Source organism: Sinohyriopsis cumingii, chromosome 19 (genome assembly GCF_028554795.1).
Source record: "Sinohyriopsis cumingii isolate HCF-2022 chromosome 19, ASM2855479v2, whole genome shotgun sequence".
Lineage (NCBI taxonomy): Eukaryota > Metazoa > Mollusca > Bivalvia > Unionida > Unionidae > Sinohyriopsis > Sinohyriopsis cumingii.
In genome coordinates this window covers 24281508-24403960 of record NC_142979.1, presented here as the reverse complement: position 1 = coordinate 24403960, position 122453 = coordinate 24281508, and the positions used below count along the sequence as shown (strand labels likewise).

Sequence of the window (122453 nt, the reverse complement as noted above, 5' to 3'; positions counted from 1 at the left end):
GCAGCCGCCTGGCATTAGTATAATAGGCCTACACATGTATAGTACACTGCTGACGTCAACTTACTTCAGCAGCCGCATGGCATTAGTATTGCATTGCATCAGAAAATGATGCAATCAACTGTGGATGATGTGAGCATGATGGTATTATGCAATGTTACATCATTATTCCGGATGTTGCTGCAGTCCTACTGGAGGAATTTACACAGTGAAACATAGAAAATGAGGTATATGAATATCTTCAAAACGAGAGCCAATACAAATTTTTCACGGTTATATTCGTGTTCGGCACACCAAAATACTACAGATTAGGGCCTTTTCAAGTCAGTAATGATTTCACTGTTGACCAGTGTGTTCTTAGGGAAATCAAAGATGCGTTGATGAAGAAAATAATCACAATATTGTCCACACACCATGGAATCTGGTTCACAGAATTTCACATTATTGCATTTAGTCGATACAGCATTTCTTTTCATTAAATCTGTAACGTCTTCTTCCGCAGGAGATACTCCACAAGAATCAGAATATTCCACACTGTGATCGTAGAGAACATTGACAGCTTCCCAATAGGTTCCTGAACGATGACTCTTCTCCGTAATGAACATCTTTAGGGTTGCATTAGGGTTAAACATGAAACTTGAGTCAGACGGTAATGAGTTACCCAGATATCCGCTATTTTTTCTTGCAAGAGAGCTTTAATGCGTTTCGTCTCCAGATAAGTCAATAGAGGTAAATGATGGTCACGCAAGTCATTATACCATTTTTTAAAATTTTGTCTTTAAGATGAGAGTATTGACTTTTATGTATATCTATATCATGTATATTATTTTCATATTAAGGACTTTAGTAAGGATCATTTAGTTAATGACATTTTAAATGACAATATTGTAACTTCGTTGCTTGCATCTTTAGAGAGGAGTCATGTATAGCGCGTAGTTCGATTTCATTCATAACATTCCAAAGTCGATGTCTTGCAACGGTTCAAAAGGGATCCAACAAGGAACGTTGGTACTGGTTAAAAGAGTGAGTCTAACCTAGTTGGCTAAAACTGGAACAACTTATTTCAATTACTGCAATTTCCATTCCAGCTACTACGTTTAGTTTAGTAAATATGTGAATTATTTACATTCATAACATTCCAAAGTCGATATCCTGCAACGGTTCAAAGGGATCCAACAAGAGCGTTGGTACTGGTTAAAGGGGTGAGTCTGACCTAGTTGGCTAAAACTGGAACAACTGATTTCAATTACTGCAATCAATATTTCGAAATACCACATGAATCATTCAAAGCTTTGCTTTCCATTCCAGCTACTGCGATTAGTTTATTAAATATGTGAATTATTGTGCGGATTCATTTATTCTAGTAATTACTCGTGGTCTTGGAAGAGATGGTGAGGTGATATGTTCTTTTATTTAATATAACCATTCGTTGGAATTGCATTGCTGTAACATTCATTCAAGGAATCTTTTGGATATATAATAGCGATATGGATTGACTGTGAAACATTTAAAGACTATTTGGGTTAATATGCATGGAATTCAAGGGCATTTAGATTTATAGGTCTGTTGAATTTACTGTGAATGTATTTAAAGGACATTTGGATTTAAAACATTGATTCTTGTATAGTGTTGCTACATCATGACACTACAGCTATCATTCGGAATACCTTCGAACGTATTTGGATTACTTTGAACTATTGGAATTTATAGAAAGTTTAGAATTTATAGGAAATCATTAACAAATGTAAGTTATTTTCAATTCCTTCACTTTGTATTATAGGAAAACACATTAATATTTTAAATTATACGAAACGTGTTGGTTATCGCTCTTTCTTGTTACCTGGTTTAAGTTTCTTACCACCGTAACAGTACTTCTTTCAGATAGTCTTTCGACCTTTCCTCTGAACTCAACAACAACATTTGTCCCGTTTTTTCTGACTTTGATAATGGTGATCACAACTGTAAAAAAAATATTCTCTGGTTAGGCTTGCATTTCTTTCAGCCATGTCAGAAGCAAAATAAAAGACTAAATTGTTATCTACATTTAACTTATATTGTGTGCTTTTACTTCTTATCCGTGATTGAAGGAAGAGTTCTGGCCTACCTGACTATTGTCTTGGTTGAGGGTTGTTAGCTATTTAAACTGAACTATTTGGAGATTATTGTGAATTCATTCCAAAACAATCTGGATGATGTAACTGTTATACATTAAGACTGTTGGTACATCGACATATTCAAGACATTAAATATTGGAATTAATTCAGAAAATTATAAACTTTAAGATATTTGATAGAACATTTATAATTATATGGGATTTATTTCACTAAATTCTTCGCTTTGTAACTTAGAATTTTGTTTGCTAATTGTAATAATCTTGTCTGTTTCGCTTCTTTCTCTTACTCGGTTAAAGACCTTGTGGTTCGAACCCACCAGAGTCAGATCAAAGACTTTTAAAATTTGTACTATCAGCTACCTCGCTTGGCGCTCAGCAATAAGATGTTAATGTTAGTACTGGTCAACATGGTGTCAGGATAATGTGGGAGACTTTATGCTACATGTCTACCACATGATGTCCAAGTGCTAGACATCAATATAAGCTGCCACATTGCAGACATTGTAGCGATATGACTGAAACTGTTAAAGCTACGTTAAAAATCTAAATCACACACGCACACACACACTTAAAGACCTTGAGTCGTAACATCAGAATTTACAGTTGTGTTCATATATAATTCGAGATGAATTATTTATTTGAAATATTAATTTGAATTAGTAAAGTGCTCATTCGCTTATGGATTAATACAGCTCATTCACTTTTCGGATTTACACACACTACATCGGATTACTGAAAACTCGTTCAAAGACATTGCGGATTGCAGCATTGTGTTATATCGTGATATTCAAGACCACTGGAATTCATTCGGAACATTCTATATTTTAGGACTTGTGATAGGACATATATGATTATTTGGGATTTAAGTCACAATAATCACTCCTGAATTGTCACTTTGTATTGTGGAGAAAGAATTGCTTGTTGATTTTACTTAAGGTGTTGGTGTCGCTTTCTTTCTGTTACAAAACCTAGAGTCGTAACTAACCAAAGGCAGCCAAGACAGGCATATACACTTAAATGGAGAAAGTAAAAGACATATGATAAGTGTTTGAAACTCCGTCTGCTGCAATACCTAGCGAGGATGCAGCATCCTTGCTGAGGCCATCCTCCACTCCCAGACAAGAAGAAATGAAAGCAAAACAGAAGTAAAAAAAAAGACATCATGAAAAAAGTTATCACTCTTAAACCGATGGAATAATTTATTGTTGTTTTAGGTATAATTTGAGTGGAGTCGTGTTTTTAAATTACGTTAAATTACAAAGTTTTCGTTGATGATTTGGACTAAAAGAACTCCTTGGAATTATTGTGAGTTCATTCATAGACATTCTGAATTTTATCATTGTGATACATCAACACTATTGGTATATCAGCACATTCAAGATTATTGGAATTCATTCGGAATATTCTATGCTATCGGACTTGTGATATAACATTTATGATTATTTTGGGATTTAATTCACAACATTGTAAGTTCCTTTAAAATGTTTACTTTTTAACTTAAAGAAATACTACTACTACTACTACTACTACTCCTACTACCATTACTAGTAATAATAATAATAATAATAATAATGTGGACTTAGTACAGGACCTAATCTTTGGAATCTCTTGGTGCTTTACGATATTAAATAACACATAAAAACACACACAACAAGATTACAAAAACAAAAACCATGACATTACAAAAGAAAGACATGATGACAGTAATATATTTGTTAATTTTAATAAACTTGTTAGTTTCGCTTTTTTCTGTTCCATAATTTAAGACAGGGACGTCATTTCAACTTTTTCGAGGAGGGAGGCAAAACTTAATGGGGGTGGGGTGGCAAAACTTGACGGGCTTGTTAATTTTTGTATATAGGATACAGCAATTTTACAGCACATGCAAATTCGGGATGGAGGCCCTGCCCCGCCCCGCCCCCCCCCCCCCCATGACGTTCTTGGTTTAAGACCATAGAGTTGTAACAGAGAGTGCGTGTGTTTAAACAGATCGAGATCTGTATTAAAGAGCGAATCAGTTACACTTTTTGTCTTATTGGTGAAATAATTTCAACAAATTTTGGTATGAGATTATATAGTGTATGTAGAAGTTAAACAATGCTTGTTTATTTTGATTCCAAAATGCTGAAATTCACGAGTATACATTGTCACCTGACATTGTCGCAAATTAGGTAAGTATAACGAAACACTCAAGCAGACAGCTATTAGATACATGGCGGATGAACGAAGTCACACCGGCTTGCCAAATAAGGTTAGGTTACACCTCACAGTGGTTGGTATCGTTGCTTACAATTTACCTATAAATAATACATGAACAACGATACTACCCCTTGTGGACGTACATGTACCTACTAAAGAATAAAGTATATCGTGCAAATGTGTATTTGATTTATATAGAGAAATGGCCACCAAGAGTTAATTAGTGGGTGAGTATGTATAGTTAACAAGAACGATTAGCTTTAATGAAAAGAATTGATTTTTATTAGTTGCTTTAAAAGTTCTCACTTTATTAAAATATAGATGTTATATTCACTTAGGCTGAATGGGTGTAAAACTCAACCTTTAAAACAGTGGACTCTTCCAAAAGGAAACGTCCTCCACAGTCCGTATTTCCAAAATATATCAGGGACAATATAAACCTTCATTTAGGAATCATTTGTAGTTGGCTAGGCGTATTAGATGGACTATGTATGCCCTTTACATGAAAATCATGCGCATTGTGTACAATAAATACATACATTTAAATGACAACTATAAACAAATTTTGATACTAGTTGTTATAGATCCAAGTAGGATATAAGATGTTATCTTTTCTTTTCTGAATTCTTTGAAAAGCTAAAGCAGACCAAGGAAAGTTATTTACTTTTAGGGGACATATAAAAATAACTAAAAATGACTTAACTTTCCGTAAAAACGCTTTTTCGTCATATCAGAAATTCGGAATAGTTTTTCTAACATGTTTATTTACACCTACTGACTTTTCTTGTTTCTTCGTAACATTTGCTAGACATTGCAATGGTTTTCATTTGCTGCTATTCACATTTTAGTCACATAATGCTAAACTCTGATAAACCTGTGAAGTTGTTGAAGTTTATGTTTTGTTATTTTTCTTTCTTTTTGTTACTCGGTGAACGGACCGCTCCGGTGGCCCAAGTGGTTAGAGCGTCCGCCTCGGATGTGGGAGGTTGTGGGTTAGAACCCCGACAGAGTCATACAAAAGACTTTTAGAAAATGGTACAAGCAGCTACCTCGCTAAGCGCTCAGCATTAAGATGTTAGTGTTAGCAGGGCCGACAAGAGGATGAATATATCCCTGAACAACACTTTTAAATTTTATGCAAGCAAATTTTTTGTTTGAACAAGAACTAGAAGAGGACCGTGTGTTTCTTACCCCAGGTCCCTTGATCGCTCTTTACGGCCCTGAGTGTTAGGACTGGTCGGACTGGTGTCAGGATAATGGGACCCGGTGAGACATAATATAACATGTACAAATTTATTAAGCTTAAGTAAGGAGGATATTAATTTATTTCACTTCAAATATTTTGTTGACTTCAATGTGATTATTATATTAGTTCTCTTAAGTGAAAAAACGAGTTTCGCTAAAGTGAACTTCATTTTACTTAAAATGTAAAAATGTTTTGCATTTCACTGAAATGGCATATTTCTTTCATATTAATCAATTTATAGTAAAACGATTATTTTCGATCATACGAAGGAAAATCGGCCACCTTAATAAAATCCTGATTCCTCTTCCTTTGATGTGGCACTGGAACTATACTGCGTTTTCATAAAGGTCAATGAGAACGCTATACGAAGGAGAGCATGATGTTATGATGTCCATCCATCTGTCCGTTTATTACGAACTTAATTTCCACACAATCCACGGTTATGAAGTCTTGTGGATGGCTCGTACATGAGGTAAGGAAATATCCTATAAATTTCGGAGTCAAAGATCAAGGTCACTGTGACTGAGAGAAGAAGAGTGGTTTTCGGTCAATAACCCGATTTCTCCACCATCTAAAGTTACCAGAGATTAATAATAATCACTGTTAGTGGTGTCAGAATAAAAGGGTGTTTCTGAAGAAAATGAACTCTCGATCACGTAACTTCACTAGAGTTTATGCATGGTTAAAGTTAAATGTGTGACTGAAAGAAGATACATGCCTTTTGCATCCTAACTATATCTGTCGACCATGTACTACTACGTGACTATTGATGCTGTGGTTAAAAGATTAAAGATCCCGAAGTGAAAGTCACAGGGAAGACATTTATATATTTTCATTTCAAGTGGTACTTATCTTTACAGTAGAGTACATAATTTTATTTAATTAATACCAAAGCTGGAATCTTTTGAGCACATCAGTGACCAGTTTTACGCTCCGTACCGCAATGAACACACACACACACACACACGCACACGCGCACGCACGCACGCACACACACGCACAAAGAATGTTACCTTTAGTTCGAGTTTACTGATCGTTTACGTTGATCGTGAAAAAGGTATCGCTGTTGATTCTTATATAGTAGTATAGTAAAAAGAGAGACCTGAACAAACCCAGTCTATAAACCTTTTTTCCCCACACGATAACACCTACCTACTACATAGAAAATTAAACCAGGAAAAATCAGAATTTTTAGGGCACTTTAACACCTTAATGAGTTTTTTATTGTTTTGACAACAAATATGACATAAAAACAGTTTATATCAAATTTGAAAAGTTAATTTAACAATATAATGTCATTTAGTTTTCGATTACGGAGAGCAGGATCATTTCAAAGCCCATGCAGCATTATAAGACAGCTTCATCAAAGTACTCATCAGGAAAAATTATATAACCACCATCTGATCATATTATTAAGATGATATGATTAAATATGACGAAGAAAAAACTTGTCGAATTTGGTTCAAAGAAAATGACAGCTGATCGGCTTGGAGTTTCCATGAGTATAATTGAATGTCACCTCTTTCCAAACATCTGATGCTGGTAAAATAATACTAACAAAACTGTCGCTGTGGATGCTAGTGATGACTCCATAGTAGTGAAGTGGGCCACCCTAGGGTCTATGGGAATTAGCATTAAAAACACCCCTGGGCCACTCTAAGGTCTATGTAAATTTAACATGGACAAAACCTCTGGGCCACTCTAGGGTCTATGGGAATTAACATGGACAAAAATCTTGGGCTGGTCTAGGGTCTATGTAAATTTAACATTAATCACTCTGGGCCACTCTAGGGTCTATGGGAATTAACATGGACAAAAATCTTGGGTTGGTATAGGGTCTATGTAAATTTAACATTAATCACCCTGGGCCACCCTAGGGTCTATGGGAATTAACATGGACAAAACGCCCCTGGGCCTGTTTAGGGTCTATGTAAATTTAACATGGGAATATAGTTTGGGCCTGTTGAGCGTCAAGGGGAATTTAACATGGGAATAAATCGTGGCCCTGTTGAGCGTGAAGGGGAATTGAACATGGGAATAGATCGTGAGCCTGTTTAGCGTCAAGGGAAATTGAACATGGTGGGTCTGTATAGCGTCAAGGGGAATTGAACATGGCGGGACTGTCTAGGGACAATGATGGTAGAGGGCCAAACACAACAGAGACAGAGACAGACATACTCTAGTACAAGCCTGAGATTTATATATAAAGCATTACCAAGACCTGAAATTTTGCTGGGGTGTTCAAAAATTTGCATAATTGTAATGATGCTATAAATAGCTATAATCAAGGAAATGCTCAACGACAAAATGGATGTGACTAAAAGTAACGCTAAAATGACGAAATTGTCCCAGAATTTAAAGGAAAATAAACATATCCCCGAAAATTCAGTTACAATGGTTTAGACTAAAATGGATAAAATTAGTAACTACTTACAATAGCAACTTGTGTGACGATCGTGGATAAATACCTATGTATCTATAATCAGCTGAAATTCATATGAAATCCCACTATCTATTTATAGCTCCAACTTGTGGGTTATTCCTTTGGAAAATCCCACTATCTTTTATAGCCTCAGCTTGAGTGACGTTCCTGTTTATGAACTCTAGTACATATGTATAGCTACAACCTGTGGAAATCCCCAAGTCCATATTTATAATCTCAAAATTTCCAGCGTCAGTGACGTCACTGTACTGAACACTAGGGATAAATGGCAACAGTGTTGCAAGTGGCTGACCTGAATACGCGCTACTGTAGGTAGGTAGGTAGAATGTATTTGATAGGCATAAAGGGAGTTTTATAGGGACAAACAGAGACCAATGCACACACACACACACACACACACACCACAGAGGGAAGTAGAAAAAACAAACCCAAAATACACAATTCACACAGGGAAGAGGAAAAGACCAACAAATATACTATCCAGACGTTCTTACACTAACACACACACACACACACACACACAGATCGAAGAATAAAACCAAAATTAAAATATACTATCCATACAAACGTACGCTAACCCATACAAACCCCAAAATATACTATCCACACAAACGTACGCGAACGCATAAAAACCCCAAATATCCTATCCACACAACGTCGCTAACGCGTACAAACCCCAAATATACTATCCACACAAACGTACGCGAACGCATAAAAACCCCAAATATACTATCCACACAACGTCGCTAACGCATAAAAACCCCAAATCTACTATCCACACAACGTCGCTAACGCATACAAACCCCAAATATACTATCCACACAACGTCGCTAACACGTACAAGTCCCAAAATATACTATCCACACAAACGTACGCGAACGCATAAAAACCCCAAAATATACTATCCACACAACGTCGCTACATACAAACCCAAAATATACTGTCCACACGGAAGGGAGGGAAAACAAAACCAAATATACTATCCATACAAGCGTACGTGAACGCATACAAACCCCAAATATACTATCCACACAACGTCGCTAATGCATAAAAACCCCAAATATACTATCCACACAACGTCGCTAACTCATACAAACCACAAATATACTATTCACACAACGTCGCTAACGCATACAAACCCCAAATATACTATCCACACTCGGGAGGAAGAAGAAAAAAAAACAACCAAATATACGATCTACACAACGTACGCGAACACACACACACACACACACACACACACACACACACACGCACACCACAGAGGGAAGAAGAAGAAAACCATTATACACTATCCACACGTAGTGAAGAAATAACCCTTTATATATACTATCAACAGAGAGTGAAGAAAATAACCCATTATATTCCATCAACACAGAGTGAAGAAGAAAAAGTTTTTTGAAAGCACCTAAGCCTTTACCTGCAATGACCAACTCTGCCAAACACCTACACCCCCACCCCCACCCCCAACACTACAAAACCCATTTAACCCGTTATTTTATGGCATCAGTGTGTGATTTAGGAAACATCAAGACACAAAATGATGGATGAATAGACTGACTATTGTTTACCGACTTGCATGCCTAAAGAGCGTGCGTGAAGGAAAACATCCTTCCATTTCAATTCTAACTAAAACATGATCCAGAGGGATAGAGAGAGGTGAAAGAGCACAATTTCATAAAGTGTGAGTAAAAACAAAACACGCCATCCTTATTATACAATGTCAAGACCACGAGATACTTACGTTTTCTTTCTGGTCTATTCTCTTTTAGAAGATAGTATGAAATTTCACACCAGGGCCAACGCATCGGCTCACATTGTCAATTTTTCCATTTCCATGTCTTCACTGGCACAAGTTCTTCCTCATCTTCAATTTCTTCTTCTTCTGAATCCCTCTTCTTTTTTTTTGTCTTGTTTCTGTTTCTTCTCTTTTCTCTTTGGGCACTCTGAATCCCAGTGTCCTTTCTCCTGCCAACGATATTAGGTATCTTGACTTTTGTCTCTCTTTCTTAGACGAAGCAGGTATTCTGGAGACAAATGCCCATTTACCTTTGCAGATATAGCAAACTTCATCAGCACTTACACACTTTCGTATGACTCTCATCAAATCAACGACCAAAAGAGTAAGTTTGTTTGCCACTTTCGCCTGTGAATTATGCTTTCGTATGACTTTTAGCATATATTTGACCAGCAGGTCGATCTGTGTTGTCTCTTCCATCTTCTTGATCGTTTGAGAGTGGAATGAATACTCTGACGCTAAGACACTCTCCTTATATACAGGGACCTGCTGCGTATGAAACCTAGTCAAATGTAATTTTGCAATAAGATGAAACGATTTCATTGAGAAAGTAAAAGTCAATGACGTGCCGTGTCGCCTCACACAAGACCTGAAGTGTTAGCTCAGATCCGTGTCAGCGATTTCGAAGACGACATAACTGAGCTTTAATCAATGCTCTCCAATTATGCCACAAAACCACGAGTCCTGATTCACGCCAAAAGAAATTTCGTTCGGTCCATAAAAAATAGTATCACATCTGAGAAACGCAAAAACGAACTTCCAGAAAACTCAGAACGACGGCTTACACCTACAACGTGAAATGTATGAGTTCAAGTAGTGCGTAAAACTTAGTCAAATTAAATTTTTATAGTCAAGACGAAACGATCTCTTTTCGAAGAAGAAAGCAGATACCAAGCGACAATGGCGATCAGTGCCACACAACACTTTTCAAAATGTGTATTATTAGAGGTTGGTTCTAGCGATCTGCACGGTTAAATTAAATGTTGATGTATTTTGCAATAAGACGGACACAATTTCCATGGGATCGCCCATGGTACCATTGTTCGTGCATTAGTTTAATTTTTTTAAATATTTTTTTATATAAATCGCCTATAGGATAGACCCAGTAAAGCATGGCCATTCTCGTCACTGTGTGAATAGCTACTCAAGTCAATTCGAAGTGAACGCGGTAAGAAAATAAGTATAGCCAATGAAATGGCTTACAACGGGTGATGCATTGTTTTGTTCTAGGACTGTGTGGCATAATAATCCCTACGCTCTTGCGTTGTTACCATTACAGTGCAGACAGACTGGAATGTGAACTTACAAGCCCTCTTTGTGTATTGTACCATTTCTTCTTACCACATCAAAATACTGAGCGTCACAGTATTGGTTCGCGTTTTCAAGCTGACCATTTTTTTATATCTTACTTAAACATTTTAACGTAAACACTCACACTCACATCGGTAGAGTCAGAACAGACGTGTTACAGTATTGAGGGGTATGCTATCTTTTTTTTCTTCAAACTAATAAATTTGGGGTTTGTATGAAGTAAAGAACCGAAAGTACAGTGAACCTCAAGGATGATGACCCAATCTGTCTGTCTATTGATACGTGTATTTACTTAAGAAGAAATATGACCTCTAAAACACAAAGAGATACGGCAAGCATGATTAGAATGAACATGACAATGTTTTCCTTCACGCCCGTATAATTTAGAGTTTCAATCATCTTTCAAGACAAACTTGGTCTCCTTTTGTAGGGCTTGAAATAAAAAAAAAACTGAAAAATCTTAAGCACTTTGCTATAGGTAATTTCATCAACAGACTAAACAACATAAATACCGTTACAACACTAGAAAGCCTTAAATCTTCTATCAAAAAGAAATGCATCAAAAAATTCAAGATTAACGATAACTAACCAATGAAACCGAATTTAACAAAGGCAATGACATGTGAAGAAATGTCTCTCACTTTGGAAAGGTAGGCGAATGTAATCTGTCATGCACCATCAACTTAAAAAAATTATAAACAGAGAGAAATCTGAATTCAAAATTCAGTTGGTTTTTTTTTTTTCAAAATTGTTTCGTTTCTTTTTTCTTTTTTGGAACAAATCTAAGCACTAATATAGAGTGGAAAAGGGAAAATGCACATAAAAGCTTTGATATTTCTGAAAAAATGAGGGGATATTCCTAATGTTCATAATCACCTATATATGCTTGGACTTGTCTGTGACTTATCCACAAAACAAGATGTACATATTTCTGGTCAAGCTGCAAGTGTGTGGGTGTTTTGGAAAATGGTAAAAACTGGATATACAATTTTCTCGTGACACTTATAAAGTGAAGAGTCTGTGCAAGTGTCAAAAGCCAAAGTCATATAAGTTTTGTATTTTGTACGGCTTGTAAAGATTTCCACTTTAGAAAATGTGAAGTATCACAAGTTATTATCACAAACAGAAGTGGAACACAGGGGCTTGCAAGAAAGAAAATAACCCAGACAGTTGGTGTCATCAAGAGTGCTAGAGACGGTACCCGAACTTGCTTGCTTGCTTACTTGAATTAAAGTGATTTTCGCTCCAATGGAGCATGTATCACTGGTTTAATCACGCACCGCGTGATTTTTAATTACTCCTGGGGAAGGAAAGAGAGCCTCATCCCCCAGGCTTTTATGTACTCACAGACTACTTTTAAATTTAGCCACTCAGGTGTAGGACTAACTAGTCCTTAACAACCTGACAGAAAGGCTTTAAACATGAGTGGGAATAGTCTCACCACACACTCATTTTTCTTAGTTGGTTTGAAATGCCTCAGGTGTCAACCCAAGCAGTATGTAAAGCCCGGTACGATTGGTCGGTAGCGATGACGTCACATTAGGACACATGGGCGTGTGGCAGGTGGAAATCGTTCCACATTCTGCCACGTGTACGATGTCCGAGCGTGGTAAAGGAGGAAAAAAGGTGCTCAGCAAGCCAGCGATGGATGTTAAGTACTCCCCAAAACGCTAGCCCGTACTTATTTCAAATCTAGTCCCGTTTTTGCTAATGGACAATAAAAAGTACCAATAATGTGTTTTCCACCTGTGCAATTAGTTCAAATCTAACGAGTCTGCTAAATTTCCTACTTCCTAACGTATCTATCTAATATTAGTACTTAGTATACATAAAAATAACCATACTGGTCTTATTTAAATTAATATGTCTAAGCGACATATACAAGTTTTGTCACTGTTAGGTTTAACAAGTTAAATTTGTTGTGGTGTTCCAATGGGTCAAGTTTGTTTCGAGAATAGTTTAGTCAAGGAGGGATACCAAGCCAAATATGGTTCCCTATTTAATAAAAGGCAATCTTTTGGAGCCCTAAAAAGGGCTGTTTTTTCTGCTAGAAGGTACCACGTCTCTCTTTCGCCCTCACAATCTTTCCCGCACTCCTAGTCTCATAATTCTTGATATCAGGAAATGCCATCAGTCAACTTGTAGAAGCTGCTGCTTACATTGTCGCCCATCATGGCAACGCATTTCCTGATATCAAGAATCATGAGATTAGGAGTGCGGGAAAGATCGTGAGGGCGAAAGAGAGACGTGGTACCTTCTAGCAGAAAAAAACGGCCCTTTTTAGGGCTCCAAAAGATTGCCTTTTATTAAATAGGGAACCATATTTGGCTTGGTATCCCTCCTTGACTAAGCTATTCTCGAAACAAACTTGACCCATTGGAACACCACAACAAACTTAACTTGTTAAACCTAACAGTGACAAAACTTGTATATGTCGCTTAGACATATTAATTTAAATAAGACCAGTATGGTTATTTTATGTATACTAAGTACTAATATTAGATAGATACGTTAGGAAGTAGGAAATTTAGCAGACTCGTTAGATTTGAACTAATTGCACAGGTGGAAAACACATTATTGGTTCTTTTTATTGTCCATTAGCAAAAACGGGACCAGATTTGAAATAAGTACGGGCTAGCGTTTTGGGGAGTACTTAACATCCATCGCTGGCTTGCTGAGCACCTTTTTTCCTCCTTTACCACGCTCGGACATCGTACACGTGGCAGAATGTGGAACGATTTCCACCTGCCACACGCCCATGTGTCCTAATGTGACGTCATCGCTACCGACCAATCGTACCGGGCTTTACATACTGCTTGGGTTGACACCTGAGGCATTTCAAACCAACTAAGAAAAATGAGTGTGTGGTGAGATTATTCCCACTCATGTTTAAAGCCTTTCTGTCAGGTTGTTAAGGACTAGTTAGTCCTACACCTGAGTGGCTAAATTTAAAAGTAGTCTGTGAGTACATAAAAGCCTGGGGGATGAGGCTCTCTTTCCTTCCCCAGGAGTAATTAAAAATCACGCGGTGCGTGATTAAACCAGTGATACATGCTCCATTGGAGCGAAAATCACTTTAATTCAAGTAAGCAAGCAAGCAAGTTCGGGTACCGTCTCTAGCACTCTTGATGACACCAACTGTCTGGGTTATTTTCTTTCTTGCAAGCCCCTGTGTTCCACTTCTGTTTGTGATAATAACTTGTGATACTTCACATTTTCTAAAGTGGAAATCTTTACAAGCCGTACAAAATACAAAACTTATATGACTTTGGCTTTTGACACTTGCACAGACTCTTCACTTTATAAGTGTCACGAGAAAATTGTATATCCAGTTTTTACCATTTTCCAAAACACCCACACACTTGCAGCTTGACCAGAAATATGTACATCTTGTTTTGTGGATAAGTCACAGACAAGTCCAAGCATATATAGGTGATTATGAACATTAGGAATATCCCCTCATTTTTTCAGAAATATCAAAGCTTTTATGTGCATTTTCCCTTTTCCACTCTATATTAGTGCTTAGATTTGTTCCAAAAAAGAAAAAAGAAACGAAACAATTTTGAAAAAAAAAAACCAACTGAATTTTGAATTCAGATTTCTCTCTGTTTATATTTTTTTTAAGTTGATGGTGCATGACAGATTACATTCGCCTACCTTTCCAAAGTGAGAGACATTTCTTCACATGTCATTGCCTTTGTTAAATTCGGTTTCATTGGTTAGTTATCGTTAATCTTGAATTTTTTGATGCATTTCTTTTTGATAGAAGATTTAAGGCTTTCTAGTGTTGTAACGGTATTTATGTTGTTTAGTCTGTTGACGAAATTATCTATAGCAAAGTGCTTAAGATTTTTCAGTTTTTTTTTTTATTTCAAGCCCTACAAAAGGAGACCAAGTTTGTCTTGAAAGATGATTGAAACTCTAAATTACACGGGCGTGAAGGAAAACATTGTTATGTTCATTCTAATCATGCTTGCCGTATCTCTTTGTGTTTTAGAGGTCATATTTCTTCTTAAGTAAATACACGCATCAATAGACAGACAGATTGGGTCATCATCCTTGAGGTTCACTGTACTTTCGGTTCTTTACTTCATACAAACCCCAAATTTATTAGTTTGAAGAAAAAAAGATAACATACCCCTCAATACTGTAACACGTCTGTTCTGACTCTACCGATGTGAGTGTGAGTGTTTACGTTAAAATGTTTAAGTAAGATATAAAAAAATGGTCAGCTTGAAAACGCGAACCAATACTGTGACGCTCAGTATTTTGATGTGGTAAGAAGAAATGGTACAATACACAAAGAGGGCTTGTAAGTTCACATTCCAGTCTGTCTGCACTGTAATGGTAACAACGCAAGAGCGTAGGGATTATTATGCCACACAGTCCTAGAACAAAACAATGCATCACCCGTTGTAAGCCATTTCATTGGCTATACTTATTTTCTTACCGCGTTCACTTCGAATTGACTTGAGTAGCTATTCACACAGTGACGAGAATGGCCATGCTTTACTGGGTCTATCCTATAGGCGATTTATATAAAAAAATATTTAAAAAAATTAAACTAATGCACGAACAATGGTACCATGGGCGATCCCATGGAAATTGTGTCCGTCTTATTGCAAAATACATCAACATTTAATTTAACCGTGCAGATCGCTAGAACCAACCTCTAATAATACACATTTTGAAAAGTGTTGTGTGACACTGATCGCCATTGTCGCTTGGTATCTGCTTTCTTCTTCGAAAAGAGATCGTTTCGTCTTGACTATAAAAATTTAATTTGACTAAGTTTTACGCACTACTTGAACTCATACATTTCACGTTGTAGGTGTAAGCCGTCGTTCTGAGTTTTCTGGAAGTTCGTTTTTGCGTTTCTCAGATGTGATACTATTTTTTATGGACCGAACGAAATTTCTTTTGGCGTGAATCAGGACTCGTGGTTTTGTGGCATAATTGGAGAGCATTGATTAAAGCTCAGTTATGTCGTCTTCGAAATCGCTGACACGGATCTGAGCTAACACTTCAGGTCTTGTGTGAGGCGACACGGCACGTCATTGACTTTTACTTTCTCAATGAAATCGTTTCATCTTATTGCAAAATTACATTTGACTAGGTTTCATACGCAGCAGGTCCCTGTATATAAGGAGAGTGTCTTAGCGTCAGAGTATTCATTCCACTCTCAAACGATCAAGAAGATGGAAGAGACAACACAGATCGACCTGCTGGTCAAATATATGCTAAAAGTCATACGAAAGCATAATTCACAGGCGAAAGTGGCAAACAAACTTACTCTTTTGGTCGTTGATTTGATGAGAGTCATACGAAAGTGTGTAAGTGCTGATGAAGTTTGCTATATCTGCAAAGGTAAATGGGCATTTGTCTCCAGAATACCTGCTTCGTCTAAGAAAGAGAGACAAAAGTCAAGATACCTAATATCGTTGGCAGGAGAAAGGACACTGGGATTCAGAGTGCCCAAAGAGAAAAGAGAAGAAACAGAAACAAGACAAAAAAAAGAAGAGGGATTCAGAAGAAGAAGAAATTGAAGATGAGGAAGAACTTGTGCCAGTGAAGACATGGAAATGGAAAAATTGACAATGTGAGCCGATGCGTTGGCCCTGGTGTGAAATTTCATACTATCTTCTAAAAGAGAATAGACCAGAAAGAAAACGTAAGTATCTCGTGGTCTTGACATTGTATAATAAGGATGGCGTGTTTTGTTTTTACTCACACTTTATGAAATTGTGCTCTTTCACCTCTCTCTATCCCTCTGGATCATGTTTTAGTTAGAATTGAAATGGAAGGATGTTTTCCTTCACGCACGCTCTTTAGGCATGCAAGTCGGTAAACAATAGTCAGTCTATTCATCCATCATTTTGTGTCTTGATGTTTCCTAAATCACACACTGATGCCATAAAATAACGGGTTAAATGGGTTTTGTAGTGTTGGGGGTGGGGGTGGGGGTGTAGGTGTTTGGCAGAGTTGGTCATTGCAGGTAAAGGCTTAGGTGCTTTCAAAAAACTTTTTCTTCTTCACTCTGTGTTGATGGAATATAATGGGTTATTTTCTTCACTCTCTGTTGATAGTATATATAAAGGGTTATTTCTTCACTACGTGTGGATAGTGTATAATGGTTTTCTTCTTCTTCCCTCTGTGGTGTGCGTGTGTGTGTGTGTGTGTGTGTGTGTGTGTGTGTGTGTGTTCGCGTACGTTGTGTAGATCGTATATTTGGTTGTTTTTTTTTCTTCTTCCTCCCGAGTGTGGATAGTATATTTGGGGTTTGTATGCGTTAGCGACGTTGTGTGAATAGTATATTTGTGGTTTGTATGAGTTAGCGACGTTGTGTGGATAGTATATTTGGGGTTTTTATGCATTAGCGACGTTGTGTGGATAGTATATTTGGGGTTTGTATGCGTTCACGTACGCTTGTATGGATAGTATATTTGGTTTTGTTTTCCCTCCCTTCCGTGTGGACAGTATATTTTGGGTTTGTATGTAGCGACGTTGTGTGGATAGTATATTTTGGGGTTTTTATGCGTTCGCGTACGTTTGTGTGGATAGTATATTTTGGGACTTGTACGTGTTAGCGACGTTGTGTGGATAGTATATTTGGGGTTTGTATGCGTTAGCGACGTTGTGTGGATAGTAGATTTGGGGTTTTTATGCGTTAGCGACGTTGTGTGGATAGTATATTTGGGGTTTTTATGCGTTCGCGTACGTTTGTGTGGATAGTATATTTGGGGTTTGTACGCGTTAGCGACGTTGTGTGGATAGGATATTTGGGGTTTTTATGCGTTCGCGTACGTTTGTGTGGATAGTATATTTTGGGGTTTGTATGGGTTAGCGTACGTTTGTATGGATAGTATATTTTAATTTTGGTTTTATTCTTCGATCTGTGTGTGTGTGTGTGTGTGTGTGTTAGTGTAAGAACGTCTGGATAGTATATTTGTTGGTCTTTTCCTCTTCCCTGTGTGAATTGTGTATTTTGGGTTTGTTTTTTCTACTTCCCTCTGTGGTGTGTGTGTGTGTGTGTGTGTGTGCATTGGTCTCTGTTTGTCCCTATAAAACTCCCTTTATGCCTATCAAATACATTCTACCTACCTACCTACAGTAGCGCGTATTCAGGTCAGCCACTTGCAACACTGTTGCCATTTATCCCTAGTGTTCAGTACAGTGACGTCACTGACGCTGGAAATTTTGAGATTATAAATATGGACTTGGGGATTTCCACAGGTTGTAGCTATACATATGTACTAGAGTTCATAAACAGGAACGTCACTCAAGCTGAGGCTATAAAAGATAGTGGGATTTTCCAAAGGAATAACCCACAAGTTGGAGCTATAAATAGATAGTGGGATTTCATATGAATTTCAGCTGATTATAGATACATAGGTATTTATCCACGATCGTCACACAAGTTGCTATTGTAAGTAGTTACTAATTTTATCCATTTTAGTCTAAACCATTGTAACTGAATTTTCGGGGATATGTTTATTTTCCTTTAAATTCTGGGACAATTTCGTCATTTTAGCGTTACTTTTAGTCACATCCATTTTGTCGTTGAGCATTTCCTTGATTATAGCTATTTATAGCATCATTACAATTATGCAAATTTTTGAACACCCCAGCAAAATTTCAGGTCTTGGTAATGCTTTATATATAAATCTCAGGCTTGTACTAGAGTATGTCTGTCTCTGTCTCTGTTGTGTTTGGCCCTCTACCATCATTGTCCCTAGACAGTCCCGCCATGTTCAATTCCCCTTGACGCTATACAGACCCACCATGTTCAATTTCCCTTGACGCTAAACAGGCTCACGATCTATTCCCATGTTCAATTCCCCTTCACGCTCAACAGGGCCACGATTTATTCCCATGTTAAATTCCCCTTGACGCTCAACAGGCCCAAACTATATTCCCATGTTAAATTTACATAGACCCTAAACAGGCCCAGGGGCGTTTTGTCCATGTTAATTCCCATAGACCCTAGGGTGGCCCAGGGTGATTAATGTTAAATTTACATAGACCCTATACCAACCCAAGATTTTTGTCCATGTTAATTCCCATAGACCCTAGAGTGGCCCAGAGTGATTAATGTTAAATTTACATAGACCCTAGACCAGCCCAAGATTTTTGTCCATGTTAATTCCCATAGACCCTAGAGTGGCCCAGAGGTTTTGTCCATGTTAAATTTACATAGACCTTAGAGTGGCCCAGGGGTGTTTTTAATGCTAATTCCCATAGACCCTAGGGTGGCCCACTTCACTACTTTCCATCAATCTAAGAAAGAACAACGATTGATGTCTTTCATGGGTCAAGGCGGTAAATCAACATTGTCATGGTTGACAATGAATGCAGATAGCGTTCAAAGTACAGTTAATGGTTAATTCACATGACATATACTCCATATAGCATCACAGCAAGGTGTTTCTGCACCAAGGCATATATTCGTCGCATTTCAAGATATCGCACGAATAAACGATCAAAATAATAGCATAAAGATATTGGACAAACTAGGTGTTTGTGAAGTTTCTTTAAGGAAAGGATAAACGGACATCAAGAACCATCTGAAGATATACTGTTAAATTTTGATCAAAATCATATAGTGCGTGTATATCATCATTTGATGAAGTTGATGGGGCGTGATCAAAATATTGATTCTGGTTTACAGATATTACAATTAGATTTTACAACATTTTATCCGATATATCACTTTTCTCTGGAACATTTAGATTTACTTAGACAATATGTCTTTGATATACATTTTCGAGCTCGTGTAAATAGTGATGATGATGCAGTCCCTAACTACAGAGCAATCGCTTTTATACTCAGTGTTAAAGCGATGCTGCTTGAAGGTTTTGGTGGACGAATGAGAGTCATTGCTGCTCCAATAGAAAACATGTAACTCAATCGCTCATGATATTTATAATGTTAGTGTCAATGTGACTCCTGGCCAGATTAAAAAGCTTCAATCAAAATCAGCAAAGAAATGTGGATTAAAAATATGTGGCCGTGGAGTAATTGTAGTACTAGACGCAATATCAAAATCTTCCGATTCACCTCATACATGCGTACATGAGTTCTTTTTAAAAAATTACTAATTATATAATGGTTGATATATATTGAAGATCTTCTTCTATCAAAAAGAAAAAAGATGATATTGATTTGTCGAATTATGCTACTAGAGATGATCTTGCTGATCTTATGAACCTTTCTGGAGTTGACCGGGATGAAGTTGTTATTTTTCAGGATAAATACGGTGTTTTAAAGACGGGTAACATTATGTGGGTCGACATAGTTCGTAGAGTTCTCGGTGCTTCCACGGATAACATTCCAGTATTTACTGACGGCGGCAGAATCAGAGACTCAAATGTATCAAGTGCAACTATCAGAAATGAAATTATAAAAGTGTTACTAATCGTTAACCTTCAGGTAACATCCCTTTATCACTGAGTATAACAGCGAGTGCTCTGTAATTAGGGATTGCAGCATCATCACTGTTCACACGAGCTCGAAAATGTATCTAAAAGACATACGTTACTCAACTAACAGTAATTAGACACATACATGTTAAGTACTGAATGATGACGAAAAAAATATCACGCAGTAACTAGCAAGGTAGCTACTTAATTATTCTACCTCTAGCTTGACAGAGTTACCTGCCTTCATATGTTTGTATCTAACACAATCGGGAGATACTTAAATGTTACTTTTTGTTTATATTTCTTCTAAAATGCTGATTTGTGTATTTTATTCGCGACGTTTTTTAACAAATTTGGGTGAATATCAAAATATTTTCCAGCTTCATTCATTGATTGAAATATTATTTGTTTCCCAGTATCTGTATTTACAGCTTTAATAACCCTCCTTGCAATTTTTTTATATCTCCAAGTATCTCAAAATTTGCTATTTTGACTTTGTGTAACAGCTCGTAAATTACACAAGGAATTATCAAGTTTTCTGCCGTTGATATCATCAATCACAAGGCCATCTTCAATTACCTCGTGAAAACACTCATAGACAAATTTATGAGAGAGATGATGTTTCTTCCCCCAGCAATAAATTTGAGATAGCCAGTATTAATGACAGAACAGGCTAGTTTTTATAGTCAACAGTGCCTGATGATACCATCACGAGATGCCTCGTAATCATTGATGATAGGATGTTTTACAAATTCATTTTGCTCCATTTAATATAATAATATTATTTGTCTAGATAGTTATTTTGAAAATCTGGCATGATAATCTTCAGCATTTTTTATGCCTTTTTCATTATTGTCAGTGTTATATTTTTATCATAATATCGTTTCAGCTCAATGTAATCTTTACCACCACAGTGCACACATAACTGTGTGTCACCTCTAACCCCAACACCACACTTCAAACACGGTTCTGGTCCTAGACTTCCTCTTCGTACACTTTGTAAGTGAAGTTCACATAATTCGTTTATGCAAGCTTTGTTACAGGGAACTGTAGTACCTATCATAAGCCACCTACAGCCAATCTTTGTTTGAATCATTCTATATTCATGTGTGGTCAGCATTCAGAATTATACGCGACACCAAAGGTGTTATCGATGCTACAGAGAATTACCAACGAGCGGCGACGATTATTAAATTATCTCGACAATCAAAAGATGTCTTTTTTAAAAAAAAAATATTGCGAAAGTAGATGATACTTGGATTATCGTGACAAACGTGACCTTGTCCGTCTTCACACTGGAAATATTGTTACGTTAAATAAAAATTCCGAACCAGGAATGTTGACTGGTATTGATAAGCCGTATTATGAACGAGCGTATCCTGTAATTGCAGTTATTGATGCAATAAATCCGATATATGATAAACCTAGCGTTCATGACCTAAAACCAATAAAATTTTAAAAAATACATTGTGTAGCCGAGCGAATTACAGAACATTTCATAAACGCGATACGTGGAAATAAACTAACTGATCTAAGACGTAATTTTTTTTTAAGGACTGGGCAGAAACAGTTAAAGATACTGAAGCGTCGATCTAAAAAGACGTTGCTGAACTGGAAAAGAAATGAAAATTCCCAATAATGTTAAAACAATAACCGGAGAGATTTTGTACGAATCAAAATATAAATCGAAAGGAGCTCCGACAAATATTGATCATGAGCGTTCGTGGGTGGTGATAATATTTCCTCGAGATAGAACAGTTAAATTTTATCAAAGAAATATTTTCGATTTTATTAATTAGATTCGTACAAGTGATCCTGTACCTGTATGGTTGTTACAAAGCTCTGAAGATGATAGTGATCTGATATTAATGCCTAATGAAAATATTTGCATCGAAGAAAAGTGCAGATTTGATGAGTTTGTAAGACCTAACGGTAATATTTATCGAACAGAGTCTCTTCATATAAAATATGAAAGATCTTGCGTTAACATATACCAGCGAGTGTGAACATTTACTTGGTACTTGTTTAACTGTTTAATCTGTCTAAGCTTATTTCGCCAGAGAGAAAAGTTGGTGGAAGCCGACTCGGTTTAAATTTATCGATGATGTAATATCAAGTTGTGTCGACTATGGGACATGTCGGAGTATGGAATACCAAATACGATTACAGAAATATGATGTCATTTGATATATCAGCCTGTTATCCTGGAAGTTTTCTTGGAATGGGAGAATGTTCAGAATATTTTAATAGATTTGGACATCCAATCATTGAAATTATTCGAGTTTCTCTAAACGGACCGCTACCAGATTTCAACGTTACGGATTTTGCACGAATTGCATCATTTAAGCTTGCAGAAAATCTTCATCCGATTTTTTATGTCTGGTTTAGTAAATATTTTTCAGAGGAAATGTGGGTACCAAAAGTATTGTTATGATACATGCTTGATTCAGGATTTTTTAAAATTGTTAACAGTGAGTGAGATATTAATGTAGTGTCGTTAACAAAAACAAGTTTGGTTACCAGATGAAAGAATTTTTTTGGATCCATTTGAGGATGAAGATAAGATTGCTCATGAAAATAAACAAGCAAAGGATCTCAGTAGAAGAAGATAATTGGAAAGTTTACGCAAGACGGTTTACATAATCATAAACGAAGCTGTTGTGGGTTAATTACTGACGATACTGAATTAGATTTTATCATCGCCGATACAAGAAAACAAATTATATATATATATATATATATATATATATATATATATATATATATATATATATATATATATATATATATATATATATATATATATATATATATATATATATATATATATATATATATATATATATATATGTTACATAGATGGCGACGCACCACATTATACTCATTTAAGATCTTCGATGCTCGCGTATGTTTCAATAAATATATGGTCGATGGTGAATAGATTCTCTAAATTAGCCATTAGAGTCGCGACTGATTCATTTTATACCGATAATAAACATGCATATTTGTTAAAACGACTAAATATCGGCACTGAATCATCATGGGGTGGATGGAGATTGAAAAAAGAACAACTACACTATTATGATGAAAGAGCTGATGTCGAGTGTAAAAATACTTATTGTGAAAATATTAAAGAAACAATATTATTATCCCCATCGGTATATGATCCTGTTGCCAGACATAAAACAAGTTTTATAAACGGACCAGGTGGATCAGGAAAAACAACACATGTGATCGAATTATTTCGTCAGGGTTCTTCAAACTCTTTTGATATGGTTGTATTAACACCTACACATAGACTCTCCAGAAAAATGAAAGAGAGAGGGGTAAAATGTAATACTTATTGTAGCTTCTTTCGGTGGAAGGGTGATAAATGGACTCCTGAACGAATGGGTGAAACATATATTCCGCTAATTATTATCTGGGATGAAATATGTACCGTTTTATTAGAAACGATTAAAATATTTATTGATTGTTGTTGACAAAAATACTGCTGTAATAATGTGTGGCGATCATGGTCAACTGTCACCTTTTGTTGGATTGTCTCCATATAAATGGCTAAAAATGTTTGTTGATTGTTATGAAGAAATAAGTGCGAAATAATGCGTGAGACAATTTCAGAAACTCCTATAAACACTTTTTGGAATTTATGGAGACCAGATGGACAGCGTTCTTTTGCATACCAGGGCCCAGCAACGTGGAATGAATTGCCCACTGAACTTAGCCCACTGAACTTAGACACAAAGACACAGTGATCACATTCAAGAGTGCTCTCAAAACTCACTTATTTCGACTGCAAGAACAAACTTAAAAACCTAATAATGTTTCCTACCATAAATATTCTCAGCATGTTTTTTTTTTCTTCTATGTTTTCAAATTTCATGGTGTTGTCTTTGTAATCATATCATTATATATATTTTTTATGATATAGGTGTTGTCTAATGTTGTAAAGCGCTTAGAGCTTCTAAAGATTAGGCGCTATACAAAGTCCTCATTATTATTATTATTAATTATTATTATTATTATTATTATTATTATTATTATTATTATTATTATTTGATAGTTGCAAGTAGAAAGATAGTTAGTGATACACTTCAACAACAATTATTTATGTTACATAAAGAAATTTTTTCAAATCTACCTGTACCATTGTGTTATCGACCAGCAGATACGCGACGACAGAATGTCGAAGTTGATATACCAGGATCGTCAGAAAAACAAAATCTTGTGTTAAATGATAGTGCTTTAGTTCCTGTCAGTGTTGTTGAGAGCGCGTGAACGATGGACAAAACTCCGTGGACTCTAGGATATGCTACAACGATTCTGACATCACAAGGATTAAATATTTCTGATACCAATATTTGGATTGTTGATGATAGTATCGAATGGTCAAATTTAGTTTATCTCGCAGTTTCTCGAGTCAGAAGAATATCTCAGCTGCGGAGGGTTATTATAGACTTTATAGAAACTGCTGGTAATAGCGATAATGTTATTGATAATGATGTAGTAAGAAAAAAATGAGTTAGTTATAAACAATGTTACAAAAAAAATAAACGTGACTTTAATATTGATGTTGAATTTATCATGACGCTGAAGCAACAGGAAAATAGTCACTGTGCAAGCTGTAACACAGTAATGTTGTGGCAGTATACAAATAATAATCCATGACAATTTACCGTAGACATAATTAAGTGTAATTTTGGTTAGACACGCGAAAATGTGATGCTGACCTGTCTTGAGTGTAATTGACATAGAGGTGCTAGTTTACAAAAGTGAACGCCTAATTGTGTGTTTTCAGGAATTAATTGTAATTGTTCACGTACAAATCCACGTTGAGGAGCAATTGAATCTACTCTGTAGATTGCAGGTCTACCCGTGGATCTTACCAAGCTGGACATTTTTTGTGTCGTAATACTCCAAATAGGATCAGTCGCTCTTAATTTTTACCACCTTCAAGTTCACCAGGTTCATATAAATATCTCACAGTCACATTACCTAGTACTGGTTGTTTTGAAAAGACATGTCGTTGTATTGGCATATGTTTTTTCTGTGATCGCATTGGTAGGTTACATAGAAATCGCACGAGTAATTTCATTATTTAACGCAGCTATCACACTTGGTAGTCTTGCAACCCATTCACGAGATCTCTTGTGTTTCTGAATTATTTATTTTGCATACTGATATCCAAACAATCTCTCAGCAAGTGTTCGATTGAATCGTTTAACAATTGTCTGATCGTGATGAACTGAGATATGTCCTCGTCTGATTTTGACGTTATGTTTTTTTATCACAGATGATACTGCACCCAGAAGTTCCTTGTCAGGATCAACCTGCAGCAACCGTGGCCATTGCAAGGGTCCTCGTTGATAAATTCGTTCTAACGCAGAAGAAATTTCAGTTGCTGTTTTAGTTGATAGTGGCTCTGCTTTTTTTATATCTACTTGCAACGTCAACGACAGTCAACGAGTATTTGTATGTACGTGATTGACGTCTAACAATTTTAATGGTATCGTGTGATAAAAATAAAATATCTGCTTGATGAACTTCATTTGGAGCGTTGACATCAAAATGTGCATACTGAATTATTTTAGGTGGTGATAGAAATTTGCCATATTGCCTGTCGTGCCAACCACTTTGCAGCAACAGAACGTGTGGCATTTGCTGCATTAGCAAGTTTACTAATCGCTGCTCTACCCCTTCAAAATCTTCTTGAGCTATAATGAATCGATTCCATTATTTTAATAATCGGTTGATTAATTACCGGCCCTTAACACTAGTTTACTTTTCCTTGCAGATTTTACTAGGAAGCTTGCAAGTTTTTCTCTGAGAGATTTAAAAAAAATGGAATTTAACGACTGAATCAACTTCACATCTGCAAAATGTCGTTGTTGTAAATCCTTATTTGGTTGATCTCGTTCGTCAAGTCTGATATGAAGCCGAGTTCCAGGCCCACAATAATAATATCCAGGAAGATGTTTTTTCTCATGATTATTTAGCCCATGGAGCTCTTGGTAATTTTACTGATGAAGCAGGGATATCTCCACCAGACATTTTGTGTCCAGAGATAAATATATATTTTTGTACCACATTTTACTGATTTACCTGTAATTGCACGTTTTTTATTATTATTTTTTTAAATTATTGTTGTTAATCAGCTTGTTGGGGTGGATGCTCTGCATCGAGCGCAATATAGGTCCATATTATTTAGTATATTTGTACAACATGGATCTCATTGATTTGTCAGCAACACGAAAGCAAGAACCAGTGAAACATATTTCAGTTATTCCGAATCCCATCAGAATGATACTAATAGGTCCATCCGGATCGGGTAAAACACAATCACTGCTTAATTTAAAATAATAATAATAATAACAATAATAATAATGAGGACTTTGTATAGCGCCTAATCTTTAGAAGCTCTAAGCGCATTACAACATTAGACAACACTATAAGATAAAATAAAATAACAATATAATGATATGATTACAAAAACAAACACCACGATATTAGAAAACATTATTAAAAAAACATGCTGAGAATATTTAAGGTAGGAAACATTATTAGGTCTTTAAGCTTTAAGTTTGTTCTTGCAGTCGAAAAAAGTGAGTTTTGAGGACCCTCTTGAATGTGATCACTGTGTCTTTGTGTCTAAGTTCAGTGGGCATTTCATTCCACGTTTCTGGGCATGGTATGCAAAAGAACGCTGTCCATATGAGTTTGTTTTCATACTTGGAATAATGAGTATACGATTGTCAGAAGAGGAGCGTAAGTATCTTGCTGGTGTCTACACATTGGTGAGGTCGGATAGGTATGTTTGACTAGAGTCCGACAGTGAAACGTAGCACAGAGAACAAATTTTGTGTTTGTTTCTGGATCGAATGGATAGCCAGTGTAGGGTATAGAGCAGCGGGAGGTATGCTCTGATCGTGGTACTCTTAAGTATGATCCGAGCAGCTGTGTTTTGAACTTTTTGAAGTTTCTGTAGCAGATATTTAGATGAACCAGACAAAGCTGAGTTACAATAGTCCAGTCTAGAAAGTACTAATGAAAGACAAGTGTTTTAGTGGCATCAGCTGAAAGATATTTGCGAACTGAGCTGATGCGTCTCAGTTCAAGATATACAGCCTTGCATATGTTCATGAGATGTTGGTGGAATGTGAGAGTACTGTCCAGAGTAACACCTAGGTTTCGTACTGATTGTGTGAATTTAATGTTGGTGTTGCTAACATTTATTGTTTGATGTAAAAGATGTGAATGAGAAAGTCTTTGTGTTGTGATCAGAATGGCCTCAGTTTTATCATCATTCATCTGCAGCTTGTTACATGTCATCCATGATTTCACATCAGAAATGCACCTCTCTACACCTTGGATGGTAGCATCAACTTCAGTTGGGTGGCTAGATTTGTATATTTGGGTGTCATCAGCGTACAGTTGGTGAGACACTGGATGATGATCTATGACACTTGAGAGCGACTGAGTGTACAGAATGTAGAGAATAGGTCAAAGAACAGACCCCTGTGGAACACCACAACATAGATCAACTGGGCTGGTGTGTATTCCATTTGCAGATACAAGTTATGTCTTGTTGACCAAGTAGGACTTGAACCACAGTAAGGCTGTATCATGAATGCCTAATACATGCTGGAGACGGTGAAGTAATATACCATAGTCTATTGTGTCAAATGCTGCAGACAAATCAAGGAGGGTGAGGACTGTAATCTTTCCGCTATCCAACGCAGAGAGAATGTCATTAACTACTTTTAGAAGAGTAGTTTCAGTACTGTGGCAAGGGCGATATGCAGATTGTACATTGCTAAAAAGACTGTTTGAATTCAGATGCGATACAAGCTGGGATAGAACAACCTTTTCTAAGATTTTAAATATGAATGGGAGATTAGAAACTGGGCGGTAGTTCTTTAAATCGTTATGGTCTAGTGTTGGTTTCTTCAGCAGAGGCTTTACAGTGGCAATTTTTGAAAAATTATGGGAATTCCCCGGATGAGAGAGAGGTATTAATAACATCAGTTAGTGAAGGCAATACTGGATCTAAGCACTCAAGCAGCAGTGATGTTGTAATTGGATCAAGTTCACATGACTGTGGTGCACTCTTCATCAGGATTGTACGTACGAAATCCATACAAACAGGTTAAAATGCTGCTATGGATTGCCGCTCAAATTCTGTATCCCAATTGTTTGGTGACGAGTCAGTTGAAATTGTGGTGTCAAGCTTACCTCTAATGGTTTGTACTTTTTCACAGAAGAAATTTGCAAACATGTCCGGAAGGTCGACTGGAGAGAAGGTAGTTGGAAGTGGTGTAGATTTGTTCCTTTACATTAGCTTGTCAAGCTGGCTTGAGATGGCTCAAGTGGGATAAGTTATATTTAATGGCACCATCCGTAGATGATCAGCGATGCTGTGATGTGCTTAAAGATTTTAATGAAAATGCAAAATTATTGGACGATAATTGATGTAGCCCATATGTAGATGACCTCGATCGATTTATTAATAATCCCTTAGTTTACGACGATGTAATGCTGGACAAACAATCAAATCCAGCTCGGATAGTTTTTCGAGACAGACACAAAAGCATGGATGTTATATATGTAAATGAGCGATATATACAAATACATAATGTGATCAGAGATAACTGCAATATTTAAGTTGTGTTTAATGGAGCCGTTAAACTTACTCTGCGAAACATTCATCAGACTTGGTGTAGATGGGATATGGACATGATTAAGTTCAAAAACTTCTTTTCAAAAGCACAATCTACTCCACACGGATTTATAACTATAAATCTGCATGATCATCGGTTACTATATAGTACACGTCTTGATAAAATCTTTGGTTAAAATAACATTATTTTTTCATTATAGTTCTGATTTAGAATCATTTTGAACTCGTCGTATTATCTCATTTATACGATTTTCTTTTGCTTCATATATAAGTCTTTTAATTTTTTTCCTGATTCACGCTCGGAATTAAGAGACATTATAATAATTCTTAATTCAAATTCTTTATCTAAGCAGCAGCAGAGAGGGTACGACCAAACATGAGTATCCGAAAGGTAAACAAAAACAGGCATGAACAATTTAAAACACGAACGACAAAAATAAAGTCACTAAATAAACTAACCCAATCGGAGAAACTCTCAGTTTCGGTTAGAGGCTTCGGTTTTTGACGTTATTACGTTTGTACTTTTTTTAAAATAATTTTTTTCGTATGAAGTTTTATTTTTCATAAATGGACTTTCAAGCAAAGTGGTCTGTTCACCCGCCCTGCTGCTTATATGCAAATGAACTTCTCAAAAATAATTTTATTTTCATCTAACAAAACCTGGTTTTGAGTGAAATGACAATATGAATTTATGCCATAACAGATTTCAAGAAGAAGAAATCTTCATTTAATTCATGTATATCTAAAACTACTCTAAATGTTGTACCAAGGGCAAGTTAAATAAACGCTGTTAAAGTACAAACATTAAAGGCCAAACAATTCGCACATGGTATATGATAGAACTGTCTGACGTGAAACTAGTGATATAATCTTGCTGGTAAAGAAATTAGTGTTTGCTTTGTGTTTATTTATTTGTTTGTTCTCCGTTCATAAGGGGACTGTCAGGTCTGAGATCTTTTACTCTATTCTGCTGGGAAAGTTAAAGTTATATGATTGCACGAATTATATTTTTAACCTCAGAAAAGCTTCAAATAAATAATTTAAAAATAAAAGATACCAAATAAGTATATTTGGGCCTGTCTTTGTATCCATAAAAGGAAATGTATGCATAATAAGGATGATTCACATTCCATATAAGGATGTCAAATTATAAAACCCAAAAGAGTCTCGAATCCGACCTATGATGAATCCTTCGTAATCCTAACAAATTGAGAGCACTTAGTGTTTACAAATTCGATTTATAATATTTTAAATATAGTAATGACCATATCTCTCGATCTGTTGACTGTATATAAGGATATTTCTCATACAGGACAGCTAACATGTATGTCTGATCCTTTAGGTGCCCGCACTACCCGGAAATCTCACCAAATCTCGTTCCTACCGCGCACACGCCGCCCGGCTCCATTGTAAATCACAAGTGGGTTTCTTTCGAACAAGTCAACATGGCTATGTCCGGTATTTCTCTTGATGATAATGTACTTACAAAATTTACAAAGATGAAGATTACCAAAAAAACAGATGGAGATGTACAGGGCGCTAAAAGTAAATGTTTAATGATGAAATTCGACAACACTGACAAACATGTTATCGAAGATTTGGCCCAGGATTGGGATAAGATGGATTTCGACACGCTGAAATCGAGTCTTCCAGACGACGACGTTAGATACTTCGTATATGATCTATCCTACACCACTGCAGGCGGAGTTGACAACGCTAAACTTATCTTGGTCATGTGGTAAGTTCATTAAGTGATTTTCCAACCCCACCCCTTTTCTTTTGTCTTCCCCACCCACTTGTCGCGCCGGCTCAGATAGTCGTTTTGGGGTTTTTAACTGAAGGAAATAATTATAGTTACTGAAATTGGCGCTGTGGATGCCAGAGTTGAAAATAGAATTTGGGAATTTAACTCCCTGGCATGGGACCGTTGCACGGATTTCAAGTATAGTTCTACATGTAAGACCTCGACGCTGATACTTATGTTTTGGGCGTCAGGGTCTTACTGCCTAACTAACGGCGCTCTGTAGCGTGTTTTGATGTCTACTAATATTGTAACGAAAGTAAAATTTCAGGAATATCTCACTCAACTGGCAACTAACATAACGGCGCTTTTCTACAAAGTAAACTCGTTATGTTTTTTAGTCAGATTTTACTTTGATGTCTTCTCTCTTTAAAAAACAAATACTCACAAATGAAATGGACCTGTTTCCAAGTTTTATTGGCCTACATTTCAGTTGGCTGGAAACCAATGAAAGCCAGAAATGACAAAATCGGGTTAAGTTGAAATAGTATTCTTTAATGAAACGAATACAAAATATATTATGCCTATTGGTACTGTAACCAATGTTTCGTCTTGTTCAAGAAACATATCCTCCACATGAACATACTTTGGCATACCTCGACTGCCGTCGCATTTCAACAAATTCGAATGTATGTCAACAAAACATGAAAATGCATCCATTTGCTAGTGTCAGATTTTGATTCCACCAGGATAAAAACAGCACAGTAAGTATATTAATTACATATCAATTTGTGGAAGAGTGTTGATTTTGGCTGCCAAGTGTGTGAGATACTCCTAAAACTTTGATTACTCATTCCGATGTCAACCGACATCCGAACATGCTATACAAACTCATAGTAAGACATCACTAGAATAAAAAAAAAACGTGCTGTTTCTTACATTGTAGGGCTAGTTTCAAATATGGAAGATTTATTACATCTGGTTGTTTTAGATTCTCATTCGGCAGACGTGATTTTATTGTTTATAATTTATGGCACAGCAATGGTTTATTAAGTGCTGAGGCAGTTATAGTAAAGCAAATCGACCAAGGACATGCTGCTGCAGATCTTGACTGCCCGTCTTGATGAACTGACAGTGACCACAGTATTGTTGCTTACAATGTACCTGCCATACATGCACTATATCATAACGACGGGGGCGCGGGGCACATTCCTTTCTTGCACAACTTAACGAATAAACGATCAGCTGATGTTTCATGCTACATTTTCAGAGTGTAATAAATTTGGCACCGATGTTTAGCTCATATTCAACTTTGTATGCATATCCAAAAGTTTGTTTTACTATCATACCTTTAAGGAATGCCAGACCATTTTCCAACGCTACTGCCATACATGGCCATTGTCGTGCTGAATGGAATACTGCCTACTCATTAGCCAACTGAAAATAAGTTATAAATAAATGCAGGATATCATTTTCATTTAACCAGTGAGAGGACCATATTCCATTCAGCAGGATTTCACTTCATTGGGAGATTCAGAAGTATGGCTGTAGAGCATCAGTGTGTGCCAAATGATTTCATTCCCTTTCAGATTTCTGAAAACTGCATTGCCATTTGCTAAATAAAGATAACCAGAACATGACCTCAAAACGGTTGCAGTCATATCTTCACATAGGATGGTGGAGATATGATTTTAATCACATTGTCACCATAGCAACCCTGGGCTGACCCTTTGGTTGGATTCAAACACCAACATAGCTTCAGAGTTATAGCCTCCAAGTGGTTGAGGCTGCAGTTTGATCCTATACCTTACAATGAAGCAAAGAAAACTTTTGTTAACGACAAAAAGATGACTTTGGTTAAAATCTATTAACACATTAACCCCTGGCAACAAGTTAATGTGGCAGGAGGTAGTAGCCTACTGCCAAGCTCTGTAGCATCATGGTCATGCATGATACGCTAAATTGGGTGGTATTATATAAAGGTAGACATGTAGCTCTACAATGATACCAAATAATCTGGAATTTCTAATGCACTACAAAATGCAGGGAAAAACCTCAGTTTTTGGGATTGATTTTTTGTTTTCTGTCCATAATTAGCCTGTGGTCAGAATCCGATTTTGTGTCCGGATTGTGTACTTTTTGGTCTCAGATCTAAGGCAAACCGGTATGATCTGCAAACAGACAGATGAACCTTTGCAAAAAATAGAGTAAGATGGGCATTTGGAATAAAGAGTGGTCTTGATACAAACATAACGGATACATTTAGCAAACAAAAAACAAAAAACCCACAAAGAACTCCAACTTTTACCGTTCTGTTCATGCGCGAGTTAAATAGCCAATGAAAAATGATGTTTCTCACACAACTAGGCAGTATGATATTGAAAGATCACCTGGGATTTGGTGTTTTCGGATGCATTCAGAAATAGCTTTCAAAATGCGTTTCCTATTCGAATTTCAGATGAAAACAACAAAAACCTCCAGGGCCTAATGTGTAATGTAGAATTAAGTTTTTCAGGAAGTTTGGCTGATGATAAAGTTATTAAGCCTATATCAAGTAAATTATTTTGGTATGTTCACACCCCAAAATAGTTGGTCCACAGACACAACGAAATTCTAGCATTACTTAGTTCACCAAATAAGGTTTGCTACATCATATTTGGATCTTCTCTCTGATATACAATGTGTGTCATATTTTTACTATATGTTTACATTTCCAAATAAGGCAGCAATATCCTTATATGGCACACTATTAAATGAGGCTATAAGTGGAAGTAGTTACCAGTTGAAGTAATAATGGCAGACAGTTGTAAAGAAAATACAGATTAAAGAAGGTAAACCATATTTTTTATGTATTTCTATAATGATGTCTAGTAATTCTGGTATTGTACAAGAGGACTATTTAATTTCTCTAAGTATAGGTAAGGAAAATGTTGAAAAAAATTGTTTTGGGTGTGAATCACATCTGACTAATTTGTTGATATCTATCAATGCTCAAGGAAACTATTTTTAAGCTCCGACCCCTGGCTAGTGACCTTTTTTTTTTCCAATACCAACCTCCCTATCTCATATCTCCCAATTTTTCGCAGGGAACTAACGAATATTACATTATGTCTGTTAATTTTCATTTCTCAGAAGAAAAACCCTGTACATAAATAGATAAATCATATGCAATCCACAGATGCTTTATTTTTTTCTATCACTTGTGAATACTGTTGTGGCAAGATAACACACAACAAATTTTTTTCTTCTTTGGTAAATATGCTAAAGAAGAAACATTCACGTAAATTTCAGATATTTAAAACCTGAACAATAGTACTACACCTCTTCCTCGATAACTGACGCAAAATGGGGTCCACAAACAAACTGCACTATAAGCGAGGCATGAGTTACCGAGGGACCTCTAAAAATTGAAGGGAAAAAATTGCTTTGGCATCGAGAAAACCATGGGGGGGGGCGTCGTTAGGGAACTGGGCTGTTTATTGATTGAATCCTCATTTTACAACTAGTTTAAACAACCATCATGTGTATGCGAAAAAAATGTGTATTACGTCACTGCATTTTTATTTCTTGATTTGTCTGGTTCTGACAGTGGTGTTTAACTCATTCAGCCCCAGCACTGTTTTCAGTATCTCTGCTGATGTGCCTCAGAAGCACAAAGCTGTGTCTAGCTGCTTGTGCCCCATTGTTTTTACCTGTTTGAAAACATCGTGCACATGCATTCACTCTTGCCTTAATTTCTCTTCTTATATCCAAACAAAATCCACGAAATTTTCACCATTTATTTCCAATGAATTTGTCGACACATTGATGTAATTTTTTTCCCTATTTGTCGAAGTCTTTCACAACTTATTTATACAGTATTTACATACATACTTATGTGCAACGTTTATCTGCAAGAACTCCATCATCATCGCAGTCAGCATCATCATCTTTGGACGATTCAATCTCGGAAACTTCTATGTCCAAATCTAAATCTCAAAATATTCAACTGCTGAACATATCTTTCCTCAGCTTGCTCAATAATTTCAAGATCAGACCCAAGAAACTCCACATTTTTGCTCTCATCAAAAATCACTCTTCCATCCGCCATCATTTACGATTTTTCATGAACAGAACACGTGTAGTTAAACTGCTCTCAAACTTTAGCCTTTTGCTTCTGAACAATTCAAATTTCCACAAATGAAAGTAAAATCTTTTCTGATTGGTTTAATAGTTGTTTAGTTCTTCAAATAAACCATTTCTAACCAATCAGATACGTTGTATCTAACACACATTCATCACGCCTGGAGACGGGATCGGCCATTGAATGCAGTAAACAATTCACGACTACAGGCGGGATCAGCCAATGAATGCAGAAACCGGATCACACCTACAGACTTGATCGGTGCCGAATGAGTTCATATTATCCTGCCAAATTGGGAGTCCACATAGTGGGTGAACTAGACCAACTGTTGATACACCACCAAACAAGATTCCTCATTTTCAAAAACACGCAACATTTATTTCGTGAGTCATCTACGTCGAAACTCAATTTTGTATTGTTCAATTAGTACAATATTGATGTCGTGATTCATTGGAAGTAATAATGAAACTTCTTACCATCCTTGAGAATATCTATAAGTGCCAGTTCAAGAATTCTCTGAAACTCGCTTGCTCACAATGGTCCGTATATGTGAAATCAAGCTCTTTATTTTACAAAGTATTCATTTCGCTTGGATACCTTGTTATCTTTGATCAGTTATGAAAGAGTCGCTTAATTTAAGGTAGTTTATGTTACATACACGATAACATTTATAAGTGTTTGATTGATCAGATGAAGTCAGTTCACCCGACATATGACCAGGGCCGCTAGATTTTAAGTTTGTAGGATTTTCGTGCCTTTAAACTTTTCCTTTATTCCACCTCCTTTATTTGATTCGAAAGACATAAATAACGTAGTAATACAAAGGAAGCCAGCTTTTAATTTAGTGCAACAATACAACAAATATTTCTGGAAGTCAGTTATCAAAACACGGTCTGCATTTAATTAGGTTCTCAGAGACACGCTCGCAGACATAGCTGTTACAGTAGGTTGGCGCATTTTACGTTTAATTACAAGAGGACACATTGCATTTATGATGATTACACTTCAAAGGAGCTAAGAGATAGAACTGGATCACAAATTTCGATTGATAGAACATTTATTTAGTACAGATCAAATTGTATGGTATTTTCTGGTTTAAAAATGGGAGCCACACCTGACCCTGCAGTATAAGCAGGTTCGTGAGTTACTGAGGGAGTGGTGTGTATATATATATATATATATATATATATATATATATATATATATATATATATATATATATATATGTAAAAATAATATTGTCACCAGTTAGTTTCAATCCCATGAATGATCACTGTGAATGCTGTTATTTTCTCTGCAAATAGAATCGCAGCTCCATTTCCACCAAAGAAACTCAGCCAGTTACCACATGGTATTCCTCTACCATATATGTAAACTTTAATTACCATGATTAAATTGAAAGAAGGAATAGAACAAAATATACCATGAAGTATATGTGTCCCAAAAGAACTAATTCAGAGTAAATATTTTTTTTAGTAAACAGTGCAACATTTATAGTAACTTGTGACTGTAGGTTTGAACTGTTAAAATAAAGTCCTATGCATCGTAAGTTACAACAAAATAGGGTATCATTTGTTTGCCAATCAATTGCCTGTGCTAATATACACACACTGTAGAACATGGATTCTTTGAAGTGTGCCCGAAGGGCAGTCCTTTTCACAAGATAAATGCAGTGATAAGGATTAACTGTTAATTAGTCACTGGCTTTATTGTTTGTTGTTGTTATAGGGTTTAACGCCATTTTTCAGCACACAATAGGCTATACATGGCGGCCAGTATTAATGGTGGAGGAAGAACCTGGGAAAACCCCGGAAAGAACCTCCGACCCACTAGAAGCTACTGGCAAGTTTTTTCACATACCCACATTAGCCGAATCTGAGACTTGAACCCACGCAGATAGAGGTGAAATGGCAGTGATCCGTAATGGAAAGCGCTTTAGACCACTTGGCCACTCAGGGCCCCGTCTTTATTGTTTGTGTACTTAAGTTAAACCTGTAGATATTTATGCAGTTTAGCACAGGGGGCTTGTCCTGGAGGAAAATACGGCTTGTCACAGGAAGAAATGGCGCGTCCCATGGGTAGTCGCACATTGGGGCAACGGGGTGGGAGCATTAGTTGCCTTACCCAATTTCACTCTTTAAACATGTTTTGGCCTTCATCCATAAAATTTCATGGCTGACCACTATGTCCCCCACCCCCAAAGTATCTGCAGGCACCTCTGCTTTAAGACTTTCACCCTTAATGGACCTGGAAGATCGCACAAAAACCTCCCTATTGCAGGTCCAAATCTCCTTATTTTATTTCCCTACTTGGTGTTTGAAAAGCTGACAAGTATGTTGGACTCCATTTTCCATATGCCAAAAATATCCACTTTTTTAATATTGTCACATAACTTTGCTATATTGTCACATAACATTGCTATAGCTACAGTTGGAATATAAATTTAATAAAAAATGAATTACACTTGAACACTATTACAAAAACTGAAATGTTCATGCTTTGCATTCTATATATGCAGTAAAATCCAGCTTCAAAGAAACATTTCCACTGTTCACAAACTTTTCAAAAATATAATACATAGCGGCTTAAACATTCTCATTCAAGGCAGTAATGTGTAATAACTTTTGTTCTTCTACATGCATCTATCACCTTTTTTATGTACCTATTCTGTGTTTTTCTACTTCCTGGTCCTACCTATGCAAATTAGCACAGTGGGTTCACCCACTTTAGCCTTGAGCACATCTCGCTAGCTATTGTAAGCCAGTTAATGTGTAACTTTGATTCAATACTGAACCTCTTTTCCCTTAATTGCTGCTATTTAACCCTTTCAACACAACAGACCGGTATTCCGGTCTCACATACCTGTCTTGTTATGGCGATAAATTCTCTGGTTGGTCAATGCTTGGGATTCCTCTGTAGTAAATATTTATATCATTGATTCATTTGGATACATTCAGACTTTAAGGTGTGGTCTTTACAAGGGGTTTTCTGATCTATAAATGGAAATATTCGAAGTCACCTAAGTACGTCCAAAGTGGCAGACTCCTCTGATAATGAATTGGAATTATCTGAGGACTAAATTGAAAATATCATCAATTTTGATAATGTAAAGATAAATCAAGAAGATGGGGAACGTATACAACAAGAAAGGTGTGATAGTGTTGATGATGATGATGAATTTGAAGGTTTTGAATTCGCCGAAGTGTACAAGACCTCTAAATTGTGCCAGTGGACAAAATCTCAGTCGGAATGTAATGTTCACACATTTTCCGAATATGTAGGTCCAGCATGAGTATTTGATGGATCAGGAGCACCTCTTGAATATTTTCAGCTATTTTATAGCGACTGTGTTTTCAGAAATGGCAAGATTTACAAATTCCAGTGCACACAAGAAGCGAGAGACTGACCCTAATCAATACAAAGGTGTTTGGACTGATGTCATGTTATCAGAAATAAAGGCATTTTATGGCCTGTTTATATAGATAGAAGTTATGAAATTTGACAGAGATGAACTGTATTGGTATAAAAGTGAGAAATTCTGGCTTCTTGGGTTTAATTAATCTGGTTCACTGTCAAAACCCGTTTTATTTCTTATTTTCATTGAAATGAACATAATGCACTGCCTATGCATGTTATCCTTTGATGATAAAAGCATACAAACTTGTGGTGTTTCAAAACTTTAACAATAGTATGTTAATAAGGATTCTAAATTCAGATCAAGATACAGAATATCGATTTTTGTTTGAGGTTCATATCCCCTAATCTCGCGAGTTCTCACAATTTCCCTCGAGCTTCGTAAGATGTCTAGATGCTTAACTTCAATTCTTGTTGCACTAGAAAGTTATCTGCACATTCAAACAGCATGCACTAAGGATCTTTTGTGAAAGAAGCAGAAAGCAAAAGAGTAACTGTGGATATAACTTTAATAATACATGCAGAAAATAATTCCCTTGACTGGAATACGGCACATCTATTAGGATTACCAGTGTGGCTTCTGATCACGTGACTGCAAAGACTGCAAAAGTGAACAATCCTTTAGTGCCAGGGTTTAAGAATTTTAAAAAATCTGCCCTCGTTTTTGGTCTCGGGGTCTAAGGCAAACCGGTATGAACTGCAAACAGACAGATGAGCCTTTGCAAAAAGTAGGATATGATGGGAATTTGGAATAAAGAGTGGTCTCCATACAAAAATAATGGCTCCGTTTAACAAAAAAAAAAAACAAGTCCAACTTTTACCCTTCTGCTCATGCGCGAGTCAAATAGCCAACGAAAAACGATGTTTCTAACACAACTAGGCAGTATGTTATTGAAAGATGACCGGGGATTCTGTGTTTTCGAGTCTGTTCAGAAATAGCTTTCAAAATGTGTTTCCTACTCGATTTTCAGGCAAAAACGGCAAAAACCTCCAGGGGTTAATGTGTTAAACAGTCCATTTTGATGACGTCACAAAATTTGAATATTCCTTGCATATTTAATCACTTGTGCATTGACATTGCACATAAATTACAAATTTAGTAATTCCCAGACGAATTATATAAAAAAAAATTCTTGTTGAGACATTAACCCCTAGCGATGACTTTACGGGGCAGGAGGTAGTAGCCTATTGCCAAGCTCTATAGCATCATGGTCATGTATAATACACTAAAGTGGATGGTATTATAGAAAGGTAGACACGTGGCTCTACCATGATACCAAATAATCTGGAATATCTAGTTGCACTACAAAATACAGATAGAAAAACCTCATTTTTTGGACCCGACTGTTTTTAATGCAAAATTCGCCCGTGGTCGGAATCCCATTTTGTGTCCGGATTTGAGACTTTTTGGTCTCAGATCTAAGGCAAACCAGTATGAACTGCAAACAGACAGATGAGCCTTTGCAAAAAGTAGGATAAGATGGGCATTTGGAATAAAGAGTGGTCTCCAAACAAAAATAATATCTCTGTTTAGCAAAAAAAAAACACAAGTCTAACTTTTACCCTTCTGCTAATGCGCTAGTCAAATACCCAACGAAAAACGATGTTTATAACACAACTAGGCAGTATGTTATTGAAAGAAGACCGGGGATTCGGTGTTTTCGAGTCTATTCAGAAATAGCTTTCAAAATGTGTTTCCTACTCGATTTTCAGGCAAAAATGGCAAAAACCTCCAGGGGTTAATGTATTAAGCACTGAAGGATCTTGTACTGCAAAACATTATAGCACTTTAAGGGTTAAAGAATAAAACGGCAAATGGCTCATAATTGTTTATTACTGAAGATTAAGGTAACTTGTATAGGGCAAGTATTGTTTTGTGTCAATTTGTCATATCTTGTATTGATATGGGTATCAATTTGGAAAAAATTATTGATAATGTCCATATCATTTCTCTCCAACTTCTTGTGATGTCCAGCTGGCCTAAAAGAAAATAGTGCCAATCTTGTATCCAATAAGACCAGTGCCAGTTGAATAACTAATATGGCAGTCACAGCTGCCATTTTGTAGTTCTTGTCAATAGTCTACCCTGAATGGATGGTCATATTATCATGAGGTTTTCCTAAACAACTTCTTACAATGTTTTGTTAGTTCTGGTTCTAGCTGAATCAGATTAATGTTTAATTAAAATAACTGACCTAGTTTAGTGCATTATGAAATTGTGGTACTTCGTCTGATTCTGCAATTACCAGTTTACATAATATAGTGCTGAAAAGTAAATATGTATTGCAGAAAGGAATACATTTGTGACTCCAGCATCAATTGTATTCATAAATGTTTAAATAAATATGCAGGTAAAGGTATTTGCAATTTTGTTTTCAGTAAACGACTCCATTTTCTTTTTTCTGGATTGAGCACTATATAGAATTTGGTAGAATCTGTGTTCACTCACATCCATAAAAAGAATAGATGAACTTGAAGCAATTGGACTGAAGGTATTAATGAAAATTGTATATTACCATTTTTTACTCATTCATAGATTTCTCTTTTTTAACTTTCAGGTGTCCGGAATCTGCCAAGGTCAAGAGGAAAATGCTTGGATCATCGACATTTGAGAATGTAAAGAAAAAGTTGGATGGAGTAGGAGTCATCATCCAAGCAAATGATCTGTCAGATTTAGACACAGATTCAATCCAGAAGAAGTTGATGAAGGCATGAAAGAGTCCATTTCCTCCCTAGCAGCTCATCCTTGGAAGGTTCTTCGCTGTCAGAACTCCGGAGTCACTCAAGTCTAGATGATCAGATAAACTGGTGTTAGGATTAAAAAAATAATTTAGCTGCTTTTGACTTTATTTTTCTATTGCAATTACTGGAAAATATTACTAATGTACAATAACTTTAAAATATTTGTGAGGAGTACCTTGTAGACAGACCTACCTTCAGCCATTTTTTTAGAACAACTTTTTTTATATAGCTGCATTAAGAAAGAATCGATTTCAGATCAGAGGTGTGTTTTGTATATCCCATTTGTTCTTTTTGTACTTACTATGATTAAAAGTTCTTTTTTTTACCATGACTAATTGTTTTTGATGGAGCATGTAAGAATTCTAGATTTTCATATGCAAATGAGTTGATGAGTTAAAATAGCAACTGCTCTGCTGAAGAACACTCCTAATATGCACCAATTATGAGCCTTCCTTGTAAAAATCCTATGAAATATTGGAACACCTAAAAGTATGCACCCATTGTGAAAGCAAACACGTATATATAACTTTGCTGCAACATTGAAGTGCTACACACCCATCAGGCTGAGTTGTTATAATTCACATATACTGGTATAAGATGAAGGTCATTTTGCTATTGAACCAAAATGCTCTTTCGCAAAGAGAGAAAATGTCCAACAAGCTATTCATATACAGTCTTGAATGGTATTTTTCTGCTGTGCATTTTTTTACCATGACAGCTTTAACAACAGTAAAAAGTGTGCCAAGAGAAAAACTTTTTTTAATGCATCCCATTCACTTGAAACTGGATTTTGTTTTCTTTCTGAACCCCGAAAAGTTTGGATTTTTCTTTTGAACTTAAAGACAATTAGTTGTAATTTGATTATATTTGTATTAGGTTAGAACTAAATAATGGCAATTCTTGATGAAAAACTCATGAAACCTTGGCTTTGTTAGTTGATTTAAGTTTAATAATATGTAGGTTTTCTACGATCACGCCGTATAGATTCCTTAGTTAGGTCCAACTAACAATATAGACCATAATCTGCCATTGCATAATGCACTAGTATGTCATGAGCCATGTTTTATGTTCTGCTGATTAATCCAAACAAATTACATAGCACAAAGCCATTTGTGGCATGATTTTATGTGAAATAAGGTTTTTCACTGTTTGATTTACATTAAATTGAGGCATTTGTGTAATTCAGATTATATATGTTTAAACATCACATGCAGTTTTAGTTCAAAAAGATTTTGTTAAAACCTCTTTTCTATTCAAATTAATAACACGTGAAAGTGTATTTCTTTTTGTCTTATATCAAAGCAAGAGAAGCCTGGCCAATGCCTGCTGTTGATAATGGTACTACTTTGTCTTTGTGCCATGTTATATATTGCCACTCTCAGGATTGAAATTTGTACTTTGTGAAAAGTGCTATTTATAAAATCAATTATTGTAGATGAAAGCCGTTAATTTTTATTGGTATCTGTAATGTTGATGCTTGTAAGGGTCTCCAAAGCTGTCATTTTTTTGCTAGACTGCTGTTGAGAATATTCAGCCATCATGACTGAGGTAGAAAATGAGCGTCTTCATAGGTTAATAATTAGATGTCTGAATTGTGTATCCAGTCAGTGTAATATGTTACAATATTATGTATATTGGGATCTGTTAATCATTCAGTGTTTTTATTTGATATATTGGACCATGTGTATACAATATGTTGTGTATTTAAATTTGACTACTAAGATATACATTTTGTGTAACAATAATTTGATTTTCCTTTAATAAAATCATTGATTTATTCAAAGATAATACTTGACTGGTATCAGATGGAACAACACAAAATCAAATAACTGCTTTTTAATGAAATTTGATAGTACTTTTTTGTATTTTGTGGGATTTTTTCTTCTTCACATATCACACAATATTGAAATGTGAATGGAAGATCCAATTAATCAGTTTGCTTAGGGTTTCAAATAAAGTACTTACGAAGAAAAAAATCTAAAACGTCAATTTTGATTGCCCTACTGTGGTAAGAAAATGGGAGGTCACAACCTTCAGCTTTACAGGTTCGTTAAAGGTTTGAAATTTTTGCAGGTTTGAAATAAGCCAGTGACAGGTTAATTTCACATATCATTTAATCAGTGGTATAATTATGGTTATCTTGTGGAAGTTAGTTTGGCTTTTGTTATACTGAATAAACGTTTTGTTTGTTATGGAAAGTAATTTTCAGAAAGTTCCTTCCTTTTGTGAAGTGTATTTATTTCAAGGTCACTGAAGAAGTCATATCAGATATGGTTTCAATGTGACATCATGAATTATTTAACCTAACAAATGGGACCAAATTTTTCTTCATAAAAATGTACAACATGCTGCATTAGTGTGTTGACTGTAAGATTAAATATTCATTAAAAAATAGTTTTGGTTTAAAGTTTTTGTTTACATCTTTTTCTTACCTACCTTTAATTACAGCAAGAAATGGGTATCATTGAAATTCCTTTTCGGCCAGATTGCAAAGCTGATTTCAGATCAATTGTTTGTCTGGTGTTAACAGTGTGCTTTGGGTTCGCCTTCAGATAATTTTTGTATTCTGAGTATAATGTGTAATAAGTATAATTTGTAACTGTTGCCATGTTCATTAATTTTTTGTCCATGAACCTGTTTTCACATTGCATTCAAGATATTTCATCCAAACTTGGTACATATTAAGCATGTTGCAGTGCATTTTTAGTATTCATCAATCTTTTATGGTACTGAGCTGGACCATGCCAGTCATAATAGGTTGGTTGGTATGATATCTTGGGATAACTCTTGTTGCTATTGTAATGTCACATGGCTTGGTATGAGCTTATTTCAAGAAGAATACTACAACCATCAATGACAAAAATTGGGTCACCATCACCTATATTTGTTTACAATCTGGACATACAACCATTGGAAGTTTTCATGTTGATATTCATTGAAAGAAGCAGTGTACAAATATATGACTCTGTGAAAAATATTCATACAGTAAACCTGCAGTGGACTAGCATCTCTTTCAAGGAAAGTTTTGTGCTCAGAAACTAGAGTAAGATTCAGTTGATATCCATCCAGTTTTTGGTCTAAATATTTAAAATAATAGGCTCCTCATATCAGGGATAGTGCCTATCCATCATGTTCTGTCATACCCTGCATTTTGCTAGTATTAGCTCTACTGGCAACGTGTGGGATGTCTTGTTGGCGCAAGTTTTTTAGTACTGCTCCTGAACTACTTGGAGGACTGCCATGAAACTTTGCACATACGTACATCCTGTGGTGTAGTTTATCCTAAGTTATGTATAAATGTCACACTGTCCATCTCGAAAATCTTGTTATTGCCTCTTCTGAATAGATGGCCATATCAACATTAGGCTTCATGAAAAGGCTTACAATGTCTAGTTGGCCCGAAATGAAAATGATGCGGATCTGATAATTAAAAATTGTATCGTTACTCCAGAATGGAAAGCCACATCAGCATATTGTTTTCTAAATGAGATAACTCGTGATGCCATGTTGGTCCTGAATGAAAATGTTTCCACTTGGGCATCCAGTGTGGCACCACAGCAACCATTTTGATAATCTTGCCATTGTTACTCGACATGAATAGATGGTCACATCAGTATCAGGGTTCACACAAGTGAACAAATTCAAAGACAGAACCCAGATTCTAAAGCAGTAACAAAGAATCGTGATATAAACTAAAATGTCTAAAAAGATAAGTACGGTAAAATGAATACAAAATAACTGTCCTTGAAAGCAAGCAGTATTTGACATTACTTCAGAACTGACATGGTGTAAAATAATACTAGCATCACAGATCCCTCCTTATCAGGTCATGAAGGTATAAAAGAAAAAGAGGGGGTTGGAAAAAGAAACAACTTATAGGGAAAGTAGCTCTTGGTCACATTTTGAATACCAATCTATTCTATATTCCATCACGCTGTGTTTTGTAAAAGCAACAAGAATCCCATTTATAGTGATGGCTCATGATTGATCAGTCACTTTCTTTTACTTGCTGGCCCTTTTGAAAACGGCTGATGAACACATACACCCACAAGGCTCGAATTTAACACAAATTTCTTTGTAGCCAGAAGGACTAGTATATTGAGAAATTTACTAGTCCTGCCAAATCTTTACTAGTCCTGTTCACAAAACAATGTCACACAGCTTTCATGTACGTTTACCAATTCAATTTTAAAATTTGAACAACCCACAACAAAACTGGATGTTTTCTGTGTGCTTTTTTTTTTGTGAATTGCGTACACCAGTTACACACATAATGTTCCTTTCCTCGTCATAATTCAGCCATTCCCCGTCTTTTGTCCATTTCTAATGAAATTTTATATTACGCTTTTCCCAATCGTAAGAATTATTTCTCATCATTCTCATTCAACTTTTGCTTTTTTCCCAGTGGCTGAACACCTATCAAATGCCACATTTTGCCTGTCTTATAAGGAGGGAATTGTGCCTTGTTTTGAAATACGAGATGTTATAGTATAGCTGACGCAAATTATTTTAAGCAAGAAAAGGAATGGCACAATGTCCTTTATATAAGAAAGTCAGAGCAAGAAACATGTTTCTTTGCCCCCTCCCACAATTAAATGGCCTCTCCCTAACACAAACTTAACTTCAGTGGATGTTTTGCATGCTCAAAGCAGTGGCTATTGTAAACACGGTTATAAAATATTAGCATCAGAAGATGGTGTTAGTTTCAGCTTGGAAAAGGTGTGTTCCCATCAAACGAAGCCATCTGACACTCAGCATGTTGTATTTAACAGCTCCAATTACGGTATAAGCCGTAAGTTTGGTAATTGTTCCTAATTGATAAAACCTCAATGTATTGTTGAAATTAATAATAAGGCGGAAAATTCTGCTTGGTTATCTCCACGTGTATTCAATTATTTGTTCATTGTTGTAAGGGGAAAATATAACAACTATTCTTATCATCATAGAAAAGGTAGTTGTATGGAAAGGATGTGTCAATAACGTAATCGTAATAAATTGATCTAATTCTTATTTCGATGGAAATGTAAAATATGTAGTTTCCTGTTTGTGACTGTTGGAGTATTTGGGTAGCAAGCAAAAAGAAAGAACCGTAAACAAAAAAAACGTGCAAACTAATTTCTTTGAATAGTTTTTGCTGTGTTCTTTTGTGTGGTATACCGCTTTGTAGTTTGTTACCGTGGTCAAGTGAATAAAGTGTGATACCACATCATTGTTTCATTTAATTTGTTATCAGATTAATTAGGATAAATTACCAAACTTACATTGTTAATGATGGGACCATAATTTGCACTGTTAAGTGAAATGCACAAAATTGGATGGATTCTTGTTATAGAAACGCACCTTTTCGAGGCAGAAATTAACTTCATCTTCTCATGCTAATATTTTATGACTGTTTACAATGGCCACTGCTAAGTCAAGTCTTTGTTAGGGAATTGCATAAACAAATGCTGACTAATGATAACCAAAACTTACTAGCCCATCAGACTATTAACATTATGAAAGTTACTAGTCCAACAGGAAATCTGCTAGCCTCGGGCTAGCGGACTACCGCTAATTTTGAGCCCTGACCCATTATGAAGTAACAACAAAAAAAACTTACTCGAAATGCAAAGTGGTCAGGATATTGTATAATGGAAACCACTCACATGCAATTAGCAGATTGACATGTTCACCTGCTGTCCACTAAAAGCTTGGAATACCAATTTGTTAAAAAAAAATATCGGAATACAGCAAACGAAATGCACAAAAATTATTAAAATATTTTATTTTGTTTTCATTTTCACAAACTGGTGTATTCAAGAACACGGTCAACATTTAGTCACAATTCAACGCATATTCAGTGATGTGAAAGAGGACTTCAAAACTAGGGATGTTTCGAGTTTTTGCTACAGGATTTGTTATGGCATCTAGTTGGTCCTAAATAAAAATCATGCCAATTTGACATCCAGTGTGGCCTCTAATGCAGCCATCTTCAGAATCATTGCTCTTCCTCATGAAAGTTGGATCAACACAAGGATTTCAGGAGTCGGATAAGGCAGAAACAGATGCCATCTAAACTCCTGATGGAATATCATATCAACATTGGCTGTTCACAAGATTTATGCCGTCTCATTTACAAAATGAAAATGGCATGGAGTGGTCTGAAGTGCTCACTGTTACAAATCACTGACATCTCACCTCAACATAGGTTTGAGTGTTGTGCTTGCCCAATGTGGGCACAAGAGAAAGCTTACCAGTAGATTCTCATGGGTGGGGGCTCTCCTCCCAGTAATACTGGCTGCTATGTAAAGCCTATCATGTGCTGAAAAATGCATTGAACCCTTTAACAACTAAATCAAAATGGTGCCAGTCTGACATCCATTATAGCCACCATGGGTAGTCATCTTGAAAATCTTGCTAATGCTACTACTAAATTAAAAGTTGTATTGACATGTGGGTTTTCAGCCAAAGACTAATATTGATATCTAGTTTGTCCTGAATGATAAAAGTAGCTTATCTGAGCTCCTATTCGGCACAATGGCAGCCAGCTTGAAAACTGCTTATATTTGATTTTGCATGCATTTGATTGCCTACAATTGCCACCATATGGTATTGGTGTCTTTAAAACTTGCAAATCTGCAGCTTGGCTTAACCATGAAAATATTCACTGAAGCTGTATACTGTAAAGAATTTGGATTTGTAAGATATGGTGGAGTTATGAGGCATTATTGTCTAAAACACTCACTTTTTGCCTACATGAGCAGCAGTAGTAGTTGTTGGGTTTAATGCCATTTTTCAGCACACGATAGGCTATACATGGCGGCCAGTATTAATGGTGGAGGAAGAACCTGGGAAAGAACCACCAACCCACAAGAAGCTACTGGCAAGCTTTCTCACATACCCACATTGGCCGAATCTGAGAATTGAACCTATGCAGACAGGTGAGATGGCAGTGATCCGTAACAAAGAAAGCTCGGGGCCACCAAATTTGGTGTGTAGTTGATCTCTCTTGACTGAGGTATAACGATATTTCCAACATTCATGTTATCATTTAGTGGTGTTGGATGTGACCACTAATTGCCTGATACACAATAAGTTTTGTGTTCTTATTGGATTCCCATTTGATTTGGTATTTAGCAAAATATGCTAGTTTTGATCTAAGTGATTTTGTGTCTCCATCCCACCATTTATTGAGGTGGCATAAATAATAAGTGTTGCTCATGTACGTCAATCCATCCATTCACCTTGTCACCTAATGTCTCGTCATGCCAAGTCCAGTCCGACAAAGTTACATCCTATCCTGTCCTGTCCAGGTCATCATGTCAAATAAAATCTTGTCCTGTCTGGTCCACTCCAGTCCATGAATTTCGTTTGAGGTTAACAACTTCTGAAAGACCTTTTTGTTTGTGTAAGCTTGGTGTCTCATCCACTACAAAAGACCAAACTGGGCTATCAAGAGTGTTTAATGTAATAAAGTGAAATATATAATTCAAGAAAGGATTATGGAGTCAAGTTAAATTTTTAGCATTTTCCTGAAAATGCATTGGAGTTGTGGCTACTGTTTCTCCCAGATCTTTGCCATTGAACTGTATCACATCAGCATGTGGGTCTGCGTGTTATATAGACACATTTCAAGTTTTGTCCTCTGTGGACCTGGTAATTAAACAGTTCCATTCTTGTATCAAAGTAACTCAATTTATTAGTGAACTTCCAAAGGGGTAGAGGTGCTCAAATCAAACATATGGGTATTTACAGGAAAAGTATTACCTTCATCAATACAAAAAAAGTGGTGACAAATAAGGAAGGTTAAAATTTTCAATGACATTTCCAATAATATTTAATTATCCATGAAAATAGGCTTATTATTTGAGCAAAATAGCTAGGAATAAGTAATTATTCAGAGGTCATTTGTAATGGAGGAATACTGAGTGAAAGTTTGCTGGAAATATTTGGTCTAGTAATTTGTTAATTACAAAAAAGTAGAGTAACCTGCTATGTGGACATGAACATATTTATTTTTCAGTTTTCAAAATTCCTGGAAACAGGTGACATGTGAAATTTGTTCTATGATGCACACTGAAGGCAAGTTTGGTGGCAGAAGGTAACAAGAATACCATGAACAGTATAATGCAAGTCTCTCAATGTTTAATAGTAGGGTATGGATGAGGTGAGAGATTACATGTACTGACCAATAGGTCAGAATGACCAGGTCCGATAGTTAATATACATGATCTGGAACTAAAATTGCTGTGCAGAAACCATTATTTTCTTGTTAGACTTGACCTTTAGACCATAGAATCCTTTGTTATTTGAAAAATTATGCAACACCCATGTTCAGCTGTAGTAACATTGACCACTGAACCATAAATAAGTAGGCTTCTTTCTTACCCAGCATGCAAGTCTACAAACTTTGGTGAAGGTACACTATCATAAACTGAAAATTTTGTGCAGAATTCATTGTTCTCCTCTAAAAACTACCTTAAGCTCTAACATTTTTACCCTCAAACTGTCTTCTTACTCACCCCAAGCTCAAACCTGCTACAAAGTTTGGTACAGCTTTGTGATGTGGAATTAATATTGTGCAAAAATATCAGTCTTTTTCCTCTTTAAGCTAGTGTCCTTGTGTGAAGTGTTGGATTTTGAATTGCAGCGAACTTTAAAATTGGAGCATTAAAATTGTATTGCATTTAAGCCAGAAAAGTCTTTGTGAAGGGTAACTTCAACCTTTCTTTGTTCATCTCCCCCCATGTCAGAGTAAACTTCAAAGGGATAGCATTCCAACTCATTGAAATTGACCGGGGTAACTTAACATGGTCCTTAGAAAGTAAACATTTGAGCTACTGACCCTAACCACTTGGTGGGAACCTATGTCCACATAACATTTTTTCAAAGGGAAATTGTCACAGTCATTCAGATTTCGAGCTATCTAAACCTGATGAAAGGGAGTATTTCTTTGGGGAAAATTAGGGACCACTGCCTACAGTTAGGCAGAATAAATTAGGGTGTACACTTTTAGAACAATCATACCTTATAATGATGACCATAATTCTTTAGTCTGAAAATTTCCTAGAAGAGAAAACTTAGTCTCGATTCCGTGGAAAGCATAAAGAGATTAGTGCTTTCCTCGTGAAACAAAAAAGGAACCAGGTGGTCGTCTTGTAAAAAAAAAAAAAGGTTTAGTGCTAGGATGCACAAGTTCTGAAAGAGAACAGCAATAAGGAACAGCTTTCTGAAAGAAAGACTGGACAGTCTGGAGTCAGAAGGACGAGGTCAGAAAAAAAGGACCAGGAAGTCCATGAAGGGACATGGCATGGAACTTAGAAAGGATGAACATGGAGACGATATACAGTCAAAGAGAAGGAAGGTGATGCAATCAATCTTGGACATTGCGCTCTTTTCACCTCTCGTTATGATGATGAAATAAATCCAAATTAGACACACCTGTTAAATTCTACTGATATAATCTAACTTGAATTGGAATAGCCGTTATTAATTTATTCTAATTGTTATTTTCTTGTAAAAGGGGGCCCGTATTGCTTTATTTCTCCCCAATATTCTCGCTCAGTTCTCATGTTAAAATTCCATTCTTCTTTCACTCCCACTGGGCTATAATATCAAGGGAGGTCATCCTATAGATAACGCCAGCCAAATCCAATTAATCACCCCTCTAAGATGGTGATGTTACACCTAAACCTCTGCACTTTTTCCTTACCCCAAGTACAAGCCATACACAAAGCTTGGGCATCGTCTTTGACAACGAACAAATGTTTTGTACAAATAATATTTTGCTTCTTTCTGTTACAGTGTCCTTGAGCACTGACTTGATAAGACTTCATTACCCCAAGTACTAGTCTTTCACAAGATTGGTCCAACTCTGTAATGCAGAACTATACCAGTAATCTTTTTTTGTATTAGCCATTTTTCTTCTTACAGTCACAGTGATCCTGACATATGCACCCCATAATTTATAGCCTTTTTTACCATCTACCAAGTTTTGATTCAGGTCTCTGCATGTAATTTTGTATGTATTAGGGTTTATTGACAAGTATGGTGCCAATTCACTGTAAACTTTTTAAAAAATGAAACATAACCCTCAGTGGGATTGATGCTCAGCTGTTTGAAAATTCAAAATAAGACCATTTCTTTTTAACTGCTTAGTGTCGAAACCATCTCTGATCTTGTGCTATAAGATGTTCAAATTAGCCACTATGGCAGCCATCATGGATGTAAGATAGCTGCATTTTTATGTAGGACAAACTAAACACCATCAGAAAACTTCTTATGAAAACTCAATATAGATATGACCATCCAGGAAAAGGGACAGTTATTGACAAGATTTTCAATATGTTCATTGTTGCTGCCATATCTGAAGTTATATCGGAACCATATTCATTTAGGACCAACTAGATATCATAATAACTGTGAAAATCGCATGTCAAGGTGGCTATACTGGTTGTCTGATTGGCATGATTTTCATATAGTACCAACCAGACTTAAAAAGTCCTCTGGTTGTTGTTGTTTTAGGGTTTAATGCCATTTTTCAGCACAAGATAGGCTATACATGGCGGCCAGTATAACTGGTGGAGGAAGAACCCGGGAAGAACCACCAACCCACGAGAAGCTACTAGCAGGCGTACTTACGCTAGCTGAGCCTTGGACTCGAACCCACGCAGACAGAGGTGAGATGGCAGTGATCCGGAACGGTGAGCACTTCAGACCACTCAGCCACTCGCGGCCCCCAAAAGACCTCTGGTGAAATGCCAATGTTTGTACAGGATTCCATCTAGGTGGAGTTGTAATAACATTTTCAAGAAGTACATTTAATGGTGATACAGGATGTTAAAATAAAATTAAAAATACATCATATACTATATGGCTGCCATGTACACTTGCCAATGGATGTTTTTCCTATGCTGTAGAAGAAGACAAATTAATGAGAGAAAAGAATATTTGTAATATTTCTCATGAAAGCTGAAGTCTAAAGTCTAGTAAATAAAGTATTTATTTGTGGCTTTTTTATTATTTAAAGTCAAGTTAAGATAACCATCAGAAACCAATTCCATACTGAGTGTCTGTTATTTTTCTATATCCAGGTCAATGTTACACAATCTATCACATGAAAGACCCAAATGCCATCTTCTATTTGCCATCATACTCAACAATGTATTTGCAGTTACAATGGGGCAAATGCCACATCTAAAATATGTTGTTCTTCTTCATCTATATCTGGGTGCCACAGATCTATCATAAGAATGGCCCTGATGCCATCCTCCTCTGTGCCAGCATGCTCAACTGAGTGAAGATAAGAGTCATCAAATACAAGGCACTTCCCATCCTCCCAAGTTAAAGTTTCCTCTGCAACCTTCATGTAACATTTCTTGGGTATTATCAGACCTGAAAGAACAAGACAGGATATGGTGATAGTAATGTGATATGAATATACACTCATGAGTAGCAATTATAACAAATTTCATGATGGCCACCATGGCAGTCATACAAGCTGTCTGTGGAGAACCAATTTTATTTGGACCCAACAAGTGATCATCAAGGGATCCACCTCTCACCATCAAGAGTAAAATGGTTCCTAGATACTCTAGAAAAGCTGGTCTAATGTGATATTGGTTGACAAAAATCGTGTTTTTACTAGATGGATGGACAGACAACGAGATCAATAAGCTACACAAAGCAAGATTTCTAGTGGGCATAAACAGGGAGTGGAAAGCATCACTCGCTGTGCCTCAAACAAATCACTCTACCATCAATTGGAGACATAAAAGCTACTTAAATGTCACTTGTGTGGATGTTTTAGCCACAAGCAGTCCAAGTGCCAAGGACATGGCCAAGAAGCCATATTCTTGACTACCTACATTCAATAAATATTCAGTCCTTTGCATTTTCACCATGAATCACTGTGTCTACAGACAGAGGTCAGAAACCCTCTTATAAATGGGACATTGTTAGATTCCCATTGCAAAACTGTGTATGAGATAGATCTACAACTGCCAATATAAGCTTTCATGTCAATACCAAAAATATATAAAAATAGTACTCTGCTTAAGGAGGATGATTTACTTGACTCATGTGTATCCAATTCATATCTATCTCCCTTTCTGACTCAAAATACATGTAATGTGTTGTTCCTAGGTTTAAGAGGTAAAAGTATGTAGGTCACCTTAAAATTAGTAGAATAAGAATAGCATTTAAACTTCATAAGTCACTATCTAAAGAAATAATATCTCAGTGCTTGGTTCTAGTGAAATCAAACTTGGGGCTGATCAGCCAGACTGCTTTTTCAAATGAGGGTGGCCGAGTGGTCTAAAGTGCTCTCCGTTATGGATCACTGCCATCTCACCTCTGTCTGCATGGGTTCGAGTCTCGGATTCGGCCAAGGTAGGTATGTGAGAAAGCTTGTCAGTATCTTCTCGAGGGTTGGTGGTTCTTTCCAGACATTTCCTGGGTTCATCCTCCACCATTAATACTGACCGCCATGTATAGCCTATCGTGTGCTGAAAAAATGGCGTTAAACCCTACAATAACAACAACAACAATTTTCAAATGAACACTCTGTTTTTTTGGGGAAAAGATAAAATTGAAGGATCAGGAGGTGTGAGAATATTATCTCTAAATGCAGGGCAGATTTAGAAACTACTGATTTTGAAAAGCAAGTTGTTAGAAGCTGAACCGAAGAATAGCAAATCTTTTCTTGTTGGTTACATCTACAGAAATTCAAATTCTGCTGTAAAATGAAACAAAATATTTGAAGATCAGATTGAACATATGCAAAAGAATAAAAAATTACTCTTCCTTGGTGACATTTACAGGGTCTTACTAAACTCTCAAATTAAAAATTACTGTCTCAATTACATGACATCATTGGACTGGTTCAGCATATGACAAAACCTGGTGGGGTGGACACTGGAAAAGTCAAACTCTAATTGACCATATTTATTCAAATTCTCAAATAATGTGCTTTGTGTTGATGTCCCCTCCACTGGCCTGAGTGACCATTACCCCATATTTCTTGCAAAACCAATGCTTTCACCACCAAATCACCTCACACACAATTTCATATATATCGTTTAAAAAACTGAATTTGAAGTTCCAAGAGGAACTGATGTTCCATGGGATATTATTAAAATGTTTGATGACATCAGTGATGTTTTAGATTCCTGGTACTCACTCTTTATGGATGTCACTGAAAGGCAAACTCCTTTGAAAATGTGCTACTCGAGTAATCTGGATTACACCAGAAACCATACAAGCAATAAAAATACATGACCAATATAAATGACTATGAAACACTGATAAATACAAAAACATGAGAAATGAAGTTGTGTTCATGTGTGTGTATTTGGACTTTTAATGAAGTTGTGTTCATGTGTGTGTATTTGGACTTTTAATGAAGTTGTGTTCATGTGTGTGTATTTGGACTTTTAATGAAGTTGTGTTCATGTGTGTGTATTTGGACTTTTAATGTAGCTTTGCGGAGTTCAAGTTGATAACAGTGTTATGGTCAGAATAAGAATATCTGGTTACTATAAAAAAAAACTAAAGAATTTCTAACAGGATAATGTTTTACAAAAGTTATATTCAACCTCATCTAGACTACTGCAACATCATATGGGGTCTGATGCTTCTTAACAATATTGTTAGAAGTGGAAATACTTCAAACAAGAATGACCAGAATTATCCATAACAATACAGTACATAATATCCAATGAATGTATGAAGGATTTGAAGATCATGACTATCTATGAATGAATATGTTTAAGAAGTCTAAATTTATGTGTAAAGTTTCTAATGGTTCTATGTCCAACACTATATGAATGGTATGATCATTAAATAGTTTATAGTCTATCAATGTTACATTCTATGTCATCTAATAATTTTCTTCTTCCTAAGCCCAAAACTAATTGTTTAAAAATATTTTGGCTTTCTCACGTCTAATCATTTGGAACTGTCTACCTGAAGATGTTAAAGAAGCATCATCAGTGTCTTCTTTTCACCACAGATGTCTGAAATGGATGCAATCAAGATAATGCTAACCACCAGTTATGGCCAACTTTGTGGTATATAAAATGTGTGTGTGAAAAAGTTTTCAATCATGCATGTTGGTGTATCCAAATGCTCCATGTGCTAAATCCATACATAATATGTACACCAATCCATTATACCTTTTTTGTACAATATCTGAGGCCACAAGGGAGATTAGTTTTTGCACTAACTGCATCACCCTCTTAAAATAGTCTTTTTTATTATTATTACTCTTATTGTTATTATTCATTCAGGACGATTAGTGAATTAACATGATTTTCAAGATGGCTTCTCTGGTGGCCATATCATGAGAAGTTGTTTAATAAAAACCTATTGTGATACAACTATCCATTCAGGAGTAGTAATAGCAATATTTTCATGATGGCTGCTCCAAGAGAAATTCTTTCATGACAAGACCTGTGTTAGTTTAATGCACCTGATTTTGTTACAATAGCTGTAATCAAATAAGAGAACTGATGATGTGCTGCTTGAGTACTCATTTTTCATATTTTAACTAGAAGAATGGAGAATGCCAGATGGAAGGTTGAACATTAAGAATTCTATATACCCCCATATCTATAGATAAAGGCTCCTGTCTGTATACATTTGGAATAAATGGATGTACTTAATGACTGATCATATAACAAACAATATCTAATCTTTTCCCTCATGTACGTTATAAATACCTGGAAACTCTTACCATCAACTACAATCTTTGCTGATTTATTTATTTAACAGTATTGGTTGTAAATACAAGTAACAACAGGGCAAGATAGGTCTGTCTGCATTTAAGGATTGGTAACCCACTTATAGATACTACTTATTTAATAACTACACAGGTCAAAGGTCACCAATTACAGCTTGTTATAATTTCTACTGAAAATTTTATGAAGAATCTGGCATATTCTGTGAAGTTGTGAGATTAAACATTAACTTTTTTGCCAGGTGTTGGACATATTTTTTGTGTACAGATCAAAATACTGCAAAGACAATACTGTTAATTCTGATAAGACCTTTTCTCAGCAAAAGTGCCCTGTCAAATCCAGAGAATAGTTTTAAAAAATCTTAATAATCTCACTTCTTCCACCATTCCTAGAGAAGTATAATCTAAAAAATACCCCCAAATACCCCAAATTTGAAAGTTAAAGTGTTATCTATTTAGTCACAGACATGTACATGTATAAAGGTTCCCAAAGACAACCTCTGTAGATTCTATAAAGACTAAATGTGACATTCCAACTAATCTAAAACAGACAATCTCCTTTGTCCACTCTGATGGATAAACATAAATCAGGAAATCTGTTGTTGTTGTTGTTACAGCATTTAACACCATTTTTCAGCACAAGATAGGCTATACATGGCAGCCAGTATAACTGGTGGAGGAAGCAGAACCATTGGCCCATGAGAAGCTACTGGCATGCTTTCTCATGTATCGACGTTTCTGAGCCAAGCCTGAGACTCAAACCCACGCTGACAGAGGTGAGATGGCAGTGATCTGGAACGATAAGTGCTTTAGACCAATCGGACATTCAGGGCCCCTCAATAAATCTGATTGCATCAGAACATAAAGTTGCTCTCTAAATGCAATTTAATCACAATGCATCCAACTGATGTACTCCCTTCTAGTCAAACTTCAAGAGCCTGGTCTTTTTGTTAGCATAGGCACCCACAAAGGAGTGAGGTGGTTGGGAGCATTTGACAACATCCCAATGATTTTTTAAAAATCAATTGTGTAGTACAAAAATATATCCCTTTGATTTTTGCACCCCCACCCCTGAAACTTTTAGAACAAAAACAGTACATGTCATCAGTTTGTGTAAACAATCTGTAGTTTTTAGTTATTTTGTTGTCTTAGAAATTTCATAACCTGTTAAACATCTTCGTTGGTCTGTAATCAAGCTGCTTCTATATTTAGACTAACATTTTAATTTTTGGTGGGGATGGGTGGGTGGGATTTTGTGTGGGTGGGATTTAGATTTTTAATGTAGCTTTAACAATTTTTTAGTCATATCGCTATGATGTCTATAGTGTGAGTTTATAGCTATGTCTAGCAATGGGGGGGGGGGGCATCATGCCACAGACATGTAGCATAATGTCCCACCCTGGAGTCACATTATCCTGAATCCAGGCTGACCAGTCCTAACACTAACCTCTTAATGGTGAGCGCCAAGCGAGGCAGCTGTTAATACCATTTTTGTAAGTCTTTGGTATGACTCGGCCGGGGATCAAACAGTGTACCTCCCGCATCTGAGGTTGATGCTCTAACCACTAGGCCACCGGAACGGTTGGTGGGATTTTGTTAGGAACAAATTCTGACCTGGCTTGAAAAAATACTGATGCTCTGATCTATGGTAAAATAAATTCTATCCATCATTTTAGTTAAGAAAAAAATTATCTTGAGTTTTTAAAAAAAGTGCTCTTGTTTGAAAAGAAAATCCTGGCACCATCCTTTCTACCCTTCTCCAATTAAACGGTTAGTAAATGAATATGCCAGTGCAGTGGCAAGCTTGCAACAATTAACTATCCTGCCCATTAAGTCAGTAGTTAATACAAGAATCAACCAATCATTTAATTATGCAGGAGGAATTGGAATAAAAAAGAATTGGTTCACAAAATCTTTTAACAAATAGTCTTTGATTTGTAGGAAAAACTCACTCAGATAAATGAAAGAACAAAATCATGGATGCCAAAAAGATCCTACCCTCCTCCCCCCCCCCCCATTTCAAACAATTAAATTGTTTAGTACCTAAAGGTGGCCTTATAGCAGCTGTATAATTACTATACCAGTCATTTACTTTCCAGTTGTGCAGTAAATTGGAGATCCTTTATATAGGGAAGGTATGTCCTACTGAATGAAGATGATAATCTGATAACATAAGGATGTAGGAGACTAAGGTCATTATCTGATAACATCAGGATGTAGGAGACCATGTACCCTAGAGTACAGCCCTTACAGTGCTATGAAGCTAATATTAAATGTTAAAGTAAAAAGTAACAACGAATGCTCAAGCACTATCAGAGGAATATGTTTATTGTATTAGTAGAGGATCCCAATTCCCCACTGCTCTGCGTCATTCCTCCCAAAATTATGTGCACTAGGGTCAAGCACATGGTGCTGAGAACATACCAGGGGGTCAATTTCAGTTGCATATCTTGTCTTCTTATTCCCAATATACGCTAACAGGGTAGAGATCTCAGTAATTCTAACTTGTGACCCACCTGCCAAATTTGAATGCCTCCTAGGGATAATCCAGTGATTCCATTCAAATGGGGGTCGGATGGAGGTGCAGGCACACCCCTATTTAAGTGCTGGTAAGTGTTCTGACAGGACTATAAGGGTTTATGATCTGGCTGAAACAGGATTATATTTTACAATCAAAGTTATGCATACATGTTCCCTTTTCTGTCTCAGAACTGAGTGGGAAAAAGTTAAAGGTATAATCTCTATTCACCAGGTATTAATGTCATTTCACCAAGTAAACCAAAGCCAGAAATAAAAGTGATGAGATAAAATTAACGTTGAGATAAAACACTTATCAGGACATTTCCGCTGTTAATAATTCTTCATGTTCTGGTTGGTTTATTTCAGTGACTCTGGGTATTTATATTTGGTTTATCTGCAATGGGTTGTCAAAACCTACATGAAATGAAGTTCTGCATGGGTCAAAAACCAACAGCAGATCTTTCCCTGACCATTTTCAACATGAGTGCACCCTTCTCTCTTTCAAATCCCCAGCTTATGTGTTTAAACTCTGTATGTTAGTCTTCTAATTTGTGATCTAAAAAAGAACACCACCATCCTAAAGTTGCCACCAGAGGCTGCATCAAAATTTTTAAAGTGTTGAGCATGACCTGAGACCTGAGACATATAAAAAGGAAGTTTAAAGTCTCTATCGTAAATCGTATCGTATAGTTGTAGTCAATATCACACCGACACACACATTTATATGGGCAGGATAACCTAATCAGTGCCTTTTCTCCAAAAAGTGCAGGTATAAAGACTGATATTGTGCATAACAACTATCACTGTACAATGACAGAAAAGTTTAGTGCTTAGTATGAAAGTCGCAACTCTAACAGTCTATCTCAAAGATCAGGTGTTGGTGGCAATTGCCCCTGGACAACACCAGGTGTTGGTGGCAATTGCCCCTGGACACCAGATGAAGGGGGATTTCATCAGGAGCTCTTATTCTGCAGCTTATGTTTTCATACTACATGTATTTCACCTCACCTATGTGTAATGGGGGAAATTCTTCACAAAACTTATACTGGTATTTAGACGGGGGGGGGGGGAGCTGGAGGATGGAGGTTGGCAGGTGACATAAAAACTGTTCTCTCTGGCAAAGTAGGCTGTTAAAGAATGTTACAATGCCCAGACCCTCATTGTCACTGTCAAGGATGTTAACTAATTTGGATGAACTGTGGCATCCATATGGGTAACCACTTCTGAACTCATCCTCATACTGAACTGGATGCCATACATATCCTAAAAAACAGCATTCAATAAATTAGATGTCAAATGCGGTCTCATAGTGATTCACCAATAAGATGAGCACATGTGGATTTGAGTTTACTCACCTTACTGAAAGTAACTAAATGCAACAGTTATAGGTTTAATTGTCTTGCTTAGTGGTTTTTATTCTGTATATATTTCCTTCCAATGCTTGATTGCATTATGTTATGAAAGCGCTTGTTTTAAGCCTTCTCTTGTTTTTCATCATTTCATCTGTATTTGATTGTACCTCAACATAATTTGTGAAAAAAATTAAATGCCCTCTATGCCAGGATACTTCAGTCAAATTCTGTTAAGTTTTCTCAAGTGAGTCGTTATTTAAAGTGGTTCTTTTTCTGTTTTTAGTAATGGTGGCCATATTTGATGGCAGATCTCCATCTTTTAAACAAATTTTGAAAGACCTTCAATACGTCTGCATACTTTCTGTTAAATCAATTCTGTTAAGCAGTTTTTGAGAAGAAGTTGTTCAAAGGTATCTTGCTAAATTTGATTACAGATGCCCTAGGCACAAGGATGTTTTCTGTCAGTAGTTTTTAAGAAGTCAAAGTTTTTTCTCTATATTTAGTAATGGTGCAGATATATTTGATGCTGGATAAGCATCATTTGAACAAATTCAAAGGCCCTCCATGCAAAGTTGGTAATGGCACAATTTTAATCAAGCTAATTGTCTGTAGATGAAACGACTTACATCCACAAAATGAATATCAAACACAAAAGCCAAGAGAAAAACTGGACTATTACATGTTTGAATGATGGGGGCAATCTACAAACAAGATCTAAATAGTAGAAGAAAAGTGAAGAAATAATTGAAAAATAAATTAACATAGAAAAAGTCCAAAGATGAGATGATCATGGCTATCCAACAAAGAAACACTGTTCTACAATGTCTTCTGATTACCTATCTTGAAACATGGCAGTTAATTAATATTATGTGAATGTGTTTGTATCATTCTTTCCTCACATTCTGGTAATGTTTCAAAAGTTAAGTTCCTTTATCATTTATCCACCATGAACATTCTTCCTCATGTACATGCATATGTTCTGCCAGACATTACTCTTTTCTACTTGTACCCCTTATTCAACACCGAGTGGGTACAGTAGGGTCTATTCTTGTATAAAGTATTGTCAGGTCTATTCTTGTATACAGTATTGTTAGGGTCTATCCTTGTATACAGTATTGTCAGGGTCTATTCTTGTATACAGTATTGTCAGGGTCTATTCTTGTATACAGTATTGTCAAGGTCTATTCTAGTATACAGTATTGTCAGGGTCTATTCTTGTATACTGTTGTTGTTGTTGGCTTTAACGCCATTTTTCAGCACACGATAGGCTATACATGGCGGCCAGTATTAATGGTGGAGAAAGAACCCAGGAAATCCCCGGAAAGAACCACCGACCCCCAAGAAGCTACTGGCAAGCTTTCTCACATAACCACATTGGCTGATTCCAAGACTCGAACCTACGCAGGTAGAGGTGAGATGGCAGTGATCCGTAACGGAGAGCGCTTTAGACCACTCGGCCACTCGAGGGCCCCCTTGTATACAGTAATGTCAGGGTCTATTCTTGTATACAGTAATGTCAGGGTCTATTCTTGTATACAGTATTGTCAGGGTCTATTCTTGTAAACATTATTATCAGGGTCTATTCTTGTATACAGTATTGTCAGGGTCTATTTTTGTATACAGTATTGTCAGGGTCTATTCTTGTATACATTATTGTCAGGGTCTATTCTTGTATACAGTATCGTCAGGTTCATGCCAGTATCTTAAAAAAATCAGCTGAAAAAAATGGATTCAATGCATGAAAATCACACACTTATTTTATTTCTTCATTAAATCCTTCCTCTTCTAAAATTTCCACCATTTTTGTTAAATGAAGAGAAGAATTCCCCAATATCCCACCACCTGTTTTAAGCAACAGTATGGATCCTAGTGGGGGAAGCCAAGTCATATTGACATATTTTCTGTTTTTATGGATCTAAAAAGTGATTAGGTAGGTTGTTGTTGTTATTGTTGTAGGGTCCATACATGGCGGCCAGTACTAATGGTGGAGGAAGAACCCGGGAAAACCTTGGAAAGAACCCATGAGAAGCTACTGGCAAGCTTACTCACATACCCACATTGGCTGAATCCAAGACTCGAACCCACGCAGACAGAGGTGAGATGGCAGTGATCCGAATTGGTGAGCGCTTTAGGATTACGTAGGTTATTTATTCATGTAAAAAATGTTTTAATTTCAAATGCTGGTGTTTTAGAAGAGACACAAAAGCTGACAAAAATTTTACAATGTTTTGAGTTAATCAAGGTCTTTGTATGATATAACACACAAAACAGATACTAAACACAAAGGTCAAATGAGAAAATACTGAGTACACACTGTTTAATGGAATGGGTAAAACTGATACCTGACTGAAATTTTGATAAGATGGCATTGGGAAAGCAATATTTTTTTCATTTAAGCCAAATTCCCAACAAGTTTTCAATTGCAGTAGCCAGTATAATTCTTTATTTATGTATTCTGTGTTGGTACATCCCAGATTTGATTCAACTGGCTAAGCATCTTGAGGGAGTCTACAGAACACTCATTTAAGTTGTTATGTTTCATAATGAGTTTGTTGTGAATGTGGCTTTTGTAGCTATTCAATCGCATTTTTCTGAAATTAACAGTTTTGCCAACACACTGAATGACACAGATTTTGTATGTCAGGAGATAAATTACATTTTTGGTTTGGCATCCACACATCTAACTGATAGAAAAGATAACTCGTGCTGACAAACTTCTGATGAATTTGGTCTTGAGGATATGTTTGCAAATTAGTGCTTGTATTTGCAGCAGTATATGCCTGAATCTGGTCTTGTATGAAGCTGCATTTTTAGGTCTATGATAAACAACCACTGTAACTTCTTGAAATTTGCCCTTCAGACTTTTGATCTGGTGTCAATGCTTCTGAATGACCTTTTGTTAAGTTTGGGGCACTGGGCTGGAAAGTAAAAGGGACACACTTGTTTTGTTTTCTTTGTTTTATATTTCAAGAGGAGGTGTGAAATACTGTTAATAGCCTCATCAATGTATCAATATCAAATTACATATTTTCAAAATCTTTATTACAAACTCTTAACTGAAGATCTCATTTTTCTTTTTATAGCTTTAGGTGGCTTCTTACTTAAGTTTAAATTCCGATGTGTGGATAATAATTTTAAACTAACAATAATGGTGGTAAATAGTTCTGAATGAATATATATATATATATATATATATATATATATATATATATATATATATATATATATATATATATGTATTGTTGTTGCTTCTTTTATAAAATGGATAAAGCTTCTATGAAGAAATAGTTTTACATATAGAAAATATAGAATTAAAGTTTTTAAAATCTGAAAATATATTTCTTAGAAGATATGCTGTGTATTTCAACAACATAATACCTATAGACTAAAACTGCAGTAGATACCTAGTGCTTATTCATGCTTGATCGTATGCATATCTGTGCCATCATTATTATTAACAATCATGTATACAAGTTTCAAGCTCTAATTGAACCAATAAAGTATCTCACTTAACCTATAGAAAACATTTGTACACTGTTATTCAACATATTTTTTAAGCAGATATTTATAAAATATGTACATACATGCATTGTTTTATTTTTTAAAAGCAAAATAGGGTATTTTATACATAACTGGTCATATACATGAATCAAACTTGCATATGTATGTAATGTTGCAGTCTGGGTACTGGGTGGATGGGTTCAGGTATTGGCCTGGCCAACATGGGTATGTAAGAAAGCTTGCTGGTGGCTTCCTGTGGCTCTGGTTCTACATGGGGTTTCCCCAGGTTTTACATCCACCATATATGCTGACTGACATGTACAGCCAATCATTTACTCCAAAAATGGCATCAAACACACAAAACCCAAACCAATCCAAATATATCTGTGTTTGTGCATGGGTCAATTATTCAGTATATATCTATTTATCTATCCATCCATCACTATATGTACATATCTAGGCAGCTGTGGGTGTCAGTCTGTCTATATCTATCATTCTATCTCTATCTATGTGAGTGATGGTATCAGTCTATATCTATCATTCTATCTCTATGTGAGTGATGGTATCAGTCTATATATCTATTCATCACAATCCCTTTCTATCTGTAGAATGTATTTATGTGTGTGGTTCTTCATTATACATCACTAAAATGCTCTTCATTATACCCCACTATAAGGCCCTTAATTAAGCCTCAATTGTTATACCTCACTATAGGCCCTTCATTATTCCTTGAAATAAGGCTCTTATTATCCTTCACAATAAGGCCCTTCATTATACCTCACTAAAAGGCTCTTCATTAAACCTCATGATAAGGCTCTCCATTATAATTCAATAAAAGCCTCCAAAAATATACTTCACTATAAAGCCCTTCATTGCACTTCACTATAAGGCTCTTCATTATACCTCATTACAAAGCTCTTCATTGTACTTCAGTTAAAGGCTCTTCATTAAACCTCACTATAAGACTCTTCATTATACTTCACTATAATGCCCTTCATTATACTTTACTATGTTGCCTTATTATAATTCAATAAGAGCCTTAGAAAATATACTTCACTATCAAGCCCTTCATTGCACTTCACTATGCTGCCTTCATTATACCACACTATAATGTCCTTCATTATATTTCACACAAAGGTTCTTCATTATATCTCATTATAAGGCTCTTCATTATATATTGACTCTGGTTATATAGTGAATATGGTCATGAATACTGTTTTATTAAGAGGTACTTAAATATTTATGCAGTATGTACCTCATTATAAGCATGTCTCAATATAAGACAGTTCACTCAATGGCTCTCATGGACAGAATTATAATGAGGTAGTGCCATATCAAGTACAGTATTTAAGGAAGTCTCACTATATGATAGTATACTTGATGACTCTCATGGACAGCATTATAATGAGGGAGTGCTGTACTTCATTATAAGACAGTCTCATTGTATGACAGCATACTTGATGACTGACATGGGCATCATTATGAGGATATACTGTGTCCTGTACTTCATCAGACCATCAGGCCCTGCCACACAAGGTAACAATGCTTGATTCCTACATGGCGCCTAGCCATAGGACCCACAAAACAATAAAGTGTACTGTATAAGGTTGTCATAAGCCCAGACCATCAGGGCCCACTAACTGGAACCTAACAAATGTTCCCCTAAACAGGAACAGAATCATAAGCCATGTCAAGCCACCCAATAAATGAATTACTATCTGATGGTTAAAACCCCAAACCATCAAGCCCAGTCATATAAGGTGATACTGATTGCATTACACCACCACAAAACATAGGCTTACAAAACTCTGACAGACTCTACATCTTCAACATTTATCTAAGTACAGAGTTCTTTTTCAACTATTCATAAAGTGCAAGACTGTGAAAAATTATTTTGGGAAACAAAATCTAAATTCTCACCCTGGAGCACTTGGAACTTGGAGCACACCAAATGCACAAGGACACCTCTGACACATCCCCAACCATTTCTACCTCCAGATATGATAAATGAGGAGCATGTGGTGCATGCATTAAAATGCTGAGTGGTGGTTCCTGTTTTCCACTCAATCAACAATTAAACAGTCTGTGGTGCACACCACTTCCCTGAAACAGGGATGTTTACTCTTGAAATAGGGTAAAACCTTACTGAGTGCTGGCTCCATTCCCACTCAGCAAGTTGATGTACATGGAAAAATGGTCACACAAGTCGAAAATTGAAGATCAGTCAGTCAGTCATGTACTTCATTAAAAGACAGTCTCAGTACAAGGTGATATACATCATGGCTTCCATGAACAGCATTATAATAAGGGAATACTGTATCATGTACTTCATTTATGGCTATCACACTGTATAAGAGCATACTTGTTTACTCACATTACATTATAATGAGTATTGTATCATACACTTCATTATCAGGCATTTGCAATGTATCATAGTATGTTCAGTGACTTATGGACAGCATTATAATAAGGGAGTACTGTATAATGTACTTCGTTATAAGATAGTCTCACTGCATGAGAGCATACTTAAAGACTGACATGGGTAGCATTATGATGGAATACTGTCTCATATGCTTCTTTATAATGCAGCATAATTACAATGCAGTATTCACCATTGCTTCCATGAACAACATTATACTGAGGGAGTACTGTATTACTATTTTCATTTTGACTGAGGACCAGTCTAGCTTGTCCATGACCAAATATCATTAATTTTTCAGGTTTGCTTGATGTTTACTGATGACAATTAATACCTCAGTTGACATATAATATGCCTGCAAATATGCAATCAAGTTTTGAAACAAACTTCTCAAAATAAAGTCAGGGTAATTTTCCAAGAGATTAAAGAAAAGCCATTCAGTTATACTTGCCATTCTCATCAAGGAACTAATCAACAGGATAAATGAGACAAATCATGATAATCACTTAGAAGCATTAGTCTATAAAGCTCTCTAGTTCTTGATTTTACCACGTATACCATAAAATTTAAAACTTAAAGTGGATTTATTTTTCACCTCTCCCATACAAAATCTTGCCACCCCATGCCATGTGAGACATATGTTTCATTTACAATTTATTTTAACAGTGATCTAATATATTCACTGGTTCTTGATCACTTCAATGAAATGTTGCAAAACAAGATCTGGATGTAAAAATCATGAAACAACATTGAACATATGTTGATTTAAAGTTATTTGATAGTATTCAGAATTAAGAAAGATGTTTAAAATGTCCATTTAAGAAAGGTATGCAATTGTATGTGTCATTTAACAAACCTATTAACAAGTTGATCTGAAAGCCTTAGAAGTTGGAAATTATGTTTGCTTATGTTCATATTTACAAATATTTTAAAAATTTATTCTTTATAATCTGGGCTATTAAATAATATGATGATGATTTACTGAACCCAAGATTAAACTGCATAGGGATTAGAAACAATTTAACCAACCAAGTATCTCAAGTTGCTTTTATCTAAGACAAACCTGCATAGGGACTGGAAACTATCTAACCCACCAAACATCACAAGTTACTTGTACCCAAGACTAACCATAACAAAGGACTGGAAACAATCTAACATACCAAATATCCCAAGTTTCTCTTTGTTATACAGATCATATGGTCTATTTGATGAAAGTCATTTATGATAAATATTTTGTAAACCACAATGCTCCAATATTAAAATAATATAAGAACTAATGGGAACTATTAGTGTCATTTATTTGGGCATTAAAGCAATATGTATGTATGTATGTGTGTGTGTGTGTGTGTGTGTGTGTGTGCGTGCATGTATGTATGAGAAACCCTGAAATCATTATCTGCCACATATATGTGGCAGATCAAAGGATTTAACTAGTCTTATGTTACGTGTTTAGGCTCTCATAAACAGTAACAAAGAAAAAGCAAAAAAACTAGCTTTGTAAAATTTAACAAATAATTTATTTCCCTAGAAAAACAATGTAAAAATGATGAAAAGAACTTATGGTTTTATGACTCAAAGCCAAAAATAATCCAAGAATTGAAAATTAGAAGTCCCAGTAATAAATGTTCTATTGAATTCAAGTTCAAGTCCCAACAAAAGAATAAAAAATGGAAGGTGATGATGTATACTGTAACCTTTATAAGAATGATGTGTCTACAGTTCTTTGTTATACCAAAGAAGATAATATTCCGGTGTTTGAATTTTCAAATAAAATTTCAAGAAATATCTTTTTCCAAGAATTCTGTTTGAGCACTTAAATCTTCCTAGGGAAAAAGAATTAATAATTCCATAAAATAGAATTTCAAAGCAAACTGGTCACAACAAAGCTAACACCCTGACATCAAGTGTTTAGAAGCCCAACTGACTAAATTCTCTATAGACAAAGGTTATACATTAACTTGAGACGCAAAACAGATTCCCCGTTGAGGGTCAACCCTCTGGTAAAACCAGAATTTCTAGAACATCATAGAAGCTACTTATGTCTAAAGTCACGTAGTCCCAGTCAGCTTCGACTTCACTATTATCAATCACACATTAAGAATGAATTTTAAGAAGTTTTTTTTACTTGATTCTCAATCAAGGTGAGGTGCTAGGTCAGCATAAAGATACAAATTTCTATTTTTAGGTGTTTTTGATTAAAAAGTCAGGTCAAACTAATTTCTGGAAAATATTAAATTCCAGTAAACAAAATTACATTACTTTAATATGTAATGAAATAAAAAAAAATAAAACTTACAAACAGGCAATTAAATTAAATCAAATATAAATTAAATCAAATATACATAACACTAGCGGATACTCAAAGCAACTGGACAGTCCTAAATATCATTATATCAAATTGTCTTTCATTTTCTAATAAATTGTCAAAAAAATACCTCAACAAAGTCCATGGTCAATAATGATATTGCCTACTTATTTATTTCAAAGGTGACTTGATCTAGTGTATACACTGCTTCTTTTCTGGACAATCAATGCAGAAGTCACAACTAAGCTTGTTTGGTCATTATGTTCAAACACTCTACAGCCAAAAAGCAGATGACAAATGATGTGTGAAACTTTACATAATGCATTTAAAAAACAGGTGTCAATTGTAGAGAAATTAAATCAATCCCTCAAACTATTTTTTTCACTGTATTGTATTATGGTATCAGTACAACATACCTTTAGAAAAAAATAGAATTTCTTTTTATCTGAGGCATGGGCCTGACTTAAGATGAAAGCTACCAGTAGCATGAACTGACTTTTATTATCAAAGTTATTTGGGGACCTGATGAAATAAAACTTTACCATCCAACTTCACCATAAATGTCTATCAACTACCTGTTAACATTTTTGAGGCAGTAAGTCTGCTTGTTTTCATTTAAAAATTAATTTTTAAAAGCAGTCAAGTGGAATAAAAATATTGTTCTTGGGTGAAATTATAAAAAAAAATGATTTTATAATTAAAAAAATTAGTTTGAGAGAAAACCAGTTAATACAATAATGCTAATTCTAATGAAACAGCAAATCCAGAACTGAAAATGACACATTCTCTGGTACACTGAATAATTAGGCATATAAATGTGATCCTTTTTTGTTATAACTATATTTCCTTTTAATTTGTAATATATTTAAACATCAATAAAATATGGCCACCACATTAATTTTCATTAAAATGTGTCCACCAAGAGCCTTTAGAATTTTAGGTATGACATAGCTTAATGTCAAATTAGCATAGTCCTGACTATACAGTGCGGAGAAAGTGTAGGCCTCTCTAAGAAGCCATATAAAACAATACTACAGATATATACAAGTGAATTGCCCATTACATGTCCACTACATATCAATAGTCCTGTATATATTAGCAGGGCAGGGCTGACTCAGGAGATTAGTGACCAATGGACCTCAATGACTTATGCCTTTTGTCAAATTATGTGATCTTGAACAAAAGATTTTGTGCAGAAGCTATCATTTACTAATCAGAATTACCATGATCATGACTTTTAACCTTTAGACCCAAAAATCTGAATGTTGCTTTATTACCCTAAGTGCAAGGCCTTCACAAACTTTGTTCATGATATGTAGCCTTGAACTAAGGTTATTATGCCAAAAATATTTTTTCTTTCCTGTCCTTTATCTTTTAACCCCAAATTAAGTAGGCTTCTTTCTTACTCCAAGAGCATGTAATCCATAATGTTTAGTCCAGGTCTGTAATAAAGAACTTGTGCTATCAACTGAAAACAATTTGCTTTTTTCTAAGACAGTTACCTTCACCTTTGAGATTCTGACTCAAAAAGCAACAGACTTCACTTTTACCCAACGCTTAAGTCATTCACAAACATTGGTGAAAGACTGAAGACAACCATTTTGTTATCTTTCAGACAGAGTGACCATTGACCTTCTGCTCCAAGACCAAAATGATTCCAAGGTCAAGCATTCCAAAATACATGGACAATGTCTACAATGTAGCGCTAATGTTGCTCTGTAGAAACCAGGTTTCTTCATATAGCTTAAGTCACCCTTACTTTAATTTGAGAGTTTATAACCTTATTCTTTATGTAAAGTGCAAGCTATAAGAAAAGTTTGGTCCATGTAACAATGCAGTGTGGAACTAATGTTATTGTGCAGAAAACATTTTTCATCTTTCAGTCACACTCACAGTTACCCTGACCTCTGACTCCAAAAAAGACAGACATCTACAATGTGCAAGACATCCACCAAGTTTGGTCCAAGTTTGTGATACTGAACTAATGTTATTGAGTTAAAACCACATGTCTTTAGTCACAGTGGCCTAAACTTTTGACCTTTCTGAACCTAATATTCATAGCCTTCTTTCTTACATCAAGTGCAAGCTATCCACAATGTTTGGATATGAAACAAACAACTCAAGGCACATAATCTTTATTCAGCTGATGACCTGATCATTTGAACTCAAATAACAGGCTTGTTCCATGTCCCACCTGCAAGCTATCTATCAAGTCAAGTTGCAGAAACCATTTTCTTCTTACAGTTAGTGACGGTGCCATTTTACATTTTTACCAAATATCAATAACCTTCTTCCTTACCCCAAGTGCAAGCAATCCATAAAAAATTTTAAGTTATTGTGCGGACATAGCTGAAGTTATCATGTATAAATTGTCCAGTTAATTGGTAGCAACATATCGTACTATTAATGCCTGGACTTCCATTTAAACAGAGATGTTAATCTCTATCCAAACTGCAGAGTGTGTTATTAATATATTCAAAAATATTATCTATCTTTATGGTAAATGTTGTTGCTAAAACTCATGCCTGCCATATTCCCTGACAGTAGTTTTTTTTTTTTGTATAGTTCCCAGTAGAAACTGATCTTCTACCTTTTCTTTGTCTAGCTTGTCTTTATGTTTCAAGAACTAAATATGCTGCTGTTTGTGTTTTTGTTGTGTGTGCAGGGTGGGATATTTGTACAATAAACATGAGCAAATTTTCTTACCAAGATGACATCGCAGACGGATGTTGGTTGGTCCATAATGAGGAAATATATGAGTTCCTGGCTCTACTACAGAAAAAGCAACATTTCCGAAGACGTTTTTCTGCATCAAATTCGGAAGTGATGAAACTATTTTGAAAGTGTCTGGACATAAGGCTATATTTTCTGACAATGCCCTCCCTTGATTTATTAATGAAAAGATACTCCATTTTCCATGAGAGGTGTCATTATTTCTCCATCTGTCAACATTTTTCTCATATATTATTTTAAACTCATTCTTTATGATATTAAATTTATGTTCAAGACCAGTAAGAGAATCCATGCACTCCCACAAGGGTCGACTTTGTAAGATATTCAAATAAAAAACATTTGGCCTTTGACAACTTTCCTTGGATAATGATGTATCTTTAAGACAGTGCGTTATCTTTTCAGCAATTGCTATCTCTGACTGATTTCCATTTTCACACACTGTCTTTAAACGGCAGGTAGCCTCTACAATTACTTTTGCATACAAGCTGCATCGAACACAATTTGGATTGGTGCAGAGGGAACTTTCAGGTAAATTGTTAATGTCATCTCCGTAGTGGATGTGGTCTTTACTTTTTTCTGTCTTAATCATTAAATAAAAACCCCATATAAATAAAAATGTTCCAATAAAGTAGCCAATTTCTCTGATATAGAAACTGTCAATAATAAAGGTCCACGATTCCATTTGTGTTGACACCATTCGTAACTTCTCGGTCTTCTTGCAATTTTGCAGAAAGATACTAGTCTGGTTCCCTGATTGCTTACTGAAAAGAGGCCAGGGACGCAGTCTACAATGGTAGCTGACATTCGGACCTAAATTAAGAAGTTCCGTGTTTTTTTTGTTTTATTTTTTAAACCGAGCACTGCTATTTAGGGAGCGCTCACAAGCTTTTATGTACGTTTGAGAGAGTGACGTATGTGAGTTGAAGATGTTTGCATTTAAAACATGCACAGTGGAGAGAATGTTGGCATGCGTATATACTACTTTAATGTAATGTGGCTGACATTTCTTTGGATATTGTACTTATGGAAATTGTACATGATCTAAGCACACTGTTAACTAAAATGACTGTTCCCTTATGCTAAAAAAATAGCCTGAATTAGTCTAAAGTACAGTATCTTTAGCACCTATTAAAATAGGGAAAATTAATTTTGCCCAACTAGACAATACCAGCTTCTGAAAGTGCAATCGATAAATTACTATATATATATATATATATATATATATATATATATATATATATATATATATATATATATATATATATATATATATATATATATATATATATATATATATATATATTATATATATATGTATGTATGTACGTATGTATGTATGTATGTATGTATATATATATATATATATATATATATATATATACATACATACATACATATATATATATATATATATATATATATATATATATATATATATATATATATATATATATATATATATATATATATATATATATATATATATATATATATATATATATATATATATATATATATATAATTTTATCGGCTCTTTTAATTTTACAATTTACCTGTGAAGTCCAGGAATTGAAAATGACAAAGCGGAGCTACCAGTTTTTGAAAGATGCACATCTGGAGTAAGGCCATGCTGTATACTCAATGACCAATATTATACCCATCATTCATACACCAAAATAAAGGGAATTAAAGGTTCTTTGAAAAATTCTTAAGATATTCTAGGTCTTTTTTGAATAGCTTGTATAATCAGTGAGGAAACACGGGGAAATTCTTTTTCTTTAAAATTCTAACTCTCCTTTGCAAAATACGAAACTATAGAGCGCCACCTAATACAGTCAAATTTCTAATTCCACGATTGATCATAGTCGATAGACGCTTTATTTTAATAATGCTTCTCTGAGACATTTCGAAAGAAAACGAGCTACTCTTGGATGTTGCCAAGCAACGACGCCATTGTTTTTAAATGGCGGCGATCTGAAAGAGTCTACATAACTTTGCCAACTTTTCTCGAGATATACACAAATTTGATGCGAAAATGACGGTCAGCTTAGAAGAATATTACAGAACAACATTCCAGGACAAGCTCCTGGTGTAAGATTTTTGTTTGTTTGTGTAAAGCTTAATACAATTATTAATTTTGGACACGTGACAGTACTGTTCTTATCATATTGTAAAAATCAAATAAAATTGAAATATATGTAAATCTTTCAGGTGATTTTTATTTTAAAATATTTCATTTGTGAATATTAACTTCCAAAAGAGGCAAGTATTGTGAATGAAATTGCTATGATGGGTTATTGCTTTAGGTTGATAAAATTAAATGCATGTTCAGAGGTCTGAATACAGAAAAATAATGATTTCGTCATTCGCACAATAGTATGATTAGGATGAGCAAATGCTGGCTCTTTTATTCAATTTTTTTTTCGAAAAATAATAATTCCAGTTTGGAAACAAATTGTACAAACTTGTTATTTGAGTATTTTTCAATGTATTAATAATACTATTAATAATAATAATAATAATAATAATAATAATAATAATAATAATAATGATGATGAGGACTTTGTATAGCGCCTAATCTTTAGAAGCTCTAAGTGCTTTACAACATTAGACAACACCTATAAGATAAAAAACATATAATGATATGATTACAAAAACAAACACCATGAAATTAGAAAACATAGAAAACATGCTGAGAATATTTCAGGTAGGAAACATTATTAGGTCTTTAAGTTTGTTCTTGCAGTCGAAATAAGTGAGTTTGAGAGCACTCTTGATTGGGATCACTGTGTCTTTGTGTCTAAGTTCAGTGATCAAGACAGTTACGAGAAATTATATCGATAATTACAACAAGTACATTCTGCAAAATGATTAAGACGTATGAAGATTTATCAAACAGTCAGTATGAAAATGGTAATTATGCATTAGAGTTGCATTAGTCATCCCAGTAAGTGGCAAGGGATGGCTTCTGGGGACCCCTACATGTTGTTAAATGATGTGCAAAATAAAGTTGCACCTGGTAAAGTATTAATCAGGTGAATTTTTAATCAGTCCATTTCAGTGATTTTCCTAAGCCATGGTGGAAGGTGGATTTAGACCACATTCCCAATAATAATAAAAAATGAGTATTTTTCCCAATTTTGACTTGAAAATCCCAAGTATAGAGAAGCTGTGTTGGAGATTGATGGTAAAGGGTGAAACAACAGAATCTTTGCTCACTTCCCATATTTCTGAGAGAAAAATGATGAAGAACAAACGGGTTTCATTTTGTGTTTAATGCAAGTGGATTTTAAGATGGTGGAAGAAAATTATATCACCTGACAGACTTTCTAAAATTTAGTGACACTAAAATATTATCATGTTCAGTATATTATGTAAGTCTGCATTCTTCCAACGTTTTCCAATTAGTTTCTAAAAATTTGCACTGATGTCCTTTTGCTTGCAAATACTGAATGCTAACTACAGAGGCACTATAGTTCTTGATTGTATTGTATTTAAAGCTGCCATTACAATGTTTCTTGATTTATCTTTCAGTAAAATGCCAGAGCGTGAGGATGATCACCTCACACCTGCCACACGCTTGCTCGAGAAGCGTCGAGAGATGGCTGAGGTGGAACAAGCTCTGGCAGCACAGAAGGAAGTAAGTTCAATGACCACTTTTCATCCTATTTCAGCATTATCAGTACTCTGCTAAAATCCACAGGCTTAGGCATCTGAAACATAGAGTAATTGATGCACTAAAGGTGCATGTTGCATGAACTGGTTCATGTGGTTAAAAAATTGCTATATATAATGCATATACCCAGGTGGAGCAATCCAGTATTTTTGTACTAGTTAGGCTTGTGCAGATGGGAAGGGAGGTAGATTTTAAATTTTTTCATTTGTTGGAGGGGTTGAATAACAGCTGGTATTTTGGGTGATCTGAAAACAATGGTATTTGGAGAGGTGTGTGGTAAGCCTTGTAAACTCTGTATTTGTTTCGGGTTACCTATTTCAAAATATATGTCTGTCATAGAAGCTTCAATATATCCAGCAATACGTTATTGCCATGAAAAGGAAAGGTTTGATATCACTTACATGTTGAGCCATATGTTGAACTTTGTAGTTATCATATGGTGGTACACTGTATACAGGCAGTTATCACACCTAAACTAGCAGAGGTGGTGAACTACTATATAATGGTAACATATTTATCAATTTTGCATACCAGAATTACGACATGTTATTTACATACAGGTACTTGCCATGATACGTAAGGGTTATGTTCCTGGGACCTCTACATATATCAGTTTTTTGTAAGTTGGTTTTCCTAGGCTATATATGGCTTTGACATCACAGTGAAGGGTAGCTTTAACAAACACAATACAAATCCTTAAGATTATGAAAAATGTAACAGAAATGATTTACACATGTACAAGAGAGGAGAAGTGGAACTATATACTGTGGGTGCATTCAGTTCAAAGATCGAAAAACAGACTGTGCACATGTTTACAGTTCATTTACATATCTGCAAGTTTACATACCTGCGAGTTTACTTATGTCAGAGTTTACATATCTTAGAGAGTACATGTGTAGCCTTTGACTGTGTTTGGAATAAGTCAACAATGCATGTAATTAATGTCTGATAAACATTTATGCATTTTGTTTGCAGGAGTTTCAAATGAAGATGGAAAGTTTGCAGCAGAGGAGAGAAGAGCTGGAAAGAAAAGAATATCAGCTGAAGGAGTCCCTATTAAAATTTGATAAATTTTTAAAGGTGAATTTTAAACAGCTTTTATATCTTTAAAAGCAGAATAACAACAACAGCAACAATAATGATTGTGTTCCCATTAGTGGTAACCAAAATAGCAATGGCTGTTAGTGGTATTATTCTGAGTTCTTTTGCAGTATTGCCACATCTTTACAATATCATCACTATAATATCATGATGTTTATAGTATTTCAGGAGTAAAATTGGCTGTCATCATTACGTGCAAAACACACTGAAAACATGTGCCTGGCCAAGTGTCACTTAGGTCAAGTCTACAGCTCAAGGAGAATTCCATTTTTTTTTGGTGGGGGGGTCCACCTGTCATTGAATGTGGACAATTGCTGTTTGTATCTGACAAACATATATTGATTAAAATATACTAAGGCTGAGGACACTGCTGATAATGCTGAACGTGCTATTCTGTATTAGTGGTCATTTATTGTATTGAATTAGAAATAGGTTTATTTGGGCCTTATGGTGATTTAAAAAAAAAATTAATCACTGATCTATAGTTTTAGCTGATATTGTCATCATGCTAAATCCAGTAATGATTGACAGTGATGGTGATAAATAAGAAAAGTCAGTATTGGCTACTGAGTTTCCAAAAATAGTTACAAATTTTCCTAGATGGTTATTAATTGCAATATAAGAATCAAATTTGACTTCTGATTTTTCCAAATTTGTTTACTATGGTGAATAAACATGTTGATTACAAACAGATTTTGATTATTGACATAATTTTGGATACTAATGGAATTTAAACAAAATGCAAACCTAAATAATAATAATAATAATAATAATAATAGTAATACACCTCTCCCTTGATAACTCGCACACAGTGGGGTCCACAAACATAGACTGCACTATAAGTGAGGCACGAGTTACCAAGGGACCAACAAAAATCGAAAAAAATCACTTTGACATCAAGAAAACCGTGGGGGGCGGAGCGGCATTAGGGAACTGGGCTGTTTATTGACTGAATCCTCATTTTAAAATCACATTGATAATAAATTTTAATAACATGCTTTTTCTAATGAAGTTGTTCATTATTCTGTTTAAATAACATTTATTTTTAAAATGGCAAACATATGAAAGATTGCTTCAACTGGTTTCAACAACCCTCACGTGTACGCAAAAATATCTGTGTATTACATCACTGCTTTTTGTTTTCTTGATGAGTCTGGTTCCCGTAGTGGGGTTTGATATTATCCTGCCAAATCGGGAGTCCACAGAGCAGGGAACTAGATTAACTGTTGATATACCTCCAAACAAGATTCCTTTTTTATTTCGTGAGACAATCGTCTACGTCGAAACTCAATTTTTTGTATTGTTCATTTAGTGCAATATTGATGTCATGATTCATTTGGAAGTAATAATGAAACTTCTTATCATCCGTGAGGATATATCTAAGTGCCAGTTCAAGAATTCTCTGAAACTCACTTGCCCACAATGGTCTGTATCTGTGAAATCAAGCTCTTTATTTTACCAAGTATTCATTTTACTTGCCTGCCTTATTATCTTTGATCACAGTTATGAAAGAGTCAGTTAATTTAAGGTAGTTTATGTTACACACACAATAACATTTATAAGTGTTCGATTGATCAAATAAAGTGAGCTCACCTGACATATGACCAGGGCTGCTAGATTTTTAAGTTTCTAGGATTTTTATGCCTTTTTACTTTTCTTTTATTTCACCTCCTTTATTTGATTCAAAAGACGTAATTAACAAGACAAAGGAGGCCAGCTTTTAATTCATTGCAACAATACAACAAGTACTTCCGGAAGTCAGTTATCAAAACATGGTCGGCACTTAATTAGGTTCTCAGAGAAATGCTTGCGGACATAGCTGTTATGGTAGATTGACGCACTTTACGTTTACAAGAGGACACATTGCATTTATGACGATTACACTTAAAAGGAACTAAAAGATAGAACTAGAACACAAATTTAAATTGATAAAAAATTTATTTAATTTGTATTTATTTATTAAAGTACTGCCTCCACTCAGCGTAAGTGACATTTTCATTGATTGAAAATTTCCTTACATATCGTTAATTGCAGTGTACTATAAATGTTATTTGAAAAGAAAATGTAACAAAATTGTATGACCTGTTGTTTAACTTGATATTTCAAAGTGTTGATTAAAATTTCCAGGTCCTATCTACCATTTTCAATGATAAAATGAGCGATACATCAGAGTTTCCATTACCAATTTTGATTGTGATTTTCTTCAAGTTCAACAAATAGGGATCAATTTTTAGGGTATTTTCTGGTTTAAAAAATGGGAGCCACGCCTGACCCATCGTTATAAGTAGGTTTGTGAGTTATCAGGGCACAAGTTATCGAGGGAGTGGTGTAGTAATAATAAAATAATAATCATCATCATCAAATTGGTGCATTTAAAGTATTTATTCCAGGTGGGTCAACTGGGTCCCAAGATAACAAAACTGCTTGAGCATCAAATTTTATCTTTCGCTAAAATTTCAGACATTTTGTGTTTCTTAACTTTATGGCCAAAGAGAGCAAAAATAAAAAAATTAGGAGTATCTGATTCTCTGTATGTCATATCTCAGAAAAATTGAAAAATGAATTTTACTTTTTGAATGAATACATGTTCAGTTTCTGTGCTCAGAAATGTTTGTGACTATGGGGCCAGGTCATCAGGTTTACAGTATGTGAAATCCTTGAATTGGGACCTTCACTTTTATAGAAGTAAAAGCTTGATGAGTTCTAATTCTTTTTTTTTTATACATTGCTGTTGTATCAGTCACTACCATTTTTCAGAGTAATTTTTTTCAAGGAACTGATCTTATTTGTGTGATATTTGCCTAGTTTAAATATATTACATCAAGATGAAAATAATAGTTAATAGCAAGATTGGTGTAAATATTATTATTGTAATTTTCCATAATGAATAAAAATAACTATTGTAGTCATTTCTAGGGGCTGTTAAGTTTTGGGGATTATCCTGGATCAAATCATATACAGATAGCTACAAAGGGTCATATTGCATATATTGCATCATTTTCTCTCGTGCATGCATTATTTACTGTATCTATCTACATATATATCAGATCCAGCTGCAAACAACATAGACCCAGATCTCCAATTGCATAATGTGGTAGCAGATTAGGGTCTGTGCTATTTGTTCTATTAATGAGTCTTTACAAACTGGCTAGACCCAGATCTGCCAGTGCATTATGTGCAGGAATTTCTGGTTCTGTGTTGCTTGCAGCATGATCCAATTAAAATGTTATTATATATGTCTGAAAATATAAATTTAAAAAATAGGTATATTACTCCTACTTGTTGATTAATTGTTTTTTGGAGTTTGTAGGATATTATAAAACTTCCCCACTATAATGCATCTCAATGTAGCCATACAAGTATACAGTGATGTAGTCAAGACTGCCTTATAATGGAATACCATGTTCTAGCCAAGACTGCCTTATAATGGTATAGAGTGTTCTAATCAAGACTGCCTTATAATGGAATACCATGTTCTAGTCAAGATTGCCTTATAATGGTATAGAGTGTTCTAGCCAAGACTGCCTTATAATGGTATACTGTGTTCTAATCGAGACTGCCTTATAATGGAATACCATGTTCTAGTCAAGATTGCCTTATAACGGAATACCATGTTCTAGCCAAGACTGCCTTATAATGGTTTACTGTGTTCTAATCAAGACTGCCTTATAATGGAATACCATGTTCTAGCCAAGACTGCCTTATCATGGAATACCATGTTCTAAACAAGACTGCCTCTTCATGGAAGACCATGTTCTTGTCAAGACTGCCTTATCATGGAATACCATGTTCTAATCAAGACTGCCTTATCATGGAAGACCATGTTCTAATCAAGACTGCCTTATCATGGAAGACTATGTTCTAATCAAGACTGCCTCATCATGGAAGACCATATTCTTGTCAAGACTGCCTCATCATGGAAGACCATGTTCTTGTCAAGATTGCCTCATCATGGAAGACCATGTTCTTGTCAAGACTGCCTCATCATTGAAGACCATGTTCTAATCAAGACTGCCTCATCATGGAAGACCATGTTCTTGTCCAGACTGCTTTATCATGGTATAAAGTGCTCTAACCAAGACTGTCTTTTCATGGAATACTGTGTTCTAGCCAAATCTGCCTTTTCATGGATTACTGTTTTCTATCCAAGACTGCCTTTTCATTGGAATATTGTGTTCTAGCCAAGACTGCCTTATCATGGAATACTATGTTCTAGCCAGGACTGCCTTTTCATGGAATACTGTGTTATATTTAAAATGTTCTTAGAAAAGACACATCATAATAAATATTCTTTATGTGAAATTAGATCATTATAGGTTATATAAGTCAAGAAGTACAATAAGGCAAAATAAATAAAGCAACAATGTCAAAAAATCAAATTCACCCAGGAAAATGGAATCCATGACCATACCTGTCTTATATCAGGGAAAGCATTAACTGAGGTTTCCTGTAGTTAGCCATAGACATAGATATATTTTATTTAGAGTTGGAATTGTATTTACATAAAAAGAAACATTAGTTTCTTGGAGCTATTTTACAGCTATTTTATTAGAAGTTATTTAACCCAGTATCAAAATAGCTTACAGTTAAGGACCATTGCAGCTAAAGCTGGTCACATAGAGTGCAACTGATCAACATTTATTTCAAACAGGAAAATGATTCAAAAAGGGCAAGAGCTGTTAAGAAAGCCAATGATGAAAGAGACATGAAGAAACAAAAGGATAAAGAAATAGAGAGGTTTGATATTTTATTTATTCACATTAGCTGTAGATACATGCCCATTACTAGTATTACTTGCTTAATTAGTGCAGACTTTTCAATATTTCTTATTATCCATCTGCATTTTACTTACTTAAGAATTTTGTCTAAAGCTTGTTGCCATTGTTTATGCTGACATTTTGTTATAATTGATATCTTGGTCATCATTTCATATTGACGTCAGAATTAAATCCAAAATATTCAGTTGCAGTATATATTTTTTAAATGAATGCCAGATGCATTAATAATTCAAATTATTTCATTTTGTTGTTGTTGTTGTTGATGGGTTTAATGCCATTTTTCAGCACAAGATATTCTATACATGGTGACCAGTTTAAATAGTGGAGGAAGAACCCGGGAAAACCCTGGGAAGAACCACCAATCCACGAGAAGCTACTGGCAAGCTTTCTCACATACCCACATTGGCCAAATCCTGGACTCGAATCTACGCAGACAGAGGTGAGATGGCAGTGATCCATAATGGAGAGCGCTTTAGACTACTCTGCCACTTGGGGCCCCCTATTTCATTTTGAAATGCTTGATACTCACAAGTATTTACACTGAGAAACACTTTTGATATTTGTACCATTTGACAGAAATTATCTTTTTCTTAAAAGAATCCTTTGTTTATAGCTTTCCTGGTCCTAAAGTTAAGGGAGTTTATTGCATGGTCCTTTACCCATCATGCATCATGTATTGTTTGTCATCTGTTTGCAATCATTATTTCACTACTTCTTCTCAAAAGAACACTTATCAGTATGTGCCTTTCAGACTTTTTAGAAATGATGCATATCTGCCATCAGATATGGCTATTGCTACTAAAAAAATAGAAAAACCTTGAACAACATCTTGAAAACATTGCTCAGTATATTCTGACCAAATCTGACAGAAGGCATCCTGGCACAAAAAGATTTTTAAATTTTTATAAATGATGCTGAGGTTGCATACCACTCCGGTGGCCATGTGGCAAGAGCATCTGACTCGGATATGGGAGGTCGTGGGTTCGATCCCCGGCCGGGTCATACCAAAGACTTACAATAATGGTACTAACAGCTGCCTTGCTTGGCGTTCAGCATTAAGAGGTTAGTGTTAGGACTGGTCGGACTGGTGTCAGGATAATGTGACTGGGTGGGACATCATGCCCCATTGCTAGACATCACTATAAACTGACACACAGCAGACATCGTAGCGATATGACTGAAAAATTGCTAAAGCTACGTTACAAAATCCAAATCACACACACACACAGAGGTTGGATTGATAACGAATTTTTGCATCTCAGATATAAATGGATCAGTCCTAATGAAAAAGATCCTGCCTTGAAATAAAATCATGTATTAGATGCAAGATGATGGTAAATTGCAACCAATTTTACTATGGTTTTGTTCACAGCACTTTTCTATAAGTTTCCATGAAGTGATGAAAGGTCACAGAGGACCAGTACAAAAATGATACATAAAATCTAATTCTATTGTTTCTTTATTTACAAAATATTTGCCCACTTCAGATTATTTGGACAATTTAACCCTGTTTCTCAAAATCTATGGCATATACAGTCATCAGTGGAGGCCTTTTAATTTAGGTCAATTCTTAGACACAATTGCATGTACAGTCAATTTTGTAGGCTTTTTAATGTAAGTCCATTTCTCAGATACTAATGCATGTATAGCCATCAATGTAAGCCTTTAAATTTAAGTCAGTTTATCAAGCACTATTGCATGTACACTTATCATTATAGGCCTTTAAATTTAACCATGTTTCTCAAAAACTATTGTGTGACTATGGTCATTAGTGGAGGCCTTTTAATTTGAGTCCATTTCTCAGATGCTATTGCATGTGCAGTTGTCATTGTAGGCCTTTAAATTTAACCCTTGTTACTCAGAAACTGTTGCATGTACAGTCATCAGTGGAGGCCTTTTAATTTAAGTCCATTTATCAGACACTATGGCAGTACAGTAATCAGTGTAGGCCTTTAAATGGCGCTTGTACCAAAATCTACCTTGTGCTAAAAACAGACCATGACATCACTGTGCCTGGCTGCCGCTATATTGTTTTCGGACAAAGCACTGAGAGTCGCTTAGTAAAACATAGTAATTCACGACATATAGGCAGAAATAAAGTTGTTTTTATTTGCACCTCCTTCACTATGTACTGATTTGATAAATTCAGCTATAATATATGAATTTGTTCAGTAATAATTTTGTACATTTTATATCTTTGTCATCTTTTTGTTTTGTTTTCAAATCTGCGTTGATTAAAATTCTTGTATGTACACATTGAAGGAAAAGGAATATATATATATATATGTGTGTGTGTGTGTGTGTGTGTGTGTGAGTGTGTCCCAGATGAATTAGTTGAAACCAATAATATTCATTTATATCTACTTTATTTCCTTTTCAGTTAGTTTTTGTGTGTAAAATGTCCATGGCTGTTGTCATTAGGGAGAGCAATTTTTGTATTGCTGCTTCCATCAGTACATGCATACAGTTATACTTACTGACATAATGTAATTGTATATATATCTTTTAATTAAGGAAATGTAATATCCACGTGGTATAAATATAATCAACTAGTGTTGCTCTTTTCAACACCCTAACTCTAATGAACATAATGCATTCTTATATGTTCTTAACAGTGATTCAGAATTATGATTTGTTTGTAAAACAGACATTGAAATAAAGATGTAAATCTTCTCTCCTCTTTTCTTAACTTTGTTACTGATTAACACATCAGACTCAGAAAAGGTTAATAAAATCACTAATGCATAATAACCCACCCCCAAACAAACAAACAAAAACAAAACAAAAACAAAACAAACATTGATACATTGTTTTTAAATTTATGGATTATATATGCAACATTTCTAGATTCTAATTGCATAATATCACATCAACTAAGCAGAGTATAATTTTCTGCACTAAACCAAATATAAGAAGTAATCACTTTCCTACATATACTTTTTATTTATATGTTAAAACATGAATCACATATACGTATACTTCATTGACATTATTTAATTGGGGGTGGGGGCGGTGGCTGGCAGTTTGGAATTTTCATTTCAAAATATTCAGGTTATATATATCGGTGATGAAATACAATCAATTTGTGTATTATACTGTTCTAGAAAGATTCATCAAAATTGATTACATGTTTTATACAGTCTGCAGGCTTAAGCACCACTGTAACTAAATATTGGAATGCACATCCATATTCAGATGAACCAATTTAATGCCTGGTACATGGTTTTCAGCAAGAACAATAATAAGAACAATAATATGGAAAAGAACACTGAATGCCATTACAATGATTTGCCTTGTGTGAATGGCTATTTTTTTAAATTGATATCACTTTGTGATGTTTTACAAAGGTGAAAAGTACAAGCACCATCTAAGTAATTTTCTGAGACACTGTTGCTTGTAGAGTCATCAGTGTAGGCTTTTAAGAATTTAAGTCAGTTTATCAGACATTATTTTATGTACAATCAGTATATCAAACATTATTTTATGTACAATCAGTATATCAGACATTATTTTATGTACAATCATTAGTGTAGGCCTGTTAATTGAGGTCATTTTCTCAGAGACTATTGCATGTACAGTCATCATTGTTCATTTTTATGTAGTGTCATTTTGAGCCATTGGCCCTTATTGGTAATCAGACACTATTGCATGTTCAGTCATCATTGTTCTTTCTAGGTTGTGTCATTTTGAGCCATTGGCCCTTATTGGTAATCAGACACTATTGCATGTACAGTCATCATTGTTCATTCTAGGTTGTGTCATTTTAAGCCATTGGTCCATATTGTTAATTCTTGGCACATAAAAAGTTGCCATAATGATGCCTGTAGGGTTCATAAAAAGGTACCAAGAAAATAAAGATAAAAGATTGCTATAGTTGATATTAGACTGACTGAATGGAGCAAACCACATGTTGGCTTACTTATTAGAGTGAGCTTCTTCCAAACAAATCATATGACAGCAACATCATTGGCTGTCAGGCATTTTTAATGAATTTCGTCAGCTTGGGCACCATCCAAGACCACATGGTTGATGATCATAAATATAAAACAGCATTCAAGGAAGAAAGATTTTGATTTGAGTGTCCAAAATAAAATAAGGAGATGATTATTCACACTGTAACAGAATTGAAACCGAGTGGGTTTTGGATTAAATGAATAACACAAACACAATGTGTGTGAATGACGCGACTTGTGTATTGTATGAAAAGATGATGGCATAAAATAAAAAAATGACACAATCTGTGTAATATCCTACTCTCACATGCACCCTACACACATTCACAAAGGAAGAAATATCTGTATATAACGATAATGACTACACAGTGCTGAAATTCCAGTGATAATGATGACGTTGGTTCATATAACTGATATACTATATATAAATATGACAAAACAAAATGTCAGTTCCGACCCACGTCGGGTGCACTCTAGACTGGTTCAACTTCCCAACACAAAATATCACAGTTCTACTTTCCACCCTCCACCAGTTTCGTCTGGCTCAACTACTATCCCTTCAGTCTCAGTTTGGCGCAACAACGCCTTCCACATATTTCCTTCTGGCGCAACAATGCATTGCATCAGTTTCAGTCTGGCACAACAACACCTCCCACCAATTTCCGTCTGGCGCAACAACACCTTCCACCAGTTTCAGTCTGGTTCAACAACACTTCACCCTCCACCAGTTTCAGTCTGGCTCAAACTACACCTCCCCCTCAACCAGTTTCAGCTACAAGTAGATGAAACTGGTAGCGTATAATACCAAATATGCTATCACACAAAATACTCAAAATACTCAAATACATATATATGAAATGGATACATATCCACTCGACAAATGCCTATAGTGCATTACATTATATCACTGTCCCTAATGGTTTATACAAACGAGAAAAAAAATACATAAAACCCGCACTCTACGTGTGACTTTCTACTCAGAGCCCTACACGTGAAAAGGAATAAATTCTAACAGTGAATTGTCTGTTAAGCATGGTTATCTTATCTATCAAAGCATTGTCAAAAATATGATAATAGTAAAATAAGTCTGTCACAAACACACTGAAAAGCATAAATATACAACTGAATCAGAATTATTTAACAGTTGTCACTTACCCCTATGGCTGTAGTTTTATGATTCCAAACCGACATTCCATGACAAGATCCAAGCGATAATGTACCACTTTTAGTAAAACCTTACTATTTATACTATAAAAAACCAAGACATTCAGGACCCAGGTGTGAAGTACCCATGCAAGTTGAGAAACATGGGCATCACGCTATGAACAACTTGCACCGAGATGTACTCATTTAGTAACTATATGTCAAGGTAGTAAAATAAGCTACTCTAGTTAACGATGTATGCATCAGCAAAAATCAAATATACATTGTCATCTTTTAATGCAAAATCGAATTATTTTCTTGCCTTATTCCGTGACACACACATGAGGAAATAAATTCCTGGTATGAAAGGCCAATAGCAGAGGAGTCTGCATACAAAAGGTGTTTTAATTTTCTTGCATAAACAAGAAACAGTATTTTAGTAACCTCTGCTTCTTTTGTAAATGACAACGTTTTCTGACCATTTGCAAATATTGCCATTTTCTGACCATGTAGGAACCCAAGGGATTAACTTTTCCTTTTCTGGAATGAAGATTGAGTTATGAAATTTTATACATGCATACATCCAGTGAGTACTTAACTAGTCCCAAAGCAGCACTATACACCTTTTTACAAAATGCTCATTTCTTGACCATTGCTGTTTGTGCAGTTATGAAAATAGATATATGCATGCATCTTTGAGGAGTCACTACATCACTATACCAAAAAGAAGTCACTGTTACCAACTTTTCTATGGCAATGACATCATGTACATTCTTCATGTTTTTGGTTCTTTTCTGGGACATTATTGCTTGTACTGTCATGAAATTAGATATGTGCATACATCCTAAGTACTCCACCACAGTGTCCAATGCTTGTCAGTATGAATCTCATTTTCATACTCAGTTAATAATCTACACCTGTTACATTTCAGTCAGATTCGTTGACAGTTACTCACAGTCATGACACTTCCTGGATGATTTATTCTTGAGGCAAACTTCAGATCTATACCAATGTAGGTTGTACTTGTTTTCAGGATTAAGTGACACTATGCAGTTATTAAGTTTATGTGAGTATCATAGGCACTGAAGTTTGTTCAGTCACGAAATTTTATTTATGTATGTATCGTGAGAAATATGATAAAAAGTGGGTCACTTTAACCTACGTTTTATACCACAAAGATTCTGTACCTGTGGATGTTTAATTGTGTTTCTCAGACCCTGTTGCATATAAAGTCACCAAACTAGATATGATCTTACAGCCTTAGAAGTACTGCCTGACCATATGAACAAAATATAATGTGTCAGAATAAATTTATGTGCATATCAGTTTTTCTGTCTTCTGACTGCTTCCTGTTTTGTTATCTTCATTGTTGTTGTTTGTGCTTTGATTCTCATCATCCTTATTACGAATCAATGCTAATTTAAGCGGAGTTCATAACAACATTTCTTGGTGTTCTTTTTTCTTATACTTTAGATTAAATGATGACACCAATATCTTGCTGAGAGAGAAGGAGAAGCTGCAGAGGAAACTTGAGAATTACACAATATATCACAAATACATGGAGAAGGTTTTGGAGGCTGGGGAGGAGTTTCAGGAAATGAGGGATATTATTGCTCGCCATGATACACTGACTGCTACTCATGAGGTAATGTCAGCAAATATGACATATTTCAAATAAATTTATAAATGGTATTTACTCACTTATTAGTTGAGTTTATCTGCAAACTGCATAGACCCAGATCTGCCATCATATTATGTACCTGAAGATCTCAGTATATGCAGTTTGTTAGGAGTAAGCAGTAGAACAGACATCATAGACCCTGATCTGTTGGCACATTATGAAATGACAGATTTGGGTCCCTGTTGTTTGCAGTTGGTCTCAACTTATGAATGATTAGATATGATACGCTTTCATATACCACCTGTCCATTAAAAATCATAATTGTGTTTTGTACCAATCTGATTAAATTGATATCTTTATATTATTAGGTTGAAATGTCAGGTACCAATAGAGGTCATGTTCTGCTGACCTTTTGTTCACTAATAAAAAAAATTGCAGCTTTCATACTGCTGAAGTCAAAAACATCATTTGGAACTGTAGTTGTTATTGACGACATCATTTAGCGCTATGGTTGCTATTGATAGCAACATTTGGAACTATGTTGCTAATGATAACATCATTTGGCACTGGCTGCTAATGATAACACTCTTTAACATGATTTTCCATGCTTTATTTGATTGGCCATTGAGGTCCATTGTGTTGTAGAGTGATTTTAATTAGATTGGTTAGAGACTGATTATAATCAGATTGGTTTTTGGGAAGGATTTGCAAATTTATATGTTGTGGAATGAGTTGAACAAATTTTTTTTTTAGTATTGTTACATACAGTTATTCATACATAAGAAAAAAGTAATAAGAATTTATACAGATCTACCAACAACACAGTCACCGAACCATAATTATACAAATGTTTTTTAAATGTTGAATATTTCTGTAATTTTATCTGTCACTCTTCTAAAAACTATACATGTTCTGAAAATATTTAATTTTTTTGTTTGACGCTGTACATTTCTTATAGTTTGGACCTTTAGAAGTACGTAAATACATTTAGTATATTTTCCAGCATTTGATGATCTTTGCATTTTTGTTCTTTTGATTTTGACCAATTTCCAGCTCATCTTAAATGGAATGAGAATCAACAATGTTTCATATGTGTAACAGAGGATGTTACAGAAGAAAAGATTTCATTTACATTGTTACAATTTGCTGATTTTAAATGGAGAAGAAAAATACTGGTAGATTTTATGTCAAGAACACCCATGCTTAAGCCATGTTTTTGATTTCTTTTTTAAATATATGATAGGTCATTCTTAAACATGAGTTCGTTAAAATACAGTTTTAGTAATTTTATTTTCTGTTGTATTTCAGTCTGTATGAACTTTGTATTAAAGATTAATGACAGAAGTCCCGACAACCTCCCATGTTGGGAAAATCTTCCAGTGTATTTGTTCAGTAGTAAGCATTTCCAAATTAACCTCAAGAACATTCTCATCTACAATTGTTTTGTTAACAGGATCTGGTAGAAAATGATCAGAGAAACCAAGAGGTTATTGAAAAGCATAGACAGAATCTGATGAAATATATAGAGGTAAAACTTTAGCTTATATTAACACAATAAATTCTTGAAATCAACAGGGGCTTGCAGCTTGCTCAGTCAGTATAGCATTTGACTTGCTGCCAGTGGGTCTTGAGTTCAAATCTCAGAGCTGTTGAGCTGTTTCATGCGACCTTGAACAATGTACCCTGCCTCAGTTCACTTTCTATGAGCTCTTGTTTGTGGCAAAAATATCTGATAACAGTATTGTTGAAAGTTGAAATGACATGTCAAAGATTGTTGTTTTTATTAGGTCTACATGTCTGCTCATGCTGAGGGGGGGTTGGTAATGTAAGGACAGTTATTGTATCCTTAAAAAAAAAAACAATATAAATTATAGTGACATTGCAGTCTCATGTCTTGCATGACATTTTCATTGAGCCCTAAATAGCATGTACTTCAAGTAGTTTTATATCATTCATATTGTACTCTTTAGATATTTATTTTGTATGTAATTTGCAGTGACAATTAATATGATTATTTGTCAACCATGGATATGACTTTAATCCTGTACAAAAAAAATACATTTAAGTGCAGGTGCACCAGTGAACTGTTTTGCTTGTTTCTCACAACTGAAGAATCTATAAAAGAAATGCCCAAGTTTATCTTTTCAGGTATTTCAGTTTCTAGTATTTGTCTTTTAAATATTGTGTTCTTTAGCTGAATATGATATATTCATTATGGTCATGAAAATATAATTAATGTGAGATTATGTCTTTTATTTTGTTGTTATCTGTGTTGTGTTTAGTCATCAGTTGAGTTATTCTGATGAGAGGTCAATTAATTCAGCCAGCTACAAACACAGATTCACACAGATACACTTTTAGAAGTAAATCTTGTTTACATGTTTTTTCAATCAAATTTACCATTAGAAAACCTAAAACATCAGATTTTTAACCTTTATTTCAAGGAAAAAGACAACGAGATTCTGGGATATAACAATCAGCTTTCTGGGCTGCAAACTCGACTTGATGCTGCCCAAAGTGAGGCTGTAAAATGGGAGTCAACGTGGACACATATCAAAAACACTGCTGCGAAGAAAACACTGGAACTGGGGAGAATCAAAATGTAAGTTAATGTATTAGTCAAAATGTAAGTTTCTGCTTTAGCATACTCCTTGCAGATTCAGATGTATCCAGTGATAGTGTTCTAAGTGAGAAGGTCTGGGATTATTTATGAGTTTTTGGTTTATGCAGAAATACTTGACCTATTATTATGAGAGTTTGCTGTTTTTACCTTTATCTTTGGAGTTTTTATGCCCTCTCATGCCTTTGGAGCTTTTATACCTTTTTAGCCATTATTTTTGGAGTTTTATGCCTTTTTTGCCTTCATCTTTGGAGTTTTTATGCCCTTTCATGCCTGTATCTTTGGAGTTTGTATGCCCTGCCTTGCCTTTATCTTTGGAGTTTTTATGCTTTTATGCCTTTATCTTGGAGTTTTTATGCCTACATTGCCTATATCTTAGGACTTTTTATGCCTTTATGCATTTATCTTGGAGTTTTTATGCCTTTACGCATTTATCTTGGAGTTGTTATGCCTTTTTTGCCTATATCTTGGGACTTTTTATGCCTTTATGCATTTATCTATGGAGTTTTTATGCCTTTATGCATTTATCTTGGTGGTGTTATGCCTTTTTTGCCTGTATCTTAGGACTTTTTATGCCTTTATGCATTTATCTATGGAGTTTTTATGCCTTTATGCATTTATCTTGGAGTTGTTATGCCTTTTATGCCTATATCTTAGGACTTTTTATGCCTTTATCTTGGAGTTTTTATGCCTTTATGCATTTATCTTGGAGTGTTTATGCCTTTTTTGCCTATATCTTAGGACTTTTTATGCCTTTATGCATTTATCTTTGGAGTTGTTATGCCTTTTTTACCTATATCTTTGGAGCTTTTATGCTTTTATGCATTTATCTTTGGAGTTGTTATGCTTTTTTTGCCTATATCTTAGGACTTTTTATGCATTTATCTTTGGAGTTGTTATGCCTTTTTTGCCTATATCTTGGGACTTTTTATGCCTTTATGCATTTATCTTGGAGTTTTTATGCCTTTTTTGCCTATATCTTAGGACTTTTTATGCCTTTATCTTGGAGTTTTTATGCCTTTATGCATTTATCTTGGAATTGTTATGCCTTTTTTGCCTATATCTTAGGACTTTTTATGCCTTTATGCATTTATCTTGGAGTTGTTATGCCTTTTTTGCCTATATCTTAGGACTTTTTATGCCTTTATCTTGGAGTTTTTATGCCTTTATGCATTTATCTTGGAGTTTTTATGCCTTTTTTGCCTATATCTTAGGACTTTTTTATGCCTTTATGCATTTATCTTTGGAGTTGTTATGCCTTTTTTGCCTATATCTTTGGAGTTTTTATGCTTTTATGCATTTATCTTTGGAGTTGTTATGCCTTTTTTGCCTTTATCTTGGAGTTTTTATGCCCTGTCTTGCCTTTATCTTTGGAGTTTCTATGACCTTTCTTGCCTTTATCTTTTGAGCTTTTATGTCCTTTGTTTGCCTTTATCTTTGAAGTTTTTATGTCTTTCTGAGCTTTTGCAAGATCTTTACCTTTTGTCTCGGGGAGGATATTTACTTGAGGTTGATGAGATTTGTCTTCCTCGGGATTTTCGTATGGCATATAATTTTGCTATTTTTGTTGGCTAGTTTTTGCTTGGACCTATATAGTTGGGATTGTACTGACATGGTTTTAAACATACATACATACATACATATATACATACATACATACATACATACATACATACATACATACAAGTTTTTGCTTGGACCTATATAGTTGGGATTATACTGATGTGGTTTTAAACATACACACACACATACAAGTTACACATTGAAATTCTGTGAAGATTGAACTAACAGTCAGTCCATTTTGTCTGCATCTAGCGCCCTCCTCCTAGTAGAAAAAACAAGCTGACTGAAGCTCTCTTTTTGGAGCTGTTTCCGAATTACCTGGAGTATGGAAATTTGATAAGTGGCAAACTGATTATCTTGGAGATTTCAACTTTCACTTGGACTGACCTACAAACCCATACACATCAAAATTCTCAGATTTCTTTCATGTTTTCAACCTCAAACAGTCAGTTAACCAACCCACCCATAAACATGGTCACATTTTAGATGATAATATTCTACGGTCCTCCCTGGAATCCCACGAACTTGCATCAGATCACCTCTGCATTATATGCCATCTTGACAGATCAGTCCCTAACCCTTCACCTTTATTTGCTACTAAGAGAAACCTCCGTATGATAAATAGAACCAAACCAATGCATGACATCCAAGCAGACTTGCTTACCTCCTAGAGCACAACAACTCGATAACTGCTGCGTTCATTGCTTGACAAACATGTCCCAGCAACCAAGCGCAGAGTATCAATTCAAAAGTGTTCTCCTTGGTATAGCAGTGTTAGGGACCAGCTTTGCACTGCTAAAAGAGACCACCATAAAGCAGAGAAGCTTTGGTTTTCCACCAGACTTACTATTCATAAGAAAATCTGTGAAAATGTACAGTCTGTATATTGCCCTTGCCACAGTACTGAAACTACTCTTCTAAAAGTAATTAATGACCTTCTCTCTGCTTTGGATAGTTGGAAGATTACAGTCCTCACCCTCCTTGATTTGTCTGCAGCATTTGACACAATAGACCATGATATATTGATTCACTGTCTCCAGCATGTATTTGGCATTCATGATACAGCCTTACTGTGGTTCAAGTCCTACTTGGTCCACAGGACACAAATTGTGTCCGCAAACGGAATACACATAGGCGTCAACCCCATGAGATGAAAACATGTACACCAGACCAATAAAAACCTTACACAAAAAGATGTATTCATACATTATATAAGATCAACAGTTTTAAAACAGCAGATGCTATACACAAAGTATTTTTACACATATTTACAGAATTATTTACATTTTCGAAACTTTATTTCATTCTTTTTACTTATAACAGTATCATGTTCCTGCTTTGGCTAAGCAAAGAAGCTTATGGTGGATGCTCCCTTCTTCATTTCAAAATTTCTTTCATGCAGTGTTGTTCTGAAGTGTTCCTGCGGATCACAGGGACTCATATCTTCGCTTACAATTGACCTGTCATACATATATAGCCCCTGTGCTCCAGATCATATATACTCAACTCCACCACTTTAATGTCTTTTCTTCATATTTTACAAAAAGTATGTGAAAATCCTAACTTGGATACATCTACAATGCCAGGAAAGACTTTAATGCAATCAGCCTGAAACTTGCCACGACCTCGGTCAGTGTCGTCAAGCTTGCGTTTCTTTGAGTTAGGCTCAGTCATTTGATGGATGGAATATTTCAACTAAATGAGAGGAATAAAAATAAAAAAATTAAAAATTGAGATTTTTTGACATGTGATATAGGAAGATCTCTCGATTATGAATGTGTTATGAATTAATATTTTCCCCCATAAACCCCAAGATATTATGCTGGGAACTTTAAAAAAAATTGAAATCTAGAAATAAAAAAAATTGACACATTAGCAGTCCAGAAGTTTATACCTCGTAAGCTGTTGATCCTTTCTAATAAAATTGCATATCTGGTGTTTGAAAAGTTATGAATTTGCTCTATGGTATGCCGATTTTGGTCACAAACTTGTTATAAATTTGCAGTGTTACATATTTTCGAGCTACAAGAACTATGTCACTATCTGTACTGCATCCGTCATTACGGCAATGCATTATGTATCTGACAAACTTAACTCAAAACTATAACAGCATGATAAAATGTATGTGCAAAAATCAGTAGAATATTTATTTTTAATTACCGGTAGTATATTTTTAAAATTTCAATAAATTGACTTTATTTCCACACAGAAAAGTCGGACGAATTACGGTTACAATAACATGACGGCCACACTATTTCATGTATGAAAATTGATGCATTTGATAGAAATAAGTGTAAGTAATAAAATAATAATGTATAAAATAAGAAAACATACTTACTACACAGGTAGTTAGTCAATATTAGAAATCCGAGTGAGCGTCAAATTTCAGAGTGATAAACGACAAGATCTTCACACACAAGAGTTGAACCATGAATAAAACTCATTTTATTATCAAAGGAAAAGCGCAGTTTTGAATATGATTGGATTGGCTGTTTCAGGTCACCATAGTAACACTGAATTCTCATTCTAAAAAGAAATGATGTCATGAGTCCCGGATGCACACAAAACGAAAAAGAAAATTGTACAAAATAAACATGTACAAAACAGTTATACGGCCGTACATTGATGAAAAAGAAAAAAAAACGTACAAATCACAGGTAAATCGTACAAGTTGACACCTATGAATACACTCCAGTCCAGTTGGTCTATATTGTGATGTTCCACAGAGGTCTGCTCTCGGACATGTTCTCTTCATTCTATACACTTAGCCGCTCTGAGGTGTCATAGATCATCATCAAGTTCTCACCAATCATACGCTGATGACACCCAAATATACAAATCAAGCCACCCAGCTGAAAATGATGCTACCATCAAAGGTATAGAGAGGTGCATTTCTAATGTGAAATCATGGATGACATGTAACAAGCTGCAGATGAATGATGATAAAACTGAAACCATTTTGATTGCAACACAAAGACTTTCTCATTTACATCCTTTACTTCAAACAATAAATACCAGCAACACCAACATTAAATTCACACAATCATTACAAAACCTAGGTGTTACTCTGGACAGTACTCTCACATTGCACCAACATGTCATAAACATATGTAAGGCTGTATATCTTGAGCTGAGACGCATCAGTTCCATTCGCAGATATCTTTAAGTTGATGCCATTAAAACACTTGTGTGTTCATTAGTACTTTCAAGACTGGACTATTGTAACTCAGTTCTCTCTGGCGTGTCTCAATATCTACTCCAGAAAGTTCAAAAAGTTCAAAACACAGCTGCTCGGATTATTCTTAGAGTACCATGATTACAGCACACCTTCCCCCTGCTCTGTATCCTACACTGGCTATCCATTTGATCCAGAATCAAACAGCAAATTTGTTCTCTGTGCTATGTTTCACTGACGGACTCCAGTCCCACATACCTATCTGATCTCACCCATGTGTACACACCAGCAAGATACTTATGCTCCTCTTCTGACAATCATATACTTACTATGAAAACGAAGTCATATGGACAACGTTCTTTTGTATACCAGGCCCAGCAACATGGAACGAATTGCCCACTAAATTTAGACACAGACACAGTGATCTCATTCAAGAGTGCTTTTAAAACTCACTTATTTCGACTGCAAGAACAAACTTAAAGACCTAATAATGTTTCCTACCTTAAATATTTTCAGCATTTTTTATGTTTTCTAATTTCATGGTGTTTGTAATCATATTATTATATATGTTTTTTATGTTTTAGGTGTTGTCTAATGTTGTAAAGTGCTTAGAGCTTCTAAAGATTAGGTGCTATACAAAGTCTTCATTATTATTATTATTACGAACAGCATAACAGTTTCAACGGTTTAAAAATGTGTATCAGATAGAGTGAAAACTGCCTTGATGATCAGTCACTCCACTAGACTATCTCAATACACCTTAGTTCCATTTAACCTTTGAACTAAGGTTTGGGATGCCTGACACTAGACAAATGGTTTATGACATTAAAGAATTTTTAATTATATTTTTCTTGTGAAACTATCAAAATTAAGTCTCACTGCTATGAGAGACCACCTGTTTTGACAGACCAGGTTCTCCATGTACAGATTTATTGATTATATAGAGGCATGACCTGTCGTAAGAGACCGTTATTTATCGGCAGAAGAGGTGGTTTTTTAAGACAGGCTGTCATGTGTGTAGTTCAGCCAGCTTTAAGTTACTGTAACAAAGTTGGACTTACTCATTAATTTAGTTGTTAAACTGCCAATAAAAAATGCAAATTAATAATGCCTTCGTATCATGGAAATGGCAAGGATTTAGTCAAGAACAAAGCTGTTGATTTTCTTGGTCATGTATCTTATTTTGATTCTATTGTGTTGCATACTGCCAGATCTGAGTGGTCTGACCTTTTATTCATCAAATTTCTCAACCTGGTACTTGATAATTGTTAATTATCTGATAATTGTTAAATTATTACAGAATAAGCTATGCGTATTTAACAGACATCTGTATGCGAGAATACTGTTGTTTAGAAATCTCTTGTTTTTCAGATCATGTAATTATTATAAGCTATACAAATTTAAGTTATAATGTCCACTCTGGTTGAAGAATTTCATGAATATGGGCCTGGAATACTATAAGACTATGTAACATAATGGACTTTAGTGCTGACAAGTAGCATACATGATAAGAGATCAAAGATCTTTTGAGTGATTAGGTGACCTCAACTATCTGTTGGACAAGTCCTTGTCGAGCAAACAAAACACATCAAGTGAAAATGTAGTTGTATAGTGAAGCACACCTGACTGGTGACTGGATTGGTTATAAAATCATTCATTATCTTTTATGCAATTATTGATTGACAGATGCTACATACCTGGCCGAGATGTCATTTATTCAAGTATTTTTTTGTGACAAGGTATCAACAATTCAGTGACTTTTTTCTGTGAGACTGAGAGTACTGTTAAGGAACAACATTATTGATCAGCTGCATGGGCAAGATACATTCAGAAAGTTATTCAGTTAAAACTGTGAATTCCACTGGACAACAAATTTTTACAAAAGTCATGTTACTGAAATAAAATTAGTCAATTCTTATCAATTTTTATGTGCTGAACACGAATATGACAGTCAAATTGCAAAATTGGCTCTATTTTTTTTGTAATCTGCAAGAAATTAATGTTTACATAACGAAATGCATTCCAATAGTAAAAGGTCAACTGTAATAGCCTACCTATAAAAAATCAAGTCATTGACTACATCTTAGATTTCTTCGCCTGTCTCTTATACAGCTATTCGGGAGCATCTCTGAGGAGTGTCCAGCAGTAGTCAGCCAGCATTGTAGTGGACCATTTTCCCTGGTATCTTTGTTCCATTGTTGCGATATCTTGATGAAAACGTTCGCCGTGTTCATCACTAACAATACCACAGTTGCTAGGAAAGAAATCCAAATGGGAATGAAGGAAGTGAATCTTTAGAGACATATTGCAGCCAAGTTTCTTATACTTCATCAACATGTCTTCTACTAGTTCCTTATAGTTTTCTGCCCTAACATTTCCGAGGAAGTTTGTAGAAACTAGGCGAAAAGCATTCCATGCTTGTTTCGCGTCACCTTCCAGCAAGTTGTTGAACCGGTCATCTTTGAAAAGCTCTCGAATCTGAGGACCCACAAAAACTCCCTCTTTAATCTTTGCTTCGCTGAGTCGAGGGAATTTTTCATGCAGGTATCGGAATGCTGGCAAAGTCCGGTCAATGGCTTTCACGAAGTTCTTCATCAAACCTAGTTTGATGTGAAGGGGTGGTAGCAAGATTTTCTGAGCCTCAACCAGAGCTGGGTGTTGGATATTCTTCTCTCCAATGGCTACATTCTGCCTGTGAGTCCATTCCTTCCTCATGTAGTGCATTTCCCTTGCTCGGCTATCCCACTCGCATAAGAAACACATGTATTTTGTATATCCTTGCTGCAGTCCCATTAAAAGGGCAACTACCTTCAAATCACCACAGAGGTGCCAGCTGTACTTGTTATACTCAATGGAATTCAGTAGCTGCCTTAAGTTATCGTATGTCTCTTTCATGTGGACAGCATACGCTACTGGAATAGATGGAAGAATGTTTCCATTGTGCAAAAGCACAGCCTTGAGACTCAGTTTCGAAGAGTCCACAAATAGTCTCCATTCTTGTGGGTCATGAGTGATTTTTAAAGCATTCATGAGGCCCTCAATATCGGAACAGAATATCAGATTACTTTCCTTTCTGAAGAAAGGCTCCAATTACTGGTGGCGCTTTCGATATGCAGTAATTGTGACATCTTCTTCTAGAAGATTCCATTGTTGGAGTCTTGATCCTAGCAATTCTGCCTTGTTCTTTGATAAGTCCAAATCACGAATCAGGTCATTTAGTTCTTCCTGTGTTATTCTGTGTGGGGTTGATGATGCACCACAGTGAAAATCTGGATCACTGCATGCTGATGGACCAGGAGAAGAACAGGTCGACTCACCTTTGTCTTCGTCAGATGAATCAAGAGAATATTCTGCTGGAGGTTCTGGAATAGAAAGTCCCTCACCATGTGGAACTGGTCTCAATGCAGACGGAATGTTTGGGTAGACTATTCTCGACTTCTTTCGCTTCGTTATTCCGCCGGAAAGAGGAGGAACCAAGCAGAAGTAACAGTCATTTAGGTGGTTGCTTGGCTCTCTCCACACCACTGGGACTGCAAACGGCATTGATGACCTTTTGCAATTCAACCACTGTGAAAGCTGTGTTGTACATGTAGCACAGCATATATGCGGAGCCCAAGGCTTGTCTTGGTCACCAACCTTGCATCCGAAGTAAAGATGATATGCCTTCTTCACTTGAGAATTGATACTTTTCTTCTGGTTGGCAAATGTCACTTCCCCACAAATATAGCAAAAATTGTCCGCAGTATTAACACACTTTCGAGGCATTACTGTTCTTTATTGTACGTAAATGGATAAAATAATAAGTTTTATGTAACAGTAGCTTGAACTGTCTCGCACAACGTCTAAAATATTTTAAATGCTGAACCTATCTGATTGGGCTTTATATAGTACACTGCTTACGTCAGCTTCAGCAGCCGCCTGGCATTAGTATAATAGGCCTACACATGTATAGTACACTGCTGACGTCAACTTACTTCAGCAGCCGCATGGCATTAGTATTGCATTGCATCAGAAAATGATGCAATCAACTGTGGATGATGTGAGCATGGTGGTATTATGCAATGTTACATCATTATTCCGGATGTTGCTGCAGTCCTACTGGAGAAATTTACACAGTGAAACATAGAAAATGAGGTATATGAATATCTTCAAAACGAGAGCCAATACAAATTTTTCACGGTTATATTCGTGTTCGGCACACCAAAATACTACAGATTAGGGCCTTTTCAAGTCAGTAATGATTTCACTGTTGACCAGTGTTCTTAGCTAAGTGACATTTCATGACAACTTTAATTCAGCCTGTATTCTTTGTTGCATCATTGTGGCATTTTCTAAAATGTCATGCAAAAAATCAAGCAATTATACAAAAACTGTGCATCATATTTTCAAGCCTTTTCTATATTTCTTTGTTAAATTCCTCAAATGGAGGGGGTAAATTTTCCCTAAATGTTAAATTCTGGAAAAGATCATGTTGATTTTTAACCATTTGCTTGTTAATAAGCAAGAATAATCTTGAGTTACTTTCCCCTGCCTGTTACTCTGGACTACCTAGATATTTTATAGTTTTTCTTTAACTGTGATAACATTATTTTATTGTGTTATTTTGAAAAATTTGCAATTTTATATGGTTCACTGTGCACGCTTTTCACATTATGCTCAATGCAGCCTTATTTCAAGCAGTGTTGTGAGAGATAATATTTTTATTTTAGGCATGTTTTTTCCACAGTGGTGAGAATGATCATAATCTGATAGAACAGTTCGAGTAATATAAATACTGCCTGCTTTTCTGGTTTTTTACATCATTTTCACAGTTGAATTTTTCAAAGCAGGATATTTGATATTTTATATATATTTATGTGTTCGCAGATGCCTGTGTATAAGTTCCAGGCCTGATACTTTGATTTTTAGAATCACTTAATTAGTTAGTGTCAAGCCAGATTTTGTTATGTGATGTTGTATATACTGTATATATTGTACATAACAGATAGAAGGCCTCAAGGTAGATTAGTTCTGTAACTAATTGAGTTACCATCTCTAAATAAAGTCTATATTATTATTATTATTATTGATCAGATATATTTTATTTGTTGTAATTTATAAACTACTTTTATTTGTATGCCTCAAGAACTTGCGGCTGTGTCATTTTTTCATCTGTGCATGTGATATAGGGAAACTTTTAATTTTTGGATAAATGTACAAAAATCACTAATTATAAGTTAATTAAAAGACATATTATATATATATATATATATATATATATATATATATATATATATATATATATATATATATATATATATATATATGAACTGATTAGGTTTTCAGGCCATTGCAGCATTTTTTCAATATTTGGCACATTAAAAAAATATTTTAGACTTAAACCTTTTTAAAAAACAAATCTTGTTATCATGATTAAGCAAAAGGCAGCAATGAGAGAAACCTTAAATATGTTGGTATGTTTGCACATATATATGTAGATTACTTGATTAGATTGTCATGCCATTGTAGCAATATTTCATATTTTTATATTATGTTTCAACTTTGAATTTTTTGTCTGCAATGGGAATAAAACCTGTTTTACAATTATAAATCTAGTCATATTTGAAACAAACTTTTGATAAATGTTGTTCAGTTTAACTAATCAATGAAATTGTACATATATTTTCCATAAATATGAAGCACTTGCCTTCTTATAAGCTTGTTTGCATTGTGTTTGTATGTATGAGTCAAATGATCCACTGCCATCATTATACATTAATTTTGCTTTATTTCTATTTTCAGGGCTACTCATAACTTGTATCAGTTAGTGAAAAAGCACCAGAAACAGGCAGCCCAAGCCGAGGAAACATCAGACCAGCTAAATCAGGTATCTGTCTACTTAAAATGTAAACAAATTCCAAAGAACTGTGGGCAAGTTCACCTAAGGTTTAATTTATCTTTTTCTGTCTCACTGTTAAAGTTTCTCGCTCTGTGTCTAAGTTCTAAGTTGTCTCTTTGTCTACTTGCACAAGAACTTTTTCACAAACTGCCTCATTTTCTGTCATGATTTTCAGTCAATACTTGTCTCGTTGTGCATTGTCTATCTCTCTTTCTATCTCCCTTTCTGTCTCTTTGGCTGTTTCATTGTTTACTATCAGATGTTATCTTCATTTTTATTAAATCTGGAAATAGCCATGATTTTTAATGGAGTCATTTTATTTACTGGGCTAAATCTCAAAACAGAGAATAAAGATTTGCAAAGATGTCATGTGTTCATCTTAACCTTACCCTTGCTTTCATATTTTTAAATTGTTACTTTCTGTTAACAAAATAATTATTAATAATGATTTCAACACACTGATTAAGTATACACTATATTTATAGATAAAGAAAAATGATACTATCGCAAATATGCATTTAAGAAAGCTGTTGAAAGTTAACTTTTTTCTATGAATACATTCCTCAGATGAATGTTAACTTGCAGAAATTTTTAGTACCAATGTGTAAACTTGCTCTGTTACAAGATTAAATTGAGAGGTACATACAGGAGCTTTTGTATGAACTGTATTCATTTGAAAGGACACAAGAAAAGAAATCGGAAATGGATTTTATTGTATGTATGTCTCATCCATTGACCTTGATGCACCTGGTCATAAGAATACAGTAAGGTCCAACAACTGTATTTGCTTTGGGGCTTGAAAGACACCTTGTTGATACATCAACATATGCAGGAGGAGAAAGCTGAAGAATAAAGGCATACGATATTTTTCCTGAGCCATTGTTTCACATCAGTCTCCATAGAAAAATAATCTATAAACTAAAATTTTTATTTCTTTCAGTTGCAGCAATATAAAATTCCAGTTGTGTTAAATTTCCTTGAATATTTTTTCAAAGCCATGTACCTCTCAGTCATTTTTTATATTTAAATTTGTATTCCTGTTAGATTATATCATTTACAAAATAGCTACCTAAGGTCTCCTAGTCGATACACAATCACAATACAAGAGTTGATGAAGGTCAAAATGAATTCTTATTCTGCAGATAAACTTTACATGTTTAACATTTATTGTACTTGATTTCAAGACATTTCAGTCTTTTGAAACAAAAATCAAAACAATTTTAAGTGAGACCCACTGCTCATACATCATTTTGTCATGACCTTGAAGAACTGCTGATTGGAACACAATGTCAAACCAAAAACGTTGTAAGTTATGAAGGTAGAGTTGCTTGAAAAAGCCTGCCATTGTTTGGTTACAAAGGTGAGTATTGGAGTGCAGGAAGAACTCGTTCAGTTAAAGTGTTTGAACCTCAAATCATCGATTTTACCTGTGGTTGAAAATTATGAACAATTCCTGATAGTATCACTTGACAGTTTACAGCAAATGTCACATGACTGTTCTTATCAGTTATTTTACTGTAACAGTATTTGTTTCTGGTATATTAGTTAAATGTAAAAATGTGCAGTATATACTCGTTCTAATACAAATGAAAAAGTATCCTATTGTGTTTTGTTTCTATCTAAGATATAAAACCTGGATCCAAGAATTTCTTTTACACTTGGATAAATTTTTATGGTACATGTGTCATTGTGATGAAAAAATTAGCATTATATAATTTTATTTATTTGTGTTTTAATAAAGAAATGAGAAAATCAGACTACAAGGTCCCTACATCAAAAGTAAAATATAATAGTATTTTGAACAAATAAATCATATGTGTCTTGTGTACAGACAGAGACATATATACAACTATTGAAAATGGTTCTGTCATTGTTAAGAACAAATTATGTAAGATCTTTAAGGAATAATTTTGTTCCATGTTTTGGTAATCTGATGATAAAAAACAAATATCATAATTCCATAGAGATGTCAAAGTACAAATCTTACTATTGGAAATTCTTGTCATCATGTAAAACACATACTTTCTCATTAATTCTTAAAACCTAAATACATAAAAATTAACAAACATGTTAAAAGCACTGTTCCATCTTCAAAGACTTAATAGAAAATGAAGACTGTGATCTTTACCAACTCATTTTGTTTTGATACAGTTACTAACTTAGAGGTGTGCAATGAAATCTATAGAAACAAGAAGATTTGAATGATCTGATTTTCTTTGAGAACAATTTCTGTATTTATGTGAAGGCATGTTTGTTGAGACGCAGGCCAGTCTGTGTCTCATCATATATTCATTGTCATATGGATAGGATTTTAAGATATGACCAAAATAAGTATAACTTGTGACATATGCAAGAGCATGGCCATTAGAAAGTACAGAAAGAGGCAATAGTAATTTGAAGCATGCAGCATGGAAAACCATTCATGCTGATTTATGTGTATTATATATGATATTATTCTTATATCCTTAATAGTTTCCTTAAACCTTTGATAGGAGGATTTATTATAGATTTGTGATCAGCAAGTGAAAATTGTTAAGAAATAAATGATATAGTGGCAAATGTAGCCCCACTTGACATTTACCCAACATATGGTTTAAATCATGTATGTATATATTGAATAAAAAAGGTGTAGGAACACCTAGTTCCATCGGTTACATGGAAGAAATTGGATTCTACACTTATCCAATGCATATAGTACAAGTATTTGTCATGCTACTTACCTGGGATATGAACTATATGTACCTTTATAAAACATGTTTATTGACTGATCTTTTCAGATGCCTTACCGGCATCTAAAAAGCCACAAATACAGGGCTACCATATTCTAAATAATAGTTGATGCTTTGTTTAAAAGTGTTAAGACATAAATCTATTGAGTGCCAGTAAAGACATGGAAATTCTTTTGTCATTTACTTTTGTAGATCATTGCTTCAGTCAAAACTGAAGATGATTGGCCGTAACCTCAGAGATAGTGTTTGTTATCTATAAAAACGTACTGGTATCCTAAACAAAAGCAATAATAGATAAATTCTGCAACTGTTATATTCTTGTATGTTTTCGTATTATCCAGGTTTTATATTTTATCAATTGTCATAAATGTTCTTTTTGTCTTTTTGTAGGGTCTCATTTCAATTTTGTTCTGTTTCAGTTAATGAGAAGAGATGCAACTCTTTTAACAGATTTTAGCATTTTTTGTATTTTGCAGATATCTCAAAATACTTTTATAACAATAATAAAATATAGAGTAACTGTAAATTCACCAATTTTCATGGATTTTATTGGTGCTGCAAAATCCAAAGATTTGAATATCAAATGAAAGCATTCAGTTTGATAATTTAATATTTTAAAATTTTAGAACCTTTCGCAACCAGAGTTTATTATTATCAGTGTAACTTGGGACTTTTAAAGTTACAGTAAGGTAATCTTATTTATTTTACATCTGACTATAATATATGTTACTTCTAGATGATTTTACAGAAAGAAATTCAAACTGATATTGACAAAATAATGCTGTTACTAGTTAATATTTTGCTTAGAAAAATGCAGAGCTGTCCAAAAATGTTGTTTCTTATGTGCAGATTTTATACTCTGCTAAATTTAATGGATATAAAACATTTTTTTAAATCAAGTTTTCTTGGAGTATATAATCATAAAGAAGCATCCTTATGTTTTGATCTTCAAGAAAGCATTCTAATGATTTGATCTTCAAGAAAGCTTCTTAATGATTTGATCTTCAAGAAAGCATCCTCCTAATAATTTGATTTTCAAGAAAGCATCCTAGGAAAGCATCCAGATGATTTGATCTTTAGGAAAGCATCCTAATGATTTCATCTTCAAGAAAGCATCCAGATGATTTGATCTTTAAGAAAGCATCCTAATGATTTGATCCTCAGGATTTTTCACATTGTTTTTATTATTTGTATTGATAATGGATTTCTATATTTTCTCCTTTTTTTACTAATTTTTTTACTTCTTAGTATTTTATAGCAAATCTGTCCTGGATCGTCATCAGACATCACTGCTTGCTTGTATACATTTTAACATTGTGCTTTACTTAGCTATACATTGCATGTCCAAAATTGAAATTTCTAGCCTTACCAATTCTAAAACAAATTTCAGAGCTCATGGTAAGCAGCATATTTGCATATTTTATGCTCACAAATTGACCAAAATTGCATAAAGAAAATTTTGAATGCCATAAATAGGATGAAACGATTTAATTTTAATCATTTATCCCAGCATCATCATCATAATAATTAATAATAATAATAATAATAATAATAATAATAATGATAATAATAATAATAATATTAATAATAATAATAATAATAATAATAATAATAATAATAATAATAATATTTATTGAGGTAACTTAGTTAGTCATAATATACTATTATTCCTGTAGTCCTCAAGATGAACAAACTTTTGTAAATATAAAACAAAAAGAAACAATAAAAGAGAAAACCATGCTTAAATACAGTAGGCATTAATGCACAAAGTATATATGAACTGCATTAACAGATTAAATTGGAGTGCATGTACATGTATTTCAGTATCTACCATAAAATCTGCCTTTCAACACAGTGATCATACATTGTTTTTAAAGACATTTAGATTTGTTTCTGATCTAATAGTTTTGGGGAGTTTGGTGCTAAAGAAATTAATTTTTAAAGGTATTTTTTTGGGAAATGGGGTTTTGCAATGATCAGTTGTTAAAAATTTAAGTCCTTGGTACTATCTTTATGATGTAAAATGAAACATACCATTCAAATATTGTGGAAAACGTTCATTTTTTTCTTTCAATATTGATATGGATTATTGGTAGGCTAATCTGTATTCCAGTTTCAGGCATTTAAATTTCAAAAATAGAAATCGAGATGGTGTATTAAATGGTAAATGTAGGATAATTCTTGCTGCCCTTTTTCAAAGTCTGTGGATTGTTTCCATATTACTATCAGTTGAATTGACCCATATTCTTCATCAGTAGTTCACAAGAGGAAGACTGAATGTATTGTAAAATAATTTCCAATAGTTAGATAACATTTTATCCTCAGTAAAAGATAAATTATTGAGCTTACTACCAAACAAATGTGTTTCATTTGTTTTCACCAATATAGAATCCCATCAAATTAACTCCCATTGGCATTGCCACATTATTAGACCAGTCTAGATTCTTATGAACATGAACTCCAATTGGCATTGCCACATTATTAGACCAGTCTAGATTCTCATCAACATGAACTCCCATTGGAATTGCCCCATTATTAGACCAGTCTAGATTCTTATCAACATGAACTCCAATTGGCATTGCCACATTATTAGACCAACTAGATTCTCATCAGCATGAACTCCCATTGGAATTGCCACATTATTAGACCAGTCTAGATTCTTATGAGCATGAACTCCAATTGGCATTGCCCCATTATTAGACCAGTCTAGATTCTGATCAACATGAACTCCAACTGGCATTGCCACATTATTAGACCAGTCTAGATTCTTATCAACATGAACTCCCTTTGGCATTGCCACATTATTAGACCACTCTAGATTTTTATCAACATGAACTCCCATTGGCATTGCCACATTATTAGACCAACTAGATTCTCATCAACATGAACTCCCATTGGAATTGCCACATTATTAGACCAGTCTAGATTCCCATTGGAATTGCCACATTATTAGACCAGTCCAGATTCTTATCAACATAAGCTTCATTGGCATTGCCACATTATTAGACCAGTCTAGATTCTCATCAACTTGAGCTTCATTGGCATTGCCACATTATTAGACCAGTCTAGATTCTGATCAACATGAACTCCCATTGGCATTGCCACATTATTAGACCAGTCTAGATTCTGATCAACATGAACTCCCATTGGAATTGCCACATTATTAGACCAGTCTAGATACTCATCAACATGAACTCCCATTGGCATTGCCACATTATTAGACCAGTCTAGATTCTTATCAACATGAGCTTCATTGGCATTGCCACATTATTAGACCAGTCTAGATTCTTATCAACATGAGCTTCATTGGCATTGCCACATTATTAGACCAGTCTAGATTCTCATCAGCATGAACTCCCATTGGAACTGCCACATTATTAGACCAGTCTACCTTCTTATCAACATGAACTTACGTTGGCATTGCCACATTATTGGACCAGTCTAGATTCTCATCAACATGAACTCCCACTGGAATTGCCACATTATTAGACCAGTCTAGATTCTTATTAACATGAGCTTCATTGGCATTGCCACATTAAACCAGTCTAGATTCTCATCAACATGAACTCCCATTGGCATTGCCACATTATTAGACCAGTCTAGATTCTCATCAACATGAACTCCCATTGGAATTGCCACATTATTAGACCAGTCTAGATTCTTATCAACATGAGCTTCATTGGCACTGAAACATTATTAGACCAGTCTAGATTCTCATCAACTTGAGCTTCATTGGAACTGCCACATTATTAGACCACTCTAGGTTCTCATCAACATGAACTCCCATTGGAATTGCCACATTATTAGACCAGTCTAGATTCTTATTAACATGAGCTTCATTGGCATTGCCACATTATTAAACCAGTCTAGATTCTCATCAACATGAACTCCCATTGGAATTGCCACATTATTAGACTAGTCTAGATTCTTATTAACATGAGCTTCATTGGCATTGCCACATTATTAGACCAGTCTAGATTCTCATCAACATGAAGTCCCATTGGCATTGCCACATTATTAGACCAGTCTAGATTCTCATCAACATGAACTCCCATTGGAATTGCCCCATTATTAGACCAGTCTAGATTCTCATCAACATGAATTCCCATTGGCATTGCCACATTATTAGACCAGTCTAGATTCTCATCAACATGAACTCTCATTGGAATTGCCACATTATTAGACCACTCTAGATTCTTATCAACATGAGCTTCGTTGGCATTGCCACATTATTAGACCAGTCTAGGTTCTCATCAACTTGAGCTTCATTGGAACTGCCACATTATTAGACCAGTCTAGATTCTCATCAACATGAACTCCCATTGAAATTGCCACATTATTAGACCAGTCTAGATTCTCATCAACATGAACTCCCATTGGCATTGCCACATTATTAGACCAGTCTAGATTCTCATCAACATGAACTCCAATTGGCATTGCCACATTATTAGACCCCAGTCTAGATTCTTATCAACATGAGCTTCATTGGCATTGCCACATTATTAGGTACTCCTGCTGCAAGCAGAGTCTGATCTTTTTAATGTAATAGATTCAATCGATATAAACTACTTGTAGAACAAGTTCTAGATATTTCATGCACATTTTAAATGACAGTACATCATCACTGTGAAAATACTTACTCAAACAGAGCCATATGGGGGCACTCGTCAGTTTTTATATACTTTTGAGAGAGTGATGTGTGTATGGTGAAGTTGTTTACATTTAAAACATGCACATTGGAGAGAATTTTGGCATACCTCTATGCTACTTTGATGTAATGTGGCTGACATTTCTTTGGATATTGTACTTATGGAAATTGTACATGATCTAAGCTGCTAACTAAAATGACTGCTCCCTTATGCTAAAAAAAATCAGCCTAAAGTAGTCTAAAGTACACTATCTTTAGCACCTATTAAACTAGGGAAAATGAATGTTGGCCAACTAGACAATACCAGCTTCTGGCAGTGCAATGGATGAATTACTACATATATAAATGTCAAAAAGTTATTGGCTCTTTTTTTTTACAATTTACCTCAGAAGTTAAGGAAGGCAAAAATGACAATAGCAGAGCTAGTTTTGAAAGGTGCAAATCTGGAGTAATGCCAAGCTGTATACTCTATAACCCATATTACACCCATCAATCATACACCAACATAAAGGGAATTAAAGGTTCTTTGAACAATACCTAAGATTTACATGGTCTTTTTTAAATAGCCAGTATAACCAGTGAGGAAACCCAGGGAAATTCTTTCTCTTTAAAATTCTAACCCTATGCAAAATACAAAACTGTAGTCAGCACCACCATAATCAAACATACTCTGATTTAGTCTTGGTGACACAGCAGTTTGACACATTCCAAAAGGCATGATTAATGTCTTGCTGGATAAGAGTCAGCCTGGCTTGTAAGTTTCATTTTAGGCTGTTTAAAAAAATAACCTATCAAATTTAAACTTACAAAGTTAGTTCCAAACCAGGGTAACTAATTTACGCAAAGTATCAAATTCTTATCTAGAGCTCTGACATTATTGCATGGCATGTACAGTAGCTAAGTACAGTTTATATATTGTAGATCTTTAGATAGTTTGCTTTAATTTTCAATTTGCTTTAGTAAGATTGAGTATTAAAGATAGATAATCGGCTTCATGCCATCAGTTCTTGGTGTTTACACTCCACATTAAGCTATGATGTTGCAGTGTTTGGCATGATACAGGCAGAGTCTGTTTTATGCAAGTGAAAGTCATAATGTATTTGACACCAAATATTTTATGTTCTTCTTATTTATGAAGCATATTAAGTAAATCATAGTGAGGATTAGGTCAAATATTATTACATGATTAAGCTTTGTTCTGGCATGAGGTTTTCTGATGCCACTTTTATTCTGACATTTGATTTGGCATTAGCACTTTCAGTAGCATACTAACAGTGTGGATGGGGCAGTTGCCTCAGGCTTCAGAGGCCTTGGGCACCCATACCATGGGCACCAGAGGTCCTGGACACCAAAAATCTTTGGGCCTTCATAGTCACCCCAGGTGCCATTTACCCATAGGATGTCACTGGGCCCTTTATATATGGTGCTTTTTGTACAACTCTTGTTATATTCCCACCAAATAGGTGTAGCATATTGCTATGTTGATTTCATTTCTACCATTGGTTACCTTTATTTTCTACACAGTAACTTTAGTTATAGATTGATCATGACCAAACTTTGTGGCTGGCTTGCACTTGGGTAGGGAAGTCAGCCTATTGACCTTCAAGTCAAAAATCAAGGTCAGTGGCATAGCAAGAAACTTGTGCCCCCCTTTAATTATGGGGTCCCTTCCCATTAAAAACAAGTGAGATGATGAGAATTTTGGGTTTCTGCTGTGCCTTGATGCCCCACCCCACACTTGGGCAGTTGCTATGCCACTGGTCAAGGCCGCTGTGACTGAAAGAAGAAAAATGGTTTCTTGCATAATAACATTATTTCTACATCACAGACCTAAATCAGAGTTTGTGGCTGGCTTGCTCTTTGACAAGAAACTTAATGATTTTGATTTTAAAAGTTCAAAATGTTATGGTCACTTTGAACTATGAAAATGGTTTCTGCTCAAAATTCAGTTCTTAACATGTGTTTTTACTAAATTTTGTGGATGCCATACATTTTGGGAAAGAAAAAAATCCTACTGTATTGGGGTCAAACAAAAGTCAAGGTCACTGTGACTGAAATGAAACAGATGCTTTTAGCATAATTACTTTAGTTATTGACTATGTACCATGAGCAAATTTATTTGAGGGCTTCCACTTGGACTAAGTAGAGGCCTGTTGATTGTGGATTAAAAGGTCAAGAATCACTGTGTCTCAAAGAAAAATGGGTTTAGGACAGTAACTTGAGCTCTAGTGGAAGTTCCTTGACCAGACTCTCTGCAATTAAGCTAAGAAACCTGTAGATTTTGGTGTCTGAATGTCAGAAATGACATAATGGATTTTGCAAAGTAAGTTTAGTTAATGAATGCATATTTACCAATCGTCAAGGTTATTGAGACCCATTAGGTGAATAATCTTGAGAGTCAACCATGTACCTACATAGTAAACTGTTAAACATAGGGCAAGCATATGAAATGGTACTCTTGTTTAATTTTGGCTTAGTGTTGAGCATCCTGGACCTGTGACTAAAAGGGCATGTTCAGGTCCTGCCAGTAACAGACTGGATTGCTGTATGTTGTGTGCTTCTGAACAAGGCACTTTACTCAGTTTATGTTGTGGTGATATAACCTTTCCTGTGTTTATGTACTTTATGCTTAAATAGTTGGGGAAAATTTGGAATCTTAAAGTTTAAACTCTTTCCCAATGCTTCAGCAAATGTTTGAAAATAAGAAAACATGTAAAATTCTGTTATTAACACTAAAGTTTTATAACACAGACTCTTTCATAAATGTCAGCACACTGCCATCCTTGCTTGGGAAAACTATGCATGAGAGAACAATTCATTAAGTCATTGTTGGATTGGAAAAAGTCAGACTAGCTAATAAAACCATAATTAGTGATGACTTATAAATGATATGAGCCCAAGTTAACTATCAATTAAGATTTTGTCCTTATCAGTAATTAAAAGTATGTTTTAATCCAGCTGTTTTAATTTGTGCACTTTTGTAGATATTTTTTATCAAGATCAACTCACAGTGCTTTAAAAAAACCTTGTCTCTTCACACCCTGTTGATTCAAAACAAATTCTTATGGATGAATATGGTACCTTTATTTATGGCATGATAAATGCACAACTTCTGTTTGGTCGATTCATGAGCAGGATAAAATCTTTATTCATGGTTAGCTGAATACAATAAATTTATATACATTGACTTTCTACCTGCCATAGATCCAAATCTAGAAGCCATGTGGTGACATATCAGGCCTGGATTTCACTTAAAGACTGTACTTTTAAATTTAAGTCTTGAATCCAGTGATCTATTGATTGGCTGAAATTTATGTCTGATATTACACTGATCAATCAAATTTCTTAAGTTTAGACTGAACTTATGTTGGTTAAATTAGGAACAAGTCTGGAGATCATTCAACTCTGAGCTTGAGCTTAAGTTTTCACTATCAGCCAGTCAGAAACAACATTTCAGATGTAACATTATTTGTGATTGGTCAAAACAGTAATTCATCTATAAGCTTCAGGTCAAGAGATTTAAGATTTCCATGTCAGGATCTGTACAGTTCAGTCTACTTTGGAGTGTAAACCATATGTAAACCTTTACTTTTATGAGTGGGTGAATATTGTAACTTTGCAAATCAGGATCTATGTTGTTTGACAACAATCAAGTGTATAGTATCCAGTGGTATATCCAGTGAACACTGATATGGTATCCATTGGTATATACAGTAAACACCTATTATCTTTTACTTTTGTCTAGTTGTCTTTTGGAAGCATAGTTATGCAGCATAAGCTTTGGGGACTGTAAAATCTGGCATATGTATTGGGGTGTTTGATGATAGACCAGTCTATTCAGAATTATTTGCTGGGTATCATTCATGTGCATGCAAGATATTTGTGTCTAGTTTTGATCAAGTAAACCGGGGTTCTTCAGTCTTTGAAACATAATGTTCCTGGAATTTATAGATTGCAATTTTGAGTCATAAATGATTTTTTAAAAAGAAAATTCCTTAATTAAATCTTATAAAGATGCCATTTTTTCAATTTAATATTTGGCGTAATATCACTTTTGTTGATTAATCATTGAAATCAAAGTTTTGGATTTGGAAATATCAGATTAGAGTCTTTGTCCAATTTGAAATCAGTTTGTTTGACATACCACTGCCATATTTACTCACTGCCAAGTTGAGTCCAACTGCAACTGCACGGACCAATATCTGCCATCTCACAGTGTACAGGCAGATCTGAGTCTATGCAGTTTGTTAGGAATGAATCAGTAGATCAAACAACACAGATCATGATATGCCAGCACACTATGTGACAGCAGATCAGGTATATGTTGTTTGCAGCTAGACTTGACTTATAATTGAGTACATATGGTATAATAAAATATTGCTGGAAAGGTGTCAGTGTTTACATTTGAGATAAAAATGACTGAAATTGATTTGTGCATATCCATTTTTTTAACATTGGAAAAAAATATGTAATTGTCAATTTTTTAGTCCATATTAAATAGCAGTCAAACCTGCTTTAGTGACCACCAGTGTAAAGACCACCTGTTTATATAGATTAGGTATAATAGTTTCTGTTTATACACAGATCGATACCTGCATGTAAAAATTGAATATAATATATATCATTTATATACAGATCAATATGTGTGTGTAAAGATTAAGTATAACAGATACTATTTATATCTAGATCAACATTTGTGTAAAGATCAAGTATAACAAGTACTGTTTATATCTAGATCAACACATGTGTAAAGATAAAGTATAACAGATGTGTAAAGACCAAGTATCACAGGTACTGTTTGTATCTAGATCAACACCTAGTATGACAGGGGCTATTTATATCTAAATCAACATATGTAACAACAAAGTATAACTGGTACTGTTTATGTACATATCAACACAAACTTACATGCTTACACATGTTCATTATGAGACTTTTATCTTGTCCCTTACATAGTCATTATTCACAGGTTTGATGCTTTTATTCTGAGCAGATGCATACTTTCTTCCTTTTAAAGTTAACTTGTGAAAAGCTAGACACATTTAAAGTAAGCTTTAGTAATAACAATGCTTTGTATACTTGAATATGCTTCTTAGATATGCACTTCCCAGTAACTCACCTCCCTCAGTCCTTAAGTGTAACACATAGTTAATCCTGCACACAATTAATAAACTAAGAATAATTCATCAAATAACCAGTCCAAAACAATCAGCCAGAAATACCAGCCGGAAAGAACAAGTTGCAAATGTAAAGGTTAGTATTGATTTATAAAAATGTTAAAAACAGTACACCTTAGTGCTTCTGGCTTATATAGAAATTTTAGGCTCTGCTAGATTCTGAATCTTTCAAACTGTATGGTTGGGATATTCTCTTAAATTGCATGGTTTGGAGAAACAATATCCTGATATTTGCATGTAGATATTGTACTATTGAGAGAGTATATCATGATACTTGCATGTAGATATTGTACTATTGAGAAACTATATCCTGATATTTGCATGTAGATATTGTACTATTGAGAAAGTATATCATGAAACTTGCATGTAGATACTGTACTATACTATTGAGAAAGTATATCATGATATTTGCATGTAGATATTGTACTATTTTCATTAAGAAGTGAAACTCGTTGAAATTTTGTTTGCGTAATTTTAAGAAAAAGAAATAATAAAAGATATGCAGACAAAAATGTTAAATTTTTCCAGGCTTGCAGTCAGCAGTTGAATAATTATGATATTCTATTCAGAATGATAGAAAAAGAAAAGATGAGCTCCATGTTACCTATAAAGAAACAGGGGTCATGTTTTGTGATCAGTTTTTGGATTATCACTCAGAAGCCAAGAATATGGTCTCATACGTTTGCATTTTAAATTGTTCAGGAACCTAGAATTAACCTGAGAATAACAAACATGACCGATCACATTCTTTATGTTCTGCCATCTTTTTTCTCTATTATTCCTGCTTTCTAGATATGGTGTGAATTTTGAGCCTGAGAACAATGTTCAATAACAACAACCTCTTGTCATTAGGATGAGAGCTTTTGCAAGAACCATTTCACAGAAGACACTCAAGAAGTTTGCAGAGGTTCAAAAAGTACTTGAGAATATGCAAAGGGCTGAGCAGTAGCATGATAACTTTACAATTTCATCATGTATATTTATATTTCCTTTGTTATAAATTCTCAATCACTTAGCCTTAGGTTGTTCAGCATATTTTGGTACAAGTAATGTTAAAAGAAACACCAAATCTGCTTTTTAATATTTATTTTTAAAAATCCATACCACTCTTTTTGTTTTCAAAATTATACATATCTTTTGATAATTTTCATGACTCATCTGGTTTTTTTTTTTCCTTACTCTCTTTCAGATTCAAATGTTTTTAGAAGATCTGCGTGACATTGTTAGAGAACTAAGCAGGCAGCAAGACACAACTGCTCAGACCACAACTGCCACTGCAATGTCCTCCAGCTAACCTACCAGGCACACACACATTTGAACAAACAGGAGTACTCACCTCTGCCAACCGACCAATTGATACCTCATCCACTTGGTCAAACCTGCATGCTAGTCAGCTCCAAGAACAAAATTTTAAATTGTCGAGCATTTTGGATTTTTATATTTGAATATGTGAATGCAGTTTTAACTCGTCTTTCTCAGGGCTTGTGCCTGAAGAAAGGGGGGAAAAAAATTAAATTTTGAGAGAAGGATCAAGCAGTTTAATGGAAACAAAAAAATACTAACCAGAGCTTGTTATCACATTGTTGCCTCCTGCTTAGATATAATTTTACTACACAGTTAAGGTGCTTACATAATCCCTCCACCTGTCACATGCACTTCACATTATATTTTTTTCATTTCTAGGGAATCAATTATTAGTGTACATGTTTTTCTGTGGGGTTTAATTTAGCTTTACAGGTTAAAGATTTTACGAGTGTATGTGATGTCTTGTCTTTTGTCCGATTCCATCTGGCATCTGTTAGCACAAGTTTTCATTGCTGCTTCTCCTAAACTACTGGGAGGATTGTCTAGAAACACGAGACACAGATATATCCCAATATATATATATATTGCATGCAGATCCTAAATAACAATGGTATTCCTTGGATGTCCAGTTTGTCCACCATGGCAGGCATATTGAAAATCTTGATATTGCTTTCTTATCCACTTGGGGTTTTCACTTAAAGATTTCTCATACTGTCTAGCTGGACATAAATGAAAATTGTCCAGTCGACCTCCAACATGTCTGAAATAGTACCATCTTAAAAACCTTGTCACTACTCATTTGGAAAAGACTTATATGAGTATGGATTTTCCTGAACAGAAAGTTAATGAAGAATTTTCACTGAAACATTTGCTGTATAAATGGTTGGTCCTAGATGAAAATAGAGCCAATACGAGAATTAAAGTGAAGACAAGGACTTGTACATATCCAAATGAATTTCGACCATACATTGTTACCAACTTAGATTAATTCAGAAAGGTGGATAGGCCTAATGTACAATTTTTTTTTGTAGAACAATCAATAGAAGTGTCATCCACTAAGCTTGTTTGGTCAGTATAATTTCCAATTGTCTAGACACTCTATAACCACAAAACATGAGACAAAAGATGTGTCTAAAGTTTATCTTCTGGATTTATCAAATACCCTTTAACTGAATGATTGTCCCAGGGTCGATATTAGTAAACATTAGATCAGTCCCTTATGTCATGTGGTTTATGTCAGGGGTGTTTCAACACATGACATCATTAGAGCAAAATACAAATCCTGACCAGAATCAAGAAAACAAATACTAGTTACAACAGCTAACTCTATTACCATCTTCCAAGACTTATTTGGGGACCCAATAGATACAAATTCACCATCTGACTTTCCAGAAATGCATGTTAATTAGGTTTTACAGCTGTTTTAGGTAACAAGTCAGCTTGTCAACAGTTATCAATTCATTTTTTAATACAATTGAATGAAAATTAAATTACATTTGTTGGGTGAAATTCTGTACCAGTTTTCTCAAATGAAACAAATTTGATAAATAATTAGTTTGAGAGGAAACCAGTTAATCATGAAATGATAACATCAACACTAAAGCAGCAGCATATCTAGAACCAAAAATTACACATATTTCCAGTACATTTAAAAATTAGATATTTTATTGTCTTCTCTTTTGTCACAGCTTTTCATATTTCATTTTAAAAAAATGTACGTATTAATTTGGCAAATATATGCCTATCATATATTTTTTTGAGGGGGAAGAGTGTCTGGAAAGAGCTATTAAAATTTCAGGATCTATATATATATATATATATATATATATATATATATATATATATATATATATATATATATATATATATATATCATGTCTATACATTAAAAAGTACTTGCACCAATTAAATCTATGAAATGTGCACGCTTTACACTTTACAAATTGTCAAAATTTGAAAGTATAGAAATTACTTTGATACAGAAATATTGTAATTACTTATAATTTTTTAATTTACCCTGAAATTAATGATTATAGTCGAAGAGTCAAAAGTCACATAAATGTGCAGATCACAAAGGTGATAACGGTAATTTGTTTGTTTTTATGTCATTTATATTCACATTTATTTCCCTTTAAAAAATTTTTTATCTGCCCCGATTTGGTTTATCTTTAATTAGTGATATGTGTACTATTAATTGCTAAGTTTGACTTAATAACAGTACTGTTTACTTAATAGATTATTTGGTGTAAATTTCATTATGTTAATTTCATCACAGCAAGTGCACACCAATGATGTCATGACATCATTAGAGCAAAATGTCACCATCAAGTGTATACAAATTAGAAGAGTTAGCTCCCTTTGATAATGTTACAAGCTCTAATCTTTGGAGGTGCATTCTCTGTAACGGTGTTTGCAGTGAATAAAACAAATGTAAGTTCCACTTTTGCCACTGATTTTATCCTCAGGGGTAATTGGTAACGAGACTTCGGGCGCATAATGGTAAGTTTCATGAAAATTCAAGTGTTTTAACATGGGTTTCAACACACAATTCCCTTCATTGAGCCAGACTACAATCAAAAAGTTGCTTAAAAAGGAGTTTAATGCAGGATTTATATGAAAGAGGGGTTTTTGCATATGAGAGCCTTTGTAAATATTACATCCAAATAAGATATATGTTCTGTTGGTATTACTTTAGTTTTAGTCTTCAGCTATACACAAAAAACCTACTTTCATTAATATTAATCATGTGGAAGTTGAAACAAAATGAAAGTGGCCACTTTTGGGGGGATATAAATCAAAATGGCAGTTAGAACTACTGTAGGTCAGTTATTTTGATGAATATCTATTTCCATGATTTTGTAACAAAGAAAGGGAAAGAAAATGACCAGCCCATGGGTAATTAAATTCAGGAGTTGGCATTGGGTGTCTGTTTTCTTTGAAGACACCTTTTTGGTCTTGAATCTGCAGTTTGAGCAGCACAAAATCCATGCAGATTGGTACACCTTGAAATAGGGTGACACTAAATTCATAGAATCTCATGTACTGAAATGTTTGGTATATAAATTTGTATTTTACATCACTGATCTCTGTTGTTGCAGATCCGAATGTTTATTCAAGACTTGACACAGATTTCCAATGATATCAAGCGAATGGAGCTGTCTGGAACTTCATACATTCCTCCTTCCTCAAGTTAATTAATCACTGTAAATGTCAACCACAGTCATCATACCCAGTACTCACTAATTCTAACACTGACCATGGGTGTCATAGATTATACTGCTTTATATTTGAGACTACCTTGTTACAAAGAAACTGACACAGTACTCCCTCATTATAACACTGTCCATTTGAGTCATTGAGTATACCACTTTTTAATGAGACTGTCTTATAATGAAGCCCATTATACAGTACTACATATTATAACACTGTCCATTTGAGTCATTGAGTATACCACTGTTTAATCAGACTGCCTTATAATGAAGCCCATGATACAGTACTACCTCATTATAACACTGACTATGGGAGTCATAGATTATACCACCTTATATTGAAGCTGCCTTATAACAAAATACCGGATAAAAATCATTTTACTGCCATTAATGACATGGGATATATGACCATACCTACCTTGCAACAGTAATCATGTTATAATGAGGGAATTTATAGATGTTTTATAATGAAATACTGGATAGTTATAATTTTACTGCCATTAATGACATGGAATCCATAACTATGCCTGCCTTATAACAAGAACTGTGTTATTATGAAGGACCTTATGGTGATGAAGTACTGTAACATCACTGTTCAGTTTGGCAATGTACTGCATTTCACCCATTCATAATGTCCTCCCTGAAGTAAATGGTGCTGGACCCAAATTTACTATCACATTGTACCACATTCTTTGCTTCAAATATACAAAAATATATGCAATTGAGTCTGATCACATGATTATGCTCTTACCAGTAGAAATCTTCCCTTCATTTATCAAATGATGCAAATGCAGTTATAAGGGTAATAAAAACCATGGACTTGATCTCCTAGAACATAATGCAGTTTCATATTCGGGACCATGCAGTTTGCATTTGGGCAAATGTTATAAGAAAATATGGCAAAAATAGAAAACCAATAAGTCTATGAAGTTGAATTTTTCAGACCTAGTCAGGCAGTTTAAAACTTTCTCATAGTCAAATAGACTTGGGTAATATTCAAATGTCTGATTGGTTATAGCTTAGGTTAATCATTAGGCCCTGTATCTGCCACACTTCTTGATTGGTCAGTGCTTGGATTATAATAGCCAATCAATTGCCAGGCTGTGTATTTTCTAATCATTTTGATTGGTCATATGGCTGGTGCTTGGATAATAGTAAGTCAGTCATCAGGCCCCATATTCTCAAAACTTGTTTAGCACAAGCACAGTCACAAATCTTTGACAGGCAAAATCTTTAAATAGTGTCAGGTAGAAATCATCAAACTTGCAGAATTATTTCATCTCTAGTCTCTCTCTCTCTGTGACACTGCTAAATTTCACACACAGGTATAATATCTAATTTTGATGTTTTGTTTGTGAGCTGAGTTAATTCATGCTCAGTATGTTTTAGAATATGGGGCTAGGATTTTCAGTGTAGTCTAAATTTGAGCATGAGAATGTTTTTGAAACCTCATTGCTGGGTCTCTTGAGTCATTTGGAACTGTGTACCTAAACATGTTAAAGAAACATTGTCAGTACCTTCCTCAACATGTTTGTTTGATGCAATCAAGATGTCTGAAGCAGGTTTTAGCAAATTTAGTTTTATTTATACACTATATGTATATATTATGTAAAAGTCTTTCTGTACGTTTAAGTATTTGTGTGTGTGTGGAAATGTTTGTAATCATGCATGTTTTTATGGATGATGCTTTGTGTACTGAGTCCATTCATCACTGTTTCTTTTTACTATAATCCCTAATATTTTTCATGCATAATTCTTGTTTCCCTCCTGCATTTAATATATTTGCTTGTAATATTTTTGCATGTACATGTGTAAATAATTGAGGGCATTGATGGATATTAGTTTTGTACTAATTGTCTTACCCTCATAAAATAAAGACTTTATTATTATTATTATTATTATTAATTTTGAACTTCGTCTTAAAGTCAAAATCTTTGTCTTGGGTTAATTTTGTAGTCATTATTATCAAAGTTTTGGTGATTCAGGGGTTGAAATTTCACTGTCCCAATTTGGCCAGAGAAAATTTCCAAACAATCAGGCAGGTCCTAGTTTAGGGCTAACTAGTGTTTTTCTCCAAAGGAAAGGCTGTTCTATCAAGAATACTGCAGACTTTCTTCATTGAAAGCCCATTCTTTCTGTTGGAAGTTGTTTTCACTTTTTTTTTCTTTTTTTTTTTTGATCAAGCTCATACAAGCGCTTTGTTCTCACCAGAGACCAGATAGTGCTCACCTTGCAGTTACTACTACTTGGTATTAGAACTTGGCTCACATGATAAGTTTTTGAAAGCAGTTTTTCACACAATCATAATTAGATCACCAACATAATCAACTCTGGTATTTGTATAATTACAGGGTAAGTAAGAGTTTATTTTGAATGAATAAAAATTTTAGCCAATCTAAAATAAAAATTCTAGACTGGTAGAGTTGATTTTTAGAGAATTTTTAACCACTGAGATTTTTGGTTCCTGTAGCCACTTGCTCAAAATCGATTTCGTTTGTAAGCCCCAAAATGCTGTGAGTAATCTCTAGATCTAATTGATCTGAGGGACACTGTAACTACATACTGTACCCTATGTTATAAATTATAACTACATACTGTACCCTATGTTATAAATTATAACTACATACTGTACCCTATGTTATAAATTATAACTACATAATGTATTCTATTTTAATTTTTGTACAGTTTTTATTTATATTTTTGGGTAAAATTAACTAAAGGTGAAGATATCCAATATAATTTTCTTTAGTTCCTACAATTTGCAGACTTGCAAAAAGAAAAGAAAACTTTCTGTACAAAAAGTATAGAATGAAAATAATCATGAATTTTTTAATAGATATATTTTAAAAAATTTAAGGTGGAAATATTAAGACAGAATGATATCCCAGTATTATAACAGTTGATGCATAAGATAAAAAAGTATGTAAGAGTGCAAGCAGTGTGTATTGTTATAACTCGTATATTGTTACAGGTGATTGTATGATAAATGGAATTTAATGGACATGAATGTTATTGGATTGTAGATATTTTGTACAGTGACTTGCAAATTAAGGGTCCAGAACTTGGTTCCATAAAACTTTTCATCCATGTACACAAAACTTGAACCATTAGAAATGATAAGTCCATGAAAGTGAAAGCTTTCACAAAAGAAATTTAAATTAGCCCGAGTTGAAAATTTCATACATGCTTCACCAATAGGTTTTGGGTTATTTTACATTAAAGTTTGGAGTAATTATTTTGTATCTGCCTTGAAATCTGTATGAATTCAAAGCCTAGTAGCTTGGGGTGTACCTCCTTCAATATGGGCAGGTATGTGCCCTTCCAGGTTAGAAATATGGGGTCTTTACTGTGGCATATGCTTATACAGTTATATTTACATCAGGACACAACTCACCATCGCTCCCTCCCCATTTCTTCCAGGATTCAAAGCAGGAAGTGATCTATGAATAAAAATGTGCACTGTGAAAACTTTCCTATGTTTATGTGTAATAATAGGAGTCTTTACATAAGCTATGGACCAGGAGGGTATGTCATCACTAGATGAATCTTGATTGGACATGTATATAAGTATGTCATTGGACATGTGTACAAGTCTGTCAAAGGACATGTATATAAGTCTGAAAAAAGGACATGTAGACTAGTCTGTCAAAGGACATGTATACTAGTCTGTCATTGGACATGTGTATAAGTCTGTCAAAGAAATTTAACATTCAAACAAATCCTTTACGGATTATTGGATGTCTGTTCTTGTACATGTGCATGTTTAAATTAAAATGACATACATTGCTTTGCTATATTGATTATCTTGCTAGAATATGCCTTGAGGTTATTGGGCTTTTTTAAAATTTTGTAAAAATATTTTTGTTATCTTTTCTTCATTTTATCAAAAGTTTAAAACATTGTTGAAGACAGTCACTGTTTAAATGGTGAGGGAGAGAGGTTGTGCTGATAGTTTGAAAACTAAGTATTACACAAGTGTTCACAAAGATGTTTTGGCCCGATGTCTTAGATTTCTGGGCAGCCATACCTCAGTAATTTTGCTTTCTCTGATGTTTCATATAATACAGATGTCAATTGTATTACTAGTACATGCCCATTCCTCAGTTGCTTGCTCTTTGAACATGTTGATATTTCTTTTTAAGATAACTGGTGTCACTCTTCCACTCATTTTGCAATGTTTGTAATGTTTTATATTGGTATGTGGACTTTCAATGTTGCATTTTCTTTTAAGTGTTTGTTAATGATTGCAAAATTTAAATGAGATAATGTAACTGGATTTAGTTTTATGATGACAGAAACAGAATAAAATTAACAATTTCCAACAATTTAATTTTTCTTTATGTTGTTAGAACTACAACATGTAGTTCAAACCTTGGTGTGTGTAAACTGTCTGTAGATTCCTGTAAGTAGTTTATATTTGGGTCATTAAATCATGGGTATGCTAAATATGGCCGTAAACAGATTTGGCCAAGACCCTAGCCCAATCCAGAGTTTTAGTCACAATTTCTGAATATATGAATAGATAATCCAGAATTGGGGATTTTTACTTCAACATCAAAATTACATCTTTATACTTTAACATTTCCGTGAACATCTACTTATTGTTGTTTAACAAGAGCTATAATGATTGATAAAATGCACATGTAATACTATGTAAATGAGAAGTATTGGTTCTTAAATGTCTGTTTCCAATCTCTACCAATTTCTCATTTACTTCCTTTAAATGTGGATTGTTTTACCTACCGTAATTGCAGACAAAAGGAATAGTTTCCTGAAAAATTTGGTGTGGTCATCCTGGCTCGTGTAATTTTGATTTTGCAGAATTTTTTTTCCAGACATCTTATATTGTTGCCATAGCAACTTTCATTGCAAAAAATGGGAAAAAGTATATTCATGTCATAGCTTAGCTTATTGATCTAAAACCATGTTACAAAGCATACTATTTTTAGCAGACACTCGATGGACTAACTCATTTTGTCCATTATGAACAGTTCAAAACTGATATAAAATGATACAAAAGAAAATATACAGTTGTACTATTGAAAATCAATCCATAATGAGCAGATGTCCAAATCCCATTTGTTAAGGACGGGTGACACTGTACCCGT

At 34.9% G+C, this 122453-nt stretch overlaps 3 protein-coding genes across 4 annotated transcripts; 2 read left to right on the top strand and 1 right to left on the bottom strand.

Annotated features, from left to right (window-relative positions):
- Window positions 1-30573: 30573 nt before the first annotated feature.
- LOC149775296 (uncharacterized) lies at window positions 30574-43630 on the top strand. Its single transcript, XM_089943340.1, has 2 exons — window positions 30574-30941; window positions 41040-43630. The coding sequence occupies exons 1-2, from the start codon at window positions 30649-30651 to the stop codon at window positions 41194-41196; spliced, it is 450 nt and encodes a 149-aa protein (XP_089799466.1). The 5' UTR covers window positions 30574-30648; the 3' UTR covers window positions 41197-43630.
- A 3340-nt stretch (window positions 43631-46970) lies between these two features.
- LOC149775295 (aspartate beta-hydroxylase domain-containing protein 2-like) lies at window positions 46971-71494 on the bottom strand. The gene is made up of 2 exons (XM_089943339.1): window positions 70743-71494; window positions 46971-52596 (listed from the first exon to the last, which is right to left on the bottom strand). The coding sequence occupies exons 1-2, from the start codon at window positions 71464-71466 to the stop codon at window positions 52376-52378; spliced, it is 945 nt and encodes a 314-aa protein (XP_089799465.1). The 5' UTR covers window positions 71467-71494; the 3' UTR covers window positions 46971-52375.
- A 1232-nt stretch (window positions 71495-72726) lies between these two features.
- LOC149775294 (coiled-coil domain-containing protein 42 homolog) lies at window positions 72727-121670 on the top strand. Of its 2 annotated transcripts, none has more exons than XM_089942932.1 (9): window positions 72727-72860; window positions 74304-74409; window positions 75421-75525; window positions 80198-80283; window positions 86894-87065; window positions 88495-88569; window positions 89486-89643; window positions 100181-100265; window positions 117235-121670. In XM_089942932.1, the coding sequence occupies exons 1-9, from the start codon at window positions 72805-72807 to the stop codon at window positions 117328-117330; spliced, it is 939 nt and encodes a 312-aa protein (XP_089799058.1). In that variant the 5' UTR covers window positions 72727-72804; the 3' UTR covers window positions 117331-121670. The 2 variants fall into 2 exon arrangements, with proteins under 2 accessions (XP_089799058.1, XP_089799057.1); XM_089942931.1 differs by having other exon boundaries at window positions 114021-121670.
- Window positions 121671-122453: the final 783 nt, after the last annotated feature.

What these genes read in the sequence shown, in the direction of transcription:
- LOC149775296 (XM_089943340.1), top strand. Translation starts at nt 30,649, where the DNA reads ATGGCTATGTCCGGTATTTCTCTTGATGATAATGTACTTACAAAATTT. An exon ending in AAACTTATCTTGGTCATGTG is followed by an intron (nt 30,942 to 41,039) that starts GTAAGTTCATTA and finishes TTTAACTTTCAG; the next exon opens with GTGTCCGGAATCTGCCAAGG.
- LOC149775295 (XM_089943339.1), bottom strand. Translation starts at nt 71,466, where the DNA reads ATGGTGTCAACACAAATGGAATCGTGGACCTTTATTATTGACAGTTTC. An exon ending in CCGTCTGCGATGTCATCTTG is followed by an intron (nt 52,597 to 70,742) that starts GTAAGAAAATTT and finishes TTGTTCTTTCAG; the next exon opens with GTCTGATAATACCCAAGAAA.
- LOC149775294 (XM_089942931.1), top strand. Translation starts at nt 72,805, where the DNA reads ATGACGGTCAGCTTAGAAGAATATTACAGAACAACATTCCAGGACAAG. An exon ending in CTCTGGCAGCACAGAAGGAA is followed by an intron (nt 74,410 to 75,420) that starts GTAAGTTCAATG and finishes TTTTGTTTGCAG; the next exon opens with GAGTTTCAAATGAAGATGGA. An exon ending in ATCTGATGAAATATATAGAG is followed by an intron (nt 88,570 to 89,485) that starts GTAAAACTTTAG and finishes CTTTATTTCAAG; the next exon opens with GAAAAAGACAACGAGATTCT.